The sequence below is a fragment of the Brienomyrus brachyistius genome, chromosome 20 (assembly GCF_023856365.1).
Source record: "Brienomyrus brachyistius isolate T26 chromosome 20, BBRACH_0.4, whole genome shotgun sequence".
Classification (NCBI taxonomy): Eukaryota; Metazoa; Chordata; class Actinopteri; order Osteoglossiformes; family Mormyridae; genus Brienomyrus; species Brienomyrus brachyistius.
This window is the reverse complement of record NC_064552.1, coordinates 13,076,595-13,196,053: the sequence shown is the minus strand read 5'-3', so window position 1 is coordinate 13,196,053 and position 119,459 is coordinate 13,076,595. Positions and strand designations below refer to the sequence as shown.

The following is a 119,459-nucleotide window of genomic DNA, read 5'->3' as shown; positions in this document are numbered from 1 at the left end:
GAAGGCTGGCATCTTCGCCGTCAGGCTAGCTGTGCTTCGGTGTGGGAGGGGCCAAGCTGGGATTAGGGCACGATTATATAAAACACTCTGACACATGTACACTTACTCTCTTGATAGGAAGTCGGAGATCTTTTTCGGGAAAATGGCTGATAAGAGTGACTCTGAGCTTCTGCAGGCCCCCTCGGTCATCCTCTGTTGCTAGTCCCCGCAAGGTCCCGGTGGGTTGTTGGGGAGTGGGGTTCAGGGGGCTATTAAGCCCCTCAGCAGAGTACTTAACCTGAATTACCCCTATAGGCTGTTCAATGGATTTTAAATTAACAATATAAATGAACGAGGCTCATTTGATTGGGGAGGGGGGGGTTGATGGAAGTGGACCTGCTTTGGCACACGTTTGCAGTGAGGTTGTTCGCACGCTCCGGGCAATGGGCACAGACTGCAGGTGGCATGAGCGCATGCTGCGGGCATGGAAGTGGGCATGGAAGCGGGCATTTCAGCCGAGCCGGGCAGCAGCCGGCAATTACTGTCCTTAATTATTCCTCTTTTTTTCCTCCCCTTAAACGTCTTAATACTCTTTTATTTAACGCATATTAATTGTTCTCCGGAGTTTGTACTGGGGTAATCCGTCAGGGATTTTCTGAAAGGCGAAGCGCGGAGAAAGCCTTTGTAATTATGAGGAGGGGGCCCTCTCGAGATGTAAAGGAGCTGCTCGATTGTGCGGCGCATGATGGGGGGAGACGTAAGCGATCGCAGATTACAGCGTATCATCCCAGCGCCAAAGCGTTCCTGTAATTACTTCATGCGGCGAAACCCCCCATGTCATTGTATCTTCCTGAAGATTCTTTTTATTTTTTTATTTTCGGTCTTGAATTTTAAACTGACTTTGGAAGGTTAAGTATAGTAGAACATTTTGGAGGGGTACAGGTTTATTTAACCCCCTCCCCTCAAGGATTTGGCAGAGCAGGGCTCTCTCTGCCTCTCTGTTGCCCTACTGGGATGCTGATGGGTATTTTGCGGGGGGGGGGGGGGGGGTGTCGCGGTCTCCTTGTATCCTTTCTCGACGTTCTGGAGGAATTACAGGGATGGCAGATGTTTACAGATTCCGATCCTGTTTCTGGCGTTTTTGAGATGCGTGAGGAATATCAATCTACTGCCGGTCTGCTTGCCGGTGTGCTGGGGTGTAAATGAATGTACTACGCGCCTGACCGCAGTGGTTCAAGGGCGGGGGTGTGGAGGTGGGGGGTGGGTTCATTATTCCGAGGTCGCGGGCAGGCAAGCTGGGGGGAGGGAGGGAGGGGGGGGGGGGTGGTTGGGGTAATTTCTGCATCTGCCGTCGTTGCTGCAGCTACGTTGTTTAAAGTTTTCCTACGATCAGCCCATTTTTCTGGGTTTATGTCACTGATCGACCTTTGGGGGGCAGAAAATTCCTCCCAAAAGGTCATTTTGTTTCCAGGCTCTTTTTTTTAAAGACGTCGCCTATGAGGGACCGGAAGCATCTTTGTTAAAATCCTCGTGGCCCCATTGCCGTCATATGAGTGCCCCCCCCCACGGCTGGCGGGGGTCCCCTGCTCAGCTTACAGGGCCCTGTGCTTAGAACTTCCCTCTACTCTGAATCTCTCTCTGGAGATGGACAGTATGCTGGCATTTTTGATTATTTTATTTTTTGGTTCGTTTTCTTAGGTCTGGGGTCTTTAAGGCGTCGAATCTCCCTCAACTTAATTTCACAAGGAGGGTGTCTTATCGACTCCAGGCGAGACTCCCAGCCCTGCCCCCCCCCAGTGAGAGCGTCACGCTTCACGCTTGGTGATGGCGTAACAGGTTTGCTCAGGATTAGGAGAGGTGAAGCGTGTCAAAAAAAAAACACACACACACGACACCCTTCGGGAGACACAGATGGTGCTGGTAGCCCGCCCTCTCGGAAGTCTGTGGGGGTGCGTCAGGGTGCCCACCACCGCTCTGTCCCCATTTTTAACTTCAGGGGCGGCCTGTTTCTCTGTTAATAAGCCATATCTGTGGGGCGACTCGGCTGGGGGGACTCCGGCTCCTCGTTAGGGGAGGTGCCTCAAACGGTTGTGCGATCGGGGGAAGTAATGGCGCTGAAGGAGGCCGGATTCAAGTAGGGTAAGAGGGATTAGCGCCGAAGAAGATTCTGGAAAGTTGACAATGAGGGCTGATTACCCTGGATCGGCCGGTGAAGGGGCTGACCGTGGGCACACCTGCCTTCCCAGTCTTTTTACCCAGACTCCCTTCCCACGTTATGCGTGGCATCATAACCGAGTAAATATTAAGCGGGAACGTTGAGATGAGATGGATGAGGTTATCAGCGGGAAGACGACCCGGGAGGCGAGAGCGAACGGCACCGGGGTCGTTATGGAGTCGCTCCCCGTCGATGAGAACCGCCGCCCTCCCGGTGTAATGGACACACTGTCGATTACCCTGCCACTTAACAGCAGAAAACGGGGCCTAATTGTCCTCCTGGGGGGTGGGGTTGTTTTTCGAGTAACTTAGCATGGTGAAGGTGACTGAGTTACTGTGCTGTCTGTCTCAAGCCCGTGCTGTCTTTAGTTTTTGAATAATATTGAAATTTTTTAAATTTACTATTTAAAAAATAAATCAGTAAAGACCATCGTTATGTGTATTATTTTATTTAAATGTCCCCCTCTCTCCCCCCCCACCAGCATAACAACTGAAAAGGGTGTTTGGACACCAATGTCAGGCTGCCCTTTTATGAATATTTATGAGGTGTCCCCTTCCAAAACAGTTATTTTCAAATGTCCTCTCCCCCCACCCCCGTTCCTAGCGATCCACAAGGAGAGGGTCCCCCCGAAGTGCAGTTGTGTGGAGGTTAATGTTGTTGCACATATGTGTGTGTGTGTGTGTGGTGTGTGTGTGTGTGTGTGTGTGGGGGTGTGTGTGTGTGCGTGTGTGTGTGTGTGTGTGTGTGTGGGGGTGTGTGTGTGTGTGTGTGTGTGTGTGGGGGGGTGTGTGTGTGTGTGTGTGTGTGTGTGGGGGTGTGTGTGTGTGTGTGTGTGTGGGGGTGTGTGTGTGTGCGTGTGTGTGTGTGGGGGTGTGTGTGTGTGTGGTGTGTGCGTGCGTGTGTGCGTGCGTGCGTGTGTGTGTGCGTGTGTGTGTGTGTGTGGTTGCGTGTGTGTGTGCGTGTGTGTGTGTGCGTGTGTGTGTGTGTGTGGTTGCGTGTGTGTGTGCGTGTGTGTGTGTGTGCGTGCGTGTGTGCGTGCGTGTGTGTGTGTGTGTGCGTGTGTGGTGTGCGTGTGTGTGTGTGTGTGTGCGTGCGTGTGTGCGTGTGTGTGTGTGTGCGTGTGTGTGTGTGTGTGTGGTGCGTGCGTGTGTGCGTGCGTGTGTGTGTGTGTGCGTGTGGTGTGTGTGTGTGGTTGCGTGTGTGTGTGCGTGTGTGTGTGTGCGTGTGTGTGTGTGTGTGGTTGCGTGTGTGTGTGCGTGTGTGTGTGTGCGTGCGTGTGTGCGTGCGTGTGTGTGTGTGTGTGCGTGTGTGTGTGCGTGTGTGTGTGCGTGTGTGGTTGCGTGTGTGTGGTTGCGTGTGTGGTGTGGTGTGTGTGCGTGTGTGTGTGTGTGTGTGTGCGTGTGTGGTTGCGTGTGTGTGGTTGCGTGTGTGTGGTTGCGTGTGGTGTGTGTGTGCGTGTTGTGTGTGTGTGTGTGTGGTTGCGGTGTGTGTGGGTTGCGTGTGTGTGTGTGTGTGTGCGTTGTGTGTGTGTGTGTGTGTGGGGGTGTGTGTGGGGGTGGGGAGGAAGCAGGGCGGGACTCCAGACGAAAGTGCCATCTGCACTTGCTGAGCAGTGTGTTCCTGACATGTGGCTTCTGCTGTGAGGGACCATTGTCCTGTTATTAAATGTCTGCTCCCCCCAGCGGTGACCATACTGAGGCTGAGATGGGCTGGACTCCGTCACCGAAGGGGGGGGGGGGTTGGCCGGGGGGGGGGGGGTTGGCCGGGGGGGGGGGGGGGGGGGGGCAGGTTTGTCTGCGGCCTGGAACCTCAGCCACAGGCACGTCATGTAGCGGCACGCCGGGCTCGATGTCAGCCCACTCTCCCCTCCCCTTGGCGGGTCGGGGGCGCGCCGCGCGCTCTGGATAATTACTTGTTGCTGGAAAATGCCTGGGGGGTTTTTTTTTGAGTCCATGCCGTTCCCCCCTCCCCACGGCGCTGACGGCCACTCACTGCTCTCTCTGCGCGCTCAGAAAATGCTTCTGTCTTCACTCTCTATCCATCCCTTCGCACAAGATGCTATAACCACAAGATGAATCTTTTGGTATCAACACATACTTTCTTTATTTTTAATTTTGTCTTGACTGGTGTGTCCCAGCCCTCCTGGCCATGGAGCCGGTGGGGGGGGGAGGGGGGGTGTTATAGGTGTGGCGTCTTTAGGGCTCAGAGGGAAGTCAGGGCATTTAGTTTGGGTCTAATCGGGATTGCGTTGAATTAATTATTTAGCGCCTGTGTCTGTCGTTCCGAGCCCCCCCCGGCCTCCCCAGGCCCCCCCGGCCTAATGTCAGGTAACATCTCACTCCATAACGGTGCACATTACTGTGTCCTTAGTGTTTCCTGCTCCTGGATGGTGTGTATCAGTGCCTTATACTGGAGGTCGCCGCCATTCCCTGTGTGACCACAGTCGTGTGTTTGACACCTGTGACTTGTCAGTGAGCGGCTTTGTTACCGTTTGTCTTGCCATTTTTCCCTCTCCGGCGGCAGTCTGGTTGTGTTGTTGCGGTTGTATATTTATTCATTTTAATTTAAATTTAAATGTTATTGTGTGGTTGCATTTCCTTTTGGGTCTATTTCAGGACCAGATGGAAAAGGTTTTTCTTTGCATGTATCCATGTATTTTGTATGTTTAGTTATGTGACAAAACGTGAAACCTGAAATATCGGGATGTAGGTCACAGGCACGTCGGCAGTTATGGGGCCCTTTAGAACGTATCCTAAATGGAGATCAATTAAAAGTTAAAAATTAAAATGAAACTCTGTGAAGCTGTCTAGCTGTGACAGTCGGAATGACCTGTTTTGGGGAGAAGTTTCAGGATGGTGAGTTTCTGCGGGGGGGGGGCTGGTTTGACAGAACCTGACATTTAAAAAAAAAAAAAAACAACAAAAAAAACTAACAAGGAGATTATTTGTTTGCTACGGCTTCAAATTACAGAGCAGATCAAGCAGCAGTGTGGTGATGGAAAGAGACTCCTGCCTATTTAGATGTCACTGCAGCCAGTGGACGGCCACCTTAAACAGGCCCTAACGTCTCACTCCCTGTGTGCGTGTGCGTGTGCGTGTGCGTGTTAGAGGGGCATGGCCGTCTCTGTGTGGCTGTACCGCGGCCGCTGGGTCCTGCTGCCCAGTAAAGAACTATGAAGCTGGAAGAGGTCATCAAGGGGTCACAGGGTATTTCTTAAGTAAATACAATGGAAGGGAAGCTCCAATTGGCAGTCGCGGGGGGGGGGGGGCTTTGCGGTGAGCCCTGGTACAGTTAATAACCATAACACTGAAATAAACGCCTCTTTGTGGCGACGCTGCCGCGGTTTTGCTACACGGGTCTGACCGACACCTGAGGCGGCTAAACCAGTCTGTGCGAACTCTTCCCCTCTCGGTGTGTTTTTTCCGGAAAGTGCCCCCGCGTGACTCCCGGGGGAACGCGGACCTTCCTGAGGCGGGTCTGGCCTTCTCTTTCGGCCCGGGGCCAAAGGCAGCCCTGATTAGCGGTGCCGTGGGGCGATCGGTCACGCCCAAACCGCGGAGCGCGATAGTGAGGGGTCTTTGTTGTGCTGCCGTTCAGCGTGATCTCACCGGGTCGGGCCGCAAACGCTGAGGCCAGGTGTTTCCTGCGGGGGCCGAAACAGGGCCTTTTGCTGCTGCCCCCCACCCCACACTCTAATAGTCCTTTACAGCCAGGTTTGTTTGTTATGACGATGACCATCTTGGACTTAACAGCAAATTGTTGCATTCAGCGCAACACGGTGGAATGATTCTGTTGATTGAATTTCACTTTTTCATTCAGGAGTAAAACCAATGGGATGCCCCCCACCCCCCCCGGGGAGACACCCTGATATGGCGAGTGCTATGCCTTACCAGTGGGCTTCGGTTGTTATTTCTATGTACTGGATCCACGGCTCGTCAGAATGCGTCGTGTCGTGGAAAGAGCGTCCGAGCTCTGAGAGCTGGTCAAGCAACAGCTAAAATAAACTACATAGGGAAACAAACCTCCACTGCTGATATCTAAAGATAAGAGAGGACTCCAGCTTTTTTTTTTTTTTTTAGGATTTCTGAAAAAATCTTTCCTGCTCTGTGAGTCCCCCCCCCCCCCCACCCCGACCTGTGTGATCACATTTGATCCCCTTGAGTTACACTGATACTGTGGTGTTGGGTGACCAAACACTGTCCCACCTCGCACTCGATATTACATAGCAGGCTGGTCGCAGACTGGTATGTAAGGCTAATAACCTGTAAGAAGCCATTCTGACATTTGGAATTGAAAATTATATTTTTATTATTTGCTTGCAGTTGCTGTATGTGGTGCGTAGACGCTTCCTGGGGACACGCGTTACCATATTTCCGATGGGTGAATGTTTTTCACTTTCAGCGCATTATTCAGTAAATTACATGAGATGTTCAATACTTTATTATAAAATAGGCTTCGTGTTAATGATTTCGCCCAACTGTAGGCCAATGTAAATGTAAGTTGTTTAAGGTAGGCTAGGCTAGGCTATGGTGTTTGTTAGGGTTCGGCGTACGGTGTACTGTACACCTAACCTGCTTATGATGTTGTCGCCTGGCGGCAGGTTTATCGGAACATAACGCCACGGTGACCCGGGGGGAGAGACTGTTTTCAGGCAGGGGTTTTGGGAGGCAGAGATACTGGTCAGATTTGCTTGGTGTTGGGTTTGGCTGTAGTGAGGTCCAGACCAGCCTTGGAACCCGTGGGGGGTGTCCATACAGCCCCCCCATGGGCCCTCCTGTCCCCCCCCCCCCCCCCCACCCCCCCCCCCCCCCCCCCCCCGTCGCTGTGCCGCAGGCTTCTATTCCAGAGAGTCTGGCCTGCGCTACCTCCATTTGTCGAACTATGAACTGCGACATGCAGACAGTGAGTCACTTTGGTAAAAAAAAATAAAAATGTCCAGCCGCGTTAATGGATAAACTGTAAGAGATATAATCAGAGCACGACGATGGCGACAGAAAGTGCTAGAAGAAGGTACCCTCTTTTATTTTTTATTTTTTTACTTGAATCTCGTCTGTTGATTTGCTGATGTCTTGGAATACTTTGTTACCAGGCTACGGACAACGAGAGCAAAAAAAAAATAAAAAATCCCCGTTAAAGATGTCAGCATAAACGACCGGCGGTTTTGTTAGTGGGGGTACAAAACCCTGATGAAACCTCTTTTTTCCTCTTTTCCGGGCCTCTTCTTCACTCGCCAGCGCAGGAGTCTGCAGGCTACCTTTAAATGCCGCACAGAGAGACTTTTTGCTGGGGAAAAAATGCTGATAACTGAATATTTTAACGAGTAAAGTCTACTTTCATGATTGCGGGGAAGAAAAGTCTCTTTCACCTAACACCCCCCGGGCAAGAGTAAAGATTTGTATATATTTTCTTCCAGATCAGGGCCGAATTGTTGTGGAAGTGAACTTGCGCACGCACACAGACACACACACACACACACAGACACACACAGAAACATTGTATGTCTGCTTTTTAGGAGGGGGGTGTGTTGTCCATTATGTTATTTATTATTTTTTTCAAGATGAGAAAAGCCTTATGAAATGCCATGTGGACTGATCCAACACGGTTCGCGTCTTTTCTGTGGTGGTCAAACAGTAATGTTTTCTGATAATGGCGAGGGCTTCCAGGAGAATTAGTGAGAATTAGTGAGAATTAGTGAGTTAATTAATTAACGAGGTCGTCGTTTTAGAGTGTACACCTAGACACGGGAATGAATAGCAGTTTGGCAGTTTAGTGATGGTCAGTGCGCAGGTCTTTAGGTTGTGTAGTTAAGTGTTAAGTGTTTCAGAGGCCGGAGATGCAGTGTGTGTGAGTGTGTGTTTTTGTAATTATTGCATTGTGGGGATCATATTTCCTCATAGTGTGATTACAAACCTGTAACTTTTTACAGGCCCCACAAGGATAACCTCAATTTTATAAAATAAATAAATAAATAAATAAAATCTTTGAATGCAATCAAAAAACTAAAAATGCCAAAAGTCTTGCATTGTGCTTTGATGACTTGTGGTTAAGGTTAGGCCTGGGTAGGGGTTAAGGTTGTTATGGTTAGCATTAGCATTTTTCCTGTAGAAATGAATGAGCGGCCCCTAAAAAGATATAATTACACGACTCTCTGTGTGTGTGTGTGTGTGTGTGTGTGTCCCTGCCTGTTTTGTGAAGGAATGCGTCAAAACTGGTCACCTGCTCTTCTCTCACATGTGGCTGGAAAATGGCATTTTTAAGCATCCAGGTTTATGTACTTCCTAATTCCTCTTTTTGCCAGTATGTGGAAATTAGTTGGGGGGGGGGGGGCATGGATTTATTTACGTTGTGGAGAGAGTGAGCCGTGTAGCTCCTTCCCAGGAAGCCTGGCAGAGGTGATTTCATTACTGTGATAAATGAGAGGATAAAAGTTTACTTGCTGTTTTATGAGCCGGTCTCTCTCCACACGTCGAGGACCCGCACGGTGTGACATGCACCGACCTGTCCCCCGTCCCCCATTGGGGGGGGGGGGCTGCTTAGCCACTCACTGGCCAACATGGCCTCTCTCTGTCCCCTCAAGGACCCAGTGGTGCTGGCAGCCCCCTTGCCGGTCGCCATGACAACCCTTCGTAGGTTAGAAGTGCTAAAGGAGGGGGGTTGACTGGGGGAGGGCACTCGGCGATCCCACATGGTCAGTGAACCCCTCCTCCCCTTCATATGACATTATTGCACCATCCCAAACCCCTACACCTCCCCCCCCCCCCCAACCCAAAACGAGGGACTTGGAACTGTTTGGCAATGATTAATTTCCAACAGCCAAGCCCCTGAGAGACGCCAGCTGAGGGGGGGGCAGTGTGGAGTCCAGCGACTGCAGAGTAACCGGGAATCGCTGTGCAAAGTGCAGGAAATATGTTTATTACGAAGCGGAACGGAGAGCGAAGCATAGGAGCCGCTGTCGTCTTTATCCTGCTGGAAGCTGCTCCCTGTAAAAGGACACAGGCAGTCGCATTTCTGTGTGCGTGTTTATTCAGTCGCCGCAGGCCGGAATGCGTGAGGGTTGTGTCGCCGCCTCCAGTGCGTCCATTAGTGTGTACGGCAGCCGGCGACCTCGTAGAGGAGCCTGTGTGCACGGTCACCAAGTGCGAAGCCGTGGATCGTGACTCCTGTCCAGGTCTCGGTCTCCGAACATGGGTGTTCGTCAAGTCGGAGGCGAACGTTGTGCTTCGGCCCAGGAACCCGCTCGGTTGGGGCCGGGCCCGTCCGCCGGACGGCCATGTGGAGGGGTGTGGGATCCCGCCATTAATTCCTGCTGCTCCATAGAGGGTCATCATTGTTTTTCTTAAGCAAGTCGGTGCTGGGAAATTGATTCCTTTGTTTTGTGCGCTCAGAGAAATCCTTCATGAAATATGGATAAAATGTCCTCTCTGGTCTCCTGCATTGATGAGGTTAAAAAGGATAGAATGAAGGGTCGGCTGGGGGGGGGGGGGGGGGGCTTTCAAGCTAGAAGAGCTCTCCTGTTGATTTCCTTGTAGGACCCGAGCTGAAAGGCCCCGCCCCTCTTTCTACCCCCGCGGGCCCTGTGTGAATCTACGCTAGGCTTGGCAGTCAGATTTCGAGTGGGGCCCCTTTCCGGGTCGCCGCTGTTTGGGCCCAAACCAATCTGTGGATTCGCGCTGGGCCTCGTTGATAACAACTTCTCTGGCACGCGTCAACATGAACATTCCTGGGAGCATGCTTCAGAACAGTGATTACCCCCCCGGTGAAGATTCATTAAGTTACTGGGGAAAGGTTCTCCACCGTGACCTGGTCCTCTGACTGACCCAGCGGCGGTCTCCAGGAACAGCTTGTTTACCGCTGAACTGTGTAAACTCAGCCGGTCGAGTCAAACGGCCGCCGTGGGCTTGTAACGGCACTTTGGGGCACGGTCTGCGTGATTAATCTGACGGAACGTGTGCTGTGAGGAGTGTGATTTGTTTGGGTTAAACATATAAAAAAGACAAGACTTTCCTCCAGTCTCTCCACTTGCTTTTTTTGCCCTGGATTAGTATCTTGATGTGACCTAAAACACCACAGGACAGTCTGTGCCTGCCCCCCCCCTCCTCCCTCACCCCAAGAACATTTTTCAAACTATAGGATTCCCTTCACCTTGTCTTCTTTGTGTCTCCACAGTATCGGGCCCCCTCCCCCTCAAATTCCACCCCCCCGCTTGCCTGGTCACCATATCTGTCTGTGGTTCTCACGGCCCAGGTGAACTGAACAGATGGGAACGTTCAGGACAGGAAGTGACATAATCACACGGCTCCTGAAATCTAGGTCAAAGGCTTTGTCCTATTGAACCCTATAAGCAGATGGCCCCCGACTCACACACCCTGGAAGTTTTCTTTCATAATTGGTATGCAGATATTTTTTTTTTTGGGGGGGGGGGGGGGGGGGGGGGAGTGGTGCTGTAGGTGTGGCTTTCAGCTTGACATACCGAAGGTAAAGTGTGTCGTATGCATAAAAGAGTAATTTCCTGTTAACTTCCTGACATTAGGGTTGAGTTAAAGTATTCATTAGGACACGCTTTGCGTTTTGTTCCGGTTGTCTGGCGTAAATGACCATCTGTTGGATGAAATGGTTAAGAATTTATGGTGTCAGAGTGCAATGAAGACTTATTTTGTTATATTATTTTGTGCATATCGCTGCCATTCCTAACTCGTGCCAACTTTGTTCGCCTTTCTTACACAACTACACAATAATTCCACACAATGATGAGCTCGCCGCTAACCCCGATGATTGTGGCAGAGTTTGAACAGCAGGGCTTTCCCCGCCAACGAGGAAGTCGATCCGAGGGGCTGAGGTTTTATAATATGAGCTTCGGTTGCATTCTGTCCCTTTTCCAGTGTGTCACTTTATCAATGGCCGCACTCTTCCTCACCTGTTGCTTTTCTGTTGAAGCGGTTATTGGAAATAGTACCTACATTTACCAGGTGCCTCAGATTAGAAGGACAAGCCGAAACCTGTAACCCAACTGGCCTTCAATGGTTTCCCAACTCTTGTCTTGGCCATCCCAAGTCACACCACCCAACCACAGCCTTGGAGTGTCTTTGCATTGATGAACTATTCTATGCCATCTTCTAACAGCTCTGATGGGGCACTGAAAATGCACCTTAGGGAATTTGGAAGCCAGCAACCATAACCCTGAAACATTCTTGCCGAGTTGTTTATCCGCCAGGAAACCGGGCCAGCGGAGACCGTGGCCAGTGTGTTTACAGTCATCCAACTGGTTCTGGGAAACATCGATAAGATTGTTTGCTGTTCCTGAGGCTCAGAGATTCATCAAAGTTGGTGTTCAAAAATGTCCTCCTCTCATCGACCACAAAAGATTGGGAGCGGGGGTGTGGAGAGAGGGGAGCTCTCTGCTTCGCTGTCTTTTAACATAATAAAATTTTACAGAGCGACAAAAGAGATGCACGCCTACACGTCAGCTCAGCTAGCAGACATCGCAGAGTTCAGCTGCCTCCTCCTTCATCTCTGTCGCTGTACGATTCAAAACAGGGTTGAGCTTTAAGGTCGAATTTGAGAGTGGATCTATATATACTACGTAGTTGTCTGTATTTGACAGTTTGTCAGGTGAGAGTGCCACTGGACTAGCTAAATAACCTAAGGGTTTGTGCTGCCCTTGATCGGATTACATCAGTGAAGATCAATAGCGATGACCACTTCATGATTTCTTTTCCCAATTTTTGGCCATGACAGCTTCAGAGGGGGGAAGACATTCTCCCAGGAACCACTGAGGTTTGTTGTGGTCTGGCAATTCCAGGGAAAGTTTGATTTGGCCGTCGACTTGGGTCTCAGCCTGACTAGGAGCTTTTTTGACATTTCAAAGATGATTTAACCTCCGGCCCGGAAGATCAGGCATTGAACTTCTGAACCATTCATGTGTGAAACGGAGCAAGGAGATCCAAGGTTGGGGTGGTTATTTTGTGATGGCTCGTTCTGGTTGATGCGCTGGTCTGTAATATGATTCCCAGTTTCTCCTTCCCTTCAGCTCTGGGATTTTATACAAATGATTGGTTAAACACTGCCCCCCCCTCCACCTCCCAGTCCCCGAATCTCTGTCTGTTTTCAAAGGTCCTGCCAAGCTTTGATCTCGCTGCCCTTTGAAACGATCTGAGGAAGATGATGGTTTGAGGGTGGCATGAGCGAGACGCTCAGAGGTGGAGGTTGCCCAGAAGTGGGCGGGGGGAGGGGGCGGGGGGGAGGGGGCGGAGTCTCCCTCAGAAGCACAGAGTCGAATGAAGGAGGCCTCTGGCCATATTGGCAGTATGAACCCCAGGAATGAGTATAATGTGACTGATTCTTGACATTGAATATCACTTCCATGTTGATTTTTATCGAACATTTGCATCTATTTTTCTCCTTTTGAAAGGACAGTGTGTCTGTACAGTGACTATGTGCATGCGTGTGTGTGTGTGTGTGTGTGTGTGTGTGTGTGCGTGTGTGTGTGTGTGTGTGTGCATTCAGCACCGGCAGGACACTGAGGTCTTGCACACACCATCCTTTTAGGTTAGGGGTCAGCATGGGATGAAACGGATCTCGCCCACGTTTGTCAGGTAGTGAGATGAAGATGGCCGGGTAGTCGCCCCCCCCAGGTGTGGCTTGGCTTCTGACTCACCCAGAGTGTGCAAATGGACCTTGAGCTTGCAGGCATTAGCATTGCCCTTGGTGGCTAGTCCTGCTGGGTTACTAATGCTTGGTATGTGGTTTTTTTGTGTGTTTTTATTTCCTTGTGAATCATATGAATAATAATTTTTAAAAAAATCCCTGGCTCGAGCAGCAACTGTGAGCGAGTGAGGTCATGTGGTTGACCCCCACCCCCCCTTACTGGGTTGAAATAAAACACACACAGGCCCGCTCTCACAAAGCAAATACTCCCAGAGTCTCTTCTCCTTCGCTCTAATGAGTCCCAGTACCTGCGGCTTTATTTTCCCTGCTAATTTGACACGCTTCACTTCAGCTGTGCCATACCCCCCCCCCCCACCCCCCCCCCCCCCCCCCCCCTTCGCAGCTCTTCAGGTCCAGATACCACAGACGCGCCCTAATGAACAAGCACTGGTGTCCAAAAAAACCTTCCTGGTTCTTTTTTCCCGTGGTGTCAGCTCAAAGAGATTGGTCAGTCAGAAGCTCGCCGGCTCGCAGTGATTTTTCCGTAAATGATGGTTTCCTTCTGTGGGTTGAGAGGCCTGAGTTGTACGTGATTTAAGAAGCGCGTCTGTGAACTGTAAGCGCCGTGCCTGCGATTGGCGTGACATTGCTTTGTTTTCGGTGCCAAATGTAACAGTTTCTCCTGCGACGAGAACTTTTTAAGACAGTTATTTTCCCTACAGCTTCTTCGTTCCAGGCTTGAAAAGTGCTGTTCCAGGAATTTGAGGATTCTTGCTAATGTAATCTGTCCATTTTGGCTCCCGGCTTTCACCGTGCATCGCCATAACCACGACTGTTCGTCCTTGTTGCTGCGATGTAATCGTCGCCTCCCTCGACTCTCCTGGCATTCGGGTACAAACGGACTTCGGCTAGCCAAGGGAAACGCTGATCTCCGTCCCAAGTGGGTTAAGTTTCGCTCTTCCCTGAAGGAACTGGTGCCAAATAGACTTATCCTGGAAGGTAGTGCAGTTCTTAGCACCATTGTCTCACACGACTGGAACCAGGGTTCGAGTCTCCGCCCCGGCTCTACCTATGTGTATTTTGTGTTGTTCTCCCCGTGCGGTTCTGGGGTTTTCTGTCGGTTCTCCAGTCTCCCCCCACAGTCCAAAAACATGCTGAGGTTAATTGGAGTTATCAGATTCTCGGTGTGTGTGTGTGTGTGTGTGTGTGTGTGTGTGTGTGTGTGTGTGTGTGCCCCCTGCGATGGGCTGGCACCCAATCCTGGGTTATTCCCTGTCTTGTGGCCCTGTGTAGTACAAGCAGATGTAGAAAAGCTGTAAGCTGTGTGGTGTATATGGCCAATGAAGGAGCTGGAAGGTGACCTTCTCATTGCTGGGGTCCAGATGCCCCCATGACACTGTCCCGAGACCCCAGAAGACTTTGTTTTTACCCGTCAGTGAAATACGCCAAATTTGTCAGCCATGTTACCACCAGCATCATTGCATGGCCTGTATTTTAACCACCCAATCAATTAGCTCCTCCTCTTCATTAGTCCCGCCCCCATCATCATCATTATTAGCGGCCAGCATTCGGCCACCCTGCCTACTCGTAGGCGATTCTATGGAAAGTGGAAAATGCTGGACTGTTGTTGTCTTGCTCACCCTCCCCAAAGAAATGCAGCAGCTTATTTTGGGGGTGGAGTTGGGGGGGGGGGGGCGGGGGGGGGGATTATAGCAATACCACCGCCAAGTTCGATTACTGGCCAGCGCTTTAAGGACACCCTCTCAGGTCACACACCGCGGGGCAGATTAACGTGATTCCGTGGGCTCTTCTACTTCCTCCTCCACGTTATATTAAAAGCACCGTGATTAATTATGTTAATAATATTAGTGGCAAACAGATTCTTTTTTAATTACCGTCATTTTTAGGTGTATGCCACTGCCGGCCCCCCCTCCCACACCCACATTTAAGGGCAACTTAGATATTATTAGAGAAGCGTGCAGTACCCGCGTCAGCATTTTTCTGTGGTGCACTCTCATTACATTTGCAGTGGAAGGTTTCAGAGCAACAACGAAAAGGGGGGGGGGGGGATTAATTGGAGGTAGTTAGGACAGGAACTGTGTAAGGTGCCGTAAATCACAGGCCAGGGTGACAGCTTTATATACACAGAGCAGCATAAGTGGCTAACTCTAATGAGAGCAGATAGAAATGTTGAGTTACTCCCCCACAGTCCTACCCCTCCCTTACTCCACAGCTCTAGCTGTGTGCATGTTATGCCTATAATTCCCCGCCCCCACCAGAAAGATTGTGTACACTGTTCCCTTTAAGGTGTGGTTGACAGATTGAATTTAATTTTGCCTGGTGTCTGCTGTAATTTGAGTGTTTTGCATTTTTAAGTGCCTGCTGGCCAGGGCTCAGTGTTCAGATTGAGTAGCAGGAAGCCCCGCCCCCTCCACAGCCACGCCCCTTTATCAGATAGCCCCACCCCCTCCTCCCACAGCCCCGCCCCTCCACCCAACAGCCCCACCCCCCTCTACCACAGCCCTGCCCCTCCATCCTGACAGCCCCACCCCCCCATCCGTACCGACATTAATTATTCCCTCTCTCTGCTGATTAATGCGGCGTGATATATTATGCGGACTCCATCACAGCCACACTGCCCCCACCAAAAGGCTCCGCACTTACCTTCCTCCCCCCACTGAGCATTTGCTGAAGGACCCCCCCCCCCCCCAATCCCAGAGTTCACCAGGGTTGTATCGATTTTCACACTATGTGCAGTCGCCGTCTTGAAGTGGCTTTGCGAGTGGCGTTATTTATTGGCGTGTTGCCTGACAAAGTATCATTCTTGTGAATTATTTATTTGCATCGGTGTAACATTTGTGGGGGGGGGTAGTGATTTACTGTAGGTTCAGTACATCGCCTTAGGGTACTATAGTAGGGCCGCTCTGGGGACTCGAACCAACAACCTTCCTTTTTGCCCTTGTATTTTTTTTTTTTTTGAAGGCTCTTGCGTAATCTGCAGAATCGGCACGTAGATTACCTTGGGACGCCATGCTGAGGAATTGCATAGGCTGGGGTGGGGGCTTGCATTGGGCCGGCATGGGTCAGGAACCCGTTGAAGATTAGAAGCACAAGAGCGTATCTGTCTGGTGAGCTGCTGTACGCCCGCAGCCCGGAATGATCTACGCCGGGTAATTCTCCCCGTAGCCGGCTTTCGGGACTGAGGAGTCTGTGGGAACGGAGGCGCTGTGACATTCCCCGTGGCACCGGGCTTTGCAGACCACCCCGAAACCAAGCAGCTTAGAGCTGCGAGAATGAATTGGGGGGGGGGGGGGGGGCTTGCATTCCTCCCCTGGCTTTGAGTTGAGCTTTTGATTTAAATTGGATCGGTCACGTATGGTCCGTGCAGATTGTATTTCTGCTCGACTTTGGGGAGGGCACCGGGACAGCACAGGGATTCCATTTGCAGTGTGTGTTTGCGTTTTGGTGCTTCGGAGGACCAGCGGGGGGGGGTGGCTGATTTGTTCCGGGGGACACTGTGTGCTCGGCCTGAGGACACCGGGCCCCACAGCTTGGGACGGGACGCCCGTTTCCATAAAAAATCACAGGATCTTCTGACCCACTCGGTTGAAGTGGAGGTCGACCTTCCCTCCCCAGTTCCATGGCTTCCTGAAAAGGCATTTACATTAGCTGTCTGTTCAGGCCGACAAAAGCAAAAAAGATAAAATATGATCTCGCTCTGATGGCAAGAGTGATAGGCTTTAATGGTCTACGTCCAACATTCAAGTTATGGGGGGGGGGGGGGGGGGGGGCTCCATTTTTTTGGTCCTGGTCTTCAGTCTGTGTAACCTGAACCCCCTTAGACTGAGAAGATATTTTCAATGGCGGTAAAAACCTGTGACCCACTGCTGTGGCTGGGATGGAAAAATACACTTTGAAGGAAAGACGCAAAGCCGTTTGTCTCACCTCGGATAGATCTGTGGTCTTCTTATTATGGGATAGCTGGTCTCTGTTGTTTAACAGAGTATTCCAGACTGTGGACTGCTGGGGGTTATCTGTTGTATATTATGGATTGCCCCCCGTTGATCTACGAAAATAATAAAATTTGTCCCATATTTTGGTAACTGTTGTTTCCCTCCCACTCAGCAAATTTAGTCGTCAGCCCCCCCCCCCCCCAACTAATTTCATCTTGAAGATCCATCCCCCCATCCCAGCCATGAAAATGTTGCATTATGTAAACTGGTCTGTGGATATCAAAAGGTTAGGGGGTGCTACCTTATGACATGATGACCGTAATTTAACAATTCAAAGGTTAAGATTAAGGAAGATGTTTACACAGGCTGTGATACTTGTGGGGGGGGGGAGGGGGGGGGTCATAAGGAGGGGCTGTGTTTCCAACCCAGTTTTTGGGGACTTCTAGACAATCTGTGTTTTTGCTCCCTCCCAGCTCACCTGTGCCAGTTATTCGGCGTTCTCGATCGTTAGGTTTGTTCTTGATTGTTTGGTCTGGTCTTGATCGTTAAGTTTGTTCATGATTGTTTGCTCTGTTCTTGATCGTTAGGTTTGTTCTTGATTGTTTGCTCTGTTCTTGATCGTTAGGTTTGTTCTTGATTGTTTGCTCTGTTCTTGATCGTTAGGTTTGTTCTTGATTGTTTGCTCTGTTCTTGATCGTTAGGTTTTGTTCTTGATTGTTTGCTCTGTTCTTGATCGTTAGGTTTGTTCTTGATTGTTTTGCTCTGTTCTTGATCGTTAGGTTTGTTCTTGATTGTTTGGTCTGGTCTTGGTCGTTAGGTTTGTTCTTGAGTGTTTGGTCTGTTCTTGATCGTTAGGTTTGATCTTGATTGTTTGCTCTGTTCTTGATCGTTAGGTTTGTTCTTGATTATTTGGTCTGGTCTTGATCGTTAGGTTTGTTCTTGATTGTTTGGTCTGGTCTTGATCGTTAGGTTTGTTCTTGATTGTTTGATTCAGATATGCTGGGAGCTGGGAGGGAGCACAAACATGGACTGTCTGGGGGTCCCTGAGGACTGGGTTGGGAAACATATCATTAGAGAAAGGATGGCTTTCTTAAGTGAATACCGTGTCCATTTGAGGAGGGGCTAACTAGTGTCTTTGTGAGAGATGCAGGCCTATGCGGGGCCTCAGACGTGGCCCCCCTTGGGTTTGTCTCCAGCTGTGCGTTTAGTCGGTGGCGGCCCGGCGGGATGCGCGACTTCTCCGAAGTCTTGTTGCAGCATTTCCCGTGGCTTTATTTAGCGACTAACAGGGAGTAGCCATCATCAATATGGCTTCTATGATTCAGAAGTGCCGTAGCAAGTCGAGGAGACCTCCTGAGCTTGTGGAGTTTTGATCCTGTGCCATAGTGATAAATAGTCCCCCCCCCCAGCTTTGTTAGGAATCAGCATTTTTATTCCACAGTTAATCCGGCGTACACAGTTGCAATGCTGTCGTTTTTTGACCCCGCTCCCTGGGTCTGTGCCGAAGGAGGCAGAGGCAGAGTCTGAAGCTCTTGCTCCACCCAAATTGAGGAGGGTGGTGGTGGTGTTAGTACACCATGTGGAATGCTGAGGAAGGCGTTCTCTGGGTTTCACCTATCAGCTGAACGCTAGGTGTGAGGGTGGGTTGTTAGCAGCCCATGGTGGGCGGTAAAGGGATTTCCATATTGCAGAGGACAGTGTGGTGCCTCTCTCATCACTTAGTATTTCAGTAAGGCTGCTAGGGCCTGGGCAACCCTCCCACATTGCTTCTCTGTAAATCCCATTTTACTCTGTGAGTCAGACCTCCCAAACTGTTACTCTTGGAGTCTGATGTCCCACGCTGTTACTCTGAGTCTGATCTCCCACACTGTTACTCTCAGAATCTGATCTCCCACACTGTTACTCTCAGAATCTGATCTCCCACACCGTTACTCTCGGAGTCTGATTTCCCACACTGTTACTCTCAGAATCTGATCTCCCACACTGTTACTCTCAGAATCTGATCTCCCACACCGTTACTCTCGGAGTCTGATCTCCCACACTGTTACTCTCGGAGTCTGATCCCCCACACTGTTACTCTTGGAGTATGATCTCCCACACTGTTACTCTTGGAGTCTGATCTCCCATACTGTTACTCTTGGAGTCTGATCTCCCACACGTTTACTCTGACCTTTCCTTCCTTATTACTGTCTGGATATATTTATTTTTGCCATGTTACTCTGTCAGTATCCCCCTGCATTATTATTATTATTATTTAAAAAAAAAAAAAGTCTGTTCCTTCAGTCTCATTACATGTGAAGTATTTGTTGCTTCTCAAAAAAAAATAAAAAACGGAGCCTCCCCCATTAAAAGCTGTGTGCCACATATGAATGCGCAGTATCTGATAACAAAGCAACATGCTAACACTTTCCCACATTCCTCTGGCAGCGACCAGGTGCCCCTCCAGCCCCCATCTCACACCCACGCCACTGCCTTTATTCTGCTGTCTCGCATCGGCGTCCTTGAGCAGTGCAGTGAGACCGGACATTGTGGAGAAAAAAACTCCCCCCCCCACATTGGTGTCTCCCCTCTAGTGTAGCTGGTGTTTGTGACTGGGTGGGGGGTAGGGCACATTTGCCCCGACTAAATAATCATCTATATTTCGCTTCCTACACTGTCCAGCCCCAGCAACTCCATACGTGCTGCAGCTGTTGGAATCCTGACTCAGTCCTGTCGCCTCCCACTTTGTACTGAAGGAAGCTTAATATATGGAACAGAGAGGTGGGAAAGTGGTTTGGCCAAGTGCCCAGCTCTCCCACTCAAGGAGGGCTCCCCCTGGTGGTGCTTCCTATAATGAACGACCCATGACAATTAATGGGGTAAACGACATCACGGGAGTGGTGTGGCGGATAATAGGTGATGTGTGTACTGCACAGAACACGGTACTGCATTAAGATCTCCCATTTAAGAAGGGCTCCCCCTTCTGGTGCTTCTTATAACGAACCTCGGAAATTTATTGGGTAAATAATGTCTTGGTAGCGGCACGGTGGGTAACAGCCGATGTGTGAGTGTGTCTGGGACTGTGACATTTGTGCAGCGCGCCTCCCTGTCACTGTGGTGAAGACACCCCAGTGTCTCTGGGAGAGGGGGGGGGGGTGACCAGCCTGCCCCCTATACTCACAAGCGCAGGCTGACATTCAGACCTGGAACACTCTTGGTTTGGGTTCTCAGTTCCAAATAAACATTTTCCTCTTAGGTTTTAAACTCCTGAGCTGCAAATGTGGTTCCCTCGCCATCAGCATTTCCTGTATTAATATAATTTATGTTGTAGGGTAGAACAGGAAGAGATTAAGAGCATAAGAAATATGAGAAATGGGAGGCAGAGGATGGGTCTGTCTCGCTGGCATGTTTAACAATGTGATTGGAGTCCGTGTAATACACAAACACGCTACATTAGGTTAGCGGTGTTATGTCCGTGTAGTGTGTGTGTTGCGTGTCATCCCGTTCGTGACTTTGGATTGATAGGATTGGAAGTGCACTCCTGGGCATGATTTTACTGTGATTTGGGGGGTGGGGGCCTGTGTTTGCCTTTGGAGCCAGAAAAAATGTGTGTGTGTGTGTGTGTGTTAGGGCCTATCAGCTTGTCAGTTGGTGAGTTGCGTAATTTGTGTGCCTAAGTCTGTGTGGTTTTTTTTAGCATGTGTGCCTATCTCTGTGTGACCCTATCAGGTTGCCATATGGTGAGCAGTGTAGTTTGTTTGCCTATGTGTGTGTGTGTGTGTGTTTTAACGTTAGTCATGTTCCTTTCCCTACCTGCCCCTCTCTGCAGTCCCACTGCCCTGTTGTTTTTGGCCCCTGCACAACGTAAACCGAAACGCGGACCCGGTCGCGGACCGAGGCGCTGGGCCACCTGCCCGGGGGCCAGGATGCTGTGTGGCCACTCTGGGAAGGGAACCACCTTTTTCATTTGGACCAGGAAGCCCTGAGTCATACAGGCCTTCCTGTGAGGGGCCTGCGGGAAGCCGACTCCGGGCTTCTCGGCCACAGGGGGATTCAGAGACGTGGTGGGCGAGCGAAAACCGGGCCCAGTCGCGCCCCCGTGAACCCGCCGCTCATGGAAGCAGAAGCTCACTTCGGTGCCCCCGTGATTCGTTCAGGCTTGGCCAATAAATGGAGTGAGCGAGGCTGGTTTCCATGGCGATGTGAAGTGCAACATTCGTTCTTTAAACTTCATGCGGTTGGACTTTTTGTTTTTAAACTTTATGCGGTTGAGCTTGTTTGATCGCGAGAAGGGAGAGCTGTTTATGATGCTGCTCGGTTGGGATGCAGCACTCTGATAACCTCCCTGTCATCCAGGCTAAGCTTCTGTCTCCTTTTATATTTCTGGAAAGTTCTCCCGAGCCATTCCGGTTGAGTCCCTTTTTCAGAGCAGCAAATTCAGATCCCACCTGCAGGGTCGTGATCCTGTGACCCCTGGATTTCCTCCAGGTCCTTTTGCTTTGAAGGCCGGCGCCAGCCTGCGTGGGGTGGGCTCAGTGACAGGGTCGCACTAAAGCAAGGCACTAAGTTTCACGCTAAATCAGCACGTAGGGTGGGGGGGTAAACTCCATGACCTGATCGAACCTGGGGAGGGGGGGTTCGCTGGCAACCTTCCTGCCGTGTTGCAGCACTCAGGGACACGTCAGTGGTGCAATATTCTTAGTGCAGAGGTCTGTGTCCCACCGCTACCTAACCCCCCCCCCCCCCCCCCCCCCCACGCTGAGAGATTTATCTCGCAAGAAACAATAAAAAAGTCCGGAAGTGAGGATGACTCCATTGTTCGGTGCAGCGGCAGGTTTAGCAGGGGCGGTGTTGTGGGGGCTGGGGGAGGGGGGGAGGGGGGTTTAAAAAAAAGAAAAAAGCAAGAGATCATTTTGAAGCCCCTGGGAGTGGGGTGACTGTATGGGGACACGGGCGTGACCTTGCGCTGGAGTTCTGTGAGGACTTGCCAAGGGTTTAACTACCCAGAATTCCTTTCTGTTTAGCGCTGTTAAGCGTGCGATAGTCCCTGCGAGATTCCTGTCGGGAATTCAACAGGTAGAAAGAGAAAGGGCTTCAGTATCCATCCATCCATCCATCCATCCATCCATCCATCTGTCCCTCCACCCATTTTATAACCAATTACCCAGGTTGGGTCTGTGTTCTGCCTCTTATGTATTATTTATTATCTCCATGGACGCCCTTGATGGGGGGCGACTTACCGTTTTCCGCTTTTTACACTTGGAGCAGCTGGAAGCCCTCGAGCTGGAGTATCTCACCCGTGGTGGCCCTTTCGGTGTCCCTCTTGCCTGGCCCCCCCCACAGACCTCTAGGGTCCTGAGGACGCAGCAGGTCATCCGAATATGAGCAAAGGGGAATTCAGTGGTGCAGAAGTTCCCAGAACATAATTAAGATATCTCTACGCCGGATGAAGATGGTGGTGGCCGGGCAGCAGAGGTCCCTTCCCCCTTCCTAGGACCCCGCTGTCGGCATGGGCGACAGCATCATGCAATTGTCATGCAGTGTTTGTAACTGTACCTTTATCAGCAATTATGGTAAAAATAAAGCACAACAAAGTCACTGCAAAATTGCTTCTGGATAACAAATGTACAGATTTCTATTATGAGAGGAGTTTAGCTGATTTTGTTGTTGCGTATTTTTAATTAGGGTCATGCTAATGTTTTACGTCTAAACTGGTGAAGTAAACCGGATGTATCATTTGCTGTTTTTTGCACATGGCGTAGCAAATTCATGGCTAGCGCTCTTGTACCCCAATAGCCCCTGGGGGTGGGTTGTCCATGTGACCGGGAGGCGGAGCTCTCTTTGATGGGCCGATAAATCATGTGAGCGTAAGCGAGGGGCTCGCTGTCACGCCGCGGCCGGCCTCTCGTCTGCTTTATGAGTGCTGGTTCCTGGCTGACCTTTTTAAAGCGGGATGAGTTACCCAGGTGTAAAACCATTAAACAGACATATTAATCCAGCTTCTGAGCAGGGTGACTGTTGTTTTTATTTTAACCCACCCCCCCATCTGCCATCTCTCTGTACAGCGACTTGGACGAAATGCGGACAGTATGTCTTGCTCCAAAAAACGTAATCTGATAACGGGGTGGGGTGCAGGCGGGGAGGGGGGGGAGGGGGTGACTCGTGGCTCTGGCTTCGCTGTTTTAATCAACCCCCCCCCCCCCCGCATGACGGCAGCAGGAAAAGGTCACCTGCGACCTCCCCGGTTCGTGGCTAATAACCACGGCGTCACACAGCCCGCTTCCAGGAGCAGAGTGACAGCTTGTAAAGAAAGCAATCAGTCTGTGCTAATTAGCGTCCGAGGGCGCACCGGCCTCTTGGTGGCGGCTTTAAAACCCGCCCTCACCCCCCAAAAGCTTCACTCAGCCTGGTCTGTTTCTGTCCCTGCGGTCCCACCTGTGACCTTGCCAGCTCTCCGTTTTTCCTCTTGAGCTTCTGAGGCTCTGCCCGGTGTGAGGTAAACGGGGAGACGGGGGCTGGTCTTTTGTGTGTGTGTGTGTCCTGTGTGTAATTGTGTGTGAGCACGCGTGCGACATTTGCATGCCTGTGTGCGTGTGTGTGTGTGTGTGTGTGTGCAAGACTTTGCTGGGGTCTGTCTGTGGGGGTTTTGATGTTAATTTATTTACTTTGCTGTTGAGTGGTCCCTTGGAATTACGCAACTGCATTATTAATTGGAATCCATGCACAGTGTGTGTGTGTGTGTGTGTGTGTCTGTGTGTGTTTTTTCTCTGCTCCTGAGTGTTCTATTGTACAGTTTCCATAAAGCTCACTGTAGGTACTCATCTCTGTGTTTGTCTGAGGTGAGCTTAGGATTTCCAGCTAGATACATCGTCCGTTCCCTCCCTGGGCCTGCGTCTGTAACGGTTCTGGAGTTACAGGCCTGTGATGTTTTTAAGGGCAGAGAGCGTGCTGGGTGAACGATGTGCCATTTGGGTCAGCTCCAGGACCGGCACCAGGACCCAGAGGAAGCTGCTCCTGGGCGTGGGGCTGGCGTGTGGCCTTGTGAGATATTTTCTTGGGATTGGCGCCATCTTCTCTTTGGTGGTCTGCATCTGAGGTTCTGGGCGGGATAGGGCTACACCGACTGCCCCTAAACCCACCCGAACCAGTCTTGGCCATGCTGTGTGGAGGGCGTGGCCTGTGGGTGTTGGGGTCTTATACGGACGCTTAGTCCAAGAAATGGGCTTCTAACATTTGAGAGGAATCGGCAGGCGTTTGTCTGGACTGTGAATTCAGTGGCACCATTCCACTGGCCTCAGGCCCAGCTTTTGCAGAGTTTAATCTCAGCACTGGGAACTGCTGTTGTACCTTTTGGTCAAGAACCAGCTCCAAATTGCAGCCAGGTGTAGTTTTTTAAATGGTGATATCGCATTAATAAGCAGTTTATGTACCCTTAAATAATAGTGTTTGTTGGTTACGCTGTAGCTGTGTAGGTAATCTTCTGAAAAGATATGGACTGGTTACAGGTTAACGATGTCAAAATTTACAGAGTAGTAGGGTGGTCTTTTTTAAAATGGTGGACTTGAACTTTGACCCCAGGCCGACTGAGACACCTCCCTATTCTCGTGACCCACTGGCACGTCTCTTTCTCATTGGTGGAGCTGGCCTCACCATCCTCTTTTTGGGTGAGGTGTCATCCGTACCGCTGAGAGGCAGGCCCTGATTAAATCGCCACCTGATGGCTTGGTGGGTCGGACCTCTGGAGGACGGGGCCACGTGCTGAAGAAATAGCGCACACAAGGAATCAGGTGACCGCGTGGTTGTGGGAACCGGCAGCGATCATCCTAGCAGACAGATGATGCCTTTTAACCAGCACGACGAGCTTGGCGAGGGAGCCTCATGAAACCGATGTAACAAAATGTGAAAAGCCCACTTCACTTCATTACCTCAACACCTCTATTTCTGCTCTGATTCATGCTCTGAGTTTTAAGTCAGCTTGACCTTTCGAAACGGGATTTATCGCTATTTTTGTCCTCTTGGACGCTAATTAAAGTTTAAATTGAATTCTCCATCGAAAGCTTGGCCTCTGGCTCTCTGCGATGAAGAGATGGCCAGCTGGGAGCTCTGGGGATCATCCCAGTGCTGACCAGTAAAGCCCCTGCTTGTGCGCTGCTGTGGCAATGCCCACCGTCCATGCAGTTGAGGGCTGTGTGGGCATGGTAGGCAACGTGACAGACACAAGGGAAGTGTAATGGAGGAACTTCCCCTTTAGCAGCCCAGACCCCCAGTTCCTCGTGGCTGCCTTCTCAGCGTAGCTTCGCCCTCCCCTCTTCTCCGTTTTCGCTCTGGTTTTCAGCTGAGATGGTAATGATCCTCACCGCCTGCAGCGGCGTCAACGTTAGCAGAGCGACATCTGCGCCCTCCGAGATGGTCTTACCCCCCTCTAATGGTCATAGTTTGTCATTGCAGCTCAGTCCTTTGGGGAAAGCGCAGGAGTCGCGTCTCTGTGCCCCACGTTCAGAACTCCTGTTCCTGCTTGTTCCTGTGTGGTCGTGCCTCTTGGCCTCTGTTTTAAGATGGCCTCATCTGTCATGGAAAATGACATTTCAGTCTACGGAAAATTGTCCAGCATACGCACAGGAAAACATGGTTCCCCTTATCCTGGGGGATGTAGCCAAACTCCTCCACATGAGGAAGGGGATGGCATTCGGTCAGTACCAGTCATGTGACCTGAGGGCTGATCATCATGGTTGCTCACTTTTTAAAATGACCTTTGACCCTCGTGCTGTCCCGAAGGTCGCCTTCTGCACCGTTGGCCAACCGGTACCCTAACCCTGTGTTTGCTGCCTTGTGTTTGCTTGTGTCACATTGCTGATGGGGGGGTCCTAACCAAATGCGCTGTCTCCCCCTGCCTTGCAGGTTCGTTGCGGCGGTATGTCCCGGGGAGGACGCTGGGCACAGTGTTAGGTTCCCGAAGATAAACTCCAGTTCCACATCAGGAGGAGCAGGCCCCGGCACCAACATGGCTCTGACGGACAAACACAAAGTAAAGCGGCAGCGGCTGGACAGGATCTGTGAAGGTAAGCCGGGCCACCATTAGCAGAGGCGCCATTAGTTTTCCGTTAGCAAAACTGCTGTTAATGCTGGTGCCGTTAGTGTAGCTGCTGTTAGTGCCAGTGCCATTAGCATAACTTCTGTTATCACTGGTGCCGTTAGTGTAGCTGCTGTTAGTGCCAGTGCCATTAGCATAACTTCTGTTATCACTGGTGCCATTAGTGTAGCTGCTGTTAGTGCCAGTGCCATTAGCATAACTTCTGTTATCACTGGTGCCGTTAGTGTAGCTGCTGTTAGTGCCAGTGCCATTAGCATAACTTCTGTTATCACTGGTGCCGTTAGTGTAGCTGCTGTTAGTGCCAGTGCCATTAGCATAACTTCTGTTATCACTGGTGCCGTTAGTGTAGCTGCTGTTAGTGCCAGTGCCATTAGCATAACTTCTGTTATCACTGGTGCCATTAGTGTAGCTGCTGTTAGCGCCTGTGCCATTAGCATAACTTCTGTTATCACTGGTGCCGTTAGTGTAGCTGCTGTTAGCGCCTGTGCCATTAGCATAACTTCTGTTATCACTGGTGCCATTAGTGTAGCTGCTGTTAGCGCCTGTGCCATTAGCATAACTTCTGTTAGCGCCGGTGCCATTAGCGTAGCTGCTGTCAGTGCCAGTGTTGCTAGCGTAGCTGCTGTTAGCGCCGGTGTCGTTAGCATAACTGCTGTTAGCGCCAGCGTTGTTAGCGCCAGTGTCATTAGAATAGCTGCTGTTAGTGGCAGTGCCCTTAGCGTAGCTGCTGTTAGCGCCGGCGTCATTAGCATAGCTGCTGTTAGTGCCAGTGCTGATAGCACAGCCGTTGTTAGCCGTTACTACATCTGTTTACTTAACTGGGGATTGACACATTTTTTGTTCTTTTTAAAAATCAAGTAGGGGTTAGCATATCGGTTAGATCTGAATAACTGTGACCACAGGGAGTCTGCATTACTGCGGTGGAGAGCGGGGGAGTATCCCCTGGTGACGTCCTTAAACCCTTTGTGATTATCTGAAATTCCTGGCCTTTCTATGTCTAGGTCATCAAGGAGGTCCAGAAGGAATGAGGCCACCACGGGCGGGCATGACTGTGACCGTAAAGCGGTTGTGCAAAGTGGTGTGAGATGTGCGGGGGTGTATGCCCCCCCACACACACAGACTGAAGCGGTTCTTGACGGTCGGGCACCTCGAGGGCTTGAGGGCTTGTTGGGGGGGGATTGAGATTCAGTTCATTCGGGCCTCTGGGCCTTAAATGCAGAGACATGTGAACTGAGCTGCTGGGCTTTTTGAGCACCCACTCCCAGCCCCACCCCCACCCCCCACCCCCAAGAACTGCTGAAATGCACCAAAAAAGGTGGGATTTCACTTTGATCATGTCTGCGTGCCGCCAGGTTTTCTGCTTGGGCTTATGTCCGAAAACCCTCCATTTTGCTGTGGTGTGTGTGCCTTGGCTTTACTGGTTTAGGTCTTAGGTGCCTGTGCTGGTTTGAAATCTACTCCTGGCTATTAGGGAGCTGTTGTTTGGTGACGGGATGATCAGAGAGGCCCATACGGTCACACCGGCGGGGGGCAGAAGTGGGTGTGATTCCCTGGATCCACAGCATGGCGCGGGGTCTCCAGGGCCGAGGGATGCCATCTGCTGGTCGGCCTTGGCAGGAGGGGCGCCAGCTCATGTCTGGTCGGCGTTAAGAAGAAATCATGGCCCCTCATTTCCGCCAGTTTATCCATCGACTAAATCTCCTCCTCCGCTTCTCCTTAATTGAGCCTGACCGTGAACTGTATTCGCACGGTCAGGAGCAGGGGTATGTCCTGGGGTGACCCTTCCACGACACCCCCCTGTTCACGCCTCACCGCCACCCCCCCCCGACACATTTTGATCCCGCACGCTGTCCTCTCTCTGGCCCCTTGCTCGCACGGTTGCCGTGGCAGCAGCGGTGGCCGCTAGCGACCAGGCTCCCCGCCCCGCCCATGTTTTGTGGAGTTAAAGGCAAAACAAGGACAGCATGCGCCGCTGTGAATGTGAATGAGGGGGGGGGGGGTCTGCAGATGTTTACATCCCCAAATAACACGGTGAACACGTTCGCTGGGCTGTGCTCTTCTTGGGTTATTAATCTGTTTTTTTTTTTTGCCTCACATCCCGGTGTCATGTTGAGCATAACTCTCACCAAAGGCCCCCCCCACCCCCACCCACCCAATCGGCAGTCACTCCCCGGATGATGGCGGATTACCACGGTATGCTGTAAGTCGTTCCTGAAAGGTTGTGCTTCTCAGCGACGTTAATGCTGTAGTCTCCAATGGGCAGACTCTGGTCCGGGCTACAATTAAATCTGATCTGCACGATCGATTCCACCCCCCCAGCTGCCAAATTCTGCTGTCGGGAGTATGCCCCCCTCCCTTTGTGTTGCTGATGGAATTTGGCCCATGGGTAAAAATAGTTGTGGACCCCTGGGTTAATGTATGAAAATGAAGGAGGGGGCTACCTTCGGTTTGTGCAAGATGTGCTGGGGTTGTGCCTGTCTTCAGAAGTGGATAAGGATGCTGGATAACACTTTAGAGCCTGGTGGTCACTTCGATCAACTGGGTAGGGTAGTGTTTCCCAGTCCGGTCCTTGTGAACCCACGGCCACTCCGTGTTTTTGCTCCCTCCGGTGCTGCCTGCCAGACAGACATCTACCAAAAATGTGGGTCCCTGTGGACCGGACTGGGAAACACCAAGTGAGCCACAAAGGAGGTGTGCTGTCCCCGAGGTTCACCCAGATAACGCCGGTTTTAGGACGTTTGTGTGTTTGTATTCTCTGAGATGAAGTCAAGTCAGGCTGTACCGGGGGCGTTAAAAACAGACCCTTCTGACGCCATCTTGGATCCTCCTCAGGTTTCCCCACATGACAGTTTACCCCCCCCCCGGGCATCATTGAAGTAATGAGCTCCACTTTTTTTTCTGTCGAGCAGAAGCTCGGGCCTTCCAGAGCCTAGCCGAGTGGTGACGTGTTCCACCCCCGACTGCAAACATTCACCTTTGCTGTCAGTCATGTTCCCTTCAAACGTGACCGCAGCTGGAAACCCAGTTACGAGAGCAACTGCCAGTGGACCCAGAGGCAGAAAGCCATTTCTCATTCTAATTTAAATAATTGAATTGAGGATGTCATTCCAAAGGAACAGCCTCCATATTATTTGAAGACAATGCAGGATTGGTGTCAGCTTAGTGTAGAAAGCCGTCGGTGGGGAATCTAGATATTGATTCTGACATGCGGAATATCGCCGTGTCCATGGAAACGCAGCACGACAGTCTTCATTAAATCTTTCAACTTGATATGTACTTAACATAATTTGAGGCTCCTTGCACTGGGAGCAGCGTTGGGATTGACTGTTTTATTAAGTGCTGTTAGTTATCTTACTCAAAGCAACCTCGGGTACTGATCAGCACTGATTCTGAGCTTGCCGCGGATGTGAGGGGGTGGGCGGGTGGGGGAGCTGTCTCATAGCGGCCTGCTCACAAACATTTAAGCTGCTGAAAATTTCCTTTGATGATGAGGTTCCGGAACAATCTCCCCTTCCCTTTCCTGGGGTTCTCTGATCTTTTAATTAAGATGGAGCAACTGGTGAAGGGGGGTGGAGCCAAGGGGAAGAGAGCGTACATGACGAGTGGCTGGGCAGAGTTCATGCCCCGCAGGACCGGCTGTTTTCGCTCCCCCTGAGGTGGTATCGCACGTTTATGAGATGACAGGGCTTCCATGTCGTCCTGTGACCCAGTGAGTCCGGTTTATCATTACGGAGTTCCTCTGGAAATGGCTCCTCTCCATACTGGTGTCTTCCTGGTTGGAGTGCTGGTTTGGGGGAGACCCAGAGCCTGCTGGGGGAATGGGGGGGGGTTTGATTAAGTGCCTGCTATTGTATCAAAACCGCAATCTCATGGCCTGCTTCATTGAATGCCCTTTTACCCCTGAGGTGAAAAGGTCTTGACTTTGGTCCTCTTGTGTGCTTTGCGTTTGCCCTGCCCTCTGGCTCACCCCGGGGTCTCCATTAACCCCTTGTGTCGGTAGTGCCCCAGAGATGCGGGGTTATTGTCACTAATTGGGAATGAAAGGTGACCGGATCCCCTGAATAGTCAGTCCTAGCACCTGGGCCCGGAGTTTTCCCCATAATTCATACACAGGGGCCAACCTTGTCATTAGCCAATGGCATGTTTTTAATCGGTGAGTGACAGGAGAGGGGGCACTCCAGGGGCCAATCAACTTCCAAGCTGGCCCCTGTGACCCCGCCCCTGTCCCGCTGGCTCCTTTAACTTTGGCCATAGTATCTCTGAATGTTATTGCAGGGCAGTTTTTTTTTGTCCTCTTTCCCTTCCCCTACCCATCTGTCTCCCCATCTGTGTCTCAGCATGGCCCCGCCTCCAGCCGTGCTGCTGACTCTGCTCCAGGGCTTGGTGTTGCTCACTGTGATCTAAAGTGCCGTTTTGTGCAGATTCAAGCTTATTTGAGGGCTGGGGAAATGCCTGCCCTGTCCTCTGCCCCCCCCCTGCCGGACCCTACCCGCCCGCCCGCCCACCGCAGTGTGACTCGTCTTGTTTTTGGACCTCGCTCCGGCTTATAGGAGGTCCTGCCAGCGCCCTGCGCTTGTCACGCCGCGCCGTAGCAACAAAAACCGCAGCCGTTATGCATCATGCCGCCTGGCTGGGCATCAGCCTGCCACCGCAATCGATAAATAGGGAGAAACGAGTTAATCGGCGCACGGTGAGAACACTGTCCGAGGGCGAGACCGACAAGCGATGTGAAAAAGGAACTGCAGAAGACTTCTTTTGGACCACTTTTTTTTTTTTTTTTTTGCCTAAAACTACTTTCCCCCGACGTGAATTCGAGCTGATTTGATGCTGCTCAGGATTGTGCCTGCATGGTCCGGACCAGAAAGAGGAGGGCGGACCGGCAGTTTGGAACATGCTCAGGGTTTAATGAGAGGGCATGTGCACCTGTGACTGAGCTCAATGTAAACGTCGCTGTGGTTCTTTTTGAACCCGCATAAGATGCCAATGGCAAGCGAATCTTACAGTAGCCATGGGTTTGCATCGCCCCTCCCGCCTCTCTCCCCACTTATCCTGAACTTTGAGGAGATGCCAGTCCATCCCACATGCCTGTTTGTGCCGGATCTCGGCATGAAGACGAGCTGAGCGCTTTGTGGAATATCCCGCAGAGCTCTGGAATACCAGTGTGTCGGACAGCTGCTTTTCCCGGATTTACCATCTTCCGGGATCACTAGTGAATGGAAAACTCTGTGCTTCCAACGGCCGTGGATTCAAAGTCTTTGTTAAGCGATTTAAAGCAATTATACTAGAAATGCCACTATATAAAATGACATTCTCAGTCACCGGCTGGTTTGCCCATCGTACAGTCTGGTTAAACGGCCTGTTCCAGTACATCCATGCTAGTCAGCATGCATTTCAAAGCCCTGTATTCCTTCATTAGACTTGTCTAATCAAGCTGGTACCAGGGGGGCGGGACTGGTGCTGACTCGGGAATATGGCCGTGCACGATCCGTTTAAAAGCGGTGACACAGGCCGCCCTGCGGAGTTTTCTGTCGGCTCCTGCGCGCCCTGCCTCAAATGCATTATTAAAGCTCTGGCAGCGAGCATGAATGTGAATGACATCAGTGTGCGGGCCTTTTAAAACCAGCGATCTCTGCTGCCTGTTTCTGCAGTGATGTGACACCCTAATTAAAAGTCTTTTTTTGACTGTGACTGTCGGAGCGCACGGAGACGGGGCAGTCCGCCGAACGCTAAACCTCTGAATGCGAAGGCCTCGTCAAGGGGCGTCCCGCAGAAGTAAATCAGCCTGCACCCTCTTCAGCATCGTCCATTTTCAAACTTGACTTTTTCCAGATTATTTTTTTTTCCTTTGGGGATTTCGGAGTGCAATAAATACGCCTGAGCTCCCACTTCGGCGCTCAGTTTGGTACCAGAAGACCTCGTCCTGTTTGGCGCGAGGGATCGCAGGAGGCCGTGCAAGGAAGACCAAGGTTCGTAGGGTGATGAACGCTGTGCATCTTTTACCTGTCTAGCTTTGCTTAAGCCTGCTGGGTTCAGGGGTTGCCTCAGATGGAATGGGATGGTTTGGACACTGTCGGGACAGTATCTTTGGACCCACCCCTTTCACTCTTTTTTGACCTGCCTCTCTCCTCTCCCCCCCCATTTGAATGGTACCTTCCGCTTCCGCTGGCCGCTAGGCAGCCTTTGCTAAGCACCCCTCACCATAGATCTGTGTTCACCGTGCCACCATTTCTGCGTTTATATATGTGAATTGCCCCGCGTGTGGCGCCCGTTTCCCAGAAGCCCCTTCACCCCGAAGACTCTCTAAAGCCATTCCATCCGTTTCATCCATTCTTTACTGCGTCGTCGAGGATCACGCTATCAATCTCTGCCATCTCCACATATCCCCCAGCACATATCCCTCTCTCCTGGGTGTATTGTGGAGGTACAGTGTAGGGCTGACCTGTTTGCACCTGCCTCATGGATTTTCCCGCTGCTGGCTCAGTGGATTAGTGCCGGGCTTTCACAGATTTACATTTAACACACAGCTCTTCTCCATGTGGGGGCTCCTACTTGTAGATTTATCAAGGTCTACAGAGAGCTTTTGCTCAGGTTAATGATGGCTGCCTACTCCTCCACTAACACCTACCAGAAAATATCTGATTTTCAGGAGTTATCATGTCAGTGGGACGATACTTGTTAACCTTCGATCCACAGTTCAATTCTGGCTCCCCGCCCCCCAGTACTGTACCGAACTTGAGTGACAGATCAAAAATGATGAAAAATTGGTCTCCAGAGAGGACAGAGAGGTGTGTTTCTTGTCAGATGAGAAACAGCATTAGCGATGAGCTATATCTGGTTCAGGTGATGTCATGGGGTTGGGCGGGGGGGGTGGAGTTAAGCAGGTTTTATTTGGACTGTAATCCCATATGGCAATTTCTGGACCCAGAGTAGGTCAGGATCAACCCCACAGATTAGCATGCCCCCACCCCCCCCCGCCAGACCTTTTCTCCTCCATTTTATTCTTTCACAAACTTCGCAGAACCACAGACGTCGTCACTGGCTACGTGCTGTGGTAATTTCACAGAATTATCTCGGCTGTCTGTCTCCGTGCATATTTGTGCATGGCGTCTCGTATCATCACCAAATACACTTTCCTAAGATGAATTATTGAACATTTGGCTGGTTACGTGCTGCTACCTGATAGCTCGACCTCTGGAGGGGTGGGGCCGGGAGGGGGGGGGGGCAACTGTAGATAAGGTGAAACGATACCTTATTTTCCCCCCTGGCTCCAGTTCTTTTAAAGGAGGTGTAACTGAAGACTTGAAAGAAAACACCCACCCCCACCACATAATTTTGCCCTCCCCCCTCCTCCTTTAAACCTGCATTTGTCGGGCAGTGTGCATCTACAGGCACTTGAGTGTCGCTTCCTCGCGGAGGTGGGACTCGCCGCGCTGGCACGGCAAGGTTGCCGGGGACTGGTAGACTATCCGCCGGCGGCAAACTGCGATTATGGGGCGACAGAGCGCAGGGGTGTATGGGGGGGATGGGCAGGCTTGGTACGGGCTGCCCCCTGCCACTAATCCCCCGGAAGCGGGCCTGCCTGAGCTGGGCCTGAAGCAAGATGCCCGTCAGGCACAGGATGTTCCTTATGGTACCAGCTGCATGGACGGTCTGGACCAGCAGTCGGCCGGGACGAACGCGGCGGCCAGTGGGAGCGGCTGGTACCAGAGACAGGCATTAGCTGAAGGCGCCTCCTTGCCTTCCCAGGATTACTACCAGAAGGACCCCACCCTGGCCGGCCAGCCGCCCATTGCCCCTCGTGGCATTTTTAGGGCGGAGCAGCAACCTCTTAACGGACCGGCGTCGCATTATGGGATGACAGGTGGGGGCCAGCCCACGTGGGATCAAGGACATGCTAGCGGCACCGTTCCTACCCCCGGTTTCCCCGCTCCGCCTCCTCCTCCACCCCCCTCTGGCTCCTCCCGCTCCTCCTCTGACTCACGAGCTCAGCCACTATTACAGGGATCCTGTCACAGGCAGGATGTTGGCAGACAGAATGCGAGGTGGCGATCCAGCTGTGGCTCGCTACGGGGCAGAGCCGCCTCTTCCCCGGTACGGCCCGGAGCCGTCTGCCCTCGCTGCCCGCCCACTCTACAATGATGTTGCCGGGCGCCCCCTGGACACGCGCCAGACGTCAGCCACCAGCCTTGTGGTGGACCCGACAGCTCAGGTGATAGACGGCGCCCGCGGCATGGTTCTTCGACCTGAAAATCCTTCCACCTACACCCCAGTGGCAACTCAGAGGCTGCCCTATGATCCTGCCTACGACCCCAGCTTGGCGGCTGCCCCCTGCCGACATCTCGCTGGCCGCCGGGCTCCCCCTGCAGCACCCGCAAACCACACTAGACCACAAGAGGCCCGTGGACCCTGAGTTCCTGGCATGGTTGCGTGCCGAGGGCCTGGCGGACAGCACCGTCACTCTCCTGCTGCAGCATGGGTTCGACTCGCCTGCGATGATGACCATCATGGAGGACCACGACGTGCGCTCCCTGTCGCCCAACCTGGGCCAGGCCCGCGTGCTGTCTCGGCTGGTGCTTGGGCTGAAGGCGGAGCAGCTGAACCCCCCTGGGGGTGCAGCAGCGTGTCCTGCGTGGCCGCTCCAACAGCTTCAGTCACCGCGGCGATGTGTACCTGCAGCAGTCCGGCCTTCCCCTCGTGGATGGCCACCATGTTCCGCAGCAGCCGCTCGGTGCCTTGCCGTCGGTCCCCCACCGGATCGGCGACGTCGTGGGCAGGAGGCCCAGCAGTGCTCCGTCTCAGCACCTCCTCGGCAGCTACCCCATCACCCCCGGGGCATTTGCCGGCATGGCGATGGGCCAGCCACGGCCACTGCCCACTTATAACTCCCATACTGGCCTCACTATGTCCAACCTGACTGGGCCAGGGCAGCAGCAACTGTCGATGCCTGCCGCTCCCAAGGCTTATTCCACCACGTACACGGTGCCCATGGAGCTGCTGAAGAGGGCCCCAGGCCTGTCGCATGTCCTGCCCACGCAGTTCCCCAACCCGACCCCGCAGCACTTGCGCAAGGGCACCATGCCGACGGAGAACACCCTGGTACCCGCCCCCGGGGCCGGCGCCGTCGCTAACGCCACAGGCTCTGGTGCTACGCTACAGGGTCAGAGCCTTAACAATCCCAACAACCCCAAGCTGAGCCGCCGCACCGGCCCTCCTGTAATCGTCTCCACCATGGCATCGCCAGATACAAGTAATGTCGCGTTCCCGTGTGGTGCTTTTAGCTTGTCCCGCTGAGGTAGTACCTTTCGGGGAATCGTGGGGGGGGGGTGTTTTGGAGCCATTTTATCGGCATGTTAGCTTTCGAAACGCTAGCTAGATAGTTAAGTGTTCGGTAGCTCCACTTTCTAAATGTCGAAAGGATCTTCTTTTGATCCCGACTGAAGCAAACAGACACACACCTCAGGCAATCGGGGATACTGATCCACCGTAGTGTTTGTTTTCTGGGTATTTTTAAATGTTAGTCTGCACACACAGTAGTCGTTACCTGGTGCGCAAGATCCTGTGCGTCTCTGTAACGCTTAAAGTTTAGACCGTACTTCTGATTCTGCACCTCGGGGGGGAAAACTATTGACTATTTTAATTCCCTGTGGTTTCTTTCTCTGCTCTCTTTAAATGATGCCACTGCAGCCAGGTTCTTCTCCAGCTTCCCAATCCTGTGTACCGCGGATCAGTGTAATGGGAAGGTTGTTTTTTCTTCTCCAGAATTTCACACCATCAGTACTGCGGAGGATGGGCGGAATTTATTCAGTTACAAAAATATTTCTCAGCTGAGTGCTGGCTAGTGCTTAAGTGTGTTGGGTAGAAGGAAAAGTTAAACGTGCACCCTCCGGCCAGTACCTGGGAATCCTGCTTGTAGCTGTTGAGGATTCCTATACTCTGACTGTGAGTTTGTAGTGCTACAAGGTTAATGCACGTTCGCTAGAAGTTTAACTCGGCTATTTAGAGAACGGTCATTTGAACACTAGTGAGTACACAGAGAGCGGGATTTTCACTTTTGACTCCATCCTGCTTCTTGTACCGCATGGTGAATAAACAGATGAAATCTCAGGCAACGTGTAGGTCTTGTACGCATTTATGTATATGTTTATTTTAACTCTCATACTATTTAAACAGTGGTTTTTAGTACTCGGGAGTTTGGTTTGAGGCTTGTGTGATTTCTGAATGGTCATTCCCCTCGTTTAAGAATGACCATATATGTTTTTTTCAAGAATGACATCAGAGATCTGGCCCATTCTGTGCAGACGCCCATCTTGACAGTGTAAAATGTTCTGCCAGAATCTGCGGGGTACCATGTTTGAGAAAAGAGATGCTCAAGCTCACGGTGTGAGAGAGTCCCACCCATCGGGATTCACAGGTCCCGCAATACCAGAACCTCTCTGGAATGTAATTCTCCACATTCATATCTTATATCCTGAGTTTTCTGTGAATATATGCACTAATACTGCCAGGACAAATTCCTAGTACATGCAATTGTTCCTGGCTAATAAAGTGAATTCTGATTTTGAGTGGAGGAGCAGAGGGGTGGGTTCCAGTTAAGAAGGGTAGTTTCTGTGGCTTGTGGGGTGTGGAAGTGAAGGAGGTGATCAGTGAAGATGCGTTGGGGGAGGGGGGGGGCTGGGAAAGCAGAAGACCCACGGTCACTCGGTCAGATGTTTCACATCCTGTCGATTTACCCTTGCTAATTGATGTTCCGCTCGTCACTTGCCAGAGCAAAGCTTTAATGCTGTTTCTTCCTCCGGGGGTGGGGAGGGGCCTTTTTATTTTTGGCTACGCTTACGTCTGTGTCCTCGGGGTGGGGGGCAGGGTTGTTCAGCCCTGACGGTCTGTTTGTCAGTGGCTAATGGAGGATCCTCGGTGTCATTTTCTGTGATGTTCCAGGAACAACTCATCGATGTCAGGACTTCCTCTGAGCCCTGCTCTCCGTCTTGTTAATCACAACAAAGGGTCATGTGACGTGCATGACTGCAAAGAGGCGCCACTGGCTGCCAGAACACGCCCACGTCCTGAAAGCATTCCGCTTTTGGCCATTGATGCTGCAAAGGTGTTAAATTCCTTACACTGCTCTTCTCTGAACTGGTTCATCTTCTGTTAAAAATTTATTCCATTTAATACAAGTGTGTAGGGTTACTGTCGAAGACAGGTTGTCGGATATTTATTTCATGAGCGGTGTCACTGACAAATGAATGGACGGTCAGAATCTGACCTTTACGCATAGCGTTTGTAGTTGTTTTGATGCTTAGCGACCCTGGCATCTTGATGAGCAGTGCTGCTGTTGGCTGATGTCTGCGTGCTTCAGAGCAGTCCACTGCCTACTGTACTTTTCTTGGATGTGATAGTTTGGGGTCATTTCCCCCTGCTTGGATAAATCCCCCTTTGTCTGAAATGCCTTGGTTGTGCTCTTGGGTTGGGTGGACTTGACTTGTCTTCAACATTTCTCTATTGGCTGGTCCATGTTTGCAACAAAAACGAAAGACAGAGAGAGAAGGGTGGTTGTCCATTATGAAGTGGTAATCGGATGTGGTAGCGTGAGGTTGGAGAAGTGTAGCTGTGCAGATGGTCTCTCATCAACCGTACGCTCTACTGAATTCCTTACCTAGTTGTGGAATTTGCAGAATGCAGTGGTTGGTTCTAGGATGCAGCCCTACCCAACCGCAGTACCACAGAGCCATTTGCTTGGGCCGTCTTAGTTAGAGCCCAGTTTCTTACTGTAGCAGACAGTTGTTGAAAGTCATCTGTACCATGATTGGAGAGGGTTTCTCATGTTTTATGATAAGTCTCTCGGATACCGCCCACTTAGACATTGCCCCCAACCCTGTATGTCCTCGTGTTTCTGTATTGCATCATTCTTCGACGGGCTGGAATCACAGTGCCCTGAGTTGGTAGAAGACAAATACTTCATTATCACCTTCAAATAGTTATGGACACAGTGGCTATGTGCGCAAGGTAGACTGCCCTAGTTCACCAGTCACGTTTGGTGGATTGTTGCCTGTACGTTGTGCTGACGCGAATGGAGCGTATCCTAATCCGGTACCGTTCCTCAGAGCAGCGAGCCTTAATCCAGGCATGACACGCTGAGCTTTCCCTGCCTGTGCGCTGCAGATCCATCTGGAACTCTAATTGGTTCACGTGTCTCTCTCTTGGTCTAAGCAAGCGGTGTCGGATTTAATTAAACCATGTCTCCTCCACGCCCTCCCACCGATCCCTTCATCATGTTCCGGTGACATTGTTAGTGCTGTTGGGGTAGGGTGTGGGGGTAGTGGTTGGAAATCTGCCCCAATGTTTGACACGGTCTGTGTTTTTTCTCTACACTCCATTCTCGTCCTGGCTAACTGTGAAACTGCAGTACATCGTCAAGGTCTCTCCCAACGACTTCCTCAAGTTGAAACATCCTCTCAGCACGACGGACTCATTTGCATGTAGCCGACATTTGTTGCTTCAGCAGTTTCCCCCCTTGATAACGGCCCAGCCTGCAAAAGTGATTCGAACGCGTACTCCTTAATTGTGAGTTGCCAGGCAACTGGGGGTTTTGGCCGTAATCACGGTAAGATTATCTTCCCGTTTAAGTAACAGAAAGGTTTGGCTGAAGTGGGGACCTGTGGAAATTGCCTTTGAGTTCGTATTACCTACACGAGTGCTTTGTTAAAAAAGAGAAGCTTCGGATGTGTGTGTGGAGAAAATCGGAATTGAATTGTATCCCGATTATACCATTTTATTAAACTCAGTGGTAACACACACACACAAATATCGCCCGGGGAACGATTTTATTATAATGCCTACTGGATTTCTAAGATTTTCTGGAAATCCTTAAATAGGATTTTTCTGGTCACGTTTATGTCATGAGTATTGTGAGTTGCTGCGCTCGGCTTGAGGAGAGGAGATAGGAGGGCACAGGCTCCTGCTGCTTGCGCCTGGTTGGATAACTCCATAAGCGGCTTGTTTGCCGTGCTGTTAAACAGCGGGGTGGGCAGCCTTGGCCTCAGTCCTTTGGCGCCGTAGAGGAAGGCAGCTCGGATTGGCCATGGAATTGTCAGTTAGCCATGTGGGGAACAGTGCAGGTCAGTGTCATGTGATCTGGGGGGGAGGCTGCCATGTCCCACAGCATTGGTGTGTTTGTAGATGATGAGTTGGTGAGGTTGTAGAGCTCAGGTCGGTGGTTTTGCGTGGTGGACTGTGTGATTTATGCCGGGACAGCCTTGGGCTTGGAGGGGGGCTGTCAGACCGCTGGATGTAGTGCTGATGACTGTGGTTAATGGCTCAGTGGGGAGGAACCACTCCTTAGACTTATGAGACTGAATGTGGTGTCTGGTGGGGTTTTACTTTGTGGGCAACCTTTTCCGCCCGAGTCTTCTGTGGGCTACGTGCTCACCTGCCACATGTGTTTAGACACTTCCGTACAGCACCCAGGACACGGTGACCCCGGGAGGCACTTGCTCCCCAGCAGCACAGCTCCACCAGCTGCCATCTAGTGCCATTCCCTGGGGTGTTCATCCGGGAAGCTTGTCCAGCATTTTCTAAGGAACTTGGGCAGCCCTTGTTTAAAGGTCTTTATTGGGTACTAAGAAATCCATTTACTGTAGTAATGATATTTTTACAGTAATATTTTCTCTGTAGTGTTCTGCATGTATATATTTCCAGTATTTTACTGCCAAATCCCTGGTGGATGGTGGGGGAGGGGGGGGGGGCTATAATCAATGGATAGGGCTCCCAAAAAAAACTACTTGGGGGTTGTAGTTGAGCCTATCAGGTGGTGAGTTCAGCTTGTGGATCTAGCAGCTTTTTTCCAAGTGCACTGGGGATTGTGTGGGGTTGTGCTGTTGGACCGTTTAACCCCGGAGCACCTCTTTTGTGTGCTTGCCCTTCATTAGCATACAGCGCACGCTGGCATACGGCTCGGGTCCCCCCCATCAGGCAGCCCGCTGGCTCCAGTTTCCTCTCCAGCTCCGCTGCCCCGTGGCCGTGTTCGGCACAGGCAGATTATGGTCACCCTAAAGGGGGGGAGTGCACGCTTGTGGCAGTCTGTGGTGGTACATCTGCCAGTACTCCCCCCCCCCCCCAACACACTTAACAATGGGAGCCTTATATGCAGATGGAGGCCAGTGGGGGCTGGAGGTGGGGTGGGTGGTGTAGTGCTTCCGTAATGAAAAGGCCCGAAACAGCTGTGCCTCTTTTCTTCTCGCCCCGCCATCATGGAGAAGCCAGCGAGAGAGAGAGAGAGAGAGAGAGAGTGAGGACCCGTTCTGCCCTCGCAACTGCCCGTTTCCCTTTTGTCTCCAGCTCCTCCTGTTGGGCAGGTCACCCTGAATTATTTATCCACTGAAAACGGAAACCCGCTGGATGGCAGTTTAGCCCACCAGAGTGGCTATGCTAACTTGGAGCTGCTTGTAAGCCGAACGGAAGGGCGTTTCGGCGCAAACGGCCTCCCCTGTGTTCTGTAACGTCGATGTTTATTTTGTGAGGCAGAAAAAAAGGAGCTTGCTGACTTTAATAGTGCTGATAATTAATCGTTTGCAGAACATAAGCTATGGTGTCTGTTTCAGTTCGGCACTGCCCTGGTTCTGCAGTTATAAACTTGGAGGTTTAAAGGTTGCTTTGAATTTAAGATGATTTTTTTTCCGGTTCTTTCCTGCTTTCTGAGCTGACTGCCAGCTCAGAATGAGCCAGAGACGCAGTGTCCGAGGACAGCCCCTTCCCAGCCAGAGCACAGACCGATCGCTGGGGTACAGTCACTGCCTCTCGCACAGGATGTCCTGCGCATGGTTTTCTCGAGACATTTAATTGTCAAACCAATTAGCGCCCCCCTCCCTCACCCTCTGTAGCTGCCAGAGTCTTTAAATGAGGAGATAGGAATGCTGTGTTCCTGGAGTAGAATCGGAATAGGCTTTAGCACAAAGCCACGGTGCAGAGCGATGAATGGCTGTCGGTCTTGGTTGCTTATTCTGCGACCTGAGTGCCTGGCTCACCTTGGACCCTGCCACCTTCTCCATGCTCTCCCATCAGGGCTGGGAGGCTGGGAGCTATTGGGCTGCGGTTTGTTTATGGGGGTCAGCGTTGACTTCTGTTAGTCAGTGTGTGCGGGGAGACAGCTGTAAAGGCGGTTAGCACCCAGTGTCAGTCTGGCCCATCTTTGTGTGCCTGTCGTGCTCGTCGTAAAGGAGCCCAGCTGTGTCATGTGTGCTGGGACTAACTGCCGTGTGACAGGCTGATGGGGCCGGAGGGGTGGGGGGTGGGGGTTGTAAATCGGTACCATGCCCACTGTTGCTCCCGATGGGGGGGGGGGGGGGTTGCTGTCATATTCCACTTCCTCTGTGTGGCCAGATGGCTGATGTCAGGCTGGTGTGTGTGTGTGTGTGTGTGTGTGTGTGCGTCTCTCTGTGTGACTGGCCCCCCCACCATCTGGGAGACCCCACATCTGGGGACCACCTGCAGCTGTGCTGTTGTTTTTCTTTCTTTCCACACTCTCCCTCTCTCTCTTTTTTTTCCTTTGAGACCATTGTTGGGGGGACGGGGGGGTGGGGGGTATTGGTTGCGTCAAGGTGGACTTTGTCCAGACTGTGATTTGTGGCAATAGTGCAGCCAAAATGTACCACACCCTGAGGTGACCGGTGATGTCACTGGTACCAATGGGGGTGTGCATGGGGGGAGGGGGGGTGCTCTATGGGAGGTGTCCAAGGGGGGCTAAGCATCATTTAACGACATCAACGCAACCTCAGTGCAGTTCCTGGCCACTCGTGCGGGGCCACTGTGCTCCTCACTGGCCGTTCTTGTGGTTTTTCCATTTGATGTTTACAGTTGGGAGACCTCTGTCTGCTGCCCCCCCTCCTCACTAGACAAGAAAAAGGGATGAAGAGTGGGGTGTAAAGCAAACAAAGCTGTGAGTCAGTATCGATTTGGTGCCATTATCGGGCCTGTGAAGGATTCTGGGTAAATATGTCCTGAGAGTCTGTTTGTGCTGGCGGCCGCTAACGCAGGTGCATCCCAGTGGGGCTCGTGTGGGGGGGCTGCAGCTGGGGGCGGCTAGATAGACAGTTGATGGGGGAAAGACTAACCCCCTGCTTGTTCAGAAACATCCTGTTGATCTTCGACGTTGCCTTTTTTGACGTTGAGAAGGGGTTGGTTGGCACCGTGTTGGTTGGCACATCCATCAGAACACCCGTTCCATACCCCCACAGAGGGCCTGGGATGGCGGGTGCTTCCTGTGGGCAAATGGGGGGGGGCCCTGGGGGGACATTAAAAGCCCTCATACCTGCTCAGTAAGGTACGGTTTGAGCAGGTCTTCATCGATAGACTTCAGACAGGCTAATGTTTCGGTTAATGGTCCTGCCGCGCTGCTGCTGACAAGGGGGGGCTTCTGAGGGCTTGTCATGTGACCTGCCGGGACGGGCACAGCAGTGACGCTCCTGCCTCCTCAAATATGTTTAAACACTTTGCGAGGAACCTGAGTTGGCGGTCCCTGAAAGGATGCATGAGGCGGCCGTCTCTCAGGGCAGCTGGCAACGGGGTGATTGAGGACACAGACTTTGAACCCTAAGGCCACCCAGGTCAGGCCCCAGCTGTCATACCTTTTAGAAAGTTACAGACCAATGGTCACCAACTGCTAAGCCATATATTTCTGTCCCCCACCCAAGCCCCCAGCTGAAAAAAATATATCGTCACAATTCAGTACCTTGTCAGAGCATTTTCTATATAAAAGTAGCTCTCACTGTAAAATGAGATGCTGTCTGGCTCAGTGGATTAGTAGATTTTGCCAATGATCAGTAGGTTATTGGTTCAAATCCCTCATTTAGCAGAGCAATTTTGCCTGAGCAAGACCTATAACCCCAAACTGCTTCAGGGACTGTCTGACTTTTGAATCGTATGTCACTTTGGCTAAATGTGTCTGCTAAATATAACTAATTATAATAATAAATGTAAAAATGTAACATAGATGTGAAATGAGTCAAATGGGTAACATTTGCAAGTGATGACCTGAACCTTAATAACAGCTGTGAGTGTCGCCTTGCGCTGATCAGCTGCACATCGATTTGTCATGGAGTCAGAAATACCCTGAATGTCTCAGCCGGACACAAGCCTGTTCCTCACACTGGATTTGACAGACTGTGCCGCTGCGTGACGGAAGCGTGTGTCCGCGGTGTGGAATGTCAGCTTCAGGATTCCCGTCGGCCCAGATTCACACACCCCGGGGTTTCCCGGATAGCTCGTCATCGTTCCTTCCATCCTATATCCGGCGTCCTCTTGGGTCATGTGGGGAAAAGCATCCGCAGGCGAAGCCGAGAGGGGCGGGTCTGTGTGTCGCTTGATGAGGGCGGCCGTACAGCAGGTGTGGGACTGGCGGCAGGGCAAAGCAGCGTGGGTAACGGAGCGGGGCGGGAAGACGGATAAAGGATCTGTTGGAGTGCCGGCTGTCCACGGCTCTTTTAATCGGATACAGGAAGAGCACTTTGGGAAGTTTTGGGGCAGTGAGGCCCGGGCACAGGGGGGTTGAGGACGGGACCCTTGGGGCCCGATGAGGGAGGTGAGTCTACGTTTGTTTTGGACTTCCATGGTCTCCCCGATGCCATGTTAGGGTAAATGGCGGGGGGTGCGGAATCATTTGGGGGGAACCATGCCGACTCTTCTGTGTTGGTGGCACGGACAGCGTCACATTCTGCTGGGAAATGTGTCGTTTGTACCCCCCCCCTCCCCACCTCAGCGTGATAACTGCAAAAATACGGGATGGCAGTGTTTGGTTCTGGAGGGAGTGGTCGAGAGAGAAAGAGAGAGAGAGGGAGAGAGAGAGAGTGATGGAGTGAAAATGGTAAGGGAGGGCAGCGTTCTTAAAATGCTGTGCAGGCCAGATTGCAAATAAAACAATAAAAAAAAGGGAGGGAGAGAGAGAGAGAGAGAGAGAGAGGGGAGGCAAAAAAACGAGAGTTAAAAAAGTGATGAGCGAAACGATCGGCTCATTCGAGCCCGGAGTGCAGTGTTCCAGCTTCTCGGGAATAGCAGCGCGCATGGAGGCTGCCCGGCATCGTGGGAATTCGCCGTCCGTTCACGATGACCGCTGCCGATAGCATCAGTGTGTGACAGGCGCCCGTCGCCGTTCCGGCGTCAGTTTGCCCACGTGTTTCGGGGCAGAGACAGAGACCCCCGCTCGGGGGGGGTGTGGGTTGGGGGGGAACTGGGGGGGGGGTGGTGAAGGACTGTGGGGCTTCTCAACCTCGGGATTTCAAACCTTCAAGATGAAGAACAAAGGCCAGCTCCTGAGCTGATAGACCACCTGTTTTATTTTAACGTGGGGGGGGGGGAGGGGGGTGAGCACCCTCTCTCCCTTTTGACAGGGGGGCATTCTGGGTTGTAGTGCAACTGAGGATACAGCGACAGAGTGGGGGGTGGGAGAGACAGAGAGGGGAACGAGAGGGGTGGGCGGGTGGGGGTGCCCCAGGACAAGCTCGCGAGCGTCATCCCACCCGCTTTGGCTTCCACGTGTGACTCTTAATCAGAAGAATGTGGAGACCACATTTTCCAGGCAAGCAGCACGTTTCCTGTTTTTCTCCTATGCTTCTCTAATAAAGTGGGGTTTGGGGTGGAGGGGGGCTGATACCGGATTTTTCTTTTTCTTTTCCTTACTCTCCCACCCTCCCTACTGTGTGTGTGTGTTTTGTGTGTGTGGTGTGTGTGTGTGTGTGTGTGTATACCTCATAATATACCTTCTCCCTACAGTGCGTCCTCTGTCTGTGCCAATTTTTTCATCCTCTCTTTATTTTATTTCACCCCCACCCCACTGGCCGCAGAGATTAATAGGAATTAGCTGTGGTGTTTGTGTCCACAGCACGCTTTGTCTCAGCCTGATGCGGGGGCCTCACCCGGGAGTTTTACGGGGGGGGGAGGGAGGGTGGGTGAGGGGAGTGAGGTGGGGGCTGTGCCAGTGGTCGTGGCCTCAGAGTTGCTGGGGTGACGAGCAGCTGGGTCCTGACAGGCATGGGGTGCCAACAGGGGGGGACGACAAGCAGCTATTGTGTGCTGTGAGGTTGGGGGGTAGGGGTTTGGACGGGGGGGCTCATTACCACACCCCTGACTCATACCTTCCACCACAGCCCCCAGCGCATGTGTGTGTGTGTGTGTGTGTGTGTCTGTGCCTGCAAAGTTGTCTCTCTCCTCTCATTCTTATCGTCCCGCCTGCAGCTGCGCTATCAATAAACCCCCCAGCTGCTAGCTCTCTCGCTCTCTTTCTCTCTCTCTCTCGCTCTCTCTGTCGCATGCTGAATGTCGGCCGCTTCCCTGGCGTGGAGGTCGTTGACGGTCCAGCCACCCAAAACAGTGTCCGGGCTGGTTTAGCGGTTGCCAGGCAACCGGAGGCAGTCGTCGATGGCGTGGTATAGTGCCCCCCCCCTCCCCCCGCTCCGGTGATTGTGGTCTCCGGTCGAGTCACCGTGGGAATGTCTCCGGCGGTCGTTACAGAGGTTTCCATCGCTGCTCTGGAAAGCATTCCAGCCTTCCTTCCTTCCGTTTCCACACTCTTACCGTCTGCTGGGGCACCGTACCCTGCTGGGACTGGTCCAGCGGCGCTCGGCAGTGCCGGGCAGAGGGGGGCGAGATAACGAGAACTCCCCAGACTTTTGAAAAGCTGCCGTATCTTTGCAGAAAAGCTCTCCAGCGCTTCAAGACTTCAAGGAATAACAGTGTCTGCTTTTCTTGGCGCGTGGCGTGTTACCGACGCCTTTGAAGGCATCTCTGATAAACGGGCTTTGTGGGGGCCGAATCCCATCTTGTCTCGCGAGTCTGGGGCCAAACGGCTCTTTGTGGCGTGGTTTTGAAGTTCCCTTCACTCAGATACTCATGCCCGGGGGGGAGCGGACCTCACCAGGAGTGCTGACTGGTGTTTCTCTGCTGTCCCTTCTCCTGGCTGAGACGTATCTTGTATTACTGGGCCTCACTGTGATTGGTGCCACTAAGATGACCTTTTATCTTCCTCCTCCTGTCCATCCTTTCCCAGATTTATTTGACATGTAAAAGCACGTTTAGTGGAACAGTTTAGATGATGTAATTCATTGATTTTAAACGTGTAGTTTGAAAACATCTGACTACCGTCTCAGGAGTTAGCTGGCCCTAACTGTCTCAGGTGCCCAGGCACCACACTGCTGGCCCACGTCTGTCCCGTTACCCCGGAAACCATTTCCATGTGTCCAGAGGAAGTTCTGTGTGTCATAGGGGAGTCTGTATGCTCTCTGATGGATCGTACATCCTTAAGATAAATGTGTGAGGCCTGAATCCTGAACGGATCCTTGAGACAATTATCCAGCCAGCTACACCCTGATCTATGCATGCAGCCGATCGTCGTTTTATCACAGCATCCAAACACAAGGCAGTGAGAGCTGGACTGTTTGTTTAAAGCATCTGTGCTTTTCTGGTGCGGCTGCGATGTTGTCGGAAATTGAAAAAATAGAATCCTATCTCAACAAATGCTTTTATTATTCAGCTGCGCGTACCTGATACGTAATCTTGACCTCGACGTTAATTATGCAGCGAAGCGGTTCATTATTGCGCAAAAAAGCTCCGGTGTGTTCATTTTTAATGGAGAGGTAAAGTGATAAAATGTGATTTATTGAACTCTGGGTACCAAGAAATATTAAAATACTGAAAGTATCATGGAAAATATAGATAATGAACACAGTTATTCGGAATAGTTGGCAAATGGACTGCCTTAATTTGTCATGGTTTTATAATTTTTTAAATAGAAATTCCAAGCGTAAAAGATTCAGCAATTTTTGAATAATTAAGAAAATTACTCACTGGGTGGGAGGTCACATGTTCAGACAGCTTCGTATGGGGAACATAAGGGTATCTTCAGAGTTTAATAGACGAATTAGAAACCATACAATCCAAATAGAGAAACAGAAACTATGTCTGTTCTGGGGTGGCGTGCAGGCGCCGCCCTGCTGGACGTCTTTTAGAAACACAAAAAGTAGGCAATTCCTTTGGGCGTTCTCTGCCAGAGGAAAAGTCTTATTTTAAACAAGAGAATGTGTTTTTAACAGGCTTTTCAAACCACACTTTGGAAGAAAATCAACACACAAAGAGTTTGTTTTCAGCACCATTTGGCTGTAATGTGACTTGATCGGTCAGGAACTCGCTGCTTAAGACTTTCCTGAACTTTTCTGTAGCCCGGAATCTATACGCTTCCTTAATTAAGACACATTTGATACAGATGATGGAGCCTTTAGTCGTCTCTGTGAGCAAATGTCGTTACTTTGCCCCTAAGTACTTTTTAAAAATCCTTATAAATAAGTGTAGGACTTGCGGGGGGGGGGGGGGGGGGGGGGGGGGATGGAGTTTCCACATTGAAGTGTGAAGTGGGAGTTGCAGGCATTCATGTAGCTGACATGGACATGGGGGGAGATTAATTAAGCAAGCATCAAATTTAAGAACTCAGCTAAACGCAGTGGATCCCCCTCCCCAGCACAGGAAATGTGGAGATTAGGGGGCGTCTCTGGGCTTGTCACAGTTTGCTTTGTTTTGGTAGTGGGTGGCGTCACTAAGCCCTATTTTGGTGGGAAACGCGGACATGGAGGGGGCCAAGTCGGGCGGGAGGGTTGGCTTGTGAGGCTCCCCAGGGGGTCAGGAACCAGCAGTCCCTTACAGAAGTGTCCACTCCCGCCTCGAGGGGTTGGGGGTGGGGGGGGGGGGGGTCAGCGAGAGTTCACACTTTGTTCTAATCCACTTCACGCTGCGATTCCTGAACCCGAGTGCTGGAAAATCCTGGCTCTGTGTGGTCCGACTGGGAGCGTCCCTGGGCCCCCCGGCTCCGTACGGATACGGATAAGCTTGTCTGGTAACCCTGCGCATGTCAGTGCCTCGCACCCATCTGGACGCACCTTGTTTATTACGTTGCGTTCGGGTTCTGATGTTCATGCTGGGTACTGGTGGGGGAGGGGGAGGGGGGCGATGCTGGGAGTGTGTGTGGCTGCGTCTCCAACAGCAACACAGATGTGCCTGCCTTAAATAAAGTGCATCCTAATCTTGCCAATGCAGTTACGTTATCACCATGACAACAGACAGCGGGAAGAGGCAGTGGCAGGGCAGTCCTCTGTTTGCCCTGAGTGCACAGTGCTGCTGTCTTCCCTCCTTTTTTAGTTACAGTTTTCCACTCGCCATCTCAGATACCCCCCCCCCCACCACCGTAATCGGACTCTCTAGTGCCCTCTGTAGGAGAATGACAGAACTTTCTTGCTACTCGACCTTCCCTCACATATGGTTTTATGCATCCCAGCATCTTCATGTACTGTGCACTTTAATTTGTACAGTACTGCACACATTAAATTACTGAACCGTGTGTAATTCAAATACGCGGCAATGCAATACAGTACTGTACATAACATATAGCTTATTGTAATTTTGCTACTGCGTCTCACAGTCTCGTTTTTTTGGCAGTTTATCATAAACTTTGATAAGTCTATATTCTTAATTGAAAGGAAATGGCTTTCTATTTCCTGTCGTGTTTTCTGTGCACGCAGCATTTGCCTCAGGTAGCTAACCAGAAGGAGACTGGCTTACCATAAGGCAAGCTAGGCAAGTAAGAAAAGGAATTACTGTAGTTTTAATTTTTTTTGCCTATGTTGTTATGTATGAAAGGACCCAAAATGAGCACTGTAAGCAGACTACTTGATTACTATAAGTAAATCATTTAAACAATATCTATACAGGAATGATTCAGTCCCAAGGTTTTTGATCCATATAAGTTTATCACAAGTCATTTCCACTGTATTTTGCTGCATTCCAATGTATCGTGTATATTGCTGGTGTTAAAACCGATTGGTGGTATAACCTTTCGCAGCTGAAACTGTTTTTCTGCAGTGCTTACATTCTGCTTCCGTTTGTTCGGTGGTGTCTCCTCTAAAGCCACAATCTGTCCAGACGACGGACAGGGCATTTTTCTTTGGCACAAGCTGCTGGAGTTGCTGAGTCGACTCGGTGTTGAAGCCCCCCCCCACCCCCCCCTCCATGCTGACGGACGGGGCGGAGTCACATCGTGTGATTAAGGGGGCAGTGCATGAACACACACACACAGGAAAGTGTTAGCAGATTTTTTTGTGCATGTTAACAGCATTTAAAAAAAAGTGACTGACTAGGGCAAGAATATGTCGACTAGAGGTTCCGAATGTCGGTTTTGATTAATGTTTGATTAATTACCCAGTCCTACTGATAAGAAAGTATTAGCCAGTCCGTGAGATGAAATAATGTTGTGCCCACTGCTCCCCCTGCTGGGCGTGTAGGTCAATAACTGGACAACACCGGGCACTTCTAGTGGACCCTTGTGTCAGATATTTTGTGGTATAACTGGAGAAAGACTGAAGTCCATGACCTAAAATATTTTCTGCGTTCCTGTGTTCCGGGGCGGGTCTGTTTGTTCCTGTTGTCCTTCACTCGTTTATCCTCTTAATCTCCATCTGAGTCAGTGTGGGATTTCCTCCCCTACCCCTTGCTCGGGGAGGGGGGCGGTGGGGGGGTTCTGATGTAACACATTGCTGTTTGACTGCAACATGTCGGAGGTGAGAATCCTCCACTCCAAACCTCCATAGTGGACCGTTTCTGTACCACCGAGTCGTTCCAGGGAGGGAGCTGAACCAGAAGGGGGTACCGACGTTGATGGTGAAGTGGACCGTCTGATTGAACAGCAAACTGCGGGTGGGGGGGGGTCCTGCTGAGTGGTTTCCTGTAGGCGCTAAGCCTCCCCAAATCGACAGCCCCGTTCTCCCCAGGTCTCCACTGCATTACAGAGTCGTCCTACTCATCTTAACATCGTTTCCATTTGCTCAGTGCTGCCCCCCACTGGAGACTGAGGGTGATTTGGTGACCTTTGACCTGGAAGCTGAGTCTGTATGGTAGTCCATCCATCCATCATCCAGTATATGATCATGCGAGGTGGGGGGCCTGTACCTATACATTCTGTTTTCATCTGTTTATAAGTTTTGTTAGAAAAAAAACGTGTGAGTCATCGTTTATATGAAAGCGAGGGTGAGTTGGAGGTAGAAACCCGTGTGACCGACACACAGTGTTGGTGAGTTTCTGTATGTTTCTGAGCTTCTGTGGGGTGGAGTGGGGTCTGCTGTTCCCCCGACCACAGATGTGGACTGTCTGTCTGGTAATGTCTGCTTCGGTCAGTGGGTACTGACAAAGTTAAAGTTCATGATCAAGCCGGTGGGCTGAGCCACACCGGACCGCATCATTGAGCTCGGTCTATTTTCTCACTCAGCTCCTACCACAAGGTGTGTGGGGGAGTTGGGGGTGGTCAGGTGCCCCCCGGCCAAACCATGGCCTCGTTCCTGTGTCCATTGGGGTCATCTGGACCCCATCACGTCTGGTACAATGGAGAGCCGCTGTCTGGAAGATCCTTAATTAAGGCCCTAATTGCTGCAGAGATCCTGACATTCGTGCCGATGACCATTCCGAGAATCCCCCTTCCATCTCATGTTTGGCTTCAGACGGGCTGCCTGGAGGCTGGTCATCGTGACTACGTGTTGCCGTGACATTGTCGTCAAGCGCTGGTGCCAAGTCTGACACAGATCGCAGGGAGAAGGAAACATCGGCGCTATTAGTATTCAGCAGTTATAATGAGCTGGTCTGGCATCAGTGTAGCAAAATGGGCCTCAGATATAATTTCATCACAGTTATTATGGGGTTTTAAAGCTCACTGATCCCGGATCTGTGTAATGAAATGACTGTGCTCCTTCAAATCTCAAACGCAGATTAATATGGAAAAGCACACATAAGTGTGATGGTCTGTCACCCCTGCCTCCAGGTTGCTGCTCTTGCTTGATGTTCACTCCCCCCCCCCACCCTTCTTCCTCTCTCTCCCTCCCCAGGTATCCGACCCCAGATCATGAACGGTCCTATGCACCCGCGCCCCCTGGTGGCCCTGCTGGATGGGCGCGACTGCACGGTGGAGATGCCCATCCTCAAGGATCTGGCCACCGTGGCGTTCTGTGATGCACAGTCCACGCAGGAGATCCATGAGAAGGTGGGAGGAGGGGTGTAAAGCGAGGAGACCCTGATTCATAGTGTGAGGCCGTGGGGGGGGGGGGGGGGGGGGGGTGTGTGATGCAGGAAGCCCTGACGTTTAGCTGTAGCTGTTTCTCCCTGAAGTTACCCCCCTGCTGTCCAGCTAACATGTGAAGTACATTATGCCGGGTTTTGCACTCCGCCTAGTTAAAATAAAGTGACACATTAGGGTTTAATGTGACCGGGTGCTGGGGGGGGCACGCCTGTCTCCGATAGGGGGCCCTTAAAGGAGTCTGATGTCATTACCCTGTGTCCGCCTCTTATGGATTCTCAAGCCCGAGCCGCACAGGTGACGATATCGCTGACGAACGGGAGCCTACAACGCAGAGGACGGAATGGTCTTCACTTCCTCTCTCACCGTTACTAACTAACAAAAATAACTAAGTAGGGGATTATTTAGGGCAGGGTGGGGGGCTATCCCAGACCAGGCCCGTCTCTGGTGAAACCGAAACATGGATGTCTGCCGAAAAATAAAACTAAATATCAGTTCAGCATATTTATAATATAGCAGATGTCGATCTCCAAACATTGAATCTATTCAGAGTCACAGTTTGTGCTGGGATGGCCTCAGATAGGAGTGCTCTCGCCTTTGGTGAAAATGCAAATCGCGTCTCTGTCTCTCTTACACACACACACACACACACACTTGTATTGATATCTTTGTGGGGACTCTCCATTCATTTCTATATGAAAAAACCTAATCCCATCAATGACAACCTTACCCCCTACCCAGCTATAACTTTAACTATAAGTAACCAGTCACGGATTTATGTGCATTTGAGTTTCCCCTTGTGGGAGCTGAATAAAATGTTCCCCGCCATGTCAAAATAACATGTTTTTATCACATTATGGTGACATTTGTACAATGTCACCACAATGTACTATATACACAATATACACACAATCACAGAGAGGGAGAGACAGACACAGACGCACGTTAACCTTGACTAAGCATCCTGCTGAGGACACCGAGGTCCCGCACTAATGAAAGCTTTATGCTAATTCGCAGCTAGCCAGCCAGCCGTCGCTCGGCTAACGCTGTTAGCCGGGGGTCCATTTAAACCCGTTATGTTTCCGGTGCTTAGTGGATTTGGCTTTACGGAGCTCACCTACTCGCATTTGGGTCCGCCTTGGACGGCAGGAACACGGCAGGTCAGCTCTGCTGTCAGCTACCTTGCAATTCCGCTTCATCCCTGTGAAAATCCCAGTCTATGTTTCCGTCTCCAAACTGTACCCCTATTGTCAACTGTCAGGGGATCAGTCTACTTGTCAATGTTTTATCTGGAATCCGAAATATTGTCTGCCGTGTTAAGGACGTTTGTACAGCCCCGTAGTCATCAGCGTGTTGTGATGTCATCAGATCTTCCAGCTTAAAGAAGGGAAAAACTGCAAAAATTTTACCAGCTCACATAAATTTTCACGCCAGCAAAATAATAAGCGCTTATTGTCTTAACCAGGATGGACCGTATTCGGTGTTCAGGTATTATCTAAGAGGACAGTGAAATAAGCATTTTCTTACCATCTTTAGTCAGTGGTTTTCCTTTAACTGGGAATAGAAACGCACTGGATAGAGGCCATTATTGCTGTACCTCCCTCCACAAATAAATAAAAGGTTCGCATAACAGTTTTTATGACAAAGTGACTCATTACTTGAAATTTCACTTTATCTTTCCATCTTGGGTTTTTCAAAAAAAAAAAACTGTTTAGCTTAAGTAGCCGATCAAGGGGTCCGGTCACGTTTCCTTCGTAAGATTGTGTCTATATTCTAAATCATTTGTCCGCAAGTGTAGCTCTTTAAACGCTGCTCCCCCTGCTGTATGCCTGCTGCAGGTGCTTAACGAGGCAGTGGGTGCCATGATGTACCACACCATCACGCTTACCCGGGAGGACCTGGAGAAGTTCAAGGCCCTGAGGATCATCATCCGCATCGGAAGCGGCTACGACAACATCGACATCAAGGCTGCTGGCGAGCTGGGTGGGTGGTCTTTCCCGGGGGGGTTGGGACTTCATGACCGTTGTCACAGTTACAGGGAACAGCCCTGCACACCTCAGTTCTCTGCCTGTTCCACCACACCTGATTCACAAGAACTGTGTGGTGTTTAGCAGAGAAGTTGAATCAGGCGCATAAAATGAGATGAAACCCAAATGTGTGCAGTACTGGGGCTCATCCAGGATTGGAGCTGGAGATCCATGATATATATATATATATGCCTATTCTGAAGTGCTGTGTCGTCCTCAGGGAGGTGTTGGGGACCCTCCCAGCTTGTTATGTTTGGGGGGGGGTGTTCTGATGTCACATTTGTACGGAGATTGAGGCAGATCGTTCCTGAAGTGTAGTTCCTAAAGCATTCAGTCTCTTCACACACAAGGACTAAAAAAAAAAAAACTGAAAGAAGAAGAAAAATCAAAGCCCCCCCCCCCCCCCCCCAAGCCAATGTGCCCCCCCTCTGTGTCTCACGGGAGACTTTAAACACCGAAAGATCCCAGTTTCCTCACAGGCTGAGAAAGAAAAGACACAAGCGCTTCTTCTGTCGTTAAAGAGACGCATCCCAGACGGCGCACGTCGGGCTCTGTGTGGAAACGCTAAACTCAGCAAAGTGCGGCTCAGTGCCGGGCAGTTTACCGGCAATGCAAGTTATGGGGGGTGCCGGGGGGGTCTGCTGAACCCGGACAGACCGTCCCCTCCCCCACCCGAGACATGGGCTGGAGTGGTGAGAAGGACAGTACGGGGGGGGGGGGGGGTGGCTGACCCTGAGGTTGTTGTATGGAGGAAGGGGGCTTTGTTGTCCCTTTGTGTAACTGCGTTCATCTCCCCCCCCCCCAGGGATTGCCGTGTGCAACATCCCGTCAGCGGCTGTGGAGGAGACGGCCGACTCCACCATCTGCCACATCCTGAACCTGTACCGCCGCAACACGTGGCTGTACCAGGCGCTGCGGGAGGGCACGCGTGTGCAGAGCGTGGAGCAGATCCGCGAGGTGGCGTCGGGCGCCGCACGCATCCGCGGCGAGACCCTGGGCCTCATCGGCTTCGGTGAGGGAGAAGCCCCCCCCCCCCCCCCGCCGCATCCAAACTCAGTCCCTCTGATGCAGATGACGCCATTTTCCTGTATATCTCTCTTCCTCTGTGGTCTCTCTGAAGGTTGCTGTCGCCCCTCCCTACACACACACACACACACACACACACAGCCTGTTTCTAAGGCCCCATTCCAAAAAGGGAGCCCCCCCCCCCACCATTTTCGTTAGCCTGACGATACGGGCCAGTTCAGACGCTTACCTGATACTAATTCAGCTCCCCGCCCCCACAGCTTCCACATTTTCTGTTTAGCGATGATGTTTCCACAGGCTGCCTTATCTGTGTCGCCACATACCCAGCCCCCCCCATATTGTTAGTCTCCTCCTTTGGGCTGGCTTGAGTACCTTGAACCCCCCCTCCCCGAACCCACACCACCCCAGACAAAAAACAGCCGACAAGCCAGGCAGCACAGCTGCTCTGTGCCCGTGCCCCCCCCTTTAGGCTGACTGGTTGGGTGTATGTACTAGGGCCCTGTACCCCTGTGTCTCTGGTCCCAGGTTCCCCCCTCCCAGCTTGCCTCTTTAGTCAGGCTCCATCAGCGGCGAGCAGAACCTGACCTTCCAGCATCGGCTGAATGTAGGCAGCTTGGCAGGAGGGGCCGCACTGCAATGCAGTGGCTAAACAGTGACAGATGCCCCCCCTCTCTCAAGGACGGAGGGCTGGCCGCTTGGGGGGGTGGGGGGCAGGGGGGCTTCGTGAAGGCGGGCCAGAACCGTGCAATGCCCTCGCACTCCGCAGCAGGGGCGGGGCGGGGCGGGTTACTGAAGGCATGATTGTCCCGTTAAGCGTATTATAAGGCATGCAAAGAAAAGCAAGTAGTTTAATTTTAATCATTTTGATTCTTCCCCTATTTGTTTTGCACTGCCTTATAACATAAAATTGGTGTTTTAAATTAAATTTTGACAATTAGGGTTCGTTTTGTCTGGCCACTTTTTAATTGGCTGTTGCTCTCCACTGATTGACTCTGATTGGACACCGTTTAATTGCAGTTATGTTGATTGGCTGAATTTTTATCTAAGGTGACGTGCGTGCCCGGCCCTTTTGTAGTGCCTGGTAGCTTACTGGAATAACACGGCTTTCAGCTTTCCTTGGCAGATGAGCACCAAGGACGCGAACCTGCAGCATTCCGGTTGCAGAGCCGTGCTCCTCGTGCGTTGTGGACCCACAGACTTTAGGCAGAATTACTGTGCCTCTTGCAGTGTCTGGCATCATCCTTTATTTGAGATACTTGTTTGGGTCCCTGTGTGGAGGATTTAAATTATTCAGGTGGCAAAGAGGCCTGCATTCATAAATCTGTCATAATACCTGAGATTTCCGCCAGTGCCCCGGTTAGAGATGCAGGCAAGGGGCGCTGCTAGAGATTTGGGTCCCATGAAATCATGAAATTGGGCCCCCAACCCAGACCAATCCAATCGTGTTCCAGATATTTAGGGTCCCTGTCACTCAGTGCCCCCTGCCCACCGTCAGGGACAAAGTCCTAGCAGTTTTTTTCAGTTGTATTAATATTCCATTCCAAACAATTTTGGCACAAGACTGTACAGTGCCGTGCAAATCAGCCAATGAGCTTTGACTTCCTTTGGCGTCCGGGGATCTGCCCTGAGGTCCACATTTCATCAGCCACGGAAAGGCAAAGACCATGAGGGGGTCTATCTTGGTAAACACGTTGTGTTTCGGTGTGGATGCTGCGTACAGGAATACACCATTTTGGAACCCTTGACCTACAGGGCAGTGTAAAGCCCTACCTCTGCCCCACCCCATCCTGATTAGTGCCCCACCCGCCTCCATTGCTTATAAACATTATTCTTTGAAAAGCCAGTCTCATTATCTTAGCCCAGGGCTGCAGCAAGGAGCACCAATGACTGACTGTAGCTTGTGTCACATGACTCACAAATGAGTGAGGCTAACTTGTGGCGGTCCCCCCTCCCCACACAGGGCGCTCCGGCCAGGCAGTGGCCGTACGGGCCAAGGTGTTCGGCTTCAACGTGATCTTCTACGACCCGTACCTGCAGGACGGGCTGGAGCGCTCGCTGGGCGTGCAGCGCGTCTACACACTGCAGGACCTGCTGTACCAGAGCGACTGCGTTTCCCTGCACTGCAACCTCAACGAGCACAACCACCACTTGATCAACGACTTCACCATCAAGCAGGTGGGTGCGAGGGGGGGGCCTGGCCCCTCCCCCAGCCGGCTGCAGTCGCATCACTTCCGGGGATGTTTGGGAGAGGGAGGCAGATGCTGCTTTTAACACGATAATGCAGATGGTTTGGGTTCCAATCCCTGCTGCGTGTGTGGAGTCTGCTGGTTTTCCAGTAGTGTTTGCGTTCCCTGCTACAACCCAAAGACATAAAGTGCCCGTTGTGTCTGCATTTGTTTGTGTGTGTGCGCGTGTGCATGTGTGTGCGCGTGTGCGTGTGCATGTGTGTGCGCGTGTGCGTGCGCGTGTGCATGTGTGTGCGTGTGCATGTGTGTGCGTGTGTGTGCGCGTGTGTGTGTGCATGTGTGTGCGCGTGTGCATGTGTGTGCGTGTGCGTGTGTGTGCGCGTGTGCATGTGTGTGCGTGTGCGTGTGCGTGCCCTGTAAAGGACCGGCATCTGGTCCTGGGTGTCTCCGCCATGGTCCCTATGCTGCCTGGGATGTGCTCCAGGCCCCATTGTGAGCCTGAGCTGTTAAGCTGTTATGGTGGGTACCCCAGATGAATGCCTGGACCTGAACAGCTCACATAACTGTAACAGTGTTGTGTTTGTAACTTATGCCATTGCTGTAAAATAAATTATGTAAAATGAAATGTGGTGTCTTTGGCTGCTGGAGCGGTGTGTGTTTTTGTGTGTTGGGGAGGATTGAAGGGTTATGTAAGCCAGTGTTATGCTGACGAGAGTCTGATACCCCCCGGTTCAGATACTTTCGCTGAATTGGCCGGGCTAAATAGATATTTCTTTCCATCTTCTCTGTGGGGAGTCCGTCCGCATGTATCTTAACAATATGCGATCCGACGGATGGAACAAATTTTCTTCGTCGCTCCATCTGATGTGCCGAGAGCCAGCATTTAGCTCCAATCGAAAGCGACCTCGCTACTGGGCAGCAAAACTACCCCCCCCCCACGCGGGCAGTGTGGAGGCTGGCCTGGTGCGCTGCTGCCACCCGCTGGCCAAGATGAATCACTGACAAACTCTTCCATGCACGTTCCCTCGCCGGAGCAGCCAGTGCGAAGCCCTCGTTCACTTTAAGTTTGCCGTGTTATTCGCACCGTGGATCAGCGAGAAGACTTGCCACCTGTCCACATGAAAATAAAGCGTGTCTGTGTTTCTCCCAGAGCAGAGGCCGGAGATTTTTAATGCCCAGAAAGACTGAGTGTCGAAGCGAGCGCCTTTCATCCGCTGTTATCTGGTATTTTGCTCGGCAGCTTTGCGGCATTCAGCGTGGTGCTCGATTCTGATTAAAAATCCTTCTCCCCTCTGGCACACGCTACGGCGCACTGCATGCCGGAACAACCAGACAAATGAACAGCCGGACAAATGAACAGCCGGACAAATGAACAGCCGGACAAACGAACAGCTGCTCTTCATAGGCCGTCACTCTCATGAACAGTTACTCCAGTCACACGGTGTCAGAGACACTAAGCATCTACAGTACCTGCTAGCTGAAATCTGACTATGCTGTATATATGCTGTACATACTGTCAAGTCCACTTACCTCAAGTATTCATAATAACCAGTTATCAATTCTAGATTTATTTCACGTTTATTCCAGCATCTTTGCACTCTGCGCCACTGCACTATCGCCCTCTTGTTTAAGTCTTGACTGTACATACTGCACAGACTGTACATACCGCATTGTTTTTTAATGTATTTTTATGTATATTTGCTGTCTGTTCATATGCTATACATGTATTTTTTTGTTCGTGTTTTTTTCTATATGTCTGTTCTGTGGATGTAAATTGAGAAGCAACGGAAAAGGCATTTAATGTGTAAAAGTACTTGGGCAATAAAGCTGAAAGCTAAGATTTCCCTCCCATGCCCACCACCACCCCCAACCCCCCACAGATGCGCCAGGGCGCCTTCCTGGTGAACACGGCGCGGGGCGGCCTGGTGGACGAGAAGGCCCTGGCCCAGGCCCTGAAGGAGGGCAGGATACGCGGAGCGGCCCTGGACGTCCACGAGTCGGAGCCCTTCAGGTGAGCGGCTGCCTGAGCAGGACGGCTGGGGCCGACTGTGTGCCTCTCTCCCCAGGGCAGGGGCCCCGCACGAGAGTTTGGGGCCCCTGAAAACATATCATATTGGGCTGCCATCCCAGACCAATCCAGTTATGTTCCAAAGTTTGTATGGCCCTAATGTCGTCCTAAATCGCCCCCTCCCCTTTACCCCTCAGGGCTGCCTCTCTGCACCTTGGCTCCTTGTCATCAGGGGCAGATTAATGCATAAGCTATCCTAGGCTAAAGCCTGGGCTAGTGTTTCTCAACCCAATCCTCGGCACCCCTAGACAGTCCATATTTTTGCTCCCTCCCGGCCCCAAGCACACCTGAATCAAACGATCAAGAACAAACCAAGCGATCAAGCACAAACCAAATGATCCAGAACAAACCAAACGATCAAGAACACTGAATACCCGGTTGATCGTTTGGTTTATTCTTCATCATTTGATTCCGGGGTGCTGGGAGGGCAGCAATGTGGACTGTAGGGGGGGGGGGGGTTCCCTGAGGACTGGATAGGAAAACACTGGCCTAAGACCCCGGGCCCCACCTAGGGTTGGGCAGCACCTGAGCGTCCATGCTGATGTCAGTCTAATCTGCCTCTGCTCGTAATCTCTGCTTACTCGTTATTTGCAAAGTGACTCCTACTCCTACTGTCATTCTGGGTGTAAATTTCTGAATCGAAAGGTGTCTCTGACAGGCATCCCTCGTCGCGCACATGGGGGGGGGGGGGGGGTGCTCTAATTGCGGGTGCGGTTAGAAGCATAATGGGTTATGATTCCAGTTGGATGTGTGGAGCTGGGAAGCCCTCCCCCATTCCACTGCATCAGCACTGCACGAAAAGCCGGACTCTGCCCCGACCGTGGCACAGATGGACACACTGTGCCGTCAGCCTGTCGCAGCCCAGTGGCGTCCTCACCCCCATCAGGTGACTGGGACAGACCACTCGGGACCCAAGCTAACCAAAGGCTTTACGCTCCCCTGAGTGCTAAAGCTGTGCTTTTGTGTTCACATGAAATTTCACCCGTGTGCTACTTAGACGTTTCTTGTAACCTTAACCAGTCATACTTATGGCAGTGGAATAGATTTAGTAAAAATTGGCGTTTTCAAAATAAAAGGCGTCAGCTGAGAATGGAGTATATTTCTCTGCAGACCTGCGTTGACAGGGGCATTATTCCGTGGCGAGAAACGTAAACGTTTCGGGGATGAAATTGCATATAAACCAACGTGAGGTACACCAACGACTTTTTCCGATTTAATAACTGATGAGTGAATTTCCAAAACTCACTCGATCTGTCACTCGAAGTCAGGCTTCCTCATCATGTTACAGCTTTGGGCACCAAAACTCATTTCGTTAAATTTCCAAAACATAAATTGTCTCGAGCACATCCCATGCACTGAGTTTTGGAAATTTTCTTTTGAATTGTGTATGGAAGCTTGCCAGATAGCCGATGTGGGGACAGCATCACGGACAGGAGGCGTGTTTTAGGACGAGAACCAATCAGAAAACGACTGAATTTTTGTGGATGTTGTACTTTTGGTTACGTAAGACTGGTGGCCGTCGGTGCCTGGGTTTGGGATGAGGAGTCAGAGGAGTGCTTCTTCCATGCCGACGGCCTCCCCTCTGTGTTTTGAACGCCAGCTTCGCCCAGGGGCCCCTGAAGGATGCCCCCAATCTGATCTGCACCCCCCACACGGCGTGGTACAGTGAGCAAGCGTCGTTGGAAATGAGGGAGGCTGCCGCCACGGAGATCCGTAGAGCCATCACCGGTAGGGATGACGTCCCGTGGTCCCACACACATTCGCCACCTCCACTGACTCACCCAAGGGCCAAACACCCCCCCCCCCCCCCATTTCCCCAACACCTCATTTCCACATCAGTGGCTTCTGCGCACCCATTAGCAGGGGGCTCTTAATTGATGTCATCATTACCTTCCATGTTGGAGCGTAGTGTATGAACCCTTGGGGAAGGTCTGGGAGATGAGATCTCATTTGTTAAATTATATTAATTTGAGATTGTGTATTGAAGCCTGATCTATTTGAGGTCTGCTTCTCATTATCATGTCCCACTTTCATCATCTGGATCTAGGTGTGTTTTTTAAGGGTTTTTTTCTGTGTCAGGTATGATCAATGGTGGGTTTTTTTTAAATTATCGTTCTTTCAATGTGTTCCTGCCCCCCATTCCAGGCCGAATCCCCGACAGCCTGAGAAACTGCGTCAACAAAGAGTTCTTTGTTACCACGGCACCCTGGGCGCTAATGGACCAGCAGGCCGTTCATCCTGAGCTCAATGGCGCCGCCTACAGGTAAGGAGGGGGAGGTGCACTTGAGAAAGCGCTCGGCGCCGCTCCTGTTATTTTTGTTAATCCAGGACCGTGACGCCGCTCAAAGGAAAAAAAAAAAAGCTTGATGAAATGCAGACTGTGCACCTGAACTGTGCATGTTCTGAAGTAATGGAGTGCAGTAGAAAGGTGATGTCTAGCCCTTAATGTGCACCCTTTGACCTCACTGTCCCTTGCAGGGGGGGGGGTGTAGCTCCCCCGGGGAATGCTGCCCGTAATCCCTCGTTGTAATTGCTAGGCGCTTGGTTGATGTTCTCAGCCCCTCTGCACGAGTGCCACAAACGGACTGACTGCTTTTCTCACACAGCCGAGTGAACCAAACCCCACAGGCCATAGCAACCGGTGGTGTCCAAGACAAAATATATACCTAAATCAGAACCAGGTAAATACTCAGACCCAGGCCTTTCTTGGCTGGTCAAAGGATGGAAGCTTATTATTATTTTTTTATTTTTTGCATAATGCCTCGTTTTAAAATGCTGCATTGCTGATTCAGGGTCCCACTCTTCCCCCCCCCCCCCCCCCCCCCTTTTCCAAACCGACTCACAGTAAGAATCTGTTACTGCAGTTAGATGCAAAACCAAACAAACAAACAACAAGCAAACAATGAACTGGTCTCAGCCGGTCTACTGGCCTCCTGGTCTGGGGTCCCCCTGATCTGCAGCAAAGCTGATATCCCTGACTCTAACTGTGAGCGTGCAGTGAGCGTGCAGTGAGCGTGTGCCGCCGCGTGGAGCCTTTCTCATATTGCGAGTTTAGTTCCGAAGTCTTGTTGGCTCTCTTCTCACCTTCTGAGGGGGGGTGTTGTTTGCTGTGCAGTGCCTGCTTCGATCCGAGGCCTGGGGGGAGGCGGAGCCAATGATCACGGCCAATTGGCCGTGCATTAACCTGGGGGAGGGTAGATCGAGAATGTGAGCTTGGGACAGGGACCTTTCTGATGATCACCCCCCCCCGTCCCGTCCCGGTTTGCTGGCAGCCTTCAGAGATCAGTGGGGCTGCCAAGGAACGTGAAGGAGTTGGGTTTCACTTACCCACATCCGCAGCAGGTCTCCACGGTCAACAGCCTCTGGCATGTTTGATCCTAAATATGTCACCTCCTTATCTACCGGTTCCGTTTTGTGTAGGTATCCGCCGGGTGTGGTGGGCGTGGCTCCAGGCGGACTCCCCGGAACGATGGAGGGCATAGTGCCAGGGGGAGTGCCCATCACCCATTCTCTGCCCGCGGGCACACACCCCTCCCAGGCCCCCTCGCCCAACCAGCCTGCCAAGCACGGCGACACCAGAGAGCACCTAGCCGAGCAATAGCACTACACTAGGAGAGCTCGGAGCAACACTCAACCCGGGACCAAGAGACAGTGAGCCCACCCGCTCCCACTCCACACTGGGGACCGTAACACGTTCCGTGGATTTCTACTCTTCATTTAATTATTCTTTTCCTTTTTTGGTTCAGTACAGCTCTTGTATTTTTTGGAAAACGGCAGTTTTTTTTTCCTTCTTCCTCTTCTTGGACGTTTTTTGAATGTTGTGTGCGCCTTCGGGGGCGGGGCAGCTCAGGCCCCGCCTACTCACTCCTTGTCTGATTGGATGACTTGCTTCCTGATCGACCAACCACAGAGCTCGGACGACACCTTCTCGTTACTGGACACTAACACCACCCCCTCAGCCTCTGATCCTTGCCCTAGATCTTTCCTGTCAGTGTGTGACTTGACATTACCTCTTAATCTTTTGTTTTTAAACACGCAAAATGTTTAAATTTTTTTTCCTTCAATGTGAAAAATAAAAAGTAAAAATGTATTATAAAAAGTATATATATTTATCAGGTGGCAGAAAAGGAGGAACGAGAAGATTGTCCAAAGCAGCGGCAATCGAGAGACGCCTTTAACCCTTCCCTGGCCAAACAGCAAGCCCCCGGCCTCATGCGTGGCATGTTTAGTTTAAAACTAAATTTTTCTTTTTGTGTGAACCACAAAAAAACTGCAAGGTGTGTGAAATGTGGCAGTTCTGCTGGTTTCAGTAAGATGTGTGAATTCATGCGTGTTTAACATAAAGTATTTTCAGACTTAGGACCACGCGATCGTAGGTGTTCTGCTCTCCAGCGGGGTGCGCCGGCTGGTACTGACAATCCGGGCCAACAGCAGAGACTCCGAATGGACGGAAGGCCTGAGATGCTGTCCGAGTCTGCTTGAGTGTTTTGAGTTTTTTTTTTTTTAATGTATGTTCACCAGGACGGGAATCACAGGAAAGGGTTAAAGAAATGATTTGTTACTACTCAGGAAAACCCTTTTTGACATTTGTTTTACCTCCCAACCCAAAATTTTGTCTGAGAACAGCATAAAAACCTTCTGGGTTCCCCCCCCCCCAGCTCTTAATTCCATGGTGGTGTTTTTATAAAATGGACCCATCCCACTTTTGATGTTTTATGGGGTCTGTTACATTTGTATTTCCTAGATAAATGTCCTTATAACCATAGGCCTGTGTGACCTGGCCCCCGCTTTCCCGTTCCAAGCTCCTGTGGAGGGGAGGGGGGTGTCTACTCTGTGAGCAATAGTGGAATCCTACTAGTGTCCCATCAATAGCAAGCGAAGGCTGCCAGGAGTATGTTTTGTTTTTAGTGTGAGTATTTGTATTTGTTTCTTGTACAAGGTGAACACTTAGCATTCAGTGCAGTTCCAATAAAAAATACAGTTCTGAGATCCTATCCAGTTTGTATCCATGTCGTTTTTACATTTGCACACAAGGGGGCGCTCTGACACAACACATTGTACTTCCAGGTTGACTAAACAGTGAGACCACACTTTGAATGCGGGCTATGAAAGGTTGTTTTACTCAAATACCTCAATTTTAATAGTTTACTTTCTTACTACTCTTGGTTAACTTGGAGGGATTTTTTAGTGCACATATCCAAACTGTTGTTTTGACACTTTGTCAAATTCTGTTAATTCTTTATGCCAAAGGCAATTTACCTACAGCTCCTGTACCCCAATAAGTACAGCATTGTACTTTCAATGGAGAGGTTGTGGGTTCCAATCCCAGGGTATACATAAATTACAACCATTCCCTCCACTGTAAGTTGCTTTGCATAAAAGCATCAGATTAAAAAGTGAAATACATATTGACCTTCACAGTGGTCGATTCCACCAATAACTATGGTATGTTCGTCACTACTGAAATAAACTATATACAACATATATACACAACATAAAGCTTGGATTTAAAAGAGGCAAGGACTTCAGTGTCAGTGTATAGCAGTTTTAATATTTTAATGTTAATTTAAAAATAACACTTTAAAATGTCTTTATACTTACCTTAATTTAATCTTGCACACCCCAAACACTAGTGTGCATTGGGTCTAGTGAATGTTGTTACTTAAGTGTCAAACCTTTCACTTCTCAAGAATTATACCTATTTCATAAATACAAAGCCACGTATAAGTAGTGCCCAAAACTCCACCAAATAGTTGTCACTAATGAAAATAAAAAATAAAAATAAAAGATCCGCCCAACGCATCTGTATGGTGATCTGCGATGGCTCTGCCCATTCTTACTTTGGTTTAAAATGCTCTTTGTATTAAACAATATTGAACCAAACTCAGAAGTCCTGCAAGTATGAAAATGTAATTTTTTTGTTTTGTTTTTTTTTTGGGTAGGGTGGCGGGGGGGCTGGTGGGGGCAGGGCGCGCGCGCACACGCACACACACACACACGCACACAGAAACACAAACAAAACAGCCAATAGTAAGCTGCTTATAAAGGTTTTGTTTACAAATAGGCGAATTCAATCCATGGTTCATTTTCGGCCAATTCAGTCACCTAGACGTCGCACATGGAATGGAACGGAACCAGCTGAGACACCCCCCCCCCCCCATTAGTACACACCCAAGGACAGGACCAAATGAAGGGGAGGAGGTAGAACATGTGGGATTCTACTCTAATGTTAATGCACGGGTTTTGAATGTGGCATTTGACCGCGATTTCCCACCCCCTCTGTGAGCACCTAGGTAACATCCAAATGAGGTACTAAGAAAGAAAGAAAAAAAATAATCACACACAGGAAAGGGGGGGGGGGTAAACACAAACTTTTACAGATTCTCCTCCCCCTCACAGCAACTACATGTGGCTTTTCCTGTCCACAACTGGATAATTAACGGAAGAGGACCGTATGAGACACAGATCAAGGAAACGGGGAATGAAGGTTTCTACCCTCTCAAATAAATACTCATTAAGAATACATTATGGGGGGGGGCGGGGGGCTAAAAATACAACACAATCTCTAAACAAAGACACACTAAGCACAGAAATGAGGAAACTCCTTCTCAGCCTCACACAGTCTCCAACCAAGCAAATCTGTTTTTAATCCAAATCATTGAACAACGTGTGCAGTCATTTAGTGTTTGCAGTACACAATTTCCTAAAGATACTCTCCTGTTTAAGAGTAAGATTTCATTGGCTTTTCACCCCCTGGACACCCCAGCCAATCACGGGTCGATCCTGGGGCAGCACAGGGTGGGCGGGGGGTGGTCCTCTCGTAAGGAAATCATTTTAAAAATGTGCTTCAAGAAGTGCCCATGATAAACCAATATAAATATTCTTTAGATGCTGGTATTTTCCCTATTACATAACTTCTTAAACAACCACATGCATTACATTTATGGAAAAAGATTTACATACGAGGAGGGACTCCGTAACGTCTCGCTGTAAACTCCAATCCTTTATTTGAACCCACAGCGGTTCTGTGACGCAGCATAGATGAGGCTAGTCAGTTCATCGCTTTGTCTTTTCTTTCTCATCTTCTTTTGACTTCTGATGTGTGTTTTTCTGGGGTGTCTTTCCATTTCTGCAGGATCCACCTCCTTCCAGTTCTTTTCCAAAGTTGCTGCCTCCGCCGCCGCTGCCCCGTCCCGCCCGGTTTGGGCGCCGCGTTCTCCGCAGCCTGCTCACTCATCCTCGTCGTCCTCCTCCTCCTCGCCGTCGGACAGCGAGGCGCAGGGCCGGATCTGCCGGTACCCGTCGAGCCACTTGTCCACCATCTGCGTGACGAGCGGGTGGTTCCTGCGCCGCGAGCTCTTCTGCAGAGCCACCAGCACGCCTCCTTCCGTCACGCAGCAGTCCAGCCAGTCCCGCAGCAGCTTCTCCTGCTGCTCCTCGTTCCCCATCTATGTGGACGGACATGCGTTAGCGCCGGAGACGCAAAGCGGCGAGTGACTGGCGACACTCACACACCAACTGCAGTAACACTGACCGACTTCCAGGGGGCGCACTCACTAAGAGCACTCAGCAATCTAGCAACCACACAGGCAACCAGAGCAACCCGAGTACGATGACAATTCTGAGCAGCTTCTCCCCCCAGGACCTTTCCACAATTAGTCACATGCTGAACTTTATACTCAAACTTATTTGCACACCCCCCAAACTGTTTATAGCCCACATCTGGTCTTCTCACCCTTATTTATATGCCTACATGTTTGTTTGTTTTTAATCTTTGCATTTCTGTTTTTCTTCCTGTTTATCGTTTGTGAATCCGTATATTTCTCTAACAGTACGGCCGTTGGCAACTGTATACCCACACCTCCACCAAAATGAATTCCTTGCAATTTTTTTGTGTATGGCAAATAAATGCATTCTGATTCTTAACCAGAGAGGGAACTGAACCAATGAACGCCCTGGATAAGCATGTACGCCATTGGCTGAGACCTCACTCCACGCCCAGGGCCCAGGAGCTGGTCAAACCTGCCCCCCCCCGCCTCACCTCCTGTGCTGACAAGAAGTGTATGTGCAGCAGCTTCCTCTCGCTGTCCACCAAGGGCAGGAAGGTGACGGTGACGTCATCGTCAGTGTTGAGGTTGGCGCCCGCGCCTCGATTGTCGTAGCCGTCGTTCTCCATGGCCACCAGTGCAGAGAAATGGCCTCTTGTGTAACCAAGAGCAATGGGGCTTTTCCAGCAAAAGCTCTGTTCCCACAATAAAGGCAGGTACACCCCTGTGAAGAGGGAATGGCGGCTGTCAAACTCAGTGCTAACGTACGGCGCCATCTAGTGCACAGGATGATCATCAGCTGGCCTGCAAACAGGTCTGACACAGAACCTTTCCGACACAGTTCAGAAAGCTAAAAATACGCTTGGCAAAAATGCAGAAATCACATTCAATACAAGCGCCTTGTGATCGAGTATAAATAGCGGTGCGAACTGGCAGGACGGGGAGGGCGGCCTACTAAGAGCAGGCTTTGCGTCACGCCCCGTCTGACCCGCCCTGCTGACTTACTTTAAACGGGAGTTTCTTCTGTCAGCTGGCATTAAAAATATATGCATCCTTACAGTATTCGCTCAGTGACACGCGCTAGAGCTCTGACCGTCGCAGACGGCCATCCTTACAGGACTGTCACAGACGGCCATCCTTACAGGACCGTCACTTCCAGCCTCAAAGCCCCACACTGCTGGATGAGCTGTAAATTAACTAGATCCCGCAGGATCTTCTACATCTCTATCTAATTGTTACCAGCAGATACCGGTTATCACAGCTGATGGGTTCCCCTCACCTCCGCCCATCCCTGCTGCCTGTTACCGGATCACGTTTTTTATTGCCCCGCCCCCCTATTATGCTTCCGCAAAATGCTGACCTTTAGTGCCAATGGCTGAAATGACGCAACCAGACACAAAACGCGCTAATCGGTGTCGCCGCTCGTGGTGTCACTCGTCAAGTTTCTGTTCCTTTTAAAGCGCCACGCCTCGTTCCTCAAAACGTGCGGCGTCCAAGCAGCCGAGGCCCAAAACCAGAGCAGACGCTGCAGAGGCAGCTGTAACCACACGCCCTTTTAAGCGGAGCACTCCCATTCTCGCTCGGCCTCCTAATTAATGTCATACCGCGGCGCGGCTGTTCAGCGCCGGAGCTCGAAACGTCAGAAGAACCACGCGTTTAACGAGAGAATGCTACCAAACAAAGTCACACTCTTAAAACTGCGTACACTTTGATCTAAGACGGTCATGAAAAGAAAGCTCACGCAGAAAAACAGCCAACTGCGATAAACCACAAAGAAACTCATAAATAACATGAAGCTCTGCTCTTTCAGTCCCTTTGCAAATGTCTTTGGCAGACACTGCAGTCCGGGCACAGAACATGGCCATTGGCCTTTTAAGACACTAAAACAATTTTTAAAGCCTGTAATTTATCTCCTGTGTCGAAGGAAGCCTCGCTGTACGCCATCTTTAAAAGGATCAGGTTGCTCCGTTGTGATATTTTTAAACTATCATTCATAAAACAGAACGAACATCATGAAGTGTCACCATTTTCCCCCAGTGGGGCGGGTCAATCTAAAAGGGGGCGTGGCTAACACTGCCGATTCATGTGTAAAGCCTGCAACTCAAGACTCCATCTCCTGTAGCTGTGTACGGTTTCCCCCACAACAAGACTCACCTTGAAAGCGTGTGTACCCTAGTGTTTCACCACGGAAACTCTTGTAATACTTCACTCCATAAACTATGATTGGTCTACGAAGAATGTGCGCAAGGACAAAGATGTGAGTCTGCTCCAGGCTGGCGCCAGGCTGCAGGAGATTGGGGAGGGGGGGGAGACATGAGCACCAGTCAGAATAGACCAGCTGGAAACAACCTAAACACAGAGCCAGCTCACAGTGCTAAAACGCTTTTTAATGCTAAAATGCTTTTCTTACTCGTTGGTGGCAAAAGCATCATTTAGAGAGAGGGGCCAGATGCCAGCTTATCAGAGTGAACAGGTCAGTTCAGCATGTTAGCCTGCGTGATCCCAGTGCCACATAGTCAGTTCAAGCAGGAAGAGCAAACCGTCCAGTAGGAGGCAGCGTACCTGGCTCGCCAGCGAGAGGATGAAGGCCCAGTCCTCCTGCCACTGCTCCTCCCTCAGGGAGAAGTGCAGGCCGAAGCTCTGCGAGTACCACGACTCCCACTCCTTCCACCGCGTGTAGAACCTGAAAATCACGAGGCACGCGGCTCGATACTCTGGAACGAGAGCGGCGCGGCTCCCACAGGAAGCTCTGGGCCGCTAATCTTTCGGATTCACCGAGCCTCCATCTTTGCGGTGCGCGGCCTACCAGTGCGAGCAGTCGTGCAGGCTGTCGTGCAGCGTCTTGCGCAGGACCGAGTCCTTGTCGTAGATGCCCCACGTAGCCTGCAGCACCGAGTCCAGCAGGCAGTCTCCTGCCGTGCGGTTCCACAGCGCATACAGCCTGCTGTCCAGCCGCGTGCCAAGCTCCAGCGACCAGTTGATGATGGGAGCCTCCTCCTCTAACTCTGTTTTGGGGTATGCAGTCATTACCAAGGGCCACACTGGGCAGGCTGGAACGACGCCCAGCAGCCTATCGCAGCTGCTGGAGAGGTCACATGACACCTCCTACAGCAGCCCAGCCTGAGAGGAACCATTACCCGATACAGGAAGTCCCGCGGTCGCCGTCACATTAGCCTGATTTAATTGAAATTCAACTGCAGACAAATGACTGCCGCAAAAAGGCTAATACAGACTCAAAAAGAAGCAAAAAAGGTGCCAAGACGAATATTTATTCACATTTTTGAACAACCCATAGTATCCGCCTACCTTTCTGCACATCCCGGTCCAGCACCTCGTCGAACAGCTTTTCCTGAACTGTCGGAGGCAAGTCCTCAATATCTGGGAAGGTTTAAACAAATGCCGTGTTGAAAGGATGCGTCAAACTGCCGCTGATGTCGACCAACCATCCTTCCAAGACAGACAACAGCAGCTGCATGCATATATATCCATCCCGTTACAGACACGCTATTTTCTATTCCCACATACACTGTTAGGGACAGAATCGAAAACACATACAAGCCAGCAAACACAATTTTGCTACATTAGTAAGGGGGGGGGGCGCTGAAGAAATTATGTAATCGTTGTATGATATATGAATATTACATTTTAAATTTGTTGCACAACTTGGTGTAACAACATCCAAAAGAGCAATAAGGCGTGTTGCACTGTATCCACCCACCCACCCATCTTCTATACCCACTTGTCTTAGGCTGTGGATACCCATGACCCTGCATATCTCAGAAATGATGGGCCCAAGAAAGGGAATAATCCAAGGCAGGGCGCAAACCCATGGCAGGCATTGCCTTTATGCAACTAAAAAATGGCAGCAATCCCTAGAACAGCCAGCAGGGGGCGCTATGTTAAGGGTCCAGCCCCTGCATCCCAAGTGGCCAATAATACAATGAGTTGAGGCTTCTCACCTGCAGGCAGAGTGAAGGTGACTAGGTCAGTGAAGAAGTAGCAGGCGAAGTCGCCCTTGCGCTGGTGCAGCGAGGCAGCGATCTCCCGGCGGATCTGCTCCGTCAGCTCCGGACACACCATGGCCGGGATGCACTTCGCCGCCTGCTGGGAGACCTGAGGGTTGGGGGGGGTGGGGTGGGGTGATGGGGTCACGCACAAGGAGAAGTCACACGATCGCGCTTCTCTCCCTCCGCCCAAGTGACAAGCCACCTCCTTCCTTCTCCCATAAAAGGGGGCAGGAAAATTTTAAAATCACTCAAAAAAAATAAATCAGCCTGCTTCGGCACATGGAGACGCTTATCGCACATGCCGCCATCCTTCGGCAAGTCGCACGGTGAGAGCTGGCACCGCTCGCGTACGAAAGTGACAACGCGATAAGCGACACGCTGCATCTGCGGCTGAGCTTGTCAGAGGACGATGCCGCGGTCTGGGCTGTGCACAGCTCCGAGTTCGACATGCCGGCAAACGAGGGCAGCCCTCCCAGCAGGACAGAGGGACACGCAGCCCATACACTACACAAATACACCATAATCTGCACAGAGGGATAAACGTCACACAACGCATTCAGTGACCCATCAGGAAGTGAAGCAATCCGCAATGAACTGGATGATTTACGTTGAACGCGATGCTAATCGCCAATGTCAGGATTAATGTGCTTTCTTGACAACAGCCATTCAGATTAGCGAACGCCATTTGGAAGAGTGCAATCCGCAGGAGATAAAGGGCCAGTCTTATCATGAATTATATTCTACAGAGCAAAAAAACAAAGGAAATCACAAACCCAAGTTCATTTTTCGGAGTAATTATAACAAATGCTCAACAGGAAAAACAACCACAGAAGGTCTATTCCAGTGATAATGAAAAGGTTAATCGGTTCAAGAAGAGCAGTGCAACAGACATCTAGCCGAGAGCTTTCTACTCATGTCCAGGATGTACTTCCAAGTTACATAATTTATGCAATTTCTAGTAAATTTATATAGTAGTAATTTATGCAGTTTCTCAGCAAATAGGATCAATCTCACCAAAATGAAATATAGTCTATGACATCAGTAAATCTGCCACTGCATTTATTTTGCTAGACACAGTACAGTGTCCATGTCACCGAGTGGCCTTCCTTGCATTCAGTAATCACCATCCAGCCTGCCTGCTATCCTATCACAGGCTGGGAGCCAATCAGAGGCACAGTTTGGATAATCCCGCATCTAATCCCCCAAGCAGGAGCAAGCAGGTGGGCCATTATGATAGCCTCCAATCTGTGCAGCACCGGTAATTCAAAAGCACAGGAGAGAACCCGCTACAACGCCACAGAACTACCCTCAGAATTGATGGCCTGATCATGCTCTAGGTGAGAACGACTAATTCATAACCATCTTCATTAATCTCCCCTTAAAAGGCCATTAGCATTATCCATTAGTCACGTATTATATAACAATATACGCATCATCCAGCACTTGGACCTTACCTCCGTAAGAAGAATGGCTAGCATGTCCTGTCTCTGGAAGCGGATGGCTAGGTGGACCAGGGTGAAGCCGTCGTCGAAGGCCGACGGCCGGTTGAGCAGGCGCACCTCGTCGGCGGTGAGCTGCCGTGCGATGTCACCCCCCGATGACTTGTATGCCTCCACCGCAGACAGGTCTCCCTCGACCACACCTGTGATGGCAGCCGGTCGCGGGGGAATGGACTAGCTTGGTGAATCTGGACAGCTCAAGGGCAGTTTGAACAAAAATACCTATGCTGAACTAACAGTCTGTAAACACATTATTCTCTCTCTTGAAAACACAAATCAGAAATGATAAAAGGCTTCTGCATCTCGTGCTCCGAACACACCATGACCCACGTGCGGCGCTAAAGCGCTCCGCAAACTCTCCGAGCTGCTCTCTGGATCTGAAGCCCGTATCTGCATCTCTCCATTAGAGCTCGTGGGCTGCTTTACCGAATTAGAAATCCACTTCATCTAAGCACCTTCAGGTGAACATCAAGCATTTCCTGAAGACCAAGCTGAAAATCCATCAGAATAACTGCCCTGTCATTATGACGTTTGAAATTTATCTCAACAGATCTGAACTCCATCACAACAGGCCTTTAAAACTCAGATTTTACTGACAGCCAGCATCCACCCATCCATCCATCTCAGAATTATGGGAGTCAGCAGTCACGGTATTGTTTAAAATACCCACATAACTGCGAAGGTACCCACGGCTCCCCGGAGTTAGAATAAAAGAAAAAGTGAGCCCTGCAGACTCTGAAGGCCCTGAAAACACCTCCTCATGTCCAATGCACTGTTACACACACTTGAGAAGAACCCAGCACCGAATATTCCATCACTGCCTGAAGCTACAGCCCACGCTACACCACAACCCCCATCCATCCACATTTACTGGCTCCAGGTCCGTTTGGTAGGAGAGAGGGAGTCCTTCCCCGTCTGTTCAAGGTCAAAAGCATCTTGCATGCAAGGATTCCCTGACAACAGTGGCAGAAACCAGCCACACAAGAAAAAGGCCGCCTCCATAGCGCCCCCTGTGCCTTCCATGGCTCCCAACACCAAACCAGACACTTCTCTCAGTCATATGCACACAACACAAGGGGAACGAGGAAATCACTGGCCAAATCCACATGGCAGATACATTATCAATATGTGATGGTTTTGTCCTCAGCAAACTCATACGCCCCTTTTAGTCTTGGCTTCCTGGATCATTAAGGTAACAGCAGACATGTACTGTCTGTCCAAATAAGGAGTCTTTAACATTGCACTTTTGCCCCTCCCAGCCCCCTCATCTTAAGGGCTGCTGACTGCACATACTACTTTGCAACATCGTTCACGGCTCCCCAAGCTCGATTTCTCAGCAAGGTTAAAGAAAGCAGCTCAGAAGCTGCCAGCTAATTTTAAAATGGGCGCCATCCGCAAGGGCACCATTTGCCAGGGTACCGAATTACCCTGGGAAGTTGGGTCTGAGCCCACAGCAAGGTCCGGGCGCCCTTTAACGGGCGCTGCGCGACAGCCAGAGGACAGACCTTCAGCAGACCATGACAGCACACAAGCTATTTACTCTTGGAGAACAACATCGAGTTAAACACTAACACAGGAACCTCGTAAACAAAACTCCGAAGGCCACTGACGCAACATGCAATAGCTCTGCAAAATGGTGCAGAAAGTAAAATGAACCACCTTTAGCTTTCCACCAAACACTGATATTAAATGGCCACAAACCTACATACATAAAAATACAATCAAACAATACCAATAGGAGAACTCCATACACTGGGGTGCTTTGCCCTGTTTTTGCACTGGGAAAGCCAGAACGCTCTCTGAACCAGCATTGTGAAATGGTCTCACCCACACCACAAACACACAGTAATGCCGAAGCATTTTATTACAGCCCTGAGTTGATTCAGGCAGACTTCCTAGCTTCCATTTCAAAGTTTACAGGATTAATATCTCCCTTAACTACAGCCGATGACTCATGTAATCAAGAAATGCCCTCGATGCTATCGGGCGTTTTTTATACAACCTATATATCCTGTGCTGTCTAGCAGATTAACTGGATGCCGCTTAATCCATTACTTCTGGATATGATCCAGAAGGAGGATACTCCAGTGTGCCATTAATCCACCATCATTTACAGTCACGACGGACAGCGAGGGAGAGCTCATCCAACCTCATGGAGCCATAAAAGTTAATAAAAAAAATAAAAAGGGAATTGAGCAAAATGATCACACGCACCCATGACTTCCTCTGGCATGAATTGGGTGTCTAGCCAAGAGCATTTCTAGGCCAGATATCTCGACCTTGAGAGCCTTGTTCTCAGGGAGGGTGCAGTCACACATTGTGCGGTGGTGTAGGAGTGATTTCACCAGCAGTGCCATTGTGAAAGCCATTACTTTTGAGTGAAATATAGGTGAAAGGCTACAGCCTTGAATGAGGTGCCTAACCTTCGATAAAAGGTGCATGTTTACGCAAACAGAGAGGGGAAGAGAGGTCGACACACATGCTAATGTACAATGACATGGACTGCTGCTAAACATATACAGCCTGTATAATAAAAGCTACAACCAAGGTCCTGGGTCTCGTACTGAAATAACAGGTTTCAACAGCAGGTAGATCGTAAAATCGAATGCCCACACACACACAGCAGAAGTGAAATATACAGTAAGCAGCATTGTCATGGTTAAAAACCTTAGGTTATGCCTGCTTATTTACACCGCATACATTTGCTGAGAGCTATTTTTACTGCAGTATGCTTGGCTCGGTATTCAAGCGACAATGTTTACAAGCCCGTTTGATTTGAGCACCAGCAGCGTCTCTGGACCTTGGATGCCTTGGGGTGGGGGGTGTGAGCGACTGTAGAAAACTGAACTCCATCCCCTCCTGGTGGCCCCCCGCATGGAGTTTCCTGTCACTGATCAGCAGAACTCATCGCAGCTTCGCCTCTCTCTTCGGGAAGCATGGAGGACGGCATGTCCTCCCACCAACCTGCTGATTGGCTCGCATGTCCTCCCACTGACCCGAGGCGCACTCACTGATTGGCTCGCTCCCTGCACCCACTTACCTATCCCCTGCCAGCAGAACCACCCAACAGCATCCCCCAAACAGCAGCCAGCTCAGCGGCCGAAATGTCAGCAGTTATTCCGACACATTCAGACACTAAATATATCAACGGAAAGCCAAATGTAAAATAAACCCAGCAACTCAACAAGGGGGGGGGGGAGGGGGGTGTAGCTTAAAAAGCCCTGGCAAATATTAAATATAGGACATAGCTCCTAAGCCAAGACACATTAAAGAAAATCGTGGACAGAACACAAGAACCTACTAGCAATCAATGAGCTATGCAATGCAGCAACACCCTGACCTGGGAGATAACCGAGCTCTTAATGGAGGATGAATCACAGCGTTGTACGTGAATCAGAATATCATATGTCAGATGATGGAATAGGGAGTCAATCTATATGCAAGTTATGTTCAAAAGCTAAACTAATAATAGGAGAGAACCCGCTACAACGCCACAGAACTACTCTCAGAATCGATGGCCTGATCACGCTCTAGGTGTGAACGACACTAATACATACATACATGTGAGTAGGGCATAGGTATGCAGGCCACCAGTAAATACAGGTTTGTGGCTATTTTTTGGCCATATAACAACTCACAGGCAGATTAACCTCGCCACACCTCCTGGAGATAAAGTTCAGCATCCTTCTAGAAGAAGCCAAAATGCCGGGTAAAATGGACAAGTGACACTTTGTTCCTGTTTGCGTGAAGCGGAGCGTGTGCCGATCGCAGAACGCCTTCACCCTGCCGGCAAGGCGAAGCAACAATAGGGGCAGGCCAATCGAGAGTAAAAGGACGAGCGTTAGCCTCTGGTACAACAGCAACCGTAGACTGACACTGTGACATCACACTGGGGGGAGGGTAGATAATGCTGGATCTCACAATGCCGGTGTTATTCAGTCACACAGCGGGGTAACAGAATCCTAATGCGGCTAATATGCTTCTGGAGGAGGGAAGGCCGCAGGATAACTGTGTACCAAGTGGAACTGAGAGACAATTATTAGCGTAATTAACTATTAGCAGATTCTACAACCCAAGGTGATGTGCAAAGCAGCAGTGTAGCATAATTAGCTTCACGCGAGCACCCCGTCATTAAGACGGAAGCAGCACGAATGTACGCGTTTCCCGTGTGTTTAGTGGCCACTCACCGGCACACGCGTTCAGAAACAGCCAGTCCGTCTTCTTCATCCTGTTTTTGATCTGCTTCAGCTTTTTGAAGTCCATCTCCTGCTCCTCTCTGGTGCCGACCGCACCTGCCGCCAGTTCGATTCTCTGGAAGTCCATTTTGACCTCCGACCCCCTCTTGGAGGTGGGCGGGGACGTCCGCTGGCTCCCGCTGCACCCTCCCCGCCAACGGGCACGGTCCTGCTCATTGATGATGGGTGAAGGTTCCTCAGACTCGGCCAGCTTGATGGCCTCTGGGCCGGAGTTGGGCCTCGGGTGGTCACACACTGCACACTTGCGTGCCCGGGGCCAGTTTTCATAGGTGCAGGCGGCACAGGTCCAGTGCTGTACACGCGTGTTGAGCCGGTTGCGGTCGTTGTACTCCTCGCAGGGGTCCACCGGGTGATGCGGTGCAGGCGTGGGACGGCCGCCGGAGCCCGATGACTGGGACGCCTCGGTGGGGCTGCGAGCTCGCTGCCTCTGGCACAGGCACTGAGTGCAGCGAATGGCACGCGGCCAATTCAGGTACGTGCACATCTGGCAGGACCACTTGCTGGCCGCCTCAGCCGGGCCTGTGGGCCTGACCCGGGGTCGGGCACTCGAGTCCGGACAGATGAGCAGGCTGCTACCGCCCTCCGTCGACTGTGGGTCCCACTCCCGGCCCGCGTCCAAACCCGGGCTGCTCTTAAAGGGATCCTCGGTGATAATGGTGCCGCTGGGCCGCTGAGCACGGCACATAGTGCATTTAATCGCGGACGGCCAGTTCTCATACGTGCAGTACTCACAAGCCCATTTCACGCCCAGCTCCGTCATGGCTGGCCAGTCACCCTCGTGCAGACTGACTCCCTTGTCGAGGAGGGGAGGCAGGAAGAGGGCAGCTGGAAAACAAAAGAGATGCACGTCTGCATCAGTGCTGCAACCACGATGCTGCTGGCCAGAAACGGCGAGAGCACATACAGGTGTGTAAGCACTGCACAGCAGCTAACCCCAAGCCCGAGTATCCAATCCTGGGGCCAACAGTCATGCAAATCAATATGGAAACGCACTTCAGGTTCACTCAGTACATATTAAAATCACTGAGCTATAGCACTCAGATGCTAAGCTGATACTCTGTCACATGCAACCTGGGATTTTACTCAAGTTTATGCAACAGGCCACCTAAGCCAAGTCCCAGACTGCCTTGAACTAACAACCTTAAGTTTACAAGTCAACATCATTAAGAACAGTAGGTGGCATTGTGGTTTGTACTTTAAAAAAGATACTAAAATATATGCAGGAATTACAGCTTAGTACTAGCGGTCCATTGTAATGAACTGCAATGGGTAAGCCAATAGCTGGATTGCAAGTTTAATATTTGGGGAAAAGACCAGTGAGAGTGTAAAACCACATTGAAAAAGTCATTCAGGAAAAACACAAAACCCATGATCTTTAAATTATACCAATTCAAGCAAGTAAATCCTCTGAAGCACATTTCCCAGAGCTTGGGCTGGTTTGATTATCAAATTCCTCAATGTCTGTTTTGCCAACGACACTCCCCCCATCTTGACACACCCCGCTGTGCTTGGACATAAAACACATTAGAACACACAGTCTATTTGTGCAGGCCCGACTCCACACACACACACACACACACACACACACACACACACACACACACACACACACACACACACACACAGCAGAAACAACATGGGACGAGTCCATTCACACAGAACAGAAAGCTACCAGGAACATTTCGATCTAAGGCACGATTTCAACTCCCCAAACCCAAGAAAAGTATTGCAGGCATTGCCCTGGAGTTTACAAACACAGCATAAAAATGGAAACATACACCAGTGAGGAATTTGCCTATGCAAGGCCATGCAACTTTGTCAACAAAAGTAACTTAGAAAACCTGCTCATAAAAACACTCATATGACTCACTGTCGGACACTGGGAAGAAGCGAAATAATCAAATCCACTCTGTCAAAGACATAACTAGTCATGTAAACATGCCCCAAGCGTTTTTTACGTACAAGGGATCAGGGATATTCAACTCCAGAGCTAAACAAACGGCATTATTACAAGGGGTTTATTTGCACTGGGCTAGGGTGTGATTACGTATCCCAGGAAATCACCTCTATGCACAACAATGGAGTTTCACATAGAAAAGGTTAATACAAAAAGATAATAAGCAACTGAAGAACTGCTTTGTGGAGAACAAGCTGATGTCTTACTCTACCAGCTTTAGACACAATAAAAGGCTGGGTCTGGATGTGTCCACCTAGAATGGTTGAAGGCGAAACCCAAAATGTTAATTTATTCAACTTAGATTGTTGCAATGTGGTTATGGAGGCAGAGACGGGACTAAATTCAGTTCAGGGGAGAGTCCTGTCAGTGTCTAACTGGAACTGCCAGGACAGAACACCTGCGACTACGGAGGGTACCGTACTAATTCACACCAACAAAAATCACTTTCCAAAAGGATCGAATAATCCTGACCAATTGCAGCGTGACCATCTAACTAGCTGGCTACCGGCGTGCTTCCTTGTTAAATGACCGAAGTAAAGGTCAGCTGACAGCGTAGAAACTTCCTCTACACTCAAAACCGCACGCAGTCGGCACAGCCATTCATCAACCACCAATATTACGCAGATATTTACACAGGGGTTGCAGAGAAATGCACAGAGTACAGGCATAGACCTTACCAGCAGACAGTGTGGGAGCCCTTCTCTGCCTTTGAGACGAACAAACCACAACTTATTATTAATTATTATTATTATTATTATAGCACATACACAGGCTTCTGTGCCCTAGGAAACTTCATCCCACAATGTCCCCAGTCATCTGCCAGCGGCACAGCTCTCCCACTCGTGTGTCCGTGCATTCCGGGGTGTATGTGACACTGTGACACTGCGATACACCGTGACACCGCGCGCGACACGCCGTCACCAGCGTGACACGCAGCCCCGGCTTGTCACCGGCTCAATGGTCATTCGGCCAACTCTCGGGACAGGCTGCGCAAAGCGGCCAAAAGCCGCTGAAGCAGACGCTAGACGTGAGCGGGCCTGTCGGTTCACGGCAGACGAACTAGGGGCTCTCGGTTCGCCCAGTTATAAGCATCAAGCCGCGTCTCTCTTCCTTTAAGCCCCATTGATTCGGCCACCGTACGCGCCTGCACTGCGCTGCCAGCCGTACCCTCCCAGCTTCGGCGCTTCGCCCTGCGGGGCCTCACCTTTCTCCTGTGTTTATACTCCTCCTCTCCGTGGTGCCCGACTCCAGCAGCCCCTTCGAGCCGTCCCGTCTGCTCCTGCTCCGTCCAGTCCAGTCCAGTCCCGTTCCGGTCCGTCTTCCCCGCTTCGCTCGATCCTTTCCTCCCAATCCCTAATTCGGTCCGGCTGCTTTCGGAAACCCCCCCCCCGTATTTGTTTACATGCTTCCCATTTCTTCTTCCCCGACCCCTCCGAGTCCGCGACAAGACCCCAGGCAGGACACAGAAAACAGCCCCCCGGGCACCGTCTTCTGCTCGAATCCCGAACCTTCAAACGCCCATCTTTCCTCAGCACTATTTTGCCAATTTCTATAATGGCGGCGACTGAGAGGCAGGAGAAGCCAAAATAAACCTTCACTACGGAGAGAATAATAGGTACGTCACGCACCACCTGGCCTCGCCGCCTAATCTGATTGGCTTGTCCTGTCTGCACCTCTCACTGACCTATCAGAGGCGATGTCTCCGATGGCTAATAGTAAATGGGTCCTCAGTGGAGGAAAATAATGCAACTAATGCTTCGTTTTCACCGTCTTGGCTCCGCCAGTGACATTACAAATGTGACAATCGGTGCCACCGTCGTGGAGCCAAAATGGCGTTAGTTTCACGAATCTGCAAAAAAAAAAAAAATCGCTGTTCTTTCCCCGTTTTTTGCGTATACATCGAGGTTTTTCAGAAGTGAAAAGATGATGTCATCCGAAGCAACTGCTGCAGTAGTAAGCCTGCAGTAAAATCTGTTAGAAATACACCCATATATGTACTTAACATAAATAGCCTCCTTTACGGAAATATGTAGAAAGATACGAATACTTCGGTAATTCCAGTCAAGAAATGCTGGCGCCACAGTAGCATATAATGTGCATGTGTGCAACAAGAATTAACAAAAAAAATTAAATTGTAGTATGCGAAATGTTTGGTCAGCATTAAAAAGCTTTGCAATTACACAATTTGCATGCGCCTACACATCGCTTTAATTGCTCATAATTAAATACAATTACCATATCACTAAATGTAACGGATGCAAATATAGCTTTATGTTAATACAAAGGTAATTTTAGTGGCATTTTCTGTTATATTAAAACGGTCATAAAAGTAAGTCACCGCACAATATGTCACTGTGGATAAATATTTAGGTGCATCTGTATTTCCTCTCCTGGTTCCCCGAGACGAGCCAAATATAGAACTGTACGGCGACTTTTCTCGGCCAGAGCAAACTAACCCGCTACCTTTGCTGCGATGCCCCGCCCCGTCACCTCATTATGTAAATTTAAGGACCGCCCAGCGGACGTCACAGAAAATGGCAGCCTACTTGAGTCGCTTGCATCACATTGCCCTCCACGTTGGGAACGTTGACAAAACAACATTGGAACTTGTTACTAAATTTAAATTTAATTTATTTGCTGTGAGGCGAACTAGGGAATCGAGACAATATGCTCTTCGGAAGGGCTCGGCGGTGTTCGTTGTCAATGAGCGATTAAGTCGGACCTTTACTTTGAATGAAGGAGCGGCATGGAGTTCCCGGTACAGCTCGGTCACTCCTCAGACCTTGAATGATGATGCCAGGTTTCTGTATGGCGTTCAAGATAACTATTGCGTTGATACTGCATGTAATGTGTGTTTTGAAGTAGAGGATGTGGAAAGCGTGTTTAATTCTCTTTACAAGCGAGGCTGCGATTTCCTGGTACCGCCGACCTCTGTGGTGGACGACAATGGACGTGTGACTTACTCCGTTGTAAAATCCATCGTTGGCAATGTTTGTCACACGCTTATTGACAGGACTAAGTATAAGGGGGAGTTTTTACCCGGCTTTCAAGATGTCAACATCGACACTGCGGTTAGCACGGACGGAGAATCGTCGTGTTCCATTTGCCATTTTGATCATATAACATATGCATGTCCCAGGAAAAGTACGCCGGAAGTTATGCGATGGTATGAAAAAAATTTTGGCTTCAAGAGGTTTTTCATTGACAGGTAAGAATAAATCTTTGACTGTCATAATGCTTTCACTATGGATCAAGCGCCTTTTATAGATTGAATAGTAATAATGCCAAGGTTGGTACAAGATTCTAATGCAGGCGTCATTGACTTTCTTCGTCCGTCAGGAATGAGGGTGTGAATGAAGGCTATGTCATTGATCAGGATGGCATCGGCCTGCGGCTGACCGCCATGGAGTACTGGAAGTGTAGTGAGCTGGGAGTGAGTCTCCCCTTTAAAAACAAACGGGATCCGGACTGCAAGTTCGTCGTTGCGGAGTCGCTGCCGGACCAAGGTGCTCGAGCTCAGGGTTGCTGTTGTACTACGATCGTGGATTCAGTTTTATTTCCGATTCCTTCTATCAAACCTCCCATGGTCTGAGCAGATGTTGGGGGTGTGTCTGTGTCTGACGTTCAGGACCAAACCAGGTGGACAGCTTCCTGGAGCAGCATGGGGGAGGGGGCATCCAGCACGTGGGGCTGTACACTCCGGACATTGTGTCCACTGTGCACGCGTTGGCCGAGGCGGGTGTGCAGTTCTTCTCCCCCCCACCAACATACTATACCCAGGTGGGGAGGGCATTTCATGCTTCATCTGTTTTGTTAGAGCTGTATTTACACACGTCTCGTTCTTTTAATCCCTGCTGACCATTAATATTAAGTAATGCAAGGGAACAGAACCGTTATCTTCCAGTAATTAGTTAATTGTACTTTATTACCTGCAAGTTAAATCGGGAAAATTACAAACCCAGAACTATTAGCAATTTGAAGTCCCACACCACTCACTTAATCTCACTTTACATTGCTTGTTACAGCAAAGATGCACTTGTCAGTAAATGTCACAAATTGCTACAAACGCTTCAGCTGCCGTCATGTTTGCTGCAAAGTCAAAGCTGTAACAGACAGACTGTGTAAATCCTGTTCTATGTCAGGTGGGCAAGCAGCAGGAGATAGAGGATGCAGGTCATGACCCCCAACTACTCTCCCAACACGGGATCCTCCTGGACAGCGACTTGCGGCAGAACGTTTCTGACAATCACCAAACGGCCACCGGAAATAAAAGGTAGGCCCATTCCCTGGCATCCCTATTAAGGACACTTGCTAATGTCACTGACCTATGTGGCGAAGTATTGTGCCCCCTGCTGGTCTGATTGTGAGCTCCTCTCGGTTCCAACACAGGTACCTCCTCCAGGTGTTCACCAGGCCCATCTTCACCGAGGACACCTTTTTCCTAGAGCTTATTGAACGGCGTGGGGCAATGGGTTTCGGGGAGGGCAACATCCGTGCCCTCTGGAGGTCCGTGCAGGCTTACATGGAGGGGGAGGACAGGGAGAGGCAGGCGCTGGTTTCGGGGGCCGCCACTGCGGACTCCAGCTGTCACTGACCACAACAAAGCACTTCAATGCCTAATTATAGTTATGTATTTCTGATGACGTCAACATTTTCTGAACACAGAGGCTAACAATAAATGCTACTGAACATGATCGAGTTTGTAAGTCACATTATTCATTTATCTGAAGTGTCAAAAGAGAATCAGAGGGGTAGCAATTAGCAAGACAAAAACCCACATTTGCTTTTATTTCCCCTTACAAATAAACAAAATGAAAAGCAAAATAGACAAAAAATGACTGCATAAATTGGTGGATTTCATCTTCTCCAGCCGCGATAAGGCAGGACCAGTGCAACTGACAGATGTACTGTCTTACAATGTTGTGCTTAGGGCAGTGTTTCCCAACCCAGTCCTCAGGGACAGTCCATGTTTTTGCTTCCTCTCAGCTAGTGCACCTGTACCAGGTATTCGATGTTGCTGATTGGCTGGGAGCTGGGAGGGAGCAAAAACGTGGACTTTTCAAGGTCCCCGAGGACCGGGTTGGGAAACATTGGCTTAAGGGAAGAAGTGCCCCGCCCCAAAAGGGCGATAGCCAGCAGGAGCCGAGTAACGCAGCTTGGCAGCACCATGATGCCCCCGTAGGAGACCCAGTTAAATATCTTGGCAGTATGTGACCAGAGCACAGCTTCCTGTAACAAGATAGCACCACACGCTAAGGCATGTACTTTTCAAAAGCCACGGATCACAGGTGTGCAGGTTTGCAAGCTCATAGCCATTTAGAACTTCATACATAACAAAGTTACAGCCAACTCTTCCATGTGCACGGGAAAGACGGCGGTTTCATTTGCATGTAGAACCAGAAGCTCATTTCGGCTCTGAAAACTCTACGCAAGAGTTCCTTTACTGCATCGTCCTGCATACACACACACACATCCATCTCTCAGCTTTAAGTCAGAAGGCCATCACAATACCATTTGATACTAATATGCAGAGTTATGTCTTGGCTTCTCTTTCACATGGTCTGGTGGTCTACAAATGGAAGGCACCAACCTTAAGGTCATTCACATTCTGTGCATTTTTTTGTTTGACTCAGTTTAAGGTGAACTCTTCTTAGCTGCTTTGAGATTTATGATTGGATAGTTATACAGCCAGTAAATCTTCATGTCCAATTAGGCCCAACCCAGTGGGCGGAACCCAGAGTAAAAAGGCCCATTCACAGGCCTGATATACAATCAGTAGTAAAACGTTACTCAAGCAACAAACAATTGCTTTCACTAGATACATAAAAACAAACTGACTGCTTCCTGCCACCTCATTACCCAGGCATTTCCCTCCCGTCCCACAATCCTCAAGGCTCAAGCATGGCAGCATGTTTTAAGTGCATAAAATGTACCCGTGAGGATAAGCCTGTCACTATTATAATCATTTTACATGAATACAAAATAGAGTAAAGAAATTTACATATCAGGTTCCACACAGGTACACACTTATTAAAAAAGTTAATCAGTTTTATGTGAGAGAAACGTGTAAGGTAGCAAAAAAAAAACAAGTTAAGCCTCCGTTCGGCACAATCAAGTTGCAGACGCAGCGAGCAGATGGCTGCTGATTTGGCTCTGTGAAGAATTGGCCTCAGGGAATCGCACTTCCCTTTTAAGGTAAACAGATCAACAAGGCGAAGCAGTGCAAAGAGGTACTGGTGCGATTTCGATTCACGGACCGATCCGGCGGCAACGGCCTGAGGCTTTCAGACGACCAAAGACAATGGAGACGCGTCACTGGCTGGCCGGTGGGACCCTCTCACTAATTGGAACGAGGTGCAAAGGTGACCATCGCTGGCTTGGGGTTTGGATGCCAGCGCCTTCGATGGAGCATCTCTGCATCCCTGTCAGTTTCGCAGCGGCCATGCCGCCTACTGCTCTCCACGGTCCCCTGCCACCTCAATCTGGTGATTAGATCAGGAAGGACTGAGAGTCTCCACAGTCACTGTCTAGCACCGGGATAATGGGCTGGTCCTGGTCCCAGTCCCGAGGGGGAGCCTTTCCGTCAGACTCCTCCAAACGCTCGAGCTCCAGGTCCTCATATTTTTCGTCAGTTTGCTCCTCATCCTCCTCCAATCCCACAGCCTGCCTGGCAGCGGTACCAGAAGTCGTCGTTTGCAGGTCCAAGGGCGCCTGGAACTGGGGCAGGGGTGGTGCCCCGACCTCTGCATTGGCTGTCACAGAGGCAGGGGGGTCCGTGCATGAGCAGGGGGCGCTAGGGGCGCTGCGGGAAGCCAGGGAGCTCGCCCCGACAGCTGGATCTGCAATGGATGTCACTTTCAGAAGCCCTGAAATGGGAGCCGGTCAGGAGCACACTCAGGGGCTCTCTGCGGACCTGTACGTAGCTCAAACTACTCAACTACCTAAAGTTTAAGGCACCTCATTAATACTCACTCTGGCGATCCGCAGCTCTCCTGTGCTTCCTGAGAGCGATCTGCTTCTTGAGCTCCTCCACGTCCTGTTGGATCATCTCCTTCTCACGTTCACTCCATTCCACCTCTCTGCAGACGGCCTGCAACGGCAAAGGGTGACAGATCAAGGCTCGACGTTGGACCTGGACGACATTTTGTACCGAATAGTATTATGGACTGTCAATCATTAATGAGCGGTCATGAAGGCCTGAAGCATTGTGTCGTGAGGTTTTATGAAGGTCTTCTGAAGGTCTTCTTGGGAAGCGTTACCACATCACTTTCCCACCATCCCAAGCTTACATCAAATATTTAGCTTAATAAATACTCGTAAAAAATTCATGTAGGTCTTTGGAAACACTAGCAGACTCCCAAAGTACCATGTGTGTTTTATTAATGGATAACTTACTTCAACCTTCTCCTGTAGTGCACTGTAGACTTGGAAGACGTTCTTAATGTCCTTCACGACTCCATCCTTGTCAAAGAACTCGGCCCTGCAACATTCATATCCAGTTACGCTCCACGGCCGCATCTTCAATTGCTCCGCCAAGCGGCAACGCGACACGGCGGCAGTAAAGCGCCGTAAGACCGAGCGAGTGGCAGCCAAACGTATAAGATGTCACGCGACCGAAAAGTCAAGGGAGCACGGGCAATCAGAGTCGCGGTGGAGTTTAGGGGATCAACCGGGGATGAAATATAGCACGTCCAAGAGGGACAGGATGACCCAACTGTCTGGGTACATAGTGTCTTATGAAAGACACACCATGAAAAATGAAGGTGAGGAGGACTGGACAGACCAGTACTAGGAGCAACCAGCTTACACAGAAGGGCATGCTGGGATGTATGACATAAGCAACATGGATCAACAGAATAGAATAGAGATACATAATCCATCCATGTAGAGAAATCCCCATTGCTCTCTATGAGACACACATACGGGTGAGAGCAAGCTTGGGGGTCACAGCAGAGGGTCGGCCAGCTTGCAGTATCCCTGGAGCTGGGAATTAAGGATCAACAGACTTGTGACTATTCTGCCAAGGCCAGGGTTCAAACTAGCGACTTTCCGATCACAGACACAGTCTTCATCTGCCGTTATCTTGAATGGCTCTTACACGCACTCTAGTAGTGCTCCAGGCTGGGTTACAAGCATTCCTCAGTAACCTACCCCCAAATTAAAATCTATTTTTGGGGTTTCTAGTCCCTTTCTCTCCTCACTACATGGCTATGCATGCAGACTCACTCACCCGTGTTCCTGAATCACCTTGGCATAATTCCACGAGGTGTTGGGTACAGAGGACACCTTGTACTCCTGCTGGCTGGTGCTGCCAAGGTTAGGGATGCACAGTGAAACCCTCTGGTTGTACCTGCTGGAGATGAGATCACGATCTGGATTCACATGCAGTAACCGCGGGCAACTCCAATGGACCTTGGACCTCGCAATGTTAAAATTAAAGGAATGTGAATTATGAAATGCATTTCCTGTCCCTGCTTTCGGGCAGTGTGCATCCTGTGGGGTGTGTGTGCGTGCTCCTCTGAGAGGCAATAGCAGCTGTCACCGTCAATGATATCACCGAGAACCAGCGCAGGAACCGAGACGTCCTAACACATCGCTACACCGTCATGTTTCGATGCTGACAGACACTTGGATGGGTTCCACAGAATCCAATAAAAAGCTACCTACAAATACTTAAGAATACTCTGGGATAGGTTTGTTACTGACATACATTAATAGCTACCAGACGACCCCCTGTTACTCAGCCCTTCTTGCTACCTATGAAGAGTGAAAGGCGGCATTGGACGCTGAACTGCAGGTGAAAGGTACTGAGGTAGAGCTGAACTGCTCTGTGGGCATGAGCCCCCCTGCTGTCAGAGCCTTTTGTGACGGAACAATGAGCCTGTAACGCGAGAGCTCGGGCGCCTATCGCTTTCCTTACTGCTCACCCAAGTGCATTACTTTCACGCAGCCGCATGGCACGGCTGCAGGAGATAGGGAGGGCCCGGCGTGAGCTATAAATGCTCTGTGGGCTTCATTTTTCAGCGATTTGCCGCAGACGGGCGGCGTACGGGCGCACCTTATCACGGCCACGCCGAAATCACACCCCTTCGCTTACTGCTACGTGCGACTCTACAGCAGCTTCTACACCCACCACGGCACGGCTGAAACACGAGGCGACCGACTGGGCCGTGTCCAGACTCACGCAGCAGGCTTACGTCTGAGCACCGTGACCCCATTCCTCGGGGTCACGACCTGTGACCTCTGGAGTCAAGAACGGGCCAGCCGCGACGACAGCCGCAGAGACACTCCCCAGTGGTCATGAAAACTAGTGGGAACTGGAGCAAGCCTGATCTGTCTGGGTTTAGTGGGTTTTGTGCTTTGAATGCTAAAGGCTACATGGGGTAAGGCAGCTATGTTTTCTGAGAAAGGCAGGGAAGTGACTAGAGGGCGACTTGAAAGCAACACCAGATTTAAGTATTAAATATGCAGAGGCAGCGGCCAGCCTGTCTGCACGCACCTGCTGAGAGATAATTAAGGGACATCTAGAGCAGCTGCCGACGCTCTGCGTTTTACATTTACATTACATTTATTCAGCAGACGCTATTGCCCAAAGCAACACAGATAATACAAGACAAGCATACAGAGGTGTATCGGTGTGGATTTATCTAGATAGACACCACTAATCTGTCTGTTTCTTTCAGCAGTCAATCAAACTTAAGGCCAGAGACCTGACAGACAGAGGCCTGACCTTAGCCAGCCTGAAAGCAGAGAGCAGTCAAGGCCAGACTCCTTCTCTGTTTGCCTGTAAACAAGGTTATGTACTATGCAAAGCAAGCAGTGGGCGTTTCCAAGGCGATAAGACAACAACATTTACATTTTTTTTTTTTTTTTGCCAGACGCTTTTATGAAAATTTGTTTGTCTGTTTTTTTTTTTTTTTTTTGGAAAGCAGGGTCAAACAGTCCTTGGAGTAATTGAGTGTTAAGGGTCCAACAGCCAAATCACGCTGCCAGCCATGGGATTTGATCCGGTGACCTTCTGATCACAGGCGCAATGTCCTACTCCACTGAGTCACACACCATGACAGTCATGCATGTGATTTAGAGGCTGCCATTTTGATAACAGACACGTGAACAGAACTATCATCCCAGGCTGACGGGGGAGGGGGGGGGATATCCAAGACATCAGGAAAGCTGACAGACAGGAGGACCCCACCCAGGAAAGGGGTGTGGACGGGGGGGGGGGGGGGGGGGGAGAAGGACCCTACCTCTGGCTCGGCTGGAAGAGCACATACTCCAGAGCGTGTGTGGAGTTGTTGCCCGTGGAGATGAAGCTGAAGAGAAGGAAGACAAGGTCGGTCGTGCCCAGGATGTTGGTCAGCTGCCGATGGATAAGCTGCTCCCTGAGAGACATCTGCTGCTGAGTGTTCCTCCGGAACCGATACCAGCCAATGACACTCTGCGGGGAAGCCGACCCACAGCGGTTAGATGTGCCCTCCACACAGCCCTAACCTGCACCACTCCACATCACATCAGGAAGCACCCAGTGCCAGGTATGTACTGTGTTATGTGCAGCAGCTGGGGAAAACAAGTATCGAGTAGCAAGTGAGTATCCAAGTACTCACTTTCCTTCTCTCTTTAAGAATCCCATTGAGCTTATCTTCATTGATGTTTCCTGAATAATCATAAAAGCTGAAACAGAAAAATTGCTTAAATTAAATATAACTAGAAACTACTCAAAAACACATAAAAAACATCTTCCCATCACAAACTGCCACAATGCGTATTTCGACCTGATTTCATGGTTAAAAGAACATCAAACCACTATCTTCCACAAAAGTGTTCTTACCTAAAAAGTTGTGCACATGGTTCATGATTTTGAACTTCTATTAAAAAACAGAAAAGAATCACAAAATTATGACGTGTTTTACTAGTGATTCTGAACTTCCTCTGTGTTCAACACAAGCTCTGCATGTTTAGCAGTGGTTGGCAGTATTAGGGCATCAATTTCTGACATTCATCCCGTCTACTGGTAAACATCTATCACCTTCTGTCACCACAGTGAACTCAAACTCCATTTTGATCAGAATTATGCATTTTTATTCATAGTTAATAAAGCGGTTATAGCCTTCCACAGTCATTCATACAGGGTTCAGTTGGTACAACTTGATGGTTTTACTCAATATGACACACCACAGCAGTTACTTAATAGCATTTCTTAAATAATAAGCTTCCGTGAAGCCATTAGATCGAACAATCTTGCACGCAATCTGCAGGTCGTTCTCAAACACCGCAACCCCGGCTCACTATGAGAGGTACTGTCGTGCACCAGGACACACACACACACACACACAAAATTTCCCTTTCAACCTGCACCTCAACCCAGTGCGGCAGTTTCTTCATCACGCAAAACATTTCGCTGAGCTCATAGAAAACAGTCCAACCTAACCACAATAAAAAAAAAACCAACAGCTCACTAGCCCTAAATCTGCAAATGCAGCAAGACTGCAGGAACAGCAACATGCGACACAACAAGCAGAACATAACTGCTTATTTAATAAATAATTTCCGCTGTACTGACCGAAAATGAGACAGTGCTCTTATAAAACTTGAGCGCTGGCTAAGATAAATGTGAGTTAATGAGGAGACTGATCACAACATCCCATTGGAGAAATTCCTCAACACAAAATGCCAGGAATGGACTCCGGTCTGAACAGACTGACAGTGCTGAGCACACAAACAAACCACAGAAAGCTTTTCAAAACAGCAGCCGATGATCTTACCTATGACCCGGATAAGTTCTGTGCTGCTGATCTGAGAGTCACTGATGCTGAATGTTTCCTCTTCTTTTACCTCCCCGAGCAGGAAGCCTTCCTATAAAAACCGGCACCGGCCGCTTACTGACACGTTCCATAACAGAACAATAAAAAGACAAATTATGCAGAACGGATCGATTAAAAGTCATTAAAATATTAAACCGTCACTACAATGGCAAGATTTCTCTCACTGCGTTGAACCCGTACTAGTTAATTTTGGGTAAAATCCCACGGATTCTTAAAGGTGATCACTATTATTTTTAACATAACATAGCAATTATTCAAGGAATGCCCACAAGACAGATGCTGCGTTTAACTGGACAAGCAGGGCTGGCAGCTAGTTAGCTTAACTAGGCCTAGTTATGAAAACAGGTTTTACCATCCACGCCCTACTGTTAAACTAATGGCATTTTACTCATGAATTGGCGGACTCATTTTACACAGAGTGCTCATCAAAATGTAAACGTTTTGGGGCGCAATACATATCTGTTAATATATAAACGTTTAACTAGTAAGGTGTTTCTGCGGTAACTTCTACGAGACGATCTAAGTTATCTTCTTACGCTGTAAACCGTGATGATAAATTCCGGAGAAAAGCGACGGACACTTTAAAGTAGTTAGCTAGGCTAACACCTGTTTCTAAAACACTGACAGGCTAAACTCTAACGGCAGCTAAAGAAAACAATTCGGAAACGGTCTCCTTTCATTCCGATCGATAACTGTAGACACTTACATGGTCGGAGTTACTGTTGGCACTGTGGTAACACACAGAACTAAAAGTGTAACTGGAAATGCATGCAGCCATGATGAAAACATCCCAACGCGTCCAAGAACCTGCCGCGGCCGCGCGACCTGAGCGGCGAGAGCGCGCGCGGCCCGGTGCATTGTGGGAAGGGGAGTCTTTACGGCGAAATTGTCCAGGCGTAGTGACGTTTTGTATATGAACGTTGAGTATAATTATTTATAAGGAGTATTTTGTTATAGCAGGGGCTTTTCGGCAAACTATAAATAGTACCAAAATTCAACAAGACACAATGACATGGCACTATAAGGTTGTGTAGTTCCGTTGACTGCTTACATGCACCTATTTACAGGGATGCCAACTCCCACGCATTCACACTTTCAGGCTATCACGCTCACCCCAGAAATCTTACAGCAAATCTATATCATTCCATTATGAAAATTAAGCTAAATCGAAAGCAGTGGGGTACTTTGCAAACCCTGCAGACTATTTGAAAGCTAATAAAACTGTTAAATACATGTAAATGCGTGTGCAGACTCGTCTCGAATTCAGAATGTCGTGCCAGCCAGCTGACCAAAGCTGACAACCTTGTATCTGTCTGACAGCGATTTCAGGCAGCACTTAACTACAGGGAGGCCTGTGAGTCTTGATCGAAAGCAGGTAAAAAAGACCCGCACGATGAGTTTCGTACTCACTTGCAGCGGCAGTGATGTCGAGCAGTACTATTACTTACCGGATAGGTCCGACAGCATGTACGATTAACTTGACCACATTTGGCAACATTTTATAACAAGTTTTTTTTTTATTGCATTTAATGTAGTTCAACTAATAACCAATGGGTGGCAGTAGCGCTCCGCTAATAGATACCAACTTTCATCCATCCCACTGCTCATGCAGTACAGAGTTATAGGGAGCCTGGTGCCTCTCCCTGGCAACATACGCCCCAAGTTAGAGGCCGCCTTGGACAGGATGTCAGTCCATCACATTACGTTTACTTATTTGGCAGATTCTTTTGTCCAAAGTGACATGCATGTGAAAAAAAAAACTTGGGGTTGCAGTGCACAAATCAGTCAGCATCACTGGGGCAGTTGAGTTGTCAGAAAAAAAGGCAATTTTTTCAGACAGAGGGCAGGAGTCAAACCCTCAAGCCTGGAAGTGGGAAGAAACGGCGCTATATATGAACCATTATGCCAAAATGTAGAGACAATGATATCCATTTTTATGGTAAAAATGGCAAAATACTTAATAAAAAATTTACACACACACAGACCTGTACTCATGTCTTTGTGGGGACTCTCCATTCATTTCTATGGGCAAGACCCTAATCCCAACAATAACAACCTTACCCCCTACCCAGCCCTAACCTTAATCATAAGTAACCAAACTAAATACAAGACTTTTGTCATGTTTAGTTTTTTGATTGCTGTCACAGATGTTTGGACCGAAAGAGTGGCCCCCACAACATCAAAATAACACAAATGTCCCCGCAATTTAAGGAATATCTGACACTCTCTCTCGCTCTCCCTCCCTCTCTCTCTCTCTCTCTCTCTCTCTCTCACACACACACACACACACACACACACACGATTAAATATAATTCTATGTAAATCCTCTTTTCGTAGTTTTGATCCCATGTGCTCAAGTGCCGTCCTTGTACTTACAATAAAACGCGTTTAACTATCCATTTTTAAATCAGCTAACAACGTCTGCATTCCTGTATTATGGACCTTCTGCTCAGGCCTGACCAACATAATTCTTGCAATAAAATCTGAACCACAGTTTGCGATTTTAATTCGACTGCAGACCTTTTCTGCAGCGCTCTCCCATTCCAAAGCTAATATGGATATATGGTTGTGGGAAAGTCTGGGCGGCCCTGTGAACTGAACCATGTGTCACAGGGAATTTCCAGCAGGCCCGAAGTTTTATTTTCTTTTTTCGCCTTATTTGCGGCACACTGACACACACACACACACACACACACACACACACACACACACACACACACACACACACACACATGTGGTTCTGCCGCAGGTTACTGTCAGAACAAAAGCAGAACTCAGCAATATATGTGGACAGACGACACTCCCTCCTTGCTCATCCCCATTCCCATAACCAAAAGTGCGACATGACTGGTTGCATGGGTAACAAGCTTGTGTGAATTCCTGCGACGCAATACACTCGTGCTTTCATTCCAAACAACTTATAGTAAAGGGACGGGTTACAATACACATGTGCTTTTGGGGATATGATCCCACAACTTCAGCATTGTTAGCACAATGCTCTGCTTGTTGAGCGAGACGAATGCTCGCGTTAATGTGGTATCCCACAATGCACTCAGCTCCTACCACAGATAAAAACAAGATTCTAGTAAATGCTGTCAGATACTGGGGAGACACTTAGAAGTATAATCTCATAATTTCAATATTTCCAAAGTCATGATGAATCCAAAAGTATCTTTAATTTTAATATAAAGACACTACAATTGTACCAAGCATCATTATTATTCTGCATTATTTTAGTAAAATATATAATAAAATGTCCAATCCAAGCATGATTACATTCAATTAAAGTTGTACTGTATGTCATATCAGAAATAAAAAATCATTAAAGTCATTGGAATTAACTTATCATGGAGAAAACAACATATTGCTTTGGCATATTAGTTTTTATTTTAACTTGTTATTTTACTTCCACCTTTATGAATAATGTATCTACAACCTTTGTTATTTCCTTTCCACACTTCTGGGTGAGTCTGAGCTGTGGGATTTCGGGCCTCAGACTGTAACTTTAGTTCTTCAGTCACACACGCACTAAGCGACCGGCTAAAGGGTCAAAGTATAAAATACAAGTGAATTCGGAAGCAGACCCCCCATGTGTTTTTTCGCCATCCTGTCAGACCTCTGTGGGGCATCGCAGGCACATGACAGAAGGGTCCATTGAAGGCTCCTTCCCGAGGACCCGGAGCACAAATCGCCTTTCAGCACTCTGCACTGCCGGCCTGTGGGTTCAGAACCAGGAGGAAACTCTGCCCTGTTTATCCAACGGGGGTGAGCGAGTCACGGGGAGACGCGAAGCGGACTGGAGTTTACCCTTGTGAAAAAAGAAGGGATGCAGGCTTGGGACTGCTTTCATTCACTGGCCACCCCCCTGCCCAACGTTTTATTACTTGCATTTTTCCTCAGCCATAAGCTGCGTGAACGTTACGCACGGCAGGACCGGCACCCACGTGTGCCAGGCCTGCTGGGGCAGTGGGAAAGGCAGCCAGCCCAGGGCGTGTCGGCATGTGCCGCGGTCAGGATCTGGCACCGGCCCGCCAGCCCTCTGAGAGTGGGAGGCAGCCATCCTGGAGAGCGCAGACGCACGTCTGTGCGGACAAATGTGATCATTAAGCACATCTACCATACCTTTGTGGAGCTGGGGAGGACGGACATGCTGCTCCGTGGCCCAGCACTGGGCAGGGATTAAAAATCGGCTCTGGACTTCGGGGTTGCGCACGATAAGTTTTGTTGGACAGCAGGCGGGAATTTTGCTGGCCCACAAACCCATCGACCCCCCAGAAAAATGGCCAGTATGCCAGATGGCCGATCAAACCATACCTGGGCCCACAGGGGCAAATCGAACGCCCGAATGCTCCTGGGGAATCTGACTAACGGAAACAACCTCTGAACACATATCATCTCAAGGGGCGCGTTGGCCCCCATCAACCATCATACACAAGGATAATCTGAAGGCCACAACCGCATGGAGTCTTGCCCCAGGTGCAGCCCATGGTCCATGTGGTATGAAAACAAAGCGTTCCATTGGGCGACGGAAGCCCATTTGTCTCCATCTTCGGCTTCCAGGAAGGGTACTGGACACAGCTGGCCCATGGGGACCCGGACCCTGTCCGTCCCGTGAACTGACAGGCAGTCCGTGCGTGCCACGTATCATTGAAGCGACGGAGGCAGCTCGGGTTACTGTTTTCTAAACACTCAGGTCACCTCTCACCCGTGACTTTGGAAATGCTGGTCGGCACTTCACAATGTCTTCCTCCCCTGTGAGTGAATCCGAGAGCACAGATCTGATGGCGAGCCTGATACGGCAACGGCTGGCGGAGACAGTCATGTGCAAACCAGTCACGTTACCTGTCTCTTTTTTTTTTTTTAAGCGGTGGAGGCAGAAAGCGGTGTATCATGGTGCGTTTTGTTTCAGTGGTAATTTTTGATGACAGACTATGCCGTGAAAATGCAGTGAGACAAAAAAAAATCATCCTGAAACTGTCAGTCTGATTATCAGTGGCACGGAAGCTGCCCTCTCTCACTGCAAATCGTGCACTGCGCTGTCCTCCCGTATAGAGAGAATGCAAAGTGTCAGAGTGTAAATATTTGCACTACCAAGTTACTTGATTGATAAGACAAGTACATAGTTTTCACTGCTCTGGCAGCCCGAAGGATTGCAGCCAACTTAAGCTATTAAGATTTAAAGAAGAGCAATCGACATCCTCAAACAAGTACGATGCAATAAAACATGCGCATATAAAGCCTGTCAGGTTGGGATACCAAATGAAAATGATTAATGTACATTTCAAGCAGGACATTTACTGGCGATGTTAATTTAAAGGTTAGACACCTCCACCGGAGGAGGCTGTTATGAATGCCTGTGTGCTTGTCCTGCAAAGACTGTGTTTTCGGTTTAATTTTAGCAACGAGGAGGATGTCAGCCATCGTATTTTTGAAATCCAGGAGCACGTGTATTTTTGAGAGGATCAAGGTGAACTTGGTTTATTTTCTGTCAACAAACATGCTATTCTTTCCTCAGTGCCGCAGTCACATCGAATGTGAAATTTGTTCATTTTGACAGTTCAACCTGCACATTCACTGTCAAAACCCGAGCTACCATTCAGACTGGAGAATAGCGCAGCCAACCTCGGGAAAACTAAATGTTTTTAGCCCCATGGGTGAGACGCTGCTCCGATGTTCAGGCATGCTTTGCAAAGCCTCGTTTCCCTCTAGCCATGGGGAATGGCCTTACAGCAAACTGACGGTAATGAGGGGATTTCTCACGCCTTGTTTCATTGCGTTAACAATGTGTGGTGTATGTGCACCTTGAAAATTTAGCGTGCCTAACCAAAATATCTGAAAATGTGTACCCAAGCTGTAAAACTAACTGTTCTTCCCACAGCTAAGCTGTGTACTGTTTTGGGCCATTCGTGGAAAGTCCAGGTTCAGAAAGTACAAATCCAGACCAAGGTTTTATTTCAGCCAACTAGCTGAGTACTCTGTGACTGTGACTCCTTATGCTCAACTGGTTGGTTGAAGCAAAATCTTGGTCTGGATTTGTACTTAATGAACCTGAACTTTCCACCTCTGTTAAAGTACTTGTGCGTGTCTGATTGTCTTGGAAAGAGCATCGCGGCCAGATGCAAACTAGAGAACATACTCATTGCACAACAATGTAATGTCTGCACAGTCATTTGTCACGATCAAATTAATCAGGAAACCTCTGTAGTCTAATAACAGCCTTTTCACATGTGTTGTTCAGTTTAGAAATAATAGCCACAAGAAGTTCTACTTCAGATTTTTTAAGTGTCTGCTTCCTGGCCACTGAAGCCATGTACCTATTTGTTCACCTCTAAAAGGGCACTGTTTTGTGATCAAAGTAATGCAGAAGGATCTTCTTGGAGACTTCCTCAGTGATCAGGATTTCTTGCTTAGCCGGATAACTTGATAGATTTAAGCTAGTGTGGGTTCAATGTAAGTGGACGAACATAAAGTCCATTTAAATCGGGGTGGCTTAGATCCGACAAGATATCCGGCGAAGAAGCACGAAATCCTGCCTTCTGAAACAGGCCCCTGTTTTACTCCAAATCTGGCTTCTGTTTCCGGTTGGTATCAAGCCACATTTCTCCCTGCAGAGAGAACCATCTCACATTGCATAATGTAAACCGCGTATAGTGTGATTGAAAAGAACCTCAGAGATGGAAACTCTATCCCTACGGTACGTTGCGGCGGACGGCTTTGGCCTTGACACCTGAAACCCCAGAGCTGTAACATCACCAGGTGGAGAAAAGCTACCTCACCCATAAGCGTGACCATGTTACTCCACATTGGCACGGACGCTGGCAAAAACACACCACACCGAGGCCCAGTGGCACCCTGAGTGTGTCGCCTGTTTTGACACGCCTCCTCATAGCCTCAACACCAGGACTGCGTTGGCAGGTGGTGTCTGTGACTGGCCTGTAAAGCTTAGACGTTCCTTTGCCCCAGGGCCGGCCCGTGACTCGAACAGTATGCTATTCATCTCTGGCAGTCACTGTGTCGACCCGTTAAAGATTTACAGTGCCTCAGAGGATTCGGCAGATTATGAATTCCTCTGTGGCGTTCCGGTCAACGTGCAGAGTCAGGGAGACCCGTTGCTTTAGTCGGCTTTAGCTTCCTTTTTGGTTTCAAACCTGCTTCAAAGCTTCACCAACAATCACAGTGCTGATTAATACTGAAGGAACAATTATATGTTATTGCTTGCAATGGAAACAGGCAAACACCTTTCATATTCGCTGCTCATACTACCTTCCCTGGCCATTCATCGTCAGTTTATTTTGGCTACAATAATATAGACAATTAGTTTTCCTAGGCGAGTACAGAGCGTGTTGTTCTTGGACAATCTCGTCCTACAACATTTCTGTCAGAGAGCTCTAGAGAATGTCGATCAGAGCGATTCCTCTCAGCAGAAACGGTCTCCTTGGTAGTATCAATATTAGCTTAAATATCACTTCCATCACCATGGACTGGGGGAATCATTGCAGAGCTCAGATGACCTCAGCATAAGCCATATAGGAGTGTATCGTGGGATTTCCTTGTTTTGAACAAAAACCACGCAGCTTTAACAAGGGTCTTTGGTTTAGAAAGCCATGTTGTGATATTTTAACAAAAGTTGGATGAACGCATTAAACGTGAGATGCATATAATTTATATAATTGCAAATGTATTTATGGTTCAACTGGACTGAAAGGGTGCATTTGTTCTCTAGTAGGTTCTTAAAGCAGGCCCGCTTTCAATGATGTTGACATTGCGGGTCCGAATGCATAGGTTATTAAAAGGAAATGATGTTGATGTTGCACAGGAAACTGTTCAGTTACAATGCAAAGGGGCTTTTCGATACACAAAAGAACCACGTATTTTATGATGTAACATTTCAACACATCTGATTCAATTTCTCATATGGACTTTACAAAGTGTGATGCGATCCTTTAACGGGTAATAAATGACCCTATTACCCATGTATGACAAAGGTAAAACTTAATAATCAAAATGTTTAAAAAGCTTCCCTGTTGCTCTTTTACTCAGTTGTAGTTTGGGTCTGTTTCTGCTGACACCTAGTACGTCAAATGTTTATCAAGCTATTGCTCTGTTGAAGTCTGACTTACACAAGACTGGTTTCACTACATAACACAATCACACGTGCATTAGCGTTGACGTGTTGAATTCACGCTTTTTTTCCAAGGAGGCCTGAGAAATGGCCACCGCACGTACAGTATAAAACCTCTTACACCTTTCCTGAAAAAAAAATGTGGCCAGCAATTGCAATGGCAATTTTTTTGCTGTAAATCTGGTTTCCCCCAAAAAAGCTAAATTTAATCATTTAATCACTAAAAATGAAATGTTTTTGCGATTGACTGTTTAAGCACTGCACGTGAATGAAATATGCACAGAAAAGTTATTACCGTCTGCGACTTAGTTTACAGAGCTTAGCTGCACCTACTCCCCCCGTACACACGTAATGAGACTCTAAAACAAATAAGCGCCTGCATGATCAGCACGAGGCGCAGACCCTTGCTATTTTATAACGCTCCCTTCATTTGCGTCTCTTTTGCAGACGCACTCCACTGCGACGTTCTCCTTTTTGCGTGTTTGTTTGTCAGCCTTTACGGTGACTGCTGTAAGGTGCTGTTGAGGAAGTTGCTAAGGAACACCACGATAAATACGGCACAATGGGGAGAAGCTGTAATCCTATCAGATATGCTGTGACGCATGAGTCCTGTCAAGTCAGTTTTTCCAGATAACACGCTGGGAGGAGTGTTTGCTGTTGCTGTAAGGCACCGTTCCCCATGAGTAGTGCATGACTGTCTCACCCATGTCCTGTCTCCCATTGCATAGCTCATCGAACTAGACATTAAGATATTTTCGTTTGCATCTCGATCTGTCACTGGAGAGCAGTCCTCGGTGAATGTGCCGTCGTTCACCAGCTCGTTTGGCATCGCCCTACGGAAAGTCCGCTAAGTCCACAGTTCATTCTCAAGCAGCTGTTTTGCACAGAGCTTTGTTAGAAACACTTTGAAAGTGATATGTATGATACTCCAAGGCTGCTTTGGCCTTAGCGTGTCAACAGAGCTTAAAACATGCACCTACATGCTGTCTTATGACATCCGTGCATTAGACGCACATGCGACTGTTATTAAACCTGGCAGAGTAAAGAAGAAAAAAAATGTTAAGAGCAGGAATTAAATTAAACGCCCATGTGGAGAAAATATTGCGCCATCAAAGAACTAGGCTTAGATTGCACCGGCATTTTATAACTATGATCACAAGTATGCTTGAAATAAACCAGTCCATGTGTTGGGTTACTGCAATTACCGTGTCGTTAAAAAACAGCATCGTGTGAATTTATGGCTAAGAAAATTTAGGGCCGAAGTCTTAGTTCCGGTGCTTTTAAGTCACACCATCCCACTCAGAAAAGTCATTGAAAGTTCAGCATGCATTGAAAGTTAGAGCAGAATTACACCCGCGTGTCTACAAACCATCTTTTCAGCCTCGAGTGCTGCAGAGCAAATATTTATATATTTTTAATTCGGTAGCTAAGGAAACATCTCACTTTCGAGAGCTGATTAAATTACTCCCCGCTTTTCCAGGCTGGTTAGTTATGTGGAAGTGGGAGATATTCCTCTCTGTCCGTCTTCAGGAGCTCATGAAACCTTAAAGAAGCAAACCCCACATTTTCAGTAGTCTGTCTTATTGGGTTTTCACTTTTAATATTTCCTATTTTGTTATGAAGGAAAATTATGCAGTCTATATACATTTCAAATGCCTGTTTAATCAGTACACGCCGAATATTGACCTCTCTAGAGCTTTATAAAGTGAATGGCTAAAATATGACTGGAAATGTTTCAATACTTGTTAGGGCTTTGGTGGATTTTAAAGTGAAGTGTTTATTGAACTTTATGAACGCAGATGTAAGGCGACGGTCGCCCCTGCTGGAGATTCCACGTGTATCTGTTCAATGTGCCATGTTCAGTATTTAATGGTAAATGTATATAATAGTAATGTACCATGTCTCATCGAGTCATCGCCAGGAGACAGTGTCATATTAAATTGAACTATATCGTTATTTGTTGCAGTCCGTAAACGAACACGATAAGTCATATCAGTTTAGTAAGTTATAATGTATTCTCACCTCAACAGTGATGTTTCTTGTTTTACTTTTAAAGGGAAATACCATTTTGAGTTTGTAGGGGCACTGTGTAAGCTATTTGAGTTGTTAAATGCAGTAATGCGATTTCTTTTTATTACATCGCTACAGAAGAGGATTAAAGTGCGTATGAGGTATTTCTGTAAAACAAAACTGGCAAAGGAAACGTAACTTTCTGGGGAGTTCCTTAAAGACGTGTTCCGGTTTCCCCTTTAGCATGCAGTGCTCCGGCCGTGCGTGTTACACTGTAAAGTGAAGGAACGATCTGTTTTCACAGCGAGTCGGGCGATCGGCTGGTCCAGTGTCCGATCTGGTGGTGCCTGATAGTCAATAGTCTCTTATTTTGGGAGGCTGAAGCTGAAGATGACCTGACAGTCGGTTTGGAAGGCAGTCACTGAGATACCTGAGCATATTTGCACCCACTGGGAGACGTGACAATGCGCTGCCTGGTTTTTGTGAGTATTTAATGCATGTCAGATTGATACAGACGCATGGTGGGTGAATAGATGGAGCTCCTACCCCCCCCCCCCCATCCCACCCACCCCCACCAGCCTGTTTATCAAGAGTTCTGCTTTGCACATCGCTGTCGAAAAAGTTTCTGTGAATGCTTGATGAAGTTTAGCTGCTTTTATATCGTTCCCGGTGCGAGACAGTCTACATTTGGAACAGGAAACGTTTTTCATTGATGCGAAGTCACTTGTAAGACATGAATGGCAACCAGCAATCTAATGAAATATATTTAATTTGTTCCTAATGTTGTGTTAATGTGAAGGTTAATATATTTCATCTGTATAGCTTATTCACTGCTCGGTTCTGTATTCCTCGATTACCAAACATTTCAATTGAGTTCTAGATGACCTAAGAGATTTTTTTTATTTGTAGTTATGTAGCAAGTATATATCAAGACTCAAGGGGAAAAAAAACTTTTCAAAGTCTGCCAAAGAGAGCTGTTTCTTAACCAGCAATGTGTCATTTGGCGTGTTCTCGCCTTGGCTTTCAGCGACTGACCGCCCTTCTGGCGTTATTTCCACGCGTCCGTTTAATCCCGATCGCAGCTGCCGTGCGGATTAGACGCGCTTCGGCCAGGAGTGCAGCAGAGTTTGTTGACCGGTGCTTTGTTGCTGGGGCTGTGCACGCTGTCCGGACAAAAGCTTTCCTGTGTTTGGAGGCTCGGGCTGTAGAAGGCCTGGGCTGGCTTTGCAAATAAGGCAGCTGAAAGTAAGCGGGGGGGGGGGTGACTTCATTCAGTTGCTTCTGCGACTTCCAGCGCACTGTTTTTGCTCTCTCGTCATTCATTATACTTCAGTTTTTCTCTTACCTTTACAACCGTGATTCTCTATGTCTGATATACAGCAGATACGTAAATAGATGGCGGAGTGCCCTTATATCTGTTTCACGATGTTTTGAGTTTTAGCTGCACAAACAGCTCCCACTGTACATGAGTCCGGCTGACATTTCTCGCGGGTGTGATTTACAGGTGGATCAGATGTTATGTAACTGAGACCACATACCAAGGGTTCCCTTTGATTTCTTTCATCGCTTCACAATGCATCGGTGCGCTGGGTCCGGTCGGTGAATAAGCGCGTGTGCGCAAGTGCGTCGGTCGAAGCTCTCTGCTGTGGGTTTTTTACTGTGCTTTTTTGTGATATACATCTGCGCGTACAAGCTTATGTCGAACAGACCAGGAAACCACGTTGGAATAATTTGTAGCTGTTTTTTTCAGACTGTTGGTAAACATTTCCTTACCAGAAGCTTGTGAGTGAGCTACTGGCTGTATTAAAAAAAAAAGTGGTATTCTTGAAAGCAATTTTAACATTTTATGGCCCTGTCCCGTTTTTATTTTCCCCTTTAAATTTCTGAAGTAGCCTAGATTACAGAAGCGAGCTCTTAACAGATGCCAAAATAATTTCCTTTTTATCTGCGTTTGGGAAGTGCATTGAGGAGAACGTTTCTCTTTGTTATGCCCAAATAACCAGCACAAAGTGTCTTCAGAAATATCAGGGTGCACGAGGGAACTGTACAACTCATGTGCAACAAAATAAAGTAACTGGAAGTGGGACTGGCACCGCACTTTTAAAGTTACTGAGTAGCTGTTGTAAGAAGGGCAGCACTCTGCATGTGTTTTTTTTCTACCTAGGCTCTGCTGTCAGTTTTGTTACCTCACCTTCAGCTTTTCATCTTCATGAGACCTAGTGCCGTACGAGGGGGTTTCCCAGGAAGGTGGTTAGGTGGTTCCCATGACAACCAGGGCTGGCGGGCTGCTCATGTGAATGCATGTGGCACCGGGGCACCTTTTCCAGGGTAGAGGTGGACCGAGTCGGACAGAAATGGCCAGAGAGCGAGCGAGCGAGCGAGTGAGCGAGCCAGTAAAGGAGACCTTGTGTAGTGTTCAGGGGTTGTGGTTCTGGTGCTGAGCAAACTCATACTATAATATTTATGAGAATAAAAATTGTTGTATTTTATCGCAGAATATTTATTTCTGTTACCCAATATTCAGTTTATCTTTTTTCAGGGTATTTTATTTGTGTACTTTTTGCACTGCATTTACTTGATTGCACTCTGTACTCTTTTTTTCACCATATATGTCAGTTTATCTGCACTGCATTTTCCTGCTGTACACACCAAAACATCCCCCTCATGTCAATAAAGTGCATCTTATTAGTACTAGTAAAATAACAATAATAATAATAACATTAATAACAACAATAACAATATTTAATGTTTAGAAAACAGCATTATGTTTGCAATGTGGATGCAGTAGGTAAGTCGGTGTTGCTGTATATCCATGTCGGCTTCTACTCCTCAGACTGTTTCTAAACACTGTCATGGTTCTGTTTGTTCCACAGTTCCTCCTCTTCCCCTCTGCCTCCTGTGTTTCCCAGACCTCGAGTGCACTATAACCCCCCCCCCCACACACACACACACACACACACACACACCAAAAAAAAGAGGTTTAAATCCCGCCAGTCCTGACCTCGGCTGCCTCTGAGGACTTTCCTGTAGGAGGATTCCTGGGTCATTCATCTCTGCTCTCCCTTTGGTCCAAGCCATTGCCGGGACACTGTGCGCCTTTACTGATTGGTCAGTTAAGGCCTTGTGATCGTGCTGTGTTAATAGACCAGGTTGATGGAGACCTGAGTGGTTGTGAACCCTCCCCTACCACCCTGAAGTGGTCTTTCGGTAATTTGGTTTGGTTTGGCCTGATGCTGCATTGGGGCCTCCAGCCAGCAGGGGGAAGCATACATTTATTTAAAATGTATTTACTACATTCTCCAGATCACAGCTACCCTTCTTGTTTCGCCCAGGACGTGTTCCAGGTGAGACGAGAAGCAGGAGACTTACTGCGGATCGTGGGGTGTGGATTTATTTTTTTCTTCTTTATTTTGTTCTCCTCCTCCTCCGGGAGGATTTATTACTGCCCAGGAGTGACACCCATCACTTGACCAGAGGGTGTGCAAGCAATTACCAGCAGTCACTTAGATGGAACTGTGCTGTTTGGGTGTGTTTTGTCACACTAAAGCCTATCCGTCTTTGTTACACGAAAGCCTTCTCTCTCTCTCTCTCTCTCTCTCTCTCTCTCTCTCTAAACAAAACAATTACAAATTAAGCAAAATGCAGGTTGGAAGAGGCCCAAAGAAAATGCATTCCGAAAAGGCATGAAATAGCATTTTCTTGTGTAATATATAGCCAACAAAGGACAATTATATAAAATCTATTTAGGACACCACTATTGACAGAGGACTTGCGAGTGGATGCCACATTGTGTGGGAATAGTGCCGCCGTCGACCGCAGTTTTGTTTTTTATTTTCAGTAACAGCTCGTATGGCGACAACGAGACGTGATTGTGTTTCTGCAGCTACACCTCCCCCACTGCACGTAGCACCTTTTCTTTTTCACCTCCCTGTCCCGTGGATGTAGTTCATGTTTTCTTGCATTATTAGTCAAACGTTGGTGTTTTGGGGAGGAAACGAAACACAAAAATGTGCTGACAAAAGCCCGGAGGCTGACCGTATTGGTGTTTACTGTTTTCGTTAGAGGGCCCGGCCTCCCCCTGGCGGTGCCGCCCGCCTTTGTCAAAGCGCAGAGGTGGGGACACTGTACCCGGCCCAGGTCCCGACTACCAGGCCACCGGCAGCCTCGGGCAAACTGGCCGAAACTGCATTGCTTACTGTTTACGGTTTACTAATGTTTGTTTGCAGAATACAATCAGACGTTCAGATGCTCCTCGTCTTACGATGGGATTCCGATGAACCCATCGTAAGTGGAAAGTATCGTAAGTCGAATATGAATATGGCGTGACAAGTACTGTCACTAACTAGCTAGCTGCTAACTACCAAATACCGATAACTGAAAAGTAAATAAATGAATATAAGCATAATTTGGTTAAACACAGAAAAAAAACACCACTCTACAGAGACTGGAGGTGCGGCTGCTTGGATGCTGTCATCGCCGGCATCAGTAGACGTATCGTACGGCATGTCGCTGAGCCCGGGAACAGACCAAAAATTAGAGCTGACTGCTGAATGTGCGTCGCTATCGCGCCATCGTAAACATCGGAAGTCAAAATATCGTAAAGTGAGCAGCACCTGTAGCTACTCTTCTCTTTATTTGCCAATCTCTCACGTGCACCTTTCAAAGTCTGAAACCACTGTGTGCTCCACCTTCCCCCAGTTCTATAAACCCCCATCACCTCGCCTTGCTCCCCCATAACACCCCCCCCCCCCCCACTTGCGGCTCACAGTCACCGCCCTCTGTCTGCCTGCTGCTTTCACAGCTATCGCTTTTCCAAAATTCGCCCCCTTCTCATCTCCCCGCTTAGGGTGTTGCGGGCTTTAAGGCGCTGGATCCTCGTACCTCAGTACTTTATAAGAACCTTATTTAATTTTTACACTATTTATTTTTGTTATTATGATGTTAAATCATTTAGAAGTTGTAGTTTCTTAAGCTTCCCCCTTTAACTGCCTGCAGTCCTCACAGATGAAGTTTGTCACTCAGCCCGTGGACGCAGAGCATCAGCTTAGCAAGGTCGTCGTTTGCACCACGGCGGAGCTGAACGGCATGAGGCACATTCACAGGTTTTCTTCTCAGATTAGGCCCGGTCGTGACTGGGCTTCATCCGCTCGCAGATAGAGAGGGCGTCGGCATGTGGGAAGGCACTTCCGCAAATAAAAAGCAAATGAAGTTAAACTGCATTCGAAGGAAGGCTTCACCTGTTAAGTGTGCCTCTGTTTTTGGGGAGTGGTCTGTGGGGCTGTGGAAACCATTTAGTCTGGGCCAGCGTGGTTGTTTTGGGATCTCACCTTAAAGGGGGGAGGATACGTTCTCATCTTCTCTCCCGCCCATCCGCTCCCCCGCCCTCCAGATCGGTCGCACTTTGACAACCCTTTACGGGCCCTCCAGGCTTGGAGATCAGCAGCTCACCTCCTGACCATGTTCTGGGATGGGCTCCCATTATCATGGCATGGGGACTGAAGTGCTTCATTACTTCAGCTAAACCACTCGGTTATTTACATATATATATTTTTTTTAATTGCCTTTCTTGATTTCGAAAGTAAGAAGCTATTTTTGCCATACTGCAGCGGTGTCAAAACCTGTATTGTAACACGGCTACGCAACGCGCACCACCTCGCGCTTTGAAAGTCGGAGAGGTGTGAGATTTGGCTCTGCGCCGGTCGGGCCTGCGTGCGATACTCGTGATAAGACCTCAGGGCGTCTTCGCTGCTATCGAATTTCCACCAAAAGTGACACGTTTTGCCGGCTGTTTCTGGCCTGTCACTCCTCCTCAGGTATGCGCGCTCTCTGCTAAGGTTGGTTTTACGACGTTAGCCATCCGCACGTGGTGCTGAACTGCATAGCCTTTCCACAGTGTGAACTGTGTCCCGTGCTGTCGTGAGGAGATACTGTGTCTGTTATCACTTCTTCTTCTGACTATCCATCCATTACTGAACAAACTGGATGTCGAGTTTGATGGCCGTAACCAATTGCAACCACCAGCTAAGGCCTTATGCTCTTTTTGTTTTTTTGTGTTTTGTGTTTAGGTACAAAACGCCCTGCAGAAATACCTAAAAGCAGTGCTCACCTGCACCTCTGTTCTCGCATGGCTGCCGCCTATGTGGGTGTATTCATCGGGGAGTTAATAAGGATTTATGGCTTAATTACCCCTCATGTTAAACATCTGAAACATTCTGCTTGAGTTTTTTTTTTTTTTTCTTTCTTTTTTAATAAGTAGACCTGCTTGGCACGCTCAGTTGTTGGCAGTCTTGAAAATGCAACGCGCTCTGCCAGTTTGTATATACAGAAGAATTCGAGAAGCTTTGTATTTCTTACCTTCACGTTTAAATTCTGTGCACGTCCCAGTACATGCCGAGTTAAGGAGGGAACCGAGAGCAGGGAGTTCTGCAGCTGTAAGACGGGTCCATATGGCTAAGCTGACTGGCTAAGCTGACTGGCTAAGCTGACTGGCTAACCTGATTGGCTAAGCTGAGTGTTCCCCTACCGGCTGTGGAGTTGCTGATTCTGTGACTCTGATTGGTCACTCCATGAACTCTATTTGTCATCCCCGTTACTGATTTGGTAGCAGACCTGTCCCCTGTCTCCAAACTCAGCCAATCAGTGGGCTCCACTGTGCACACAAATCCCAAGCCTTTCGTGAAGGGAAGCCCCCCCCCTGTACCCCCCCCCCCCCCGTACCCCCCACCCCCCCCCCCCCGATGCGTTGCCCTGTATGCCATGATAGTTGACGATGGGAGTGAAATGCTGTCTGATAATAGCTGGCTGCCTGGTTTGACTTCCATTGATGATGATGAACTGCTGGTTTTCCTTCCACAACTCTTGCGATCTCTTCCTCATGCAATTAGCTCATCATTGTTGTTGTTGTGTGTCCCCCCCCCCAATAATTTATCAGTCACATTGATCATTTTGTTTTTGACTCTTTGCTCAGACCGGGTTGCCCATCCTGCCTGCTCCAGCCCCCGTCTTCACGGCTAAGCTCAGATAGGCTCCGCCCTTGAGGCACATAAAGGCCGGGAGGTTTGCATCCCTCTAAGCAGGGCTGGCTTCTCGCTCCCCCCTCCCCCCCACCCCCCGACGCAAGGCTTGTGGAGATCTGTTGTTTCGACAGCCGCAAGTTCGCCACCCTGGGTGGTTCTGTCGCACTTGTGGAACGTCCGTGTCTGGAGAGCAGCGAGAGCTAAAGTCTGTGCTAAAATCTGTGGCTTTTATTTCAGCACGAAACCCGAAAGCCAAGCCACATTCCCCCTGCCCCCTCATTTCTGAAATTGTCCACCAGGGGTGCTGTGCAAACCAAATTTGTGGGTAGGCACCCTTTCAAAACCACCCACAGGACATAAAAAATACACATACTCGGATATTAATGTTCTGAAAACCTTGTCTAACTATTATACATTCAGACATGTCCAGCTAACCTTGTTTACAGCAGCTGAGATGTTAGTCGTGAATGTTATGATGTGAGAACTTGAGAATGTGTAGAGCTGATTGGTAGAAGACAGGAATTATGGTGGAGGGGATTAAGAGATGCGATCTAACGGAGGGAGCTCCCTCGTTGGCCACATTCCCCTGACTGCAAGTTTACTGCAGGTTTAACAACGTATTTGCATGTAGGCATGTTATTGGTTGATTGAACAATGAATTTATGCATTTCGTTCTTGCATAATATTGGGTAGGCACGGGCCTATCTAAATTGACAGAGACAATGCCACTGCCGTCCACTCAGCTGCAGCGGAACCGTCATCAGGTCATCCAATCCCAATGACCCAACCTCGATGAAGGATCATCTGCCTGTTGCCCCCTAGTGGCCCGTGAAGTACGAAGCGGTGCTTTTGAAATACTGACTGCTGTGCTTCTGTTTGAACAGGGACTGGAGGGAGAAGAGGCTTGAGCACCTTTGGGGGGAATCTGGGCAGGGAAGCAGGACACCTGCCCTCACTACGCCAGCAGTGAAGATGGCTCCTTCCGTCCTCCTCCTGGATTGGAGCAGACACGCCAAGGACACGTGGTGACATGGTGATCATTCACAGAAAGACGCTGGAAAAGAAGAAGAAGGCCAATGATGTAATGACCAGGGGTTCCCGTTTGGAGCTGGTAAGATGTTTGCAAAAAAAAAAACGGTTTTGGCATCTTCTAAAGCGAGTGTCGTTTGTATTTTTAGTATCTGTACATGTTCAGACATGTTTTTAAATCTTCGACGGGCCGCTTTGAAAGAGTATGACTAACACCTTTCATTTGTTTGATGTCACTTATAATACTTAATACAATTACAGTTCACCTGAGGAGATGAGGATGAGTCACGCTCACTGATTATGACAATCTCGCTGGTAAATCTGCTCTGTACTGTTCCTCGAGCCTCTTTGGCCGGAAGCGTGTGCTGAAATGATAGCTAGACCTGAAGGGGAAAAAAGGGGAGAAAGCACTTGAGCATATCGGAAGGGGGTTCGAGGAGACTTGGAGATCAGCCTCAACCGGGCCTGCTCGACTTTCCAGTGAACGGCGGCTAAGCAGGAAACCCTGAGGATTGTGGGAAATCAACAATGGGCTGAGACGGCGGTGGAAGGCCCCGTTGGGGTTATTTATAGCACGGCTGATGAAAGGGATGTTTTTGCTTTCTGCTGTGATTGCGCTGCCGTCCTGGTAATTGTTATCATAAGGGCCTGCCTTTGTTATATTTTATCCGGGGGCCTGGTTTTCGAACGATCGTTTGGGGTGTGCGCCTCGATAACGAGAGCGTCGGTGGCGCGTGGGCGGGAGCCAGCGGTCGTGGAAGGTCCCGGGGGTGACCTCATCACCCTTGGTATGACCTGGTCCTGTGACAGGCAGGGGGAGAGAAGGGCACAGCGGCCCTTGGAAAAGGTACAGTGAACTGGCCCAGCCAATGCCGCGTGCAAATTTGGGCCTATTGTCTTATGTCAAAGTAATGTACGGGTTGGTGTGGAGAGAGAAGCCAGCACTTCCTGTTTGCTCGTGAGAAACACGCAGCCAGGGTTACAGTCAGCCCTGCCCACAGCCTTGGGTTCGAAAGCGCCGGAAGGGAGGGGGATTGGAAATGGGGTTTTTCTCCACCGTTCTGAGCAGTTGTGCTTTTTGTCTGCAGTGTGGCCCTCCAACCATGAGCCAAGGGACAACGCTGTTCTCCCATGGAGGTGGGGGTGAGTCCTCTTTCGTCCGCCTGCGCTTTGTACCCCCAACCCTGTGGGAGAGGGAAGACCCCCCCCCCCCCCCCTGCAGGCCAGACCTGTCATCTCAGCCTCTGCGATCTGAGCAGAGATGTGGAGGAACAGGATGGCCATTGTTAAGAGTCTGCCTGCCTCGGTTCGGAAACAGATTGCGTGCTGCTCGGGTCATGAAACTTTTAACGGGGTCAGAGTTCAAATTATGGCATTTAAAGGGTGCTGATGAATACATGCAGTCTTTACTTGTTTATATTAATTACTTTTTTTTTACCTGGGGGATTAAGGGCTCATTTTTAATTACCTATTAGTCTTGGGAGGGGTGTGGAAGTGTATTTTTAGGGCTGGGCTTGAATTAACTACTAGTTAGTGGGAATAATGGAATTATTTAAGTTTCCTGGATGGTTACAATCCTCCATATTTAGATCAAAATCTAAGATGGTACAGGACCATTGTTTAACGGCAAGCTTGAGTGTTTGTTTGGATGTTGTCTTCGGCTGGGGGGGGTGTTCGCTTCTGCCCAGGGGTTGGCAGCTGGACGGGTAGCTGACCCGCAGCTTGGAAACTGTCCGCAGGCACCGAGTATCTGAACGGTACCGATTGTCTGTTTTCCACGGACCAAAGGTCACACCCCGACTGAACCCTGAGAGAAACTCCATCCTCCCCTCCACCGTAGCAGAGAGACGTGGTTCAAATCGGCCGGGGTTTGATCAGGCGCCAGATCTGTACCCCCGAGCTCGGCTGCGCTTCCCTTTCTGCCTGTGTGTACCTTGGCTCATATACCCAGCATTTGCCTCTGCGTAAAATTAGAAAGGTGATTGTGACTAAACACAGAATCCCATACTGCCCCCCGAGGATGGCGCTTCAATAGTGCTTAACATTGTGGATCGGTACTATTCAGAGGGTGTTGGTTCTAGTCCCAGAGGTAGTAAAGACACGACCCGTGTGAACCTCTCCCGTGCCACACTGCCACCCTTTGCTCCTGCGACAGGCAGCTGCCCCCCGCCCCCCGCCTCCACCGTTGCTCAGCAGATGTTGTGGACGACGTCAAGTGCAGCCTTGCAAGCCCCCCCCCCCCCCCCAGAGGTGGCAGTCTGCCAGCGACCACAGTCTTCTATTTCTGTCTCCCCTTGTTCCTGGCCCCGGCTCTGCTATTGATAATGCTTGTTTGGGGGGAACCAGTCAGGCATACTTAGCCCCCCCCCCCCCAAACAGCTGATCAGTTTTAGTTATATATCACAAGATCTCCATGCTAATCATACTTAGTGCTTTATAGTGCCGTGTAAGCATGCGAGTCGGCATGTAGGTGAACGTGTAGTTATGCTAGTCAAGAGCTCCTGATGCATTAATACGGATTGCTAGCCTATGGCTGGCTGATGTTGAGGTGATTTATCGATTAGTGGGGGGCCCCCCAGGGCCCCCTCTCCGCGATGGCGATTACCGTTCATGGTGTCCAAAGGGAAGCAGGCTTGCCTGCTTCTCGAACTGGAAATCGATTCTTTATTGCGGAGTCACTGAGAGACTTTTCTTTGTTTGCCTTAGACCTCGGCAGGGAGCAGATGCCGTGAATATCTTTGTTATTTTTCCTAGGTATCGCTTTTAAAATAACATTCCTATATGGTGACACCGGCATTTAGTTGCCCCCCCCCCAGGTCTGGGTACGCTTTCCTTTTCCCGTACTGCCCAAGTGACGAAACCATGTGTGCTGCACTGGGAAATGAAACCCGAAAATCTTTATTTTTATTACTTATGAAACGAAAATGCAATAAGCAGGTTCCTCTTATGATGAAAGCATAGGGCCGACGCCCTGGTGTGTGTCGGGGCGTGTGCGGCGCTCGTCTAGCTGACCTGGTGTGTGTCGGGGCATGTGCGGAGCTCGTCTAGCTGACCTGGTGTGTGTTGGGGCGTGTGCGGCGCTCGTCTAGCTGACCTGGTGTGTCGGGGTGTGTGCGGCGCTCGTCTAGCTGACCTGGTGTGTGTCGGGGCGTGTGCGGCGCTCGTCTAGCTGACCTGGTGTGTGTCGGGGCGTGTGCGGCGCTCGTCTAGCTGACCTGGTGTGTGTCTGGGCGTGTGCGGCGCTCATCTAGCTGACCTGGTGTGTGTCGGGGCGTGTGCGGCGCTCGTCTAGCTGACCTGGTGTGTGTCGGCGCGTGTGCGGCGCTCGTCTAGCTGACCTGGTGTGTTTCGGGGCGTGTGCGGCGCTCGTCTAGCTGACCTGGTGTGTGTCGGGGCGTGTGCGGCGCTCGTCTAGCTGACCTGGTGTGTGTCGGGGCGTGTGCGGCGCTCGTCTAGCTGACCTGGTGTGTGTCGGGGCGTGTGCGGCGCTCGTCTAGCTGACCTGGTGTGTGTCGGGGCGTGTGCGGCGCTCGTCTAGCTGACCTGATGTGTCGGGGCGTGTGCGGCGCTCGTCTAGCTGACCTGATGTGTCGGGGCGTGTGCGGCGCTCGTCTAGCTGACCTGGTGTGTGTCGGGGCGTGTGCGGCGCTCGTCTAGCTGACCTGATGTGTCGGGGCGTGTGCGGCGCTCGTCTAGCTGACCTGACCTTTCTCTCTGTGCGTTACAGGCACGGGCATGTGGGGAGACATCAGCCACTGCCTCACCATCCAACAGGAGGTGCCAGGTGCTGGTCTGGACAGCCTTTGGGATGCGGGCACTGGCGGCGGTATCACCAGTCTGATTCGCGACTTGAAGCTGAGCGAAGGCAAGGCGGCCCCCTACCCGTCAGTGGTGGTGGCGGCGGCGCCCCCTAGTAAGCGTCAGTGCCGTTCCCTGTCCTGCTCAGACGAGCCGCCTGGCAGCCGGAGCGCGTGGAAACCCCAGGGCTCGCGGGTGTGGATGACGGTGGAGAAGCGCCGTTGCCACAGCGGGGGCAGCGTGCAGCGCGGTGCCTCACAGCCAGGGGGCGCATTCCCTGCCATGCAACGTAGCTCCAGTTTCAGCCTGCCTACCCGTGCCAATGGCCTCCCTGAACTGCCCTCCTTTAGCTTCACCAGCATGCCCTCGCCCTCCTCCTCATTGGCGGAGCCCCCGCACGTCCTCTATCTCTCTCAGGAACAAGTCGGCCCCCCCGGAGGGCAGGAGGCCTCCCCCGCCACCTCCCCGGACTCCACGCCAGAGCTGGGCCGGCGGATGGGTGCAGGCGGGCTGGCGAGGAGCCACTCGCAGCCCTGCGCGCTCAACGAGCGCAAGATCGGCATGAAACGCAGGAGGCTGGAGGAGGTGCGGGAGCAGAGGCCGTCCCTAGACTTGGCCAAGATGACCCAGGTCAGTTTTCCACAGGGGCGGGGGGGGGGGGGGTTGGCACGCTCTGCTTGTCATCAGAAGGTTGCTGGTTCAAATCCCTGACTCGGCAGAGTGGGGCTCTCAACCCACAGTTGTTCCATGGACTGGCTTACCCTGCTTTACCCTGCTTGAAGCTGTCAGCTTGCATTGTTGCATCTTGTAATGTATAATATGTGGAAGCAGATGGAATGCTTGAAATTAGCCCAAAGACCAAAACCCCGTCTGAAAGTTGAAACCCCAAACTACGTGCTGAATCTGAAAGCTTGAAGCACCAAAACAAATCACTGCCATGGGCAGTTGCTGCAGAATTCCCCTGATTAGGGCTGATTCGACTCATGGAGGACGGAACAGCCTTTCGCGGCCTGAGCTTCTGCTGAAAGGGCCTCCTCCATCACCGTGCAGGAAGAACATGACCCTCAGAGCTCCACGCGCTCGGTAAACAGGCGCGATCTCATCACGGTGGAGGGGGCAGGGGGTTATACTTGCGTCATTTTCATAGAAAAGAGACCCGGAGGCCGTAATCGAGACAGGAACTCATTGGCCACGGCGATACGTGCGGGAAACAGATGGCGGTGGGCAGAGCTGGAAAGTTCAGATACAAAAGGTACAAATCCGGACCAAAATTTTCTTTCAACCATCCAGTTCAGTATAAAGAGTCACAGTCAAAGAGGACTCAGCTGGTTAGTTGAAACAAAATCATGGTCTGGATTTCTACTTTCTGGACCTGAACTTCCTAAACTACGGTGGCGGGGACTGTCATGGGGCGGGCGCTGATGTTTGGATTGCCTCAGTCATCTGCGACTAACCCCCCCCCCCCCCCCCCCGTCTCTATAGCCACATCTGGGCGAGTCGCATGAGACAGAATGGACCTCCATGCTGTTACGAAGCTGATAAACTGCAGCTTCTAGAACCTTCTGGCTAAGTGTCTCCTGTGTGAGCTTCCGTTTAGGCAGTCAGTGATGGGGCGGTTTCTGTGCTCGTCTGGTAGGAGAATGAAATAAATTTTTAATTTGAATTTTGAACTGTAGCCGTTTCCCCGAGAGACGGTCCTGCAGCATTTAGATGCTCCTGGATCACCCAGGTTTCTGGGATGTTTCGATAACATCATTCACTTCATCCTTTTATTGTGAGGTGTACACAGTGAAAGCTGGATTTTAAATATTAATTACAAGACAATGTATTACTGTTCATCTATTTATTTTGAAAGGCCGTACGTATTCCCTTAAATTTTTTTAGCTAGTGCTCAGATGTCGTAGCTTTATAAGCGTGACAGACGTGATTTGCTCCACAGGAAGCTGCTTGCTAGGTCTTTAGCTCAGGCAGTGCACAAGCCTGACCCAGGGTCCTTGCAGACTATAAATACTTTACTGGCACAGAGCCTTGCTTGTAAAAAAGCCAGGCAAGTTTTCCTGGTCGGCACTCCGGCGTTCCAGAATGGTGCTCATCCCTTCCGTATCTACCCTGCATTTCCTGTTGGGGGGGGGGGGGGGGGTGTCCTGTCGTTTTGACATATTGGGCCACTCCTTTGTCTTTTAGTAAATCAAGTGGCGAGCTCTTTGATCGTTAAGCTGAATGCCTGTTTTGGGGGAATTGTAAACTGTCATTTGTGGGGACAGCAGGCAGCTCAGGCGTGGGATACCTAAGTGTGTCACCCTGAATGCAAGTTAGAACTCTTGGTTTTATCTAACTTTTTCTTATGACAAACGTGTTTCTAGATGTGCTTTTACTGGATCTGCCTGTCTCTCTCTGTCTCTCTGTCTCTGTCTCTCTGTCTCTGTCTCTCTCTGTCTGTCTCTCTCTGTCTCTCTGTCTCTGTCTTTCTCTGTCTGTCTCTCTGTCTGTCTGTCTCTCTCTGTCTGTCTCTCTCTCTATGTCTCTCTCTGTCTCTCTCTGTCTCTGTCTGTCTCTCTGTCTTTACCATACTGTGCAAAAGTCTTAGACAGTCCAGAAAATGTTTTAATTGATCTTCATGTTAGTTTGACAGTCAAAATCATAGTTTTAAAGTTCCACCTCTCCTAAGATCATCCCAGTATTCACAGTAACTGTCCTAATTTGTGCACTTATTTTTTATACATATCATCTTTGGGCAATTAATACCTCATTCAGTTATTTAACTAATTACGTAAATTAATTGATTAATTAATTGGGTTGCTGGTGAAATTTAACAAATCTATGGAATGTCTGAGGTGCCCCCGAGGAGAGGTTTGGGAACTGAAGCGGTGTGCATCTAACCATCCAATGAGATATCAGTAACTGCCTGGTGAACAGAAGAGATTCATTTTCATCTTTCTTGTTACCCTTAATTTGCATTATGTTCTGATGTTGCATTTTTTTCCTGAGCAAATATAGATTTACTACCCAGGATAAAATGGATGTAGCAAGGACACACTCTGAATAGCAAATAAGGGGTACTTCAGTGACACCCACCCCCCCCCCCCCCCCCCCCCCACCGCCATACGATCCAGGATGCCTGGGAAATGGATCTTGCTACTTTGACCCCCCCCCCCCCGACAGATTTTTAGGCCATGTGTGGGAGAAAGCGCACTCCCAGAGAGACAGTGTAGTCCTGAGTGGTGGCTGTCCCTCCACATCCGCTCCAGATACTCAGACCCCCCCGCACTTCTCGGTTTCTGAGAGCTGCATGCACTTCTCGTTCCTGGGGTGGCACATGACTGAAACTGTGGTTCTGCAGTGCCGAGAAAAGATGGCAGTGCGTCAGGTGGCAGTGTCCCCAGTCACTATGCTGCTGGAACTTTTATTTCATTCTTCTCAGCTGCTGGGCCTCTTTGTGCAGGATGGAGGGGGGGGGCAGGGCTGTAGGTGGACAGGTCCCCTCAAGGTGCCGCCTGTTTGCGAATTTGCCGCATGCCCGAACGAGCACGTTCCCGTCGCCCAGCTACCTCAGGCGACCCACCACATAAAAACCTGGAGAAACTTTAAATCCATAAATCCAAACGATGACACCCCCCCCCCCCCCCAATGGCTTGTTTGCTGAAGGTCTCAGCAAAGCCAAGCCTGGTGGCCTTTCTGCCTTCGAGATGCGGGGGGGGGAGGGGGTAATGGACCGTGTGGCTGGAAAAAAGCAGACAATTTACAGTGCAAACACCCGGTTACCGTGGCGACGCCAGTGACACAGAGGGAGTGACTAACGCTGGACAGGGCTGACATGTATGGCAACATCAGGGATTTAGATAATGAAAATGGGCATTTCTGCTACTTTGCATTAAATTTTTACGCGGCCTTAAGTACACAAAATGAATGCTGTGCTGCGTCGCTCAGGGCGGCGTGTGAAGCTGATCGCTTGCTTTCTCTTCTCCTTGTTTTCACAGAAACTCTCGACTTTCTGCAGCCTCAGCTGTCCGGGCTTTACGGAGACTTCCTGCTGTAGCCCCGCCCCTCCCTGTAGCAACGGCACCAAGCAGCCGATTGGCTGCGACAGTCAGGGGGTGGAGCCTTGGCACATGGTGACGCGTCACGAAGACCCGTCTGGAAAGGAACCGGGTGGCTATTCAGCCGGAGGCGACGCGGGCGGGTGCTGGCTCGGCCCGTGCAGCTCCGGGACTGATGCGGAGCGGCTGGGTGGCGAGCTGGACATCGAGCAGATCGAGAGGAACTGATGCGAGTGTCTCTGATACGGGGGGGGAGCACAACACAGCCAGGCTCAGGATGGACATTACTGGCAGAATGTGGAGACCACCTGACTCCCAGTGAAGCACGCAATACAGAGAGAGTTCAGAAGGACCACAATGCTTTGCCAGCACCCTGGACACGCACAATCGTTTTATATATACGAGTATATATTATTCTTATTGTGATTGTTTTTTGGGATATATAAAAAAGGACCTACTTCACGTGCACTCATCCGGGGGGGGGGGGGGGGGGTGCTGCGGACTCTGATGCGACAGGTTCTCCCGTCATGGGGGGATGGGGGTGAATTTCACACCATAATTTTGTAATGGGGTGATTAGCACTTTGTGAAACCTCTTTGTCGCCTAAATCCCCCCCCCCCCCGTCACCCCCACAGCATTCCCTGTCGGGGAAAGAAAATGAGGACACATGAGAACCTGAAGGAAAGCACCCCAAGGTGGCTCATGGGAAACGCCGCCTTCTATAAATGGACACCCATCACGCACAGCACTGCTCAGTAGACGGCAGCGATATTTTGTAAAGACGGAGCAAACTGATGACCGATTCCTACATTTGGAGATTTGGTCAGCATCAGTTTTTTTTTTTTTTTTCTTTTTATGATTGTAGCAAAAAAATAAAATGAAATACAAATATTTCTATATAAATAAACACTGAATTGTAAAGCTATGTAAGAGAAATATTTCATAAGGTCACTTGTGAATAGGCCCTGAGATGTAAAAAGGGTTAAATTCATGAGTCACGCCGAACCGAAGTCTTAATAAAATGGTTCCTAGTATTTTTTTTAATTTTTTTTAAATAGTTGTCAAATTCCTGCAGCTTTACGGTTTTTGAAACCTGACCAAATGGCTTTTGGCTGCAATTTTTAGGGACTCTCTAGGTGAAATTCAAACGGCATTTCTTCCTAAGTGGCTTTGACTTTCAGTGCTGGCTATTTGACATTCGTTTATTTATTTTTTTTTAGCCCTGAGTTTTGGCTATGCATTATATGCGTCTAGCAGCACATGTAAAACGTAATTGATCCCATGAGGATGTCATATTCCAAAGGACGCCATAACGTGGATGATTGTAAATCCAGGAGATGCTCCCGAGTTCTCTGCCAGGGTGTTTCTCAAACTCCTTATAACTACCGGTCAAGCTCGCGATCTCTTTCCCCACGAGCAGGCATTTTCGAATCCTCTAAAGCTGTAATGCTGGGAAAAATAAAGATTCATTTTGGGCTAACTGGCAAAATTTTGCAAACTGCTAACGTTTTTCTTAGCGACACGCTACCTGAACGCGAAAGCATGTGGTGAGGTGCAGCTGGGCCTTTTCCTGATCGTGCCTTAGGCGCCGCCAGGCTGAGGCAGAGGCCCGGTTTGAGCTTGGATAGACCTGCACCCAGCACCCCCCAACGTAGCACTCATGGTCATCTTCTTCTTAGTGGCCCGTTCCTTTGGCAATGGTGCATTTTCAGGGCTTGTGGTTCTGTTGTTAGTGAAGTCGAAATATCAAGATCCTGTCCACAGTCCTACAAGAACCTTCTGTATGGACCATCCCTGATTCAGCAGGTGGTATGGCTTGGAAATGTAATAATAATGACACATTATTGATCCTTGTTGGGAAATACTCTTCTTTTCTACCCCATCTTGCTCTCCATGACACACAGAAAAGTGCTGCGACCATGGCAAAAAAAGGGGCTTGAACCAGCAACCTTCCAATCATAGACTCAGAGGCTTAGTTTGCGGAGTCACACACAAACATCTTAGTTACTGCTGTTTCCTTTGCATGCATAGGCTCTGATGAGATAAAGGATGAATTCTGGACCAGTGATTTCATAAGACACTGATACGCCCGGAGTTGACTTTTTTTTTTTTTTGCATGCTCTGACAACGTATGTGAGGCAGTTTCTTCACATCAGCGATCTTGTTTAATAAGATGGAGATTAATTTTACCCCGTGGCTACTCACAGTGATCAAAGTACCTTGATGGAGCATGCTGTCACTTAAAAGGAAAAAATAACAGCTACTGGAAAATCTCGTTTCATAATCATATTTACATTCTCATTCATATCTGACAGCTGATCGTTTTACTCTGCCTTTAAAAAGCTGTTGTTGTGATCGAGAGTTTGGCCAGCGTCGCCGTTAAACTGGATGTTTCGCCTCACTTTTAAAGAAACTGGAAAACCATGAGCTGAACGGATGACTGATTTCAGTGTTTACGGTTCATCTTGTAAAGGAAATGGAAAAAAATGCATTGGGCACAGGAATGGTTAGAGCGACCGATGGCTCTCCTAGATAACACACGAAGAAATATCAGTCGCAAGGCTAAGGATTAGAAAGAGATACGGCAAAACGTCTGCCAGGATCCCGCGTCTTTCCCCTGGTCTCCGAATGATTTCCAGAATAATCATGCATTGCCCCAGATATACACTGCCTGACCCAAAAAAATGTCTCACACTTTAATATTCCGTTGGACCACCTTTAGCTTTGATTATGGTGCACATTCGTTAATGCTTAATTTCTCCTCAAGATCTTGTTTTGATGACAGGTGAGTTTACCACTCTATAAAGTCTTTCAATGGGGTTAAGGTGAAGATTCTGTGGTGGCCAGTTCATGTCTGATAGCGATTCCTCACGCTCCCTGAACCGCTCTGAATCTTGCCGTTATCATCATCAAAGGTCCATTGATGGGATAACCGGCCCATTCAGTAGATTCAGGTGCCCAGCTGACTTCACTCTATTGCTGCATGACGTTGCTGAGCTGTAATACTGATCCAGTCATTGGCTCTTCAGTACTTGATGATTTAAATTGAAATGGTGGCGATATTTTTTTCGCCCGGGCAGTGTGTGTGTTTTCGAAGAGGTCAGTGGCACTTAAGCAGGACCACGTAGACTGACGTGTGGTACACACCGCTTGTAAGAGCAACTTGCCATCCAGAATCTAAAGATACCTTCGCTGGAACAGAGCTTGGTCAAGGCGTATGAAAGTTTCACTGAGTGACAGGCGTACATGGCAGATGGGTACGGAGCATTGTAACATTTCCTGGATCATGTTTTGTCTGACAGACACTGTCCACATGCCGACCGTTCTCAGGGTTGAGTCGTGCCTCTGTGCCGGGCTCCTGTCTAACACTGCCTTGAAGACCTGACATTTTCAGGCCCAAAGCATCGAAGTGGAATGGCATTATGTGAGAACATCCCGGAATAGTGCAAAAATAATAATCTTTCATATTGGCAGCTCCTGAGCTGAAAACACAGTCTCTTGCCTTTGCCACCTGCTGGAATGCACACCATTGACTTGAATTAACCACTGGCTTCCCCAGAAGGGCTGAATATGCTTCCGCCGTGCAGGCAGAAGGCTTTAAAACTTCAGTATTTCTATCTCTGCCGTTTTTAGAAATGCCTTTGTCTGCCTTCGCTTGAAGACAGCCTTATGGAAGAGCTCTTTCTGTTTCGGGGAAGCAACGTTATAGAGACGAAGCCGATGAGGGGAAAGGAGCATTAACTCGTGGAGCTGAAGACTTCTAAGTTAAAGACTGTGGTCGGATTAGCTGCTGATTATGGCGTGTTTAGAAAAGAAAGCTTTTAGAGCGAAAATCCTTTTTTGGGGGTTTAAAGTTATTAACGGTGTGTTTGTGAAGCTGCATGGCAGAGTCTCAACCTTGGCAACTGTGTTATGATTCTGAAAATGACATGATAAGTTTCTGAGACAACACCTAACTAGGTCCACGAGTTCAGTTGGCTAATCGGTCCGCTGTTTCAAGGAAATCGCCAGACACTCCGGTCGAAGCGTACGGGTGTGGTTCCCCAGCCACGGCCGGTTGGTGACCTTTGACCCGGTTCAGAGTTGGCTGTTTGTTGGGTGCCTGTC

General features: G+C 49.7%; 5 protein-coding genes and 1 long non-coding RNA gene across 15 annotated transcripts; 3 read left to right on the top strand and 3 right to left on the bottom strand.

Annotated features, from left to right (window-relative positions):
• Positions 1–34,064: 34,064 nt before the first annotated feature.
• Positions 34,065–63,246, top strand: LOC125715351 (C-terminal-binding protein 2-like). Its single transcript, XM_048986721.1, is given in 10 exon segments — positions 34,065–34,466; positions 34,468–35,108; positions 50,758–50,912; positions 52,784–52,928; positions 53,778–53,984; positions 55,959–56,173; positions 58,065–58,195; positions 59,853–59,980; positions 60,398–60,515; positions 61,673–63,246. Coding segments are annotated over 10 exon segments (2,235 nt in total). The 5' UTR covers positions 34,065–34,152; the 3' UTR covers positions 61,854–63,246.
• A 537-nt stretch (positions 63,247–63,783) lies between these two features.
• On the bottom strand, positions 63,784–79,112 carry zranb1a (zinc finger, RAN-binding domain containing 1a). Of its 2 annotated transcripts, none has more exons than XM_048986722.1 (10): positions 78,723–79,112; positions 75,493–76,386; positions 71,261–71,448; positions 69,759–69,912; positions 69,106–69,177; positions 68,606–68,804; positions 68,362–68,482; positions 67,954–68,083; positions 66,294–66,523; positions 63,784–65,700 (listed from the first exon to the last, which is right to left on the bottom strand). In XM_048986722.1, the coding sequence occupies exons 2-10, from the start codon at positions 76,319–76,321 to the stop codon at positions 65,482–65,484; spliced, it is 2,142 nt and encodes a 713-aa protein (XP_048842679.1). In that variant the 5' UTR covers positions 76,322–76,386; positions 78,723–79,112; the 3' UTR covers positions 63,784–65,481. The 2 variants fall into 2 exon arrangements, with proteins under 2 accessions (XP_048842679.1, XP_048842681.1); XM_048986724.1 differs by lacking the exon at positions 78,723–79,112 and adding an exon at positions 78,196–78,646.
• Positions 79,004–82,212, top strand: hpdl (4-hydroxyphenylpyruvate dioxygenase-like). 2 transcript variants are annotated; one of them, XM_048986726.1, is made up of 5 exons: positions 79,004–79,133; positions 80,858–81,024; positions 81,147–81,298; positions 81,661–81,791; positions 81,908–82,212. In XM_048986726.1, the coding sequence occupies exons 2-5, from the start codon at positions 80,922–80,924 to the stop codon at positions 82,110–82,112; spliced, it is 591 nt and encodes a 196-aa protein (XP_048842683.1). In that variant the 5' UTR covers positions 79,004–79,133; positions 80,858–80,921; the 3' UTR covers positions 82,113–82,212. The 2 variants fall into 2 exon arrangements, with proteins under 2 accessions (XP_048842683.1, XP_048842682.1); XM_048986725.1 differs by lacking the exon at positions 79,004–79,133 and adding an exon at positions 79,205–80,726.
• Positions 82,213–82,276: 64 nt separating this feature from the next.
• LOC125715354 (BRISC complex subunit Abraxas 2-like) lies at positions 82,277–90,179 on the bottom strand. Of its 3 annotated transcripts, none has more exons than XM_048986727.1 (9): positions 90,047–90,179; positions 89,281–89,371; positions 88,347–88,383; positions 88,123–88,189; positions 87,766–87,956; positions 85,749–85,871; positions 84,914–84,998; positions 84,491–84,608; positions 82,277–84,384 (listed from the first exon to the last, which is right to left on the bottom strand). In XM_048986727.1, the coding sequence occupies exons 1-9, from the start codon at positions 90,116–90,118 to the stop codon at positions 84,008–84,010; spliced, it is 1,161 nt and encodes a 386-aa protein (XP_048842684.1). In that variant the 5' UTR covers positions 90,119–90,179; the 3' UTR covers positions 82,277–84,007. The 3 variants fall into 3 exon arrangements, with proteins under 3 accessions (XP_048842684.1, XP_048842686.1, XP_048842685.1); XM_048986729.1 differs by having other exon boundaries at positions 82,277–84,357; XM_048986728.1 differs by having other exon boundaries at positions 85,749–85,868.
• Positions 90,180–99,734: 9,555 nt separating this feature from the next.
• Positions 99,735–116,396, top strand: fam53b (family with sequence similarity 53 member B). Of its 2 annotated transcripts, XM_048986812.1 has the most exons (5): positions 99,738–99,954; positions 107,373–107,599; positions 108,606–108,660; positions 111,245–111,945; positions 115,293–116,396. In XM_048986812.1, exons 2-5 carry the CDS (start codon positions 107,519–107,521, stop codon positions 115,578–115,580), a joined length of 1,125 nt encoding a protein of 374 aa, XP_048842769.1. In that variant the 5' UTR covers positions 99,738–99,954; positions 107,373–107,518; the 3' UTR covers positions 115,581–116,396. The 2 variants fall into 2 exon arrangements, with proteins under 2 accessions (XP_048842770.1, XP_048842769.1); XM_048986813.1 differs by lacking the exon at positions 108,606–108,660 and having other exon boundaries at positions 99,735–99,954.
• Positions 110,408–111,238, bottom strand: LOC125715395 (uncharacterized). Of its 5 annotated transcripts, none has more exons than XR_007384047.1 (5): positions 111,139–111,238; positions 110,897–111,060; positions 110,774–110,855; positions 110,651–110,732; positions 110,408–110,529 (listed from the first exon to the last, which is right to left on the bottom strand). It is a non-coding gene; the product is annotated as an uncharacterized LOC125715395 (long non-coding RNA). The 5 variants fall into 5 exon arrangements; XR_007384050.1 differs by having other exon boundaries at positions 110,774–110,814; XR_007384049.1 differs by having other exon boundaries at positions 110,938–111,060.
• Positions 116,397–119,459: the final 3,063 nt, after the last annotated feature.

What these genes read in the sequence shown, in the direction of transcription:
- fam53b (XM_048986812.1), top strand. Translation starts at nt 107,519, where the DNA reads ATGGTGATCATTCACAGAAAGACGCTGGAAAAGAAGAAGAAGGCCAAT. An exon ending in GGGGTTCCCGTTTGGAGCTG is followed by an intron (nt 107,600 to 108,605) that starts GTAAGATGTTTG and finishes TTTTGTCTGCAG; the next exon opens with TGTGGCCCTCCAACCATGAG. An exon ending in ACTTGGCCAAGATGACCCAG is followed by an intron (nt 111,946 to 115,292) that starts GTCAGTTTTCCA and finishes TTGTTTTCACAG; the next exon opens with AAACTCTCGACTTTCTGCAG.
- LOC125715354 (XM_048986727.1), bottom strand. Translation starts at nt 90,118, where the DNA reads ATGGCTGCATGCATTTCCAGTTACACTTTTAGTTCTGTGTGTTACCAC. An exon ending in AGAACTTATCCGGGTCATAG is followed by an intron (nt 88,384 to 89,280) that starts GTAAGATCATCG and finishes GTTTTTTAATAG; the next exon opens with AAGTTCAAAATCATGAACCA. An exon ending in AAGGTGATTCAGGAACACGG is followed by an intron (nt 84,999 to 85,748) that starts GTGAGTGAGTCT and finishes TGAATGTTGCAG; the next exon opens with GGCCGAGTTCTTTGACAAGG.
- hpdl (XM_048986725.1), top strand. Translation starts at nt 80,053, where the DNA reads ATGGCAGCCTACTTGAGTCGCTTGCATCACATTGCCCTCCACGTTGGG. An exon ending in AAGAGGTTTTTCATTGACAG is followed by an intron (nt 80,727 to 80,857) that starts GTAAGAATAAAT and finishes TTCGTCCGTCAG; the next exon opens with GAATGAGGGTGTGAATGAAG. An exon ending in GGAGTCGCTGCCGGACCAAG is followed by an intron (nt 81,025 to 81,146) that starts GTGCTCGAGCTC and finishes TCTGACGTTCAG; the next exon opens with GACCAAACCAGGTGGACAGC.
- zranb1a (XM_048986722.1), bottom strand. Translation starts at nt 76,321, where the DNA reads ATGACGGAGCTGGGCGTGAAATGGGCTTGTGAGTACTGCACGTATGAG. An exon ending in TCCTCTCGCTGGCGAGCCAG is followed by an intron (nt 68,084 to 68,361) that starts GTACGCTGCCTC and finishes AATCTCCTGCAG; the next exon opens with CCTGGCGCCAGCCTGGAGCA. An exon ending in AGGGTACACACGCTTTCAAG is followed by an intron (nt 66,524 to 67,953) that starts GTGAGTCTTGTT and finishes CCCTCTTCACAG; the next exon opens with GGGTGTACCTGCCTTTATTG.